The sequence below is a fragment of the Calonectris borealis genome, chromosome 7, assembly GCF_964195595.1.
Source record: "Calonectris borealis chromosome 7, bCalBor7.hap1.2, whole genome shotgun sequence".
Classification (NCBI taxonomy): domain Eukaryota; kingdom Metazoa; phylum Chordata; class Aves; order Procellariiformes; family Procellariidae; genus Calonectris; species Calonectris borealis.
In genome coordinates this window covers 27,267,116-27,408,230 of record NC_134318.1, presented here as the reverse complement: position 1 = coordinate 27,408,230, position 141,115 = coordinate 27,267,116, and the positions used below count along the sequence as shown (strand labels likewise).

Genomic DNA, 141,115 nt, shown 5'->3' with positions numbered 1-141,115 from the left:
AGGCACTGTGACCCTTACAGAACGCGCTCTGGGACTGGCACAGATTTTCATGTTGTGACAGGATTTGGATAATTGTAAATATTGTTATTAGAAAACTCAGGGATTATTTTTACAAGCATGTTTCACATGGCTATATGATGGAAAAAGATTTGGAAAGAGAGTAAGTTGAAAAAAGACAAGTAGGTGTCTTCATGTGCCAAACCTTCATCCTCCTTATAATTGAAGTCTAAGTCTAATGTGTGAGGGTTAAAGAAACTGAGTTCACCCTTCTGCAAAGGCTACGTCAAGGTTCATGCATAATTTAAGTCATACTTACACTCTATTTTAAGGTTTTAGGTGAGACTTAAATGACTTACCAGCCTTAAGCTGAATTTTCCCCTTAGAGAAGCAATCTATACGCAAAGAGTAAATCAGAGACACCTTAATTTCTTCGGTACGCAACTTCAGTAAGAAACAGGGGGGTTTATGACTTGAACCACCTAGAAAGCAATGAGAAAAGCCCAGTGCATTCATTGAGATGCCATCTCTGCTCCTAAGGATGAAGGTAATGCTCTGTGACACTAATGTATCCTTGCGCCATTTGCTTTTTCAGTCAATAACACTCAAAGCTGTTCCTTTCAGAATTCATTCATTTTAAATGTTTAAATTTTCGGTGGGAAGTATATAGATCATATAATTCTTTTTACATGTGTTTTCATATATATTGGATTTATATGTTTTAAAATCAAAGAGGCCAAAACTGTATATTAACAAGAGAGAACTTAGTTGTACAAAGTTCTTAAATAGACTTTTCTTTTTTATAAGCTATTACTGATACAGAGAAATACAAATCCTTTGGGGGGAATTGATATTATTCAGTAAGTTTTTCTGTAACATTTAAAAGAGATCCGAAAGAAGGAAATCAAGTGCTCAATGTTTCTTTTTCAATACATTTCATAATGAAGTAAAAACTCAGGATGGGCTGACAAACATAATCAAGAGTTTCCTGTTTTTTAAGTCCAGGAAGTTGACGTGTAAACTGTAACCTAGCACTGAACAGAGAGCTATTCAAACACACAACTGTGGGTGTCAGCTCAAATCACATCCGAAGTCATCTAGGGAAAGAGGAGGAGCACTAAAGAGTTATTCAAGGAGAGATGTTAACTTCTCAGTTGCAAAACTTGAAAGTCCTCATACTGAATGTTACCTTTGAATTCTCCTTTGAAACTAAAACCTCCACCAAGTCCTTATTTATGTAGTAATATAACCTGTAGTACTAAGGGGCATATGCAGTAATGTTTTCTTTGTCTGTCCCTGCCTGAGGACAGGTACGTTTTTTTCTCACAAATCTGAACATATTTCCTTATCAAAGTCTTTGTCACCATCAGTTTATGTTACTGGAAGTTCCTCCACTTGCCGATATAAACACTGAAACCAGTGAAGTTATGGAAAAATTTGGAAGTCCTCCACAAGGAAAGTTTTAAGCTGGCAGTCTATTAAAACATACTGTGAAAATTAACGCTATTTTGGCCAGGCATTTATTTATTAATCTATATTATTAATGTTAATTATTTATGCATAAAGGTAAGTGTGCCAAAGCAACAGTGAGCCTAAGGAAGTCTTCTGTGCGCAAATTTTAATGTATCACAGGGAATGCATTTGTACGGAAAAAAATTGAAAGAGACACCAGAGGAGCTCCTGTGTAATGTGAACAGACAGAACAAAAGGGCTATATTACAATCCAGGGAGAGAAAGAGAACTGTCAGATAAAATATAAAGGTGGGGCAATCACAGCACTTGGGGCTGTGTTTAACTCCATTGGTGCCAAGCCAGGGTGAATTCCAGGTTTTATTATACAATTTACATTCATCTTCCTGTATGTTCCAAATTGCTACAATCTAGATAATTGTCATTAGAGACAGACCTCCTCACCAGACTTTTCTACCAAGATATGCAATACAGTCATACGCAAGCAAAGGATTAAAGCAGAGGAAGGGCAGGAAAAACTCGAGGATATGTATTTTGCCTTGATATCAGCCAGTTTTTCCGGAAGACAGATTAAGAATTCATTGGAAAGGAATGTTAGAAATTGCACTCTCTTTCTGTACTGGCCAGTACTCACAAGCTATATTCAAAGGTCTTGTTGACATACACCCATGCAGAGAGCACGTTAATAAAAAATATATCCTGTTCTCATGTGTATATATTCTTGTTCTCATGTGTAGCTGATATCCTGGCAGAACTTTCTCAAACTATGATATGAACTGGCAAGTGGGCTGCCAAGAGTCGGATGAAAGAGCACGACAGAGACTCCAGAGTATGGTAATAGTATTCTAATCCCAGCCACGCTTATGCTGTTATTTTATTTATTACTTGTTACGTGGCTGGGGTATGCCTGACACACTGCAAGACAAAAGGAAAAACACTTCTCTGTGCCTTAATGCATTTTGCTGTGAAACGCACATCTGTGCCTTTTGTAAAGCGGGGAGGCCACCTTCCTTATTTCTGTGAGGCATAAACCCTTCAGAAGCAAGAAATAATGTCCAGAATTCTAGTAATTCAAGAAATGCTACCTGTAACTTTTGTGAGTTACTTAAAGAACTGAATAAATTATTTCCATGGGATTGTTTTTCATGGAAAGCTGTTTTTTTAATCTAATTTCTTTTTTTTTTCCCCAAGAAAGACCGCTTTAGATTTTTCACACAAGGACCATTAATGAGTGCTCCTCCCACATCCCCCTCACACCTTTGGAAACTTGTGTCCCATTTCTGGCCTACAGAGAAGTAATTAATGTCTCAGATGCATTGTGTAACTCTCTTCTCTCTGACATGTCCTAACCATAATAGAACCTGTGAAATCCTGATTTTCAGATCTTAGCAAGGCCTTCCTTGAAGGAAATTGGGAGTTCTATCTATTCTTACTAATTAACAAAGGTGGGCCAGGTGGATCAGATTCTAAAATAAGGCCATTTTATGACTCTAATTCTGCTAATGGTACCTAGAAAGGGAACACTTCATGTCTTCAAGGAGCTGTGTGCCTTGAATTACAGCACTTTATAGTCCTCTGCTTTATTGTCCCACTGGAATGAGAAAGATTATGCCTCAAAAGCTGCAAATTTTCCATGTATTTGCTAATAGACCTCTGAACTAACGCAGAAACAGGTCTCTGGTAAATCACACCTTCCCCAAGTCATTAGCTCACTGGAATCGTTCCCAAGGGCTGAAATAGCCACGCATGTGACACACACATTCTCTGTCAGATCAGAAATGGACAAATCAAGTTCAGTCTTTGAATTTTTATGGAATTGAGCTGAGGGAGAGCATGTATAACCTAGTCCATTTAAATCCTTCTGTTACCAATAGAGGTATATATAATTCTGTGTATGTGTATGAATAGACGATTTATATCTTTTTATTATCAGCAATTAAGTAGTCATATAAATACAAATGGACAACAGCTACATGGGTAATATAAACTGGCTGAAGTCAAGGTAAAGGGTGGTAAGGGATATATTCTAATGGAATAATTTTGTTCTTTTCAACCTCCTGGACGTTTTTCTTTTCTTTTTCTTTTTTTTTTTTTTTTTTTTTTTTGCAGCTTTCAGGATGGAAAAGCTCTTCCTTTAGCTTCATCAGATAGACTGGAAAGATTGTCATATTTACTGTGAGTAGTGAAGATTTCTGTAAGGTAGCCTGGATGTTAATGCAATGAAGACAGTTTGCTGCCATGCTGACCAAAGCCTTGGGTAAGTGCTGCCCAACTCAGAACCGTGAGGATTTCATAAGGTCTGTGGTCGAGTTAGTGGCTCTTTATTTCTGCCTAGAGATGGTCACTTAAGTGTGTCACATTTTCCTTTAGAATAGGTGCAGATATATCTGCCTCCCTTACAGAACTTGACCAAAATATTAGACAGACAGACAGACAGAAAGAAATGAAGAGCTAGTCCAGTGGAGGGCCTCCACAATGGCCGGGCAGCTGGAGCACATGTCATATGAGAAGAATTGGGCTTGTTTAAACTGCAGAAGAGAAGGCACAGCAGAATGCTATGCAGCCTTCCAACATCTATGAGGGAGTTACCAAAATGGAGACAGGCTCTTTGCAGTAAGAAAATGTGAGGCAATGGCTATAAATGGAAATGACAGATTCTGAATAGATATTAGGTAAAAATGTTCTTTATGAGGATGATTAATCATTGGCCCAGGGAGGCTGTGGAATCTCCATCCTTGGAGGATTTCAAGACATGATTGGATAAAGCCCTAGAAAACTTGGTCTGAATTCAATGCAGACCCTAATTTGAGCAGGACATTGGACTAGACACGTCCTGAAGTCCCTTCCAATCTGAATTATCCTATCATTCTGTGAGACTATAGACCATTCAGAGACCCCCTTCTTCTCCTTAAAATTTATACCCACAGCACCTGTTTACTATTGCAACAACAGTACAAAAATACCTAGTAACTTTTATTCACAAATCTAATTTCAGTTTAATAAAAAGTGTTAATGACATAGGGAAGTAATTTAATGGTGATGTAATTTGACTGAAATCTATGCAACTAGCCATCACTTTTTTCCTGGTGCGGTTGTACTGTCCTTGCACAACAGAACCTTGATGTGTGCTTGTGGTTTCTACATAAAACAGTACAAGTAAGTAATACCATGGTATTTCATAGCCGGTTTTGCCTGTGAACATGAGGTCTGTCTACTGTTTTGGTTGAGCAGTGACTTTGTGAAAAGACACAGCCAAATATGAAGAGAAGCAGAGAGAAAACACAGAAGAGTCCAAGATAGAGTAGAAAATTCTCATAGAGCATGACTTTAAAGAAAGTTGAGGAGAGAGAGACTTTGGTGTTGCCAGAAAGCATCTCGGAATTGGAAGGGGAGAATCCCAAATTTTGTCTTCTGTCATTTAATTACTACCCTGTTCCAGGAAACGTGACTTTCTGAGTGTTCTTAATAAATAAACACGACAGCACCAAAGGTATAATGTGATTGATGTTTCCTAGTCAAATTTATATGAAGGCTCCATGTAATGACTGACTGGTTCAAAAGTGGGTCATGAGGAAAATTTGTTAAAAAAGATCTTAATTTCTAGTTCTCCAGAACTTTTATGCTGATTATTTTTTGTAAAGACAATTATACATTTATTCCTCAGCTTCCTACTCGGAGGCAGGCAGGTCAATATTACATATTTATATTAAAGCCTCAACTGACAATATAGTTATATTTCCCAGTCCTGTTATAACATGCTAATAGTTGGGATCTTTCAAAGAAAACTTAATTAAATAGTTCCCTAGATGCGCTAAGTTAAGCATTGAAACAACTAGCATGACATAAATCATTTGACAACCTTTATAAATGCATTTTTCCCCTAGATTTTCATGTGTCTGTGTTGTGCTTGTATTCAGAATCATCCGATTAAGTTCCAGGAAATTCAGAGCACAGCCATGCACTCTGGGTTCAGAACGTACAGATGGCTGAACTTAGAGATTTGATGAGCGAGTGGCAGTTTGCTTATTATCCCCAGTTTTGGCTGTGGTGGGGAGGTAAATGCTAGCAGGAAGAACAGGACGGGAGTATCGGGGTGCTCATGCACAATACAACCCAGGTCAAGCAATACACTCGCACACCTTTAACACACAAATTCTATTTGAGCCTCTTGTTATTGCAGTGGTTGATATTACTTAATTACGTCTCAATAATTTTTCATCCTTGGCATGCATGGCACTTCATCCACAACTTAATGCAACCCCTCTTTTATATTTGGAGAACAGACAGGGCTTGATGAAAGTGGGGGCTGTATTACCACACCACATTGGCCAGGGAGGTGATGATGTGTAAAATAGTGTCCTCTACTGCATGAATCGAGACAATGCACTTGCACTAGGTTATCCTCGGAGGAAGGCAGACTGGAGGTGAAAAGCTCCTTCTCTTTGAGTGAGGATATTAAGCTGCAGCTTTTCTGCTCAGGTTTCGGTACTGGATGCTATCCAGGACTTCTACTTCATCAGGATCGAAATGCTAATTTTTTTCCTTTTGGAAGGGATTTATTGTGAAAGGTTTTTCTTGCAAATTCTGTTCTATTGTCCTGCAATTCTTCACTTACGGATTTCTCAATAACAGTGAAACCTGATCTAAAGGTAACATTTCACCTAGTAATGGGAATATGATTTATCTTAAGAAGTAAAAGGTTTGCAAACCTTGTGCCTTGAGGGGCGGCTTGGTCTGTTACAGAAGTCTGTGACAGTTATTGATATCGTGGCTCCATAAAGATGAAGGAGACAGTTAATATGCAGCACACACCGTTCTTTGATGGAAACACTACTGTATTCATTTCAGTCTTTAGAACACCTGAACAGTATCAAGAAGCTCAACTCTGACTTCAAGTAATCGGCTGGGTATCTACCTAAGAAGGTTGGTAGCCCTGATTTTCTGCTGAATAACTCAACTTAGTTTCACTGACTACAGTATGGTTACACAACTCATGACAGCAGAGGATAGGACCAATTGCAATTAATTTAATTAGATGGTGATGAAAACAACATTTCAATACTGTTGGCCACTGGCCATGGTATGGAGAAATGCAATATATAATATAGCACTTTATGACATAACTCAACCAAAGGGCATTTCTCCTGTCCATAATGTTCAGTTTGCTTCCCAGATACACAGGCCTGTGCAGATTAATGGTCACATGATGGTTCAGCGATGCACAATAAAACAAGTTACTTTTCGAACATTATTCAAAATGAAATGTAATATTTATTTGGCTTTTGTACCTCTCAGAGTGCTGTAGGAATGATGAGTAGGCATTCTTATTCCCTTTCCACAAACTGGAACAAAGAGGGATAGTTGTTGGCATAATCATAAGTTAGAAAAGTGTCCTCTCTGTCCAACTGTCCAGTTCACCTAAGTCTATTCCTACTCTGGGTAAATTCATAGCTTTGGGAAGATAGGTTTGAGTCCATGAAATAAATTTTAGAAATTAATCTAACCTTGTTTTTTTAAAAAAAGAATGGTATTGATAGTCCGCTATTAGTACAGACTTCGGTATGAAACAGCTGACAGCCACTCTGAGCTTACACAGTTATAACATGTTATGCCTTCTTGTTGTATCCTTCTAGATTTTCTCCAGTTATGCTGATGTTATGTTAGAGCATTCTTCTGCCGTATTGTTTTTTACTTTCAGGCTTTTAGAGTCTGAATAAGAAAATAATTTGGCTGATATGACAGAATTTCTTTTCTGAGTTTTGTTACTCATGGTCTGGTCCACTTTCCTGAGAATTAAAGAACAGAGTATCCTTCTCTTTAACTTGTCTGCTACTATTTCCCTTACACAAAGCAAATTATAATTAAATTATACTTAGAGCAATGGATTTGTAGGTGGAATTCCCTTGTGCCTAATAGATAACAGAAGCAATATGAGTTCATTGATCTGAGAAAGAATATTCTGGGAAGTATATGTTATGAATGTTTGCAATGCAATATGATGACTCAATGATTTACTGAGGATGGAGACAGATCATGTACCACAAATGCTTGTGATCACAGTCACGTTAGTTAATAGCTTTCACGCTGCTCTTAAAAGACTGAGGCAAAGGGTGAATTTCATCTCCAGTTCTTCACAGAGATTTTGATGCAACAAAATTGAACGGAATGCATTCCCTCTGACACATCATTCCCACACTCAAAAAGTAAACTTATTACTTTGGAAAATAGCTTTTTTAGAACAACATATTTTGAAAAAGAACTGTCCTGGTCAGCTTTTCTGTACAGGCAAGCCCATCTGATGAGAATATTGCCATACAGTAACATTCAGACTTCAACAGGAAGCAATTTCCTTGGCGCAAAAAAAACCTTGAGTGTACGTTTTTATGGCAGGTGATGTTGAAGGGGAACCTTTTCAAAAACAAAATTTTTACCATTCTTATATATAAGAAAATATAATTCTTATAATAATCATAATTCTTATAATAATTATTATTATTATTATCTTATAATTCTAAGAAAATATAATTCTTATATTTTCTGAGCAAAACTGAATGCAGTGGACATAAGATTTGATTGTGACACTTTAAAGAACAAGAGAAAAATACTAGTCTACACATATATTAAGGGTTATGTGACAATTTGTCACTAGATAAATTATAGTTTTGTAAAGAACAAAATACATTTTTCATAACCTGGAAGACACTTGGAGGCTTTTGGAGGAAAATTTATCACCTTATCAAGCAGCAGCCAATACAGAAGAGGACAGCCTATCAAACGAAGCAAGACAGAACTCCATTATGTCAGACATCTAAAATCTCTGCTCTATCTGACGTAGATTTGTCAGATTGGACTCTTCTGATTGATCTTTTTCTCCCTGAAGTTGTAAGACTTTTTTAAGTCAAAGGAATATTTGATGAAATTAATGGAAAACATTCAACCTATTATTAAATATTCCACATGACTGGATAATATTACTGATGGATAATATGCAATTTGTTGGAATATAGCAAGGAAACTCATGCATCTTTTCCCACTTATATATACAATTCACTGAGTAAATTAGTGTTCTTTATTTTTTTTATTCGTTTTCTATTAGATAGAAGAACAAATAGAAATTAAGGGACGTAACATGAGGTATAGTTTTTTTTCTGTAGAGTTATATTTCTGTTTTCTAGATTTTGAAAATTGGTCACTGATGTAATTATGTAAAACTGATACACGAATACGTTGGGAGATGACTGTGAAACAAGAGGGCATACTGTATTCAGAATAGCATCTTCAAAATAGAAATATGATAAATAATTCTAACCTGTCTTTGCCATTTCTACTCTGTACATGTTTCCCTGGATCATAAATTTACAACCTCATTTGTCTATTTGGTTTTCAGGATGTGAAAGCATCTCTAAGCTACTTTTCATGGCACATTTTTCCCTTATTGGCAGTAGCAGTTTTTATGACTATTGTGTCACAAGTGATGCTGCAGTGACACACAGCTTTATAAGGGCATCCCGGCCTTACCAACTTGCAAAGCCTGACGAATATTTTCATACTGACTTGGTAACTGAATTGCCTTGTGAATTGCCTGAGGACACAAAGCAATTCAAAGAAAGAGTCATTTAAAGAACTCATCGTTCCAGACTCCTGTGCTCTGTTCACTATTAACAAGGGTCTTTTTGTAATCACAGTAAAATGCTGATTTCTAAAAGTGGGGAAGGATAATTCTGTACATGCTGTGCTCTTATATTCTTACTTAAGCATATGTTATTGGCCAGTAGCAGAGACAGGAACTAACTGGATCTCTGGTTTGACCCAGTATGTCAATTTTTATATTTAGGCAAGAGAGCTTATATTCCTCCTTGGGTAGTTAGAGGTAAAATATTATTTGATTAATACGCATTCATCGGCTATATGGAGGATCTGCTCTTCACCCCGTTCAGAAGAGGGCTGGCAAGACATTGTTGAGCTGTATGAACAACCACCTTAGACAGCCATAACAAATGTCTTTGTGAAAAGTAGGGTAGGAGAGTAAGGGAGGGTGGGGGACGAGGTCAGTAATACTTTTTGAAACTTCCAAGAGCAAGGTAAGAGAGCGCTCTCAGTTTCAGTCCTGCATCTCTTCTGTCATCTTCTGGAGTTACACAAGTGTAATTTAGATTAGACTGGAAATGTGGAAACAATTCAGCCAGTGATATACAAGGAACAGAAACCAGTTCTCCCCTCTCTGATCTGCTTCTGCCGAGCTAGAAAGAGTAAAGAGCAAATAATTTCTATTTCCATTATTAAAATATGGTTCCTAATATTCAAAGGGAAGTAATCCATGGAATAAGAAGATTCTGTTAAGACATAGGTACTTTGCAGGATGGCACAATGTCTTATGTAAGCCTAATGGAAATGCAACATGACAAAGGTTAAAAACCAGAGAAGTTTTAATGCAGACTTTTTTTCAGCTGTTCTTTTCACACAGTGCCTGTTGCAACTGTGTGCTGCAATAACACAAAATTGCTGTCATTAATAGTATAGACCTATTTTACATGCAGAAGTAGACTCAGCAGTATGGATCATTTTAAATTGTAGAAAACATTAAAATAAACTCTGGGAATTAAGGTGGCTAATCTGGATAAAGACTTTTTAAACCATGAGGCAAGCTTAAAGATAATGTAACATTGGAGAGTAGAGTACCTAGACTAGACTTGGGAGAAGAAAGTGAATTCTGTCCTTTAGTTGATTAAAAAAAAAAAAAAAAAAAAAAACAAAACAGCCAGTAGCTGAGCCTGTTATCAAAATGCTGTCACAACCATTAAAGCTGCTTTCCCCCTTTGTTTCTTCACGCTGTCTGAGGCCCAAACAAGAAACTTGTGATATCCCAGTCCAGGCTCACTTTGGCTTTCCCATTCTTGCAGAAAAGAAAAGTAGGTGAGAGAACATCCCATTTTCATATTATCTGACTGCAAATCTTTAGGATAAGGAGGTATATATTTGCAGTACTGTCAAACTGATAGTACTGTACACATCCCAGTATGTACTTACTGTCAGTGTTGCTGGTGGACCTGGCATCCTGACCTATTGACCATCTGCCCTTACCCTGATGTAATGTAACTCATATGGAAGAGACAAGATGTCTGGGGTTCTTTCGCTGAGCTCTCAACAATATCTATTCCCAGATAGCCAGGATTCACACACAGCTTGACCTCACGCTGAATTTAGGCTGCCTATGGCAACAATAAGATGTTTTGTGCCATGTCATGAGAAGACCCTGGTTGCTCCTTAGCAACTGACCATTCGCATTGAAAGTAGTCATAGCCACTAGTCATGATGGTTTCTTACCAGACTTGGTAAATCCTATGTGTAAGCAAAGAAATTATACCAGTGTCATCACCTGAGTAAACAAATATGGAATTCCACTGAACTGAGAAATAAACTCTGCATTTTTATTGGAATAAAGGACAAGGGATGATCAAAGCAGAGGCATCTAAGAGGCAGATATATGTCAAAGCAGAAGCCTCTAATACAAGAGAATAACACACTATGCTCAAGTTCATGCTAGTTCATTCTTTGTGAAGGACCCACACTATTATTCTCCAGGTTAGAACATGCTTTCCCAACCCAAACTTATAGGGAATTCCTCTCTTTTGATGCCACTGCCCATTTTTATTTTATGATTACAAAAAACATGATTAGGTCCTAGGCAGAAGGAGGGTAGGGAGCAAAGAGAGGGACTGAAGACTGGTCAGATTAGGAAACATATGGAGCAAGTTTGTTGAGTGAACATTTATTTCACATCAGTTTTGCTGATGTTGACCAGGAACAGCAACACAGCCTCTCTCCCAGGGCAGTCGGTACCTGTTCCCCCAGCTGCAGCCAGAGGCTTGACTCCCAAGGAGCTTTGCTAGCAGGATGGCACCAAGGGCAGGTATTACAAATTCTGCCAGGTTACAAATATTGCTTTCTCAGAAAATGAGAAAAAAACTGAGAAGGGATCTTCACAGATATTTCTTACCTATATCCTCCTCTTCTCCCTTCCTTCAACTACAGAAGCAAGGTTCATTTTTCCTTAATGCATTGTATAGTGGGTTTTGAAATCTGCAGGTGGAAGGCACAGTGCTGTTATTGTTACTTACTGTTATAAAAGACAACACAGGGATTGCCATCAGTGAATCTGTCTCTCAGAGTTAGGTTTGAAATTTGCAGTTCTCAGCTATCTGGGTAGGTTTAAGGAATAACTTCTGTTATTTGTAATATATGAAGCAATAAATGACTACTGAGAATGATTAATAGCCAAAGTGAAGCTCAGACATTTCATCGATCTCAGAAACCATTTATTGCAAGTACATGAAAGCAATAGAGATTATTGCTATTATACAACAAACCATAAAATCAGAAAGGAGAAAAATGCATCTTTTTCTTCTTGTGGATGCTGAGAAAGTGTTCTGCACTTTCTCTCTGTGCTGGATTTTCCATCGGAAACACACGCTGGAGGCACAGTGATCCCACAAGTGGGATCAATAACATCACAGACACAGCTTTAAATACTGATTAAATGATCAAGGACAGACACTGTTTGAGGATAAGCTGAAAAATTGTTCACAGAAGCAGCTGGTGCAGAACAGAAGTGACCAGACTGGACAATGAGGGTTTTGTGTGCAGACACGTTTGAATTTTTCTGGCTGAAATTCTGTGCTTGTTATATAACCTCTCTTGATTAATTAAGCCTCAGTGCCAGGTTGTCGGCTGCAGCTGAGGTATGCCTGGCACAGCCGAGGGGAACTGGCACACCACACTGCTGCTAGGCTTTACTTTATTCTGCCCCAAGCCTAGGACAGCTCTGTGCCAGTCTGGTTCCCCAAAATAAGATTACGGACTGATCTGACTATTTCAGTTGCTTCTAAACCCGAGGAGTTTGTTACAGCCAGTGTTAATGGGGCACAGTATTGCCTCTGTCATAGTCTGTGTTTGCCGTAGGAATACTTGGAGGGCTGGATGTTCCTGTGTTGGTTCTGTAGCACCTGAAGGCTCTCCTTCATATCAAAAAAATGTCCAGTAGTTTGGGATCCTTCTGGCTTCACACTGGTCAGAGCAGCCCAAGGGGGTTCTGGCTTCAGGAGGACATTCCTGGAGGCCAAGTCCTCTAGTCATGCCCAGATAGCCTTTTGCACAAGGCACGAATAAAAGCCATTCCACTGGTCCTGTGCCACCCAGACAACACGTACATCTGGGGAACCCAGAAGGGATCAGGTGCATTAGGACAACTAGAGGTTGTTACATTGAATATGTATATGTATTTTTAGGTCCCATGTGGAAGAGGCCTTATGGGGGTATTCAGAGAGAAGTCATGATAGGAAGAGTTTTCCCCTTATTCCATGCAGTAGTAAGAAATGGCCAGGATTAGGAAAGTCTAACTAGGGAAGCTTGCGTGCAGGTGCTTTTTTTTGTTGTTGTTTTAACCATTTTTCCTACAAATAATAGTGTTTTATTTCAAGAAGCTGAATTGAGATAATTTACCTATCCTTGTGAGGCAGATTAAAATTGGGATGTATGGCCTCTGAGATACAAGTAGCTGGCTCTTTCCTGCCTCTTGAAAGGGGTGTTCATGGAGACACCAATGCAGAGACCAAAAGTTTCATGAAATCAGCGGAATCCTACGCAATACAGGATAGAGGCATTGGCACTACCTTGTACTCTTTGCTTCTCCGTGTGTGCTGTAAGAGTTTCTTTATGGGATATTCACATACATAACCGCTTGCTACACACAATCTTTCCCCTTTTTTTTTCTTAATATAAATCAACTGTCTTTACTATTAATGAAAATGTAATAATATGTTATAGATCCAGATGAATCAATAGCTCTAACAGGTTGGAATAGAGTTTTACCCAGTTGATTCATTTGGATTATCAAATTCTGGAGACATATACTGCAGTTCATGGATTTTATGATACCCAAGATGGCTTTGGCTTCATCCAGGAGGTAACTGACAATGCCTAATTAATGACAAATGTTTCAAACACATACTTGCTGTAGCTAATACAGACTTTGAGCTGAACTCAGCAATTTATCTTTCTTCCTGGCTCATTAAACACTATTTTGAGCTCCACTAACATACAGCTAATGATCACGTCTTTAGGAGTCTTTGCAAATCAGCCACCTCTGCCCCTGAATTAATTCTAAAAAAGACAGGGAAGTCTAAAAATCTACAATCCTGTAAACCAGACTGCAGCTCAATTCTTCAGGCCCTGTATCATGTGAAGGCTTGAAGGGCTATTTTCTCCCTTCTGCTGATGAGCTCTCTTGGTAAGAGGAACTCTTTTGGTAAGAATTTCTCTCCTCCTGTTGATCTGCGTGTGCAATGTACAAGATACAGTCTCAACTATGTTTTCTGGTTGTATTTATAAGTTTTATGGCTGGATTTTGGGTATTGACTGCTTCTCCTTAGAGGAGCATTTCCCAGTATAAAGGAGTTATATATTAGATATTACTAATGCATCCATCAGCAAATTATCTAGGCAGCAATTACTACACAATTGAGACTCCGGTAGTGCAAATAATTGATTTTTTCAGTGCAGTAGCTGAATTGAGAAGTTGGAAAAAAGTCTTAATTTAGGGTGACTGGAAATAGAAGTGTTGGGGGTTGTCTCAGAATGCAAAAAGGGCACTCACCTGTGTGTGGCACCAGGGCTCAAACTCAAAGCCTGCCTGTGTAAAGGACTACTTCCATCTGCCAGGAAAGCACTCTACTCACAGCACTTTCATAGCAGAGGTCAACCTTAGCAAGTGCCCTTTTCCTCTGTAGTTGTGAGTACCATGTGAAAAATAAAAATTTCTTGGGAACTATTTTGGAAATTAAATCTGCATTTTTAATAGCTTCAGTATGGCTCCTGCTGTGTTTTTCAACAAGCATTTTCTGATACCCTGTATGAGATTTGCCTCAGTTTGCATGTAAAAAACCTCTGCTCTTCACCTCTTGTGAGGTCAAGTGACTTTACTGGATGATTTGTACCTTTGAAAGTTCTTTCAACTACCTTTGTTACTGATTGAAGGGCTTGGCAGAAAGATCAAGTTCAGCATTGTGATCTGAAATTGGTTGTGATCAGGCTCATTCTAATCAGCTCTGGCACAAAGTCACATAACATAGGGCCCTCTGCAAAGGACAGTCTGATCTCAGCTCCTGAGAGCTTCACAGTGGAGTACAGCAGCCCTTGGGCTTCCATGGAGAGCAGTTGTTTTCCTAGGACAAGAATGGAGAACAGTTGCTGGATTAGCAATGTTTTTATTTTGGAGGGCCTGTAAGGAATATGGAGAACAGCACTTGGTATGCTCCCAGGAAATTTGGGTTGTTTTGTCTTCCACAGGTGGAATTTCTGAATGCCTTTCCAATTCAATGTCAAGAAGAAAGAACTGCAGTGACCCAAGCATGAAACACAGTAGCTAAATCCTCACTGGAGACAAACAGTCACAGTAAATCAAAAAGACGAAACTGTAAATATTGTATATTATCTCTGTTGCTAGTTGATCGTGTCATCTACGTTCTAGTTTGTCTTTATGTTTTATTGAGAAGGATTCCCAGGATAACCATGCTCATGTCTCTGGGGAAAGAAATAGAACAACAAAGACACTCCTGGATTTCATATCAGCTGTTGGGGACACCAGGTGATTGTTTTGGAGATATTAGGTCTTCAGGATGGACTTTTCCTGCTGATTCATTAACTTCAAGAAGGATTTAAACAATGCAGTTTGATTCACTGCCCCATGGATGGGAGAATACTTTGTCTTGCCAGTGTTTTCCACTATAAGCAGGTTATAACGATCTCATAAATCTCTATAGAGGAAAGCTTAAGGAAATAGCCAGGTGCCAGAAATATAAGCAATCCCAGGCTTAGAATTCTGCCTGCACATAGTTAATTTTTATGTTTCTTTAATATGAATTTAAGATTTAGTTAATTATTATGAGGTGTTTCTCTGAAGGATGGCTAGTACTATCCTGCAGCTTATTTTCCAGTGTGAAATTGCCATAGGCATCATATTAAATTTTATTATGCACATTATCTTTTAAAATGATCTTCTGCACAACTTTTTCTAGTGTTTTCAAATGAACACCACTAAAATGAATTAAAAGAGCAAGGGGACCAATAAGTACTATAAAGACAATATTGTGTTATGAAGACAATGTTATAATGTCAAAACTAAAGCAGTTCAGAATCAAGTGGAGAATGCTTTGCAATTATAGCATAAATTTGGCTCTTCAAATTTCCGGTTGATATAAGCCTCCTGAGTAATGTTGGAAGCGATTTATTTTCATGGTGCCTCACTGTACCATGTGAAACAAGCTTGCAACACAAGCCTATTGTGGGAAAACCTGGGACGTACAAAGACACTGAGATAAAGGAAGTCATATAACACTGCAGAGTGATAACAATAGAAAGAATCCCATTATCAATCTCTCTGTATGTATATATATGTGAATACACACACACATATTTCTGGATAGATACTGCCTATGACAAACCTAATAATCTAATTGAATTCATGAGACAATGACTCAGAAATCCCCAAATACCAGAATTAGCATTGGACTGATTTTGGACTCATACCTCCCCTAGACCTAATTTTCAAGTGGTGAAAAGAAAGCCATGTGTTTGCATATTGGATCATTACTAGGTTATTTTCCCATTTGTATACAAATAAAAACAATTCCGGTCTTTGATCTTGCATCTCAATGAGTTCTCGTCAAAGGAAATTATGCCATGACAGTTTTCCTATTGACTTCAATTGGGGCCAAATTATATTTTACTTCTGCTGTCTTTCCCTGCATTTCAGTTGGTACAGGAAGGTAATATCCAAATGCAACACCATAGGAAATTTAAAGAATGATGAAGAAAGTGGAGATGCCTAAATGCAAAGCACATTACCCTAAAGTAGCTTCTGATGGGAACTATCTACGCCTGGAGTGCCACCTAGCAGAGTTCATATAGAAAGAATACAGGAATTGGAGATGTAGCTGCAGTTCAGATGAAAACCTATTAGATGATTGAAAGATGTCCCGAGGAGAACAGTGAAGAATCCTTTGACAGTCTTTCATATGAGGACAAGCGAAACTACTATTCAAAGAAGATGCAATGAAATCAAAGTCTTTAAGGCAGTGGACATGTGAGAAGATTATGAAGATGGAAAAAAGGCACAAGCCTCCATAAAGAAATACATTGAGGGGGTAGATAGAAGAGAACTCTTGAAAAGATCAGGTCTCCTAAGCACCTGAGGAAATTATGAACTTAAGGTTTATCAATATTATAAAGACAACAGAAGTGTAGTGTAGTAGAAAAGCAATCATGACTAGAACACAGGTTTAAGGAAATGCACTGTTTGGAAAAGATGAAAACAAAGTCAAAGGCAACAGAACAGATGTACACATAATATGGTAATCTGTAAAGAAATACGAACTGAGATTAAACGACAAAAGACAATGTTGGGGCAAAAGTGAATGAGTATAAGTAGAGGCTGGAAATCAGAAGATTCCTAACATGTAGGAACAGGTGGAGTTTGATATTTCTATGAAAAGAATGATGTGACAGGTGCCTATAATGACCAAAGACTGTGCTTGATGATTCTAAAGCTTATATTTCTACCATTCAACCCCATGAAAAGGGAATGACTATGTATGGTTTTCCCCACCCAGTAAGCAGTCTATGCATATAATTTTCTGATCCTCTTCAGAAATGCAAAGCTAACGCTTCCCTATTGCCTGTGTAAGATTCTGAAGTACTTGGAATACAAACTAACCTGCCACTTCAGGCAAGCAGATTTATGTTCATATACAATTCGCAGCAGCAATGGGGCTGGTTTAAAAATTGCAGTGTCTTTACCTTTGAATTCTTTCAGGTTTTTCAGTAGCAGCAACACATAATTTGCTTTTTATTACAATGCTTTCTCACTGCTGCCACAAAGGCAGCAGCAGTTGGCAGCTGGCAGAAAGATTTTCTCTGCCTTGAAATATATATAACTGCTAAAGGAAGAACAGTAGTTTCATAGACTGTAAAAGTATTAAAGCCCATGGCATTAAAGTGATCTCTGATTAACAAAAACCAAACAATTGAAAAGGATATAAGTCATACACACACAAAAACCAATTCTTTATACTGCAATGCTTCTGTTCCCCCAGTTTCACCCAAACTAAATTAAAATGAGAACCTTCAGGCAAACTGTCATTAAATGAAAACTCTTAAAAGCAGAATGTACAATCTAATTATAGTGTAACAAATGTGTACCTTTCATCTACAAGGCTGGTACTCCAAAATTTTAATAGTCAATTATGATTATATAATCTATTAAAAAGAATAACCAAAGTGCTATAATGAAAAGGAAAAACCTACAAAAGAACATGAAAGACATCTCCAGTGGCACAAAGTGGCATAACAGTAGTACCCTATACAATTTCCTCCTCCTGTAGCTTGTATTTAGATTATGTTGCAGAGACAGAGGTGCTGACAGTCGCTCCCTGAATTCCCATGAATGTATTCTCTGTGGCTGAATTCTTTTTTGACAATATCCCATGAATCCAGATATCTGGAAATAAAAGGCATGAGGCTTATAACTAAATCAGTAAATCACGATTAAGAGAAGTACTTCCTTTAAGTTTGCAGGTCATTAATATGTTATTTTCAAAAATCTCTTGAGAGTCTACCAGTTCCTTCTTTCTTTCATTCATTCATTCATTCATTCAGGTTCCAACCTTCTCTTTCACAATTTTTAATTACATCATGACACAATTAGAAAAAGTACTGTGAAGTGCTACAGCATGATCGAAGTCATGGAATAATTTCTATTCTGCGAATAAGCGACCAGACCAGGACCTTTCAACCTGAAAAGATAAACTAGGGGAGATATGACAACTCTATAGTATCATAAATGATAGAAAGATCATTTGATAGGGGATCTATCCACCACCTTTTCAAACACAAGAAATTAGGGGTCTCAAATGAAAGAAAGAATTTACTTTTTGCAATGTGCGGGTCAGCTGAGGAGTTTTGCAATAGGACATGGTGGATAGTAAAACTATTCAGACTCAAAAAGTGAATGGACAAATTCATTAAAGAAAAATATTCCAGTGTCTCTTAAACCAATAGACACTACCACTGCCCTAGGGAATATCTGAACTGTGACTCTTTGGAGGCTGTGAGACTGTACTGGAAGAGCATAATATATAACTACTTTGTTCCTATACTCTTCTCTAGACATCTGCTATCGACTGCCATCAGAGGTAGAAATCAAGTCAGCTATTCTGCTGCAAACACTGCTTATGTGAAAATTACAAACTGTCCTAACTCTACTGCATTTACTACAAATTATATACAGCTCAAGGAGAGCATGCTAAAACTGCGAGAAGACTGAAACCAGATGTATTTGATCCAGTCCCTCTGTATTGTCTGTGGTCATGCACCAAGTCTAAGACACAAAACTCTATGTTGATTCAACCTCTTTTTGGCCAAGAGGTTTCTCATGTATAATATCCACACTATACCTGCCGCTTACCTTTGTTATGTAGTTTTCCATCTCTAATCTACAATTAAGAAGCCAAAATATCTAATAACTGTGATTCCTGGTGTTATTGTTACTAAAGAGATCTCAGTTCATATTCAAAATCTGATCACAGGAAATGAAACCTCCCTCTGGTACTTCCATAATGAAACCTGTTTCAACTATCCTTTACCAAAACAATTTTAGTCACAGTATGTTCCTTTAATCTATGCTAACTTTTCTTATTTCTCTTCATGCTATAGAGTATTATTAGTGCAAAATAATGTTTTTATTTCTCACCTTTGAGAACCTGTTTGCTGTTCTTATATTTCTGGTTTTAATATGATATTCATTTGCATGTTCAACCAACCTCAGACTCAGAAGATAATTTCCACACTCAGGTATCCATCAAAATGTTTTTCAAAAAATGCCTACCAACACGCTATAAAGATCTCTTAAGAACTTCAACTTCCTTAAGCAATATTGTAGAAAAGAAATAACAGAAAATATGACTGCGGGGAAACTTCAGCTTCATCTACATGTGGGGTTTTTTCTAATGCTGAACTGTGTAGTGTTGCATGTCCTCCAACAATTCCCACAGGCCATGATTAATTGCAAATGTTGATAAGAACGAATATTCTAGTGTGAGAATTGTTACATGACTGTATCAAACAGTCAATTGCCTTTTCTGACAATTGTCTCAACCGTGAGACCAACGAGAAAAACAAAACAACAGAATTACTGATAAGAGCAGAGGCTTAGTATAGCAATTTTTCTGGAAAGATCTACCAAACCATATCCGTTCTAGTGACTCTTCTGTCCTGCCTATCAAGTCACTTGTGATAAGGCAAAGTCCGCTGCAACTTTTCGTTTACAGAGGAATCCTGTGCTGTTGTATTTTATAACTTGGAGTACAGTCTCTTTTGCTCCCTCTATGTTTATTTCATTTTGTTTTCCACTTTGTACGTATTCCACTTGGTATAAATACTTCTTCAGTAGAGCAAGTAAGTTAACCAGAGCAACCGAGAGAGAGGTCTCAAGCATCTCGAATCACTTGGATACAGTCACTTAGTCACTTACTCTGGCAAAATCTACCCAAGCCTAGATTCAAGGTCCAAATAATGCCAGGTAGGTGTCTGAACCTGAGCCTGCTAACCTTATAGGGAAATGGCCTATCACTCAATTACTAATTGCTTTTAGCAAGTGAATTTCTCTAATTCAACAAAAAATATTGATCCTTTCAAAACTAGCATGTGAATTTCCATGCAGCACCCATAGGTTTGACTTAAACTATCATTTTACAGAAAAGTTTATGAATGCTAAAGTGGTCACTGCAATGGAGTGCTTATCTAAGATGTATTTATGGATGAGTGTAGATCTTAGACCCAGTTTACACACCAGAGAAATTTTTCTCTTTTCTTTTTCTTTACAACGCAGTTATGAGTCCAGCCCACGAGGGTCCAGAATTTAGGATTGTTCTTGGGTAGATCGTGCTGCCTGAGGAAAACATTTTGCCGAACACGCTGATGAAATACATTTTAAGAAATATAAGTAAAATACTGCTGTTATTGGAGTCATGTTGGGGTTTATATTCAGAAGTGCCAGGCACTCACTGTTTCCCATGCTTTAATATTTGTTCACAATTAAATGCCTGAGTTACCAAATTATAAGTACATATAGATTAGGAACTTTTGTAATCATGAAAAACATTTTATTCACATCAATTTAGTTCAAAAATGTTAGTAAGAAGACAGCATATGTATGAAAGATTCCAATCTGCCCGAGTTTGGATTTTTTCTCAGTAGCATGCCATAACTGTGGAATGTATCCAATTAATGTTTAATTGGGAGAAATCTCAAAACTGCTGCAGGATGACTTTTATGGGGCAGTTAATCAAAGTATCTTTGTTTGCTTCACAATGTTTGTTAATGTATATTTTAATAGAGTGTTAATCTTTTCCAAAGAGTACTACATACAAAATAGAATATAAAACTCTTGTTTGATGTACTGTGCACAGATTAATTCATTAACATACTCCATTTTGACACAGAATTATAGGAATACAGGAAAGCAGAATAATGAAAATGGCACTATTATTCTCCAAGTACCTGTAGTTGTGAAATTTAATTACAGGAGAAAACAGTCTATTCTCTCCATCCACCATGCTGGTTACAATGGAGATGTAAGATTTTAATGTGGCTGCAAGCATGCTTAAAGCTAGATCAGGAGACACCTGCGCAGGGGTTTGTGCAGCGCATGCAGTTACCCGCCCGTTACCGAATGCCGATTCCCCTTCCCAGCCGCTACGGCCTGTTTACACAACACAACTTGCAGTTTCCAATGGGGTTTACCTGAAACAAAAACACGTGCCCTCACAGGGGGTAGTTTTGAAGGAATTCTTGATCTTGAACCTTCAATTTCAAAGGAAGTCTTAGGCACCCTAAGCCCTGTGGATAGCAAAAACAGGCTAGGGCTAATGAAAAGAAAGTTGACAGTATCAGATTGGTTTTGTTTGTGCTTGTTACGGTTTGAACCGCACTGGGAGTTACGGCCATGATCATGCAAATACTTGGTCACCTGTCTCATTTTAAACGCTGGAGTTTATCCAGTAAATCCAGTGATCTGGACAGTCGAGGGTTATAAAACGAGGCCGGGGCACACGGGCAGGCAGGGCGGAGGTTTAAGCTGGCCCGAGGTGCCCCTCACAGGAGGAAACCGTTCGCCGGCGGGAGCAGCTCTCCGGCCATACCGCCTGTCAGCACCTCGGGCGCCAGGCAACGCCGCCGCCCCGGCCTCTCGCCCGCCACTGGCTCTCCCTCCCGCCGCCCCCGTTCGCCCGGAGAGCGCAGCCGAGCCGGGGACGGGCCCCGGCACCCGCGGGGCCCCGGCGGCCGCAGCTGGCACTGCGGCGGACGCGCCCCTCAGGGCCCACCGCCCGCCACTGCCTTCTTGCCGGGAGTTCACCGTGAGCGGGGAGGAGGGGGCGCGGGGACACGCCGGGATTCGCGACCGGCCCCCGGTGACTCTCGGGGACGCCCCGGGCCGCGGCGGGGCGTGGGCGAGGCGGGCGGCGGGGGCGGGCGCCGCCGCAGGAGGGCGGGCGCCGCCGCAGTGAGGCCGCGCTGCGCGGGCGAGGCGGCGGCGGGCCGCGTTGCTATGGCAGCATTGCCCCAGCCGAGGGCTTAAGCGGGCGGCGGCGGGCCGGCGGGGGACGCCCCGCGGCCGGGGCCGCCGGGAGGAGAAGGGGTTAAAGCGGGGCGGGCGCGCGGGCCTGGCGCCGTGGGGGTCGCCGCCGGGGGCAGCCCGCAGGCGGGTGTGGGGATGAGTCGCGGCGGGGGCCGAGGGCCGTGCTGCGGGCGCGTAGGGAGGCTGCGGAGGTGAAGCCTCTGCTCCCTCGCCGGGCAGAATGGAGGCTGTTGGCGCCGCCGAGGACGTGTTTTATGAGGAGGAGGAGGTGAACTGCTACGACTTCGAGCCTCTGCCGACGCTGCTGGAGGATGAGGTGAGTGAGGCAGGTGCGGGGACGGAGCCGCCGCTGCCCTTGCGCTCACCTGTGGTGAGGCGGCCTCAGGGGCGGCCCGCGGGCTCCCCCTCCCCGGCGCCTCTTTTTGCCCGCCCTGTGAGGGCATCCCGCTGGCTGCGCCGGGCCCCGGAGACAGCCGGAGCCCGGGGGCTCACCCGCCCCGCCGGGAGCGGCCAGGCCGTGTCGACATAACCGTTCGCTTTCCGTGTGTTCACTGCTTTCTCCTGCCCGGTGATCCCAGCTGCCAAGTTGGGCTTAGTCCATCCCGGTCCACCTTCTCCACACAACAGCAAAGTCATGGCCGTCGAGTGTGGGGTGTCTCGTAACTCCTGTCGTAGCCCTGGGTTAATGCTGCCGTCAGGAAGTACGTGTCCTTGTTGCACCTGATAAAGGGAAATTTCTTACATGGGCAAAAGTGTTTCCAGTAGCCACCAACCAGATTTTTGTACAGCCATTTCTTTCTGCCCTGTGTAAAAAGGCCTTGTCACTGTGAAATAAAAAAAAACACCAAAACAAACTGTTAAATCTGTTTGTTCAGTTGTTATGCCAAATAACCTGTAGCTAAACCCAGTTCTGTCGTCATGTTTGTCTGGATTTGTACTTGGTTTTGCACTTGCTTTTTATTGCTCTTGCTCATCTTTCTTTGTATCTTTCCACGTGAAGTGTGTGCCTTACCCCCTAGTGAATGTTTGGGCAAAATGTTTTAGGTTTTTTTCTTTTTTAAGTAAAAGTTTAGTGAACCATATGTGAACCACTTGTTCCCCAAACCAGATATTGCAAGCTTTCTCATTTGCTATGTCAAGAACCCAACCTGAATCAGGATTTAAAAGTGTCTTTGAAAATGAAAAGTCCCTTCCAGCTTTCACAAGCCATCTAATGGCTCAGCAGTTTGGCTCTTCCTCCCATTATCTGTAGTGTTCAGTGTAGTAGGCCCATGCAAAATATAGAAGGAAGGAGGCAGTGGCCTCCTTTTTACACATTAGCTTAAATATTTAGAGTATTTCTTCAGGATGGGAGAAGGCTGAGGGTCAAGTCTTCTGTGTGAGGAGGACCCAAGCCCATTTTTCTCACCTGCTCAATATATACTTTAATTGTGAATTCCTACCAGTCCTTTCTATTTAGTTATTCCAAGTACATGAATGTTTTTAATATTCTTGTTGAGAGAATGAGCATGACCTATCACCTGGTGATTAGAGAAGTTAATAAAAAAGGGCTGCTTTGAAGAGTACTCAGTGAGCTTATCCGGGCAACCCAGTGTTTTTCTTCAAATGCGATGAATGTAATGAATGGTGTTTGCCACATTTTCCATGATTCTGGAATAGATTGTTTTGAAGTTTGTGTGAATTATCTTGCAAAAAGACTTAGGTGCCAGAAAGCTGTGAATGCTGATGTACCTAACTCTCAGCTGCTTAGTCATTTAGTGGAGCCTGTGCTTCTCATCACTGTACATAGTATAAGGAATGAGGCTAGTGTCTGATATATGTGGTTTACAAAAGTCGATATGGGAAGCAAGAAGCTGCCTGAGCTGAACAGTAGGAATTATTGAGGGTAGGGTGTATTTCAAATGCCTTTCTTTACTAGGACTTTCTTTGTCTCACACTCCATAATATTTAATTTCAAATTTTTTAAGAAGTTGTGTGTGGCAAATTAATTTGTTTTCTCTTCCTGCTCTGCTTAATAACATATGCTACTGAACTGTTTTATACTTTCTGAAGAAAATATAAGGGAAAATTAAGACCTAAAGTGAATAATTGAAGCATGGTTGACTGACCAGTTCACTTTTTGTAGTTATTAAACAGTAATTGCTTTTACAAGTGTCTTTTACTGACAATGAGACAAGGGGGAAAAGGCATCAGCATCTCTGTTATGAAACAGACTTGAGTTTTCCTGTAATTTGAGTGAACCAACTTTCAGTGGTCCAAAGTACTGAAGTCATGGCTCACCAGAAGCTTCAGCTTGCCAGAAACTCCTGTGTTACAGTCTTAAAAGAATGTGGGATTTTTTTCCACAGTGAAAACTTTGTTTCCGTATTGCTTTGGGATGCAAACTAATCAAATGCATGTCTTGGTGTTTTCAGTGTTTCGTTCTCTACAAAGGCCTTGCTTTGCCGCAATAGCAGCTTTCATAACTAAGGTCTAGATAGTGTGGTCATTTGAGAAATACATGGTTTCTGTGAAGTAAATCACGCCCTGGAGCATTGGAAAGAGGAAGGCTTGCTGTATGGTTGTAGTGGTGGTGGTTTGCTTTGTTTTTTCTCTTCATCTATCCATCCATTGCTGATGGAAGCCACTGAACATTCATAGGCCTTTTTTCCTTTTTTTCCTTTTTCCTTTGTCTTTTTTTCTGTATTACCTAACTTTCACTTCCCCTGGAAGGAAAATAAGTTTGTCTGACATAAGATCATCATCATTTTTCGTTTACTCCCCAAATAACTCCAAGACAAAGATGGTTTTGTAGATTTAAACTGTAGATATCACTACTCACAATTAATATCCGCTGTAGAGCTCAACCTCAAAGCTTGGCTCAAAAGAAATTCTATCAAGTCCTGATTGTAACTAGAATTTGATATTGAGGCTATCTTACAGGTTGCAGTTTTTATTTATTTCACATAATCTCTAAATTGAGCCTTTCTTGTCCATATGCACAGATGAAACTCAAAATTTTGCATCTTGATTAGTGAAACATTCTATTGTTGCAGTTTTGGCAAATGCCATCATGTCACCTAGCTGGATGATCCTAGGAGAGTTAAAAATAAAAATAATTACTGGTTCATTGCTTTGGTCATAAAGCTTCCTTTTCTTCCTTTTTCTTTTTACTTTTTCTTTTTTAAACTTGTTTTGGTTGGCCATAGAATAAGCAGTTAGTCTTTCCTTTCCATGCCTATCCTCATCCTACCTATCAGTTTGGTCAGCTTCGAAGCCTAATAGTTTGTGGTCTAGCTCCTTGTCATATGTTTATGTTTTCAGATACGGGAACCTCTGTGCTGCCCTTCAGGCTTGGAAGATGTGCAAAACTTCCTCATCCACCCTCAAAATCTGATGGCAGCATTACGCATATAGCACTGAGCACAGCATAGAAAAAATGAGATCTTTTGTCTCAAGTACCTGGACTGTAAGGGCTTTTGCTGTTCATTATTATGTAGGACTGAACTCAGTGAGACCAGGGTCCATGATTAGTGCTAGAAGGCACTGTAGTAATGCTGCCATTAGTAAATCAATCCATCTCTAGGCTGATGAAAACTAGAATATTAAAAATAGAAGTTAAGTTTCCCAAATAATAGTGAGTGCACTTTATTTCCTACCTGTTTTTTCTCATATTTATTAAGTATTATACTTCAAACCAAAAAGCAAAATAAATTTTTAAACTAAAGGTTGGTCCTTTTTTGAAGGATGTTATGAGTGCAATACTTATTTCTCCAAAAAACATGTTAACAAACTGTTAACTCCTCTGTAAATGGTAATCCAAATATCACTGATGTTCTCCAGTACTGAGGTATGTAAAGAAAGTTATAACTGTATTTTCCAACGGATTAAAAATTCAAACCACTACAATTTTCTGAGCTTTAAGATAGCTCACATTCTGCTTTGCTGACAATGAGATGCTTTCTTTTTTCTATATTCTAAGTAATATGCAGCTACATCTTCAATTCAAGGTGTATTTAATATCATTCAGAAGTATAGTCTTTAGTCTTAATTGCTACATATAAATGAGAAAATATTATGTGTAATTAATAGTGGTATAGCTTTGATGCAAAGTAACTTCTGTAGATACTTCTGTTTTTCTGTTGGCTTATTTTTCCTTACAGATGGAATCGATGTTTTGTTTGTATGTTTTTTTGTCATGCCTTTAAGTTCATGAAAACTTTTTACTTCTGTAGCTATGGGAAATGTATTAGTTTTGTATTCTAAAAAATGTACATAAAAAAGCTAGCTGCTTTGAACAAAGCACTGTTTCTGCACATATTGACCAGGAAAGCCACATTTTTTTGGAACTGGACTCTTTATAGCCTTACTGTGATGATGGGGTCAAAGAAAGTTGACTTATGGTTTAGGACAGTAACTTAGAAACGAAGTCCATAAACTATTTTGATCGCTAAGAGCTCTGGGTGTAATGGGGAGGCCTAGGACAACCAAAGTGTTTGGTTTTAAGTCGAAGTATAAGAACATTTTTCCTATGGCTTGTTTGGCTTTTTAGTGTTTATTAAATGGTGTACACCACTAAACTTCACAACAGCATCATTCTTAAGACAGGCTAATTTAGAGGGTACTTTTTCCCAGATCACAGATGGTAGGGAAAACTGCTGTGAAGAGAATTTTTATGTAGTTTATCCAAAGGCACCAGGGAGAGCCTAGGGGAGACATGGGTTAAACAAAATGTTTTAACTTAGTCTCTCTGCTTTTACCTCCAAATACTCTGTTTCCTTAACTTTGATGCAGTGTTTATGTAACTTACATAGCTCCCATAGTAAGTCTTTTTTTGATGTTAACATACTGTGATACCTTTGTTCAGGTTAACTGTTCTTTTTAAGAAACTCTCTGTGTTAAGAGCGAAGTCATGCATCTGGTGTTTCTTCGGGTGTTAATCGTGTGCTAGAAAGTCTGAGAACTTGCTGGAAACATTACTCGCAGCCAATTGTGTCAAATGTAATCTATGATACACAAAGTAGTGTCATGAAATCCAGGGTAATTTATTAATTCATATCTTGGCAGGAGAATGTGTCCCTTGCTGATATTTTGTCACTGCGGGATAGCTGTCTTACTGAGCAAGATATTTGGGCCATTTGCCTGGAGTGTTGCCATTCTCTGAAGAGCATTGCCCATTCTGCAATCTTCCAGACACTCTGCATCACTCCTGACACTTTGGCTTTTAACACCAATGGCAATGTATGCTTCATGGAACAGCTCAGTGGTAAGTATTTGCGTTTCCAGGCCATTTGGTTTAGAACTATGGAAACTCATAGTGAGAGACTGTAGTAAAGCGTTATATTCTATTCTTACGACTTGTAATTAAAATAAAGAGAAAACAAAAACTTGTTTAGGAAAGGATGAGTATAGGTCCGTATCAAACTACATGCTCAGTTTTGTGGTTGATGAACAAAGGCTTTTATGAGTTTACTTAGAAGATTCTCCTAGTTATTTTAAGATTTATCCAGGGGAATGTAATCCAGGGGAATGTAATTTATCTCCATTTTAAACACTGTAGGTTATGTATTTGTGTAGCTGTGTGCACAAGTCTCCACCTATGTAAAGCACATTCTTGGTCCCTTCCAGTTCTTCTCGTTTCATGGATATGTTCTATTTCTAGAGAAATCTGACATTCAATGTATCTTGATGATTGTGGCCATAGAGAATGGGGCAATTCTAGTGCATATTCACTGTTAGAAAGGAAAGCGCTCTCTCTTGAATAAAGTATTATTATTTTTTTTAAAGTCATGATTTTTAGACTCAGCAAGTGTGGTGACTCACTGAAGTGAGTTTTAATATGCTAAAAAACAGTATGTAGTAGCATGTAAGATCTTCAGGTATCGTAGCAGACGAATGGGGGGATGCTTAACTTAAAAAATTACTTCCGATTTCAGCACAGACAAAAAAGCATGTTATTGTTGCTGCTCCCTTTTCACGTGGCCCATCTCAAGAGTCTTTGTCTTGAACCTGTTAGGGATATTACAAAACAAAACAAAAAAAAAACCCAGCTCTTATTCTGTAGACCTTTTAAAATTATGTCAGCTTGTAACTAGAACAGTTCTAGTCCATATACATACTATTCAGGTTTTTGTTATGTTTTCTTTAAACTAATTTATTTTTAAATCTATGTCAGAATAAGTGTTTATTCTTTTAGTCAAAATCTAAATCACAGTATTTAGAAAAAATGGGGTAAGGTAACTTTGCAGCAAATGAATATTTAGAATTAAAGACAGTATTTCAAATAAGCGTGTAACATCATAAAATGTAATTAATAAGGATGAAAATATATTTTAATAATTGTTGTGGTATTTGTTTTGTGTTTAAATTCCTCAAACATACGTGAGTCAACTTTAGTTCCATGTTAATAGGGTAAAGTGGAATCAATTTCCTTTATTTTAAGGAGCTTGTCATAACTTGAAATTAAAAAAAAGAAAAAAGCTGGCTTTGTATTCGTAAGGGTATATGAAAGACTTGTTGAAAAGAATAAACCTAGTGGATGAAAAATGCCCCTCAACTAAGATCTTTGCTTGCAGCTGGGAAATAAAAAAAAAATCGATCTCTTCTTAAATGTTTTAGTCTAATTGAATAGCTGGCAAACGATTGATCCAGGAATTTGCTGTATTCAAGTGCTTAAAATGTGGGATAACAAATTCCCGTGCAAAGCAAATGCACAAAGATTTTGTTCCCTGAACTCATGTTAATCTCTGAGGAAGAGACTTTCTATTAGTTCTCTCTAAAGAAAGTTGCGTTTTTCCTAGGAATGTGTATATTCTATTTCCCACACACACCCACCACTGTGTCTTTGACTTTTTCTCTTTCCCTTTCCCTCAGATCTTGATTCTATTCGGTTAAAATATAGTTTATTATATACGCACTTGGGGAGGTTGTCCTTTTTGCTTTCCTATAGTTGTTGCCTATGGATTTATTCTTCCAGAAGAAAATTATAACCTCTGGATTTGCTTGCCAGTGAGAGAAAATGAACAGCCTGTCGAATCTGCTTTAGCAGTGAGTTCTGCTTCCTGCAGGTTCTGTGGTGCTAAAGTGACAAATATTCAATAGGATATTCTGCCAAGGGCTCTGATATCTTCTTGCCTCTTCAAATCAGACAAATTTCCATTGTAAACATTATATTAAAAGAATACAGTGAGCTTTACCAGTGATAAAAATTACATGCTTGTACAGCCTTTGAAGTGTTGTATCGAAAGAAAGGGAAAAGGTAGTGCGGAGATGAAAAGAAGAGCAGTAGTCTGGGGGTGGGGGAGAGGGGTGGGGGACAAAACATCTTCTGTCCATTAGTTCCCTTCCCCTTCTGCCCCTCCAAATATCAGGAAAAAATGTGATGTGGGGGGAATGCAGACTTAGTTGTGTACCCCTCTTTTTTTCAGTGGGAAAGTAAAATCGGGAACATCGTAACGAACTGTAAATCAGTGAGTGGCATCTGGATAGTCAGCCATGCCAGGTAGCTGAAATACATGAATACATAAAAAAAGTCTTCTCTAGTCCTCTCTACCACATAACTGAGTTTAGTATCTTCACAATAAAAGAGCTTTGCATTTCACTTCTAAAGGACAGGCACAAAAGTTCTATTAGAGCTAAAGCTAAGTTCAGTATGCTATGCCTGTGAGCATACTTTTTTTTCTCCCTGTTCAGAAGGGAAACTCACAGTCTTCGCTCCTAAATGATCTCGGTCATCCATTGGCTTCACAGAAGGATAGACTAGGTGAATTGAGTATGTACGTGAAGAGTAGGTTTTTAGTTGGGCACTTTTTTTAATCCCGTGGTGTTCTTTACTGGGTTCATATGACATAAATACAGTATGATACTACACGCATGCTTGGATGCAGCAGCAACATCGGTCTCTTAAGATGTTCCTTTCTTCCTTCCACCTCTTCACTCAGAAGTGGCTGCTGCAGTAGCTCAGTTCTTTGCTAAGCAGCACACGGATGGAGAATGTGCTTCCTCGACTCTTTTATCATAATTAAAACAAACTAAGCAGAAAGGTCAAGGTTCTAAGCTGGCCTATAAAGGAAGAGGCAATTCGCTGTTCAGGTTGGTTTTGCTGCTTGAACTCTTATCCCCCAGGTCTGCAGTAGAAAATAGTGAATGGAAATGTCCCATTAATCAAATCAAACCTGCAAGCCACAGCTGAGCCGTACCAGCTTACGTGGTAACTTGCTCCAAACATAAATGTCTGAAGGCAAGAAGTGGTTAGGCATGGTAAATGTTTTTCTTTGGGGTGTTCTGTCTGTTTTGTTTCTTAGTAGGAAAAGTATCTTGCAGAAAGTTTGAAAATAGCATTTTATTTTACTTACAGTACTAGAAACATGGATAACAAGTTCTTTGTACATCAGATATAGGTGAACCAAAATACTGCTATATACATAGTTTCTTTCCTATCAGATATGAGTGTATCATTAAATTTGTGTCATCACATTGGTTTGTTTTTTAAACAAGCAAGACTACTAATTTCTAATCTTTTGCTTTCAAAGATGATCCAGAGGGTGCCTTTGTTCCACCAGAATTTGATATCACCGGTAACACTTTTGAGGCAAGTTTATAAATTTATCTGTAAAATAGAGGGGGGGTTTAATCATTTTAGTACTTCTGGCAGTACCAAATGCTCAGCATTCTCGATGTATAATTTTAACACATTTACAGATTGTGAATAGTGAATTGTGCTGTTTAGGTATGTTTTGTGGAAATAAAAAGTAAACTTAAAATGCTACGTTAATTTTCTGTATAAGCATTTGTTCACTAACTATTAAAATGTGAGAATTTGGCTGAATAATGTGTTGCCCTAAACCACAGCTTGTCTATATTACATTCACTGGTATCCTTTACTGGTTACATTTGCTTGTTTGGGGACTAGCCATGAACTTTTATGACTAAATATAAATTTGTTTGCCATCCTCTTCAATAAAATAATTCATGGAAGGGTAATCAGCAGTTTTATCTTTGATTTAATGAAGAAACAAATGACTATCTGTTGCTTTGCAATGCACAAATGCTCTACATTGTTAAATTAAATTAGATTTAAATTGTTTATACTAATTCATTAGCCTCCCAAGTCAACCATCTCATTGCATGCTGCAGGAGTGCTTGCTTGCTTAATATCTTTTTTTTTTAAATACAGGATTTTTTCTGGCATGTATTCTTAGATAATTCAAGTGCTTTAATTAGCAACATGTTCTATTCAAGGTATAATAAAAATTATTCTGTTTCTTTATAGTTCAATACAAATACCTTTTTGTAGTTATAGCCTTCATAGTCATGTTTATAGTTTTCTATATTTCCTCAGGGAAGGGGAGGGGAAAAGATAAGTGAGCCTTGGAAGTTTGTAGTGCTACAAGTAAGATGAGAATGATAAGGTCAGCAAGGGTAATATTATAGAATATGAAGTAGTACAGTCTTTGAAGGTTAGAGATGCAACATTTCTCCCTGTTGCTATGCTTTGTTAATGTAGTTATATAGGCCAGCAAAGCTCTAATGATTTTGTGCTTGCTTTCTGCCCCCCCCAGGCTGTTTTTTTGGGAGTCTTTGTTTGGGGACAGGGGGCCGATGTGGGTGGGGGTGATTAGGAGGTGACCAGTATTGCATGTAAACTTGGCAACTGTAGTAGTCTTTATATTCAGATGTGGTTGAGGAAAGAAAGTCCCAGTGTCACCCAAAGGTGACTATTTTTTGTTTCTTTCTTTTTGTTGTGCTTCTGAAGCTGGACTTAAGATTTTACATAAATGTTCTCCATCCCTTGCCCCTTAAGGGCAAGACTTGACACAAGCCTCCAAGACTTGACACAGAAACACTGAAAAGGTTTGTGGAATTATTTCCTCCTCTGGCAAACTTGAATTTCGCCCCAACCCTTTCTCCTCCTCTAGGCATTGCTGAACACTTATGCATATAGCAAATAGATACATTGAAGGAGGTTCAAAGACTAAGGGGATGGGACAAGGTGAAATGGGGATTTGGGATGACTGTGGGTATACTAAGTGACCTGAAATTTTAGTTCTGTCTGATATACAAGGCCATTGTATCCCTCTTGGGTAAAGCTCATCTGTGTACAAGTTTATTAATTAACTCTTCTCTTCTGGCAGCATTTACAAGCCTGTTAAGCCCTAGTGAATCCCAATACCAAGCACAGCACAAACAATAATTATACAGTCAGTGAAAGCTATTTGAGTCAGGAGTGGCTCTGAACATTGACCCTTTGACTTTTTTTGCAAAGGCTGATGAAGATACATGAAGTCACACATCTGTGTGGAAGGAAGTCAACATGCTCTGCCTTGCCTATTGTGAACTGGGATAAGGCTGGGGTGCACTGATTTCTGTCCATTGCTCCTATTTCTTTATCTAGCAAGTTGGGGAACCTTGTAAAGCAGGGAGAGCAGTGCTACAACAGTGTCCTATTGCCTCAGCTGTTTCTCATTGACCATCATAGGACAATGCACAAGACTGAAAAGCTAGGGTTTTCCCCTTCGTTGAGGCAGAGGTGTATTGTTTTACTCTGGGATCTGTGTGCATTTTGTCAGACAGCTATGGGATTCTGCGTGTTTGTGGAACTTTCAAAGCTTTACCTCTTACTGCTTGTAGAGTATGGTTGAATTTTAAGTAATTTAGTACCAGATCAAATTCCACCAGGGATTCCACGTTGACCTCTGCTTGCTTTTGCTTTTGCAGTTTCTAAGACCTACAGTGGGTTTTATAATATTGTAATGTTTCCAAGCTAGGTGTTTCCTTCTTGGTGCTAATGCTTCAAGTTCTTCTCTTTTTCAAAGGTATGGATACTTTTGTCTATCCCCTCACCCCTTGCTGCAACCTCCTACTACACAATAGCAGAATAGCACTGGTTTATATACATCTCTCTGAGGAGACCCTGGGCCCTTGTGCTTTCTCAGTGTTACAAGATTCTTTGTACTATACCAATAAGCTGCCGTTTTTACAGGGGCATCAAATCTTTTGTTACTGCTTGCTCTTTCCTTGGTAATAACCTTACTCAGTTGTTCTTTGTTGAAGGAGCGTTTTTGCAGCTGCTTAGTATGCTTTGTTGAGAACAATAGAAAGTAGTGTTTGTATTGAAACTGTCCAATTTCAACATAAAGGAAAAAAATTAGTATTGGAACTAGTAATTATGATCAGGATGATCTTTGATAGCTGTTACTCCAGTGTCAAAGCTCAGCTGATTTAAAATACTAATGTCAGCCAGAAGTTTTGCTTGATTTAAGCGTGACCTATTTTGTGGCTTCTAAAATGGAAGCACACAATGAGGTTTGTATAGCTACTGGATGACTTCTTCCTCTTTAAACTCTTTTTTTTAAAAAATCCCTCAAATAAAGCTACAGTTATTTCAACAAGAGATGTTTTGTTTCCTGCTTGGTGAATTACTGATCCAGACCTCTAATGGAATTGTGACTCCAGTCTAATTAGTTACTAAACTTAGCTGGCACTCACAAGCACACAAGGGTAATAGACACAGGAAACAAACTGAAATGCATTACTGTCTTGGTGTCTGAAACAACACTATTAAAAACTTCAGTTTCTAGTTGGAATTTCAAATAGCAAGAGATCTAAAGCTTTGTCCAAATGACAATGCACAGGACTGAAAAGTAATTGATTTCATGTGGTTTGTTTTAGACTTATGCCTTGTTTCCTGACCTCCTCTTCATTTGTAAAGTGGAAATAATAACACCAACTTCAGTTACTGTTGAGAGTAGAAAGGTAAAAACTAGCCTTTCAGGGAGTTGTCAGCTTCAGTGTCAGGTGTAGAACAGGCTTTTTAGAAAGATGTTAAGAAGGAAGTAGCTGTGAAAGGGGCTTTTGGTGCCAACAGTGAAGTGTGGCTGGGCTGTCCAACTGGTGACTTATTCAGTGCTGCCACAGTTCCAACCTGTGGGGCTGGAGGAAGGATTGCAGTTTCTGAGGGTCTCAAGAGACCTTGAAATGACTGTGTTGCTAAGCGGTTGGAGCAGCATTTAATAGCGTAGTTCTGTTATGTCCTCCTCTTCCTGGTGTAAGCATTGTCACAGTGCAAGGTCAAAAAAGGCAGCCAAGCAGGTACTGTTGGTCTCTAGAACAGCACTGGACTAAGACAGAGAATCTCCTGGGTATCTGTTCATGTTAATTTCTTTCCTCTAACTTTGCTATCTGCTTACAGACTTCTATTACCATTGTGCCCTAGTAACTCCGCTGTTAAGGATTGGTGCTGAGAGGGAAACAGGAGAGAAACTTTAGAATTATGATCCGTACTGTAAATCCAAAGAAAAAGTTAATTTCTATATAGTACACTTCTTATCATTTTCACTTTTATTCTTAATGCATATGCAGGTATGTGATGTGGCTGTGCTCAGTAAAAGCTTTCTGATGACTGAAGCTGTTACTTGCCTGCATTGATGGAAAGATCTCACTTTCTGCTTCTCCTCTAAGCTGGAAAGTGTGTCTGTATTTGCTATAGCAAGTACTGACCACTTTTTTGTTCTCATTGAATCTTGAGCTAGAAGTCAGTTAGAAACGTCTTGAGTGTAAAGACTAACCTCTAATTTTGTAACGTTTTACTAGTGTGCTACTGTAGAGAGCAGTATAGAATGTGAATTTTTCTGTTCTAGAAAAACATTAAGAGACTGAGGTGCAAAAATAGAGATTTGAGGCTTCTTTTAAAATTTGCCTACTTGACTATATACTGGGCTTATCAAACAATCTTCAGTATAAACTAATACTGAGTCCTGATTCCCTCCTCTAAATAGGAAGAGCTTTAACCTTTTCGTAATGAAAATTATTCCATTTCATTTTCTTGCTGTGGGTAGTACAGCGCTAAACTTGTGAAATTTGACCAATGGGAGGCCCAACAGGAATAGTTAAATATTGGTGAGTTCATTAATAGCCTTATTTCTATCACTACAATACAAGTTTGCCTCAGGTTAAAAACATTGGCTGTCTCAAACCAGTTTCAAATAGCTATTTGTCTGCATCACAAAACTGCCATTGAGTCTGACACAGAGGTTCATTGATGTATAACCCCACATTTCTAAGATATGAGCTTTCAGTGAGATGAAGGACTGATGTCTGCCGTATGTGAACTTGCATTTATAATCTTTTAATAATGTCACTATTCAATTTTGCTTGTTCTAGTGAACCTCTGTAACAGAAATCAGTGAATTTTCAGTCTTGTCTGCCTATTTTTTTATATCTAAAGCAGACTGGGTAACACTTCTGTTTAATGACTTCTTCCATTATTTAGAGGTGATAAAATGCAGTAGTTCAGAAACCTCAGTATGCAGCAGGATTAAAACCTTTCAGAAATAAAGGAACTGAAAAAGTGATACAGAGTTGAATACTACCATGAAGAGAAGGAGGAAATATGGGATAGAGAATGGGAAGAAAGTGAAGTTCACACTTCTCTCTGTTTTCTCATCTAGAACTTGTTCTTGCTTTTTGCTATCACGGCAGGAGTCAGGGGTATGCTAATCTCTTACCTGGGAGAGAATTGGAACCAGAAAAGGCTGAACACTGCCTGTCTCTTTGCTAGAATGTGACAGCTGTCAACTTGCAGTTCTCAGTGGGTTATAGTTGATTTATATTATAAAAAAAAAAGTCCAAATGTTTCAAGAACCTTAAAAATAAACAATTCTACACAAAGTGGTATAACTAATAGAAAAGACAAGCTAAAATTTATTACATTTTTTTGGAAAACGCAATAGTTAAGATTCATATGGCTTATTCCTATGAAATGTGACAAGGCGGTTGGATTTATATATACCATATACATACAAATATTTTATATGCATATAAATGCCTGGGTTGAAATGCCAAATGAAACCTACTGTTCTAGGGAACAGATAAAGAAAGGTTCAGGGGATATATATGTTGGTCCTACTGAAGAAAACTGAGCTGACAGTTTGGTGCTGCAGTATTTCTCAATAGCTGATCATTACTGAGCTAGTGCTCAGGTCTCAGCTGTTGGTCCTTCTCTAAATATGAAAGCTTTCATCTTTCTCCCAAATCAAAACAGTGGAAGTATAAAGGAAGTCTTGCCTTTGCCACTTTCCAGGTCTTTTAAAGCAGTAGCTTTTGAATGCTGAGAGACTATCTCTACTGTTCTATTCTTTCTTTAGCTCTAGGTGCAGGAGGAAAAAAGAAACTTTTTACATGTTCTCCTAGAGGGGTTTTTGGTTTTGTTTTTATCTGATGGGGGAAATAAGTCTTTTGAAACACCTAGTGCCTTTTTTCTTGAGTTCTGTTTCCCTTAATTTCATGTAGCCTCCTCTTGAGACTAATTTCAAACAGCAGCAAGGCTTGTCATCAGCAAATGGTAACTTACCTTCTCCTGTAGTCTGAACCGTTCTGTCTTCTGAGTGTTATTTAACGCTGTCTTTTCCTTTAGTGACAAAAATAAATTACTTTTATTTGGTTACCTATGCCTCTACTGTGCTATAGAAGAGGAAATGGAATCCTCCTGCTCTTGCTTTTACATCATCAGCCCAATTGAGGTTCCATTCAGGAACTTAGTACTGAGCAAGTATCACCCTTTAGTTGCTTTACACAAAGAGCTAAATGAAAGAAGAATATGAGGGCAACGGGATTTTTTTTTTACAGCACTCTTTTTTTTCTTTTTTTTAATGTATAGACTATCTTAAAGTTTATAATTTGGTTACCTCAAAAAAAACTACAGCTTGATGCTTAGTTCTGAAATTGGGCTTGCAAAGTTGTCATATTGGTCTTTTCTAGCTGGCTTTTTGAGCATATTGCTGATATTTTTACAGTTTTGCCTCTAAATCTGAAACACAAGTTTTCACAGACTGACTTCTATTTTTATCAGGAATAGTCTGTCTCTTGGGCAGAAAAATGTCCTCAGAAGAGAAATGACTGACTGTACAGGTAACCTGCTCAATGAAAATATGTAGTATTTTAGGTTTCTTCCTTACTCGGCTATTAGGTTCCTATAAGAAGGCATTATTAGAGCTAAGAATCATATTTTCCTTAAGAATGAAGATTATCTTGTGATGTACAAAAGCATTTTTCAAATCAGCTTATTTGAGGATTTTTGGTTTTGTGAGGGAAAGATTGGAAGTGAAAAGAGAACTTGGTGTTCTGTCTTAAAACAGTTGGTTCTTGTGGCAGTTGAAGTTTACTCTTTTAGAATCCTGAGGAACTGTGTTGGATAAATTTGCAGATAGCTCCCATCATGAGCAAAAATCTAGAGAAGATTGTTTTCTCCTGTTATGCTTGTGCAGTGTCATAAAACTCTAGGCTCCTTAATGTTAAAGATGCACAAATGTTTTGGATCACTTATTTGTCTCCAGCCTCTTCCACATAAACTCTTCTGATTAGCACTGATACTACTTCATCTATAGCTGAGAAAGTCTTCCTTAGTCCTAGTAGAATTACCTGTCAGTTTCTCGTGCTACCCAATCAAACTCATTTCCTTGATAGACCCATCATCATACCGGTCTAACTGGCAGAACTTAATTTTCTATTGCACTCTCCACATATTTCCATCATTTACTCTTTAAATGTTTGAAAATGCTTTTGAAATGTAAGCCTGAACTCTTAAAGGCAACATGAAGACCTCTAGCAAAATTATTACTTGTCATTACTTGATATCAAAAGATTTCTCATTCATTAATTTTATGTCTGTTTTAATGGATATTCAGGTCGCTAAAAGATCCATGATCATTGCTAGACTGGATCTGGAAACTTTCTACTCCCTGGAACAATGACAAACAATTCACTTTTACCATTTGCCTGAACTGAAAATAGAGCCATTTCACCAGTGTAGGAGAACGTTCATAAATACCACCACCGTTTTGAAACGTTCAGGAACTGTTTGACTTAGAAGTAGCTAATCTCCAGATAAAATTTTGAGACTAGTCCAGTTTTCACTGTGAATTAGGTGGTTGTAGAGTTATCTTATTAGGTTGCTTGAGATTTAGTCAACAGAGCCTTCAGGATTATGAAAAAATGGTTGTCACTCACACATCATTCTCCTTACTTATTCAGCATTTCAAAAAGCTTCAAAGAACAATTGAGAACATGCTTTTGAAGCTAGGGATCTTGTCTCCTGGGAAATGCATTGCAAGTGACTTAGGCTTTCTTAGATGACCACTGGAGCACATTCTAGAATAGAATAGAATATTTCAGTTGGAACAGTCCTACAATGATCATCTAGTCCAACTGCCTGACCAATTCAGGGCTGACAAAAAGTTAAAGCATGTTGTTAAGGGCATAGTCCAAATGCCTCTTAAACACTGACAGGCTTGGGGCATCGACCACCTCTCTAGGAAGCTTGTTCCAGTGTTTGACCACTCCCTCTGTAAAGAAATGCTTCCTAATGTCCAGTCTAAACCTCCTCTGGTGCAGCTTTGAACCATTCCCACAAGTCCTATCACTGGATACCAGGGAGAAGAGCTCAGCTCTTCCCTCTCCGCTTCCCCTCCTCAGGAAGCTGTAGAGAGCAATGAGGTTGCCCCTCAGCCTCCTTTTCTCCAAACTAGACAAGCCCAGAATCCTTAGCTGCTCCTCATAGGACATTCCTTCCAGCCCTTTCACCAGCTTTGTTGCCCTCCTCTGGATGCGTTCAAGGACCTTCACATCCTTCTTAAATTGTGGGGCCCAGAACTGCACATAGTACTTGAAGTGAGTGCCAATGCTGAATACAGTGGGATAATCACCTCTTGTGACTGGCTGGTTATGCTGTATTTGATGCACCCCAAACAGATATAAACCTGTTAGTATATATGTACTCCAGGATTCTTGGAACTTTTGAGTCTTTTCACCAAGTTTAAAAAAAAAAAAAAAACCAAACAAACAAAAAAAAAACACCACCACCACCACAAAACAACAAACAAAAAAACCAAAACCAATGAAAAAACCAAACCAAAACAAAAAAACCACAACTAGTCCTTTCTCTCAATTGTAATGGCAACAGGTGTTGCCTTTTTACTCAGGGATACTGATCTAATCAGTTTTTGAAGAAGCACGTGAATTAAATACGTATGTTACACTTTCCTTGTAAAAAATCTTTTTGTTTGTTTGTAGGCTATACAGTTCAAGTCCTATCACATTATACATGAGTTCTATGCCTGAATAGAGAAGAATGAGCAAGGTTACTTCTGCAGAAATCATTCCCCTATGAAACAATCAAACAGAAAAAAAAACCCAAACCAAAACCAGCCCTCAACCCTTCCCCCACCTCCCCCCAAAAAACCCAAACCAAAACAACACAATAAAAAACCCAACAAATCCTTCCTGTTTACCCTCCTCTGTTTACATTCCTGATATATACAATGAGAGCTACCTACTCATTTGCTATTTCAGTCACCTACAGCTGTTCTGTGAAAATTGGTGTTTTGAATATGATCTTAACAAGATATTATGTAGTGGGGTAAGTTCAGAAGTGTTTGGCCAGCTTTTCAGATTTGCAGTTCTATATATGTTCCTTGTAGAAAAAATCTACATAGATTATTACTTCAAAGAAGTTATATGGTTACTGTATAGCAACAAATATTTTACATATCAGAGTCCTGATGTCATTGATTCATGGCATGGTAAAGGAACTGGAATGCTATTTGAGTTTATTGGCCCATAGTGTTCTTAACTGGAAGTGTTGCACTTCAGTTCTTTAGCTTCAAAATGTGGAATAAGCATCCCCCAACACAGGATTGTACAAATGCATTACTCAGCTGAAAGAGTGCCAGACTTCACCAGTAGGCACCTTCTCTTAGGTTTAAGATAAAAAGAATATACTTTTTTTTTAAACAAATAACGTCAATAACTAGAAATAACATCACATTTGCCATACAATGAAAAAAATCTTGTATTTATACAGTTGAGAGAAGACAGAGCTAGTCTGCTCACGATGCATGTAACTGTTTCCCAGGTTTCCTTTTTCTATGCCTGCAGGGAATAAATTGTGTTAGTTTAATTAAGTGATAAATGAATTACCTATGGCAGGTAGCTTAAAAATAAGGAGGTTAATGGCTGATAAATCATAAGGAGAGTTGTGACACATGAAACTTGGTTTCAAAGGGAATTTAAAAAAAAATCATAGTGTTCAAGAAGCTTTAGAGATAAACGTGTCTAACTTTTGCTATCTAACCTCTAAGGTCTCCAGCAGTTTTATTGCAGTGTTCTTCCTTACCTGTCATAATTATACTTCTGCAGTCCTGCACGAGAGGAGTCAATTGGTGTGCTATTCATCCGTCTTGGGGTGCTGATCTTTGTGACTAAGGAAGCCTGAAAATGGGATGGAAGTGTAAGAAAGCCATAGCGGAAAAACTGTTTAATTTTTTTAAAGCATTTTCGTCTTGTAGGACCTTCAGGATGTTTTTACATTGCAACTCTTCTTTATGGGGAATCATCAAAAATTTGGCTCAAGTAAGAGTGTCACAATAGAGCAGTGACGAAGTTGACAAAATTAGCAGTAAATAAATTTCCAGGACCAGATGGTGAAACAGCATTCATAAAAGAAGCAATTACTTAGAGTGATATTCTTTAGCCTGGAAGAGAATGCCCTGAGGGAGAAGTTATGCTAGAAATCTGTGAAGTATGCCATGGCAGGAGCCATACAGTGAGTATTTGCCAGCCCTCATAAATGAAGAAGTAGGTGGCAACAATGAGATGAACACAGGTGGACTCAAACAAGAGGAGATACTTCTTTGTTATGCAGTAAGCTGTGAAAATTCTTGCTGCAAAACATAGATGCAAAAAGGTTGCATGTGGATAAAGCTTAGACAAATTTATGGAGATAAAACAGTTGTCCTGAAGTATTACAGACAAGAAGCCCACAACTACAAAACAGTGAGGTTAGAGTGATGTACTAGGTAGAGTTCCTCAATTCAAACTGAATTATATAAATAGAGGTCACAAGAAACCAAAACATAGTAAAATGTGGGGACTAGACAACATTCAGTCATAGTATATGTGATACACGCTCTTTCCAAATGCATTTAGATATTACTTGGTTTGTATCTCCTTATGTTGTTGTAGCATCGCTTTTTAGATGATTGTATCTATGAATCCTTGCTTGTGTTTTGTGATGTAAAACCTGATATTCACCTAAGAACATATTAAAACTTGAAAGCTTTCACTTAATTGTTAGGCAAATTAAAAGCCAATTTGAGAGTTGAAATACCTGCAAACTTCAGCTGTGAGCAGATTATTTGAGAAAATCTGACCTGTAGCTGCATTTTTATGCCCATTTTTTTAGAAGTCTTTTGGGGAAGAATTTTTTCAGACAAAGCTAAGTAGCAACTGTAGTTAGAAGGGACAAACTGCAAATATAGCTTTGATTGAAAATGTTGTTTTTCCAGCATCTGCTACCAATTCAAGCTAAAGTATATGTTTTGTGAATAGTCTACAGTGGTTTAGCACTTTTAGCACATTCTAATTATGCAGACTAATTATCTACACATCCAAAGTGCCAAATGAATAAAGAGCTAATATTTAATACAGCACCTTCCAGTAATTAGTTATGCAGAAAGGTGTTTAGTCCCTTTGTAATGAAGGAAAGTATTAAAAATAATAGGCCTATTTCCCTTTCATTTTGTTGCTGAAGAATATTACTGTTTGACTTTCTTTTGCATAAAAATAGTGCATTTTAGAGTGAGTACATTGAAAAAAGACATAGGTAAATATTAAATATTTTCTCCCAATAGTAATTTTCTCAAGCATTAGCTTGAATTTGTTTATAAAACTTCGAGTTTTATATCAACACTGAAGCTTTCATTTATGGAACCTTTAAATACTTTGAATTGTGAAAGGGTGGAAACATCTATATATGTGCAGCAATCTCAATTAAAAAAAAAGCAAGGTAAAATAAGGGTCATCGATGGTCATCTATGAATGGCAAAACCAAAAATTATTTTACACTATTCCTGCAGCTTATCATTTAGTCAGAAATATTTTACAGGAAGTATTAGTTCTATTATGGTCTGTCTTTTTCAGTTCTGCTGAAGACCTACGTTTCTGAACTCAGTGAAACCTCAATACAAAATGTAAATGGTCATTATTCGTAATTGCAATATGCTAAATGCTTATGCAGTCACTATTCAAAAGCTCTTTTGTCAGCTTTTTTCTGTAGTGTTTGTCTGCAAGTATGAGTTCCTATAGAAGCTTAGTTCTTTAGCCCTGCCAAGCAGTAATACAACAGAGCCTCTGTCACACTCTGTGTGTAGGCTTGGAGCTTTTACTTCCTCTCCTGATCTTTTGATTTGCAGATTTTAAAACTAGAGATCATTACTGTTCTCTGATTTCACTTCCTATAGTGTTAAATGGTCATAAAATGGCATGCAGCAAGCCAAGTAACTTTTGATTGGAACTGACAGAAGCTGTTTTGAATATATTTCACTCATGATATAAAATTTTAACATGATGGCAGAAGCTGTCCTTTCCCTTGGTAAGTGCTTCCAGCACTTAGCCTGAACATATTAAAAATATGTAGTATCTGCACCTTTTGAATTTTTATTTGTTTTTTTTTGTTTGTTTGTTTTTTTTTTACTTTTGAGTCTTGTTATGCCTTTGTGTCTTGGAAGCCACTCTAGTATTAGAAGTTATCTTGATTTGAAGCTACTCGTATGATTATGACCTTCAACTTTTTCTCTGAAATACATGAGCTCCCTTAGCCTGTTGCTGAAAGGAAGATCTTCAGGACCTCAAATCATACTTGTGACTTTTCTCAAACTTCTTTTCTTCGTGTTACCATTTTGATTTTTAAAGGGCAGATTATTTCCATGATGGCCTTCCCAGTGATGCATACAATTATGATTTTACCTACGATTCTTGTTATGTTTGCTAACTTTCGGCTAAGAGTAGATGTACTCTCTCTAAGATGAAATCTGGAGATCCGGTTTCGTAATGTGACTTCCTCCCTTTCCCCCCATCCTTTTTAAACCTGTAGTGCAGTCTAGCCAGCATGGTCTGTGTATTTTTTGTAACAAGTTATGTTTAGTCTTTAACTTAAAAGTCTCTTTAGGAATTGTGAAGAGGTTGTTTTGTTCTGTTTGTTTGTTTGTTTTTCTTTTGGATCTTTCTTGAAATGCATGCTATTTATAGCTATTAATATTATTATCCTGTAATGCAAAAGTTCCTATAATTCAAAAACTGTTCTTAGCTAGATTTAAAACAGGTGGAGTTTTTTTTTCAGAAACCAAGGGAAAAAAACCCTCTTAATTCTTTAAGAAAATTCCTAACTGCCAATACAGTACCAGTTTTTGCTTGTTGTCTTCCAGGAAAAGAATAAAAGCTCTTTGCTTCTCTTTCCTACTTGTTTGTTACTCTCCTTAAAACTTAGCTTAATTGTGAGAATGTTTTCATTGAGAGCCATCCCTTCTAGTGAGCATTAGATATTTTATACTTACAAAATTGCTTTATTTATCGCATTTACCATCTTTTCACTTTCTGGGAAGGAAGAACATTTTTTTCTTGAGCTAAGTAGAAGCAGATTTGACGCATAAACTTGGGGAACGCCCCACCTAGTGGATGATCACAAACTCATTTTCTCATTGCTCCAGTTCAGACAGGAGACTCAAGGTTACGTTGAAATACCTTATATATTAACTATGTTTACTGCTAGCTCAGGAAATTAATTAAATAGCTGGATTTTCTTTCTGGTTTTTCTTGTGGGGGTAGTGATGGAGGTATTTGGGAAGCTGGGAGGGGGGAAAGGTAAAAAGGGGATTTACATTAGAGAAAGTTTCAAGTTGGAAAAGTTGTTGAAGTTCCCAATAAATGTTTTAACATAAGAAATTAATTACAAGCTATAATGATTGAAATGGCCATCTTCAAAACTGGCTTTCCTGGGTATCAGAGGAAAGGAAACATCTCAATGGAACAATTTCCTGTGCAGGGAAAAAAAAAAATCTTTCTTTATTCAATATGAGACTGGCCTTTCCCTTGTACAAGAAAAGATGCAGTGAACTTCTTTAAAACAGGACAGCAAAATGGAGGGAGTGGAAGCCTGTCCGCTTGCATCTCAAAGACTTGTGCTTTTAAAGGCAGACTAGGGGATGTGAGTTATACCCCACAGTGAACAGAAATTATTAAATGGAAAAAGTGGGATGAGGTAATATGTTGCTCTGCCCTTCCTATTCCTGTGTCCTATAATGTCCAAATCCATCCTCATGTGGATGAAGAAAATTTGTCAAAAGGCAAATTTTTTGTTCCCTCAAAGTAAAGTTCCTCGTCTTTCTGTCCTGCTTTTGGAGTTGGTATTTGAATTGTATATCATGAGATTATATTCAAATATGCTTTCTTATTGTTCTGTATTATAAGAAATACTTTATTTCTTATAAATTTCTTACTGAGAGAAGACTAGATAAACTCTTGTTTTTTCTTATGTACTCTGTATTTGGAATAGACACTACATACCGCGAGGGTACTGAGGGAGCTGGTGGAGGAGCTTGCCAAGCCGCTCTCCATCATTTACCAGTAGTCCTGGTTAACTGGGGAGGTCCCGGGTGACTGGAGGCTTGCCAATGTGATGCCCATCTACAAGAAGGACCAGAAGGAGGATCCGGGGAACTACAGGCCAGTCAGCCTGACCTCGGTGCCGGGGAAGATCATGGAGCGGTTCGTTTTGAGGGCGCTCACAAGCCATGTCTGGGACAACCAGGGGATCAGGCCCAGCCAGCACGGGTTCATGGAAGGCAGGTCCTGCTTGACCAACCTGATCTCCTTCTATGACCAGGTGACCCGCCTGGTGGATGAGGGAAAGGCTGTGGATGTGGCCTACCTGGACTTCAGTAAAGCCTTTGACACTGTCTCCCGCAGCATTCTCCTAGAGAAGCTGGCGGCTCACGGCCTAGACAGGTGCACTCTTCGCTGGGTAAAAAACTGGCTGGACGGCCGAGCCCAGAGAGTTGTGGTGAACGGAGTTAAATCCAGTTGGCAGCCGGTCACGAGCGGTGTTCCCCAGGGCTCAGTACTGGGGCCGGTGCTGGTCAATATCTTTATCAATGATCTGGATGAGGGGATCGAGTGCTCCCTCAGTAAGTTTGCAGACGACACCAAGTTGGGCGGGAGTGTTGATCTGCTCGAGGGTAGGAAGGCTCTGCAGAGGAACCTGGACAGGCTGGATCGATGGGCTGATGCCAATTGTATGAGGTTGAACAAGGCCAAGTGCCGGGTCCTGCACTTCGGCCACAACAACCCCAGGCAACGCTACAGGCTTGGGGAAGAGTGGCTGGAAAGCTGCCCAGAGGAAAAGGACCTGGGGGTGCTGGTTGACAGCCGGCTGAACATGAGCCAGCAGTGTGCCCAGGTGGCCAAGAAGGCCAACAGCATCCTGGCCTGTATCAGAAATAGTGTGGCCAGCAGGAGTAGGGAGGTGATCGTGCCCCTGTACTCGGCACTGGTGAGGCCGCACCTCGAATACTGTGTTCAGTTTTGGGCCCCTCACTACAAGGAGGACATTGAGGTGCTGGAGCGTGTCCAGAGAAGGGCAACAAAGCTGGTGAAGGGCCTGGAGCACAAGTCTTATGAGGAGCGGCTGAGGGAACTGGGACTGTTTAGCCTGGAGAAGAGGAGGCTGAGGGAAGACCTCATCGCGCTCTACAACTACCTGAAAGGAGGTTGTAGTGAGGTGGGTGTTGGTCTCTTCTCCCAAGTAACTTGCGATAGGACGAGAGGAAATGGCCTCAAGTTGTGCCAAGGGACGTTTAGACTGGACATTAGGAAAAATTTCTTTACTGAAAGAGTGGTCAGGCCTTGGAACAGGCTGCCCAGGGAAGTGGTTGAGTCACCAACCCTGGAAGTATTTAACAGACGTGTAGATGAGGCGCTTAGGGACATGGTTTAGCGGGCATGGTGGTGTTAGGTTGACGGTTGGACTCGATGATCTTAGAGGTCTTTTCTAACCTTAATGATTCTATGATTCTGTAGATGAAATTAGACGCTGAGGAATCGCGTGCATCTCTTGGGAAAGGCTTAAACATACAGGTAATGTCCAAATGATAAAATAGCCTCGAAAGTGATGCCTGTAGACACATGCAAAGTACCACTTTCGAAAAATGAACAAAAAAAAGAGGAGGCAGGAACAAGAATCTATTCCATCCATATTCTAGTTCACTGAGTTTCCCTCAAGTATTCTGTTTGCTAAATGCCAAACAGGGAAAAAGAAATATGTCAAGTAAGTTGACAATTTGAGGTAAACTGTTTTTAATTCTTACTTCATGGCTACAGCCTGTCTCTTGATGTGAGTTGTTAAGGACATGCCAAGTGTTACAACCTGTTACAGCCTGTTTCTGGAGGCTGAGTCTTAGTTGCTTTTTCTCTCCCCTCCCCCCACCCTCTCCCCACCCCCCGAATGAATAAGTAAATTAATTTTTTTTTGCTGCTGCTGCCTGTGTTAACTTTAGCATTTCTATAAATAGAACACTATACTGAATAAATAGAAGCGCAAGATTTGCTGATAGAGTACAAATGTAATGTATTGCTTACTTTTGCCCCATGATGTAAAAGCACATAAGCAATATATTATCTTTAAAGTACCATCAGTGAAGGTTGGTCTAAAAGCAAATTTTCCTAATAAAGCAATTCTTCTACCCATTCCTGATGTTAGGAGTGGTATAGGGAGGCTGAAATTGGTTATTCTGTTCAGAAGTACCTTCTGAATTCAAAGGTGTCTCCATGCTATATGGTATTATTTCATCTGGTATTCTGACATTGCTTGGTCTGAGTAGTGTACACCCATAACTTGTACATTATGATTTTTTCCTCCAGTTCTTAGACGAGTGATTAATTTCTTTCTTTGTAAAGTCAATTTGTGGAACAGAGGTGATATAACTTGTTGCAGATCATATCAAATACATGGAATAACTTACTAATATCGAGTATATTAAACTACCATGGTACAAGGTTACATTTATACAAAAGGTTCTTTAAATAGAGCTGTATTATATTTTTAAGAGTTTGTCTTTGTTTCCTTGTTCTTTTTTAAATTTATGTTGAGTTTTCTGTTATACTGTCCATTGAGAAAGCAAAATGGCATAGCTCACTGAAACAGAGTATTTAATATGAAAGTAAAGGAATAAGTTCTACACTCTACACTTCCTCTTCACTGTTCAAAAGCCTATGAAACAGTCTGCAGAAAAAAAACTTAAAACCATCTTCATAAATTCTTGTATGTTGAGGAAGGAATTTTGGTTAAATTTCTTCCACAGATTGGAATACACTAAGGTATAAAACTAGATTTTTTTTTTTTCAGGCAGTTATTGGCCTTCAGTCTTGGGCAGGCTTAGAAAGGTGTTAATTTATACCTAGTTAGTTTTATATCAAGTTAACTTGTGCAGACTGTAAGACCATCATCCTGTAAACATTTATTAATAGGATTTGTACTGCCTTTGTGAAATAGCTCTATTAGTCCAGGGTGGAGTTCATTTTCTGCAGCTATGGGTGGAGGTAGTGGTAACTTCAGGAAGTATGAAGAAATAACTGTCTTCCCATCACCTTGTTAGTGGGTTATTTGCTCAGGCTTCATAGTTTCATATCCTTTTACCATTATAGCCTGGTTTATCCTACAAAAAAAAAAAATCGTGCCAGTCTGTGAACAGTGTAGTTCAGCAGGGCTACTGCCACTAAGTGGGTTATAGTAACCTAATGTGGTGAAGGGGCAGGGCGGGGGGGCGGAAGTAACCCTTACTCTTGGGATAGTTGAATGGCATTCATTCTTCTGCTAAATCAAAATAAAAATCATAACAATTCCTGTCTGAGTTCCTCTGAGATTCTCAAAAGAAAAACAAAAGTCTTCAGTTACGTCTTCTGCTTAATGTTGAAGTTGTATAATAGTGTAGAACTTGAGACTGAAATTACTGCTTTGCAAAAAAATTTTTTGATCTTTTCTTTTTGGATCAGATGACATATGGTTTGTTTTTGTGACCTTTGTCCTAATCTTGATGTGTCCCAAGGGTAAATTAAGACTTTAGATTCAGCAGTCAGCACTAGTTTATGCTTGCTTTGTTTGGGGGGGGGGGGGGCCATGGAGGAGAGTGAGGAGAAGCGGAACTGTCCAAGCTACACACTCAAACACACAGAGCTTCCTAATGAGGTAGTGTTGCACTCCCCTTCATGGAGGTGCCCTGCCTCACTAGAAAGTAAGTATATATGCATACCTGCAGAACAAGTCGCCTCCCCTTCATACAATTTAGAGACAATAATACACCTTAATGAGAAAATGGGGGGAGGGGCAGGGGGGCAGGGCAGAGGGAGGAAATTACTTTTGATCTTAGAGTCAGTCTTCTTTCTAGAGTGAAAAATAGTAAAGCATATAGCAAATGCATTAGTACAACGAGATTTAATGTACAAATCTGGTCATTCTTTTATTTATGTATGTATTTGTAAACCTGAGAGGGCAGTGTTCAGTACACTTGAATTCCTGGCTGAACTGCGTCGCCATTGAAATGTTTACACAAACTTGCACTTATAATCTTGGTTACAAATGTTACTGAATTGTGTTCTCTGAATGGAACATAAAAATAAAATACAAACCATCATGGATAAATTACCATTAATACTAAGGTAGATGTGAAAAAGTCTTTTTTTTTTTAAGAAGCACAAAACTTCTAAAATTAAGAGGTAGCTGGGTTGTATGGCAAATCTAATGCATTAGCACTAGGTTTAAGAAAGTTGTTGGCTCACCTCCATTTTTATTGGAGCTCATCACCAGGTTGTGGGCTTTAAGAGAAGCAGAGGTGGCAAACATGGAGTATTTCTTAAAATTCTTTCATAAGTGTCTCCAGAGACAAGTGACATTATGCTGTATTGTTTCGCTTGATTTCTTTATGGTTGATAGCACTTATAAAATACTGCTATATATAAAGTTTTTTGTCAAACTAATTTTTTTTCCCCTGCTAAAAGGAATGCCACTTCAATCTCCCAGCATGCTTCTAACTTAAATATTACTTGCACACACACAGGGGGGCTGAGTTTTATATTTAACCGTAGCCGATGAACAATTGTGATAGTGAGGAAGAAAAAAGATTCTAGCTGGACTCCACGGGGTTATTTCTTTTTGTTTGCAACAAACATATCCTCCAAAGCAGGACTGAAGCCAGGCTTGTTCCTCCTGTTTAAATTAAACCATCTTTCCAGTAAACTGTTACCTTCTAAGTTAAAAATGAAAACAATGTAAGCTGTATCCCTTGTGATCTCAGAGCTTTTTTGGCAGGAGAGAGAGAATTGGTAGCATGTTTAATGCCTTTTTTTTAAACCCCATGCAGGCACACATCTATTCTTTGGGTGCAACGTTGAAAGCAGCAATAGAATATATAGTAGAACCTGAGACAGAATCAGAATTTGGGCAAGATCTGCATACTCTACTGGAACAAATGCAAGAAGAGAATCCTGAAAATAGACCAGATATTGAGGTAAAACAGCCCTACATAATTTTCTGTTTTAAAAAAGTGACAAAAATAATTCTGTATGTGTGCTCATTAATAGAGAGGTGGTCTTTATATGTAATATGCTCAGATTTTGTAAGTAAGCTGAGGTTTTCCCACACTCAGCAGAAATTCTTCGTTCTTCCTGCTCTAATGGAGATACAACCTGAAAAGCAAATGTAAATGTTTTGTGGTGATTCAGTTTTTAAGAAGGTTGGGTGAATACACTTGTGAATCTAAATTTTCTTATTAACTGTTTCTTCTCGTTTAATATTTAGTTTACAGAGAGAGTGTCATTAGAAGTAAGAGCACAGGCATTATGCTGTGAAATTTGTATGATGCCTCAAATGATGTTTGGATTGCATTTAAGAAGGGGATGGAGGGAGCCATGTTCCAGGAAACCTCTGTTCCTTGGCATTCAGAGCATTACCACTAACTAGTTGTTCTGTAAATATATAAAATATAAATGTTTAGTAGTGGTATTTGATTAGATATCTTATTTTTTTTTTGTGTTTTATTCCACTTAGCCTCTTATTTTACCTTTAATTTTTAGAAAGAATTTGAAGATATATAGGATTATTCAAGGTGATGTTTTGAAAGAATTTACATTCTAAATGTTGGTTACCTAATACAGTGTTATTTGACATTGATGTGTGAAAGTTTAGCTTTAATGCGTTGTTTTGGCAGACTTTCAGACTGTAGCCAGAGGATAACAGTTGTCCAAATGTGACTTTTCTGGGATTCAGTTCTACTTCAGAATCTACTTTTCTGTTCTTTTTTTTCTTTTCCCTGAGCTGATAGTGTATCTTCTAAGTGGTATAGCACCTATAATGAATACTTTGCAGAAAGAGTGCTGCAACAGAAGAATGAATAGATTCATTTTTATAAAGCAAAGAATATTGGCTCCCTGGTTGAGCACTGCCCAGGCAGGAGACCATTCCTGACGTAGAACCGACTTGATCAACTCCTGTATTTCTATTCGCTTACTTTCAAGCATAGTCAGGAGATTGTATAGCACTCCCTATCATCTCCAATTGGTATATAGTCCCTGAAAGCTATTGCTGACTACTTACATCAGCCCAAAAATAGAGTGGGTCAAGGCTGGTCTAGGGTAATATATGAAGGTCGCTTTGTGACTATCTGTTCTCTTTTCCGTTCGTTTTCCACTGGGCCCTTTCTTGGGTGGAAAGGAGTGGGGGGAGCTATATGGAGGGAAAACCCATAGACTTTTCTAGGCTTTTCACTAGACTCCAGCACAGCTGGATACCTGTCTCACTTTTTCCTGTCCTTCCTCAGTCTGATATGTGAACCAACAGCCCCATTTTCTTCCTTCCACTCACAACAGTAAAAGAGCAGTTGAGCAGGTTAATGGGGAAGTATGAGCAGCTCCTCAGAGCTGTATGAGGTCTCATCAGTGTTTATCTAGGAACAGTTACTGAGGAAACAGCAGGATGCGTTTGGAGAGGCAGGTCTCTTCTACTTCCTGCCCATGGTGACAGGTTTTTAAATGTGTGAATGTCTGTAGTGAATTGTGTGTGAGACTGGTGCTAATGCCATCAAATGATGCTCAGGCTACAGATTAGAGATGTATAATACTGTTTCTTCTTGTGATCTGATAATGATTGCTTTCTCTAATTGGAATAGTGTTTTCTAGATATTTGTATTTTGCAGTTTTTAAAAGATGCATGATTTACTTTCAGTGTAATTTCAGTAATAAAAACATCATCATCCTGCCTATGTCACTCAATTCAAGGGAATCACTGGCTGTTTAAAAAATGATCCACACTCTAGCTTTTTACGTTTTCAGTATTTCAGTTATTCATAAAGGATAACATTTAAGATTATTAATTTTTATCAGTTGTTCTTAGTGTTCTAACTGTAGGCTAGAACTTGAACTGTATTAAATAATTTCATGATAGCCCAGAGTAAAAATAAGAAATTAATTCATCCACGTAGTAGAAACACACAGTATAATGAACAGTGCAACAAAGACCTCCAATATAGCATCATATAAATTCAGATGTACTGTGTGAGTTAACATTATTCACTTTAGTCAAAATTCATAAATCTATTCATTATTAAATAAGTATTTAACACTAATTTTCTCTAGAGCATTTTGTCATTATGTGAAGAAAAACTGAAGATTGCTTCATCAAGTAATATTTGTCGAAGCCTGTCTGCTGTTGGAAGAAGGGTTCTTTCAATTGAATCATTTGGTGCTTCTCAAGGTAACCTTAAAATGTACTTAATCTAGAATTTTAGGTTGCCTGAAATATCAAATTACTTTTAAAATATTATGTTTGTGTACTTTCCTGTTATAGCTTCCTTTCTAGATATCAAAAAGTCATTATTAAAGATTTGTGGATTGGGGGTGGGGAGTAGGGGGCGTGCAACTCTTAATGAACATAGTTATTATATTTAGTGTCCTTTATGATTAAAAGTGACTTGTCCAGAAATAATTAATTTATGTAACATACTGAAGATGTGTAACAGAGTGGCAGAAAAGCAATATAAAGATTTACTAGAAAAGATTAGAAGGTTTAAATACACATTTAATGTAAGCATCTGTTTTTTGCATCTAGATGTCTGTGATAACATGTGGAAGGGAAGAATATGTCAGAGAAGTTTGGGATCTAAATTATATTCAAATGAGAAAAACAACATAGCAGGTGATTCGTCTGCAGTGGAAGATGTGACAGCTACCTGTCATAAGGACTCTTCTGTAGTTACTATGGTGACTGGCAGAGAAAGTGGTTTAAAGGAAATGCAAATTGATCTGGATAGTGAGAAAACTCAACATTCTCAACTTGGAACTCAAGCTACAAAGAGCAAAGAAGAGGACAAACATGCAGTGTATACTGACAGTTTTGCTAGTGTTGCTTTGGATATAAAATCATGTGTTATTGACCTGGAGAGAGATGGCATTTTTAAGAAAGGTTCTTTGAGAAAAATTAAAACCTTTCCAAAGCTACCACTTGAACCTACAGATACAAATAACTTTTTTACTTCTGTAACCAACATTGGACCACTAGCTAGGAAAAATCACTTGCTAACACAAGAGTCACTACCTCTAGACAATAATAATGAGGTTGCTTTTTCAAAGGGAAATCTTAATTCATTTGCTATTAGTAGTTCACCAAAAATAGAACCAAAGAATCACCAGGTTAATGATCTTCATTTAGAAGCTCCGTGTGTATGCACACAGGTGTCTGGCATGAATCTAGAAGAACATATTTCATTTATTAATGGTAAAAAGATAGGGTTTGCTTCATCTGACCACAAAGAAGACTGTTCTGATGCTACCTCTGAAATGCCAAATACAGCTGGTATGCTAAAAGGCCCAAATCGATCAATTGCTGGAGCAAAAATGCTAGACAATTACATGGCGTTGGAAGACTCTTCTGAAACTTTTCAAGGGTCAAATGAAAATTCTTTACCACATTTCAACAAGATGGCTTCAGTGTTAATGGCAAAACCCAGTGGGAACAGATATGGATCAAACCTAATTAGGTCTCCAGAATTAAGCAACGGTGCAATGAGCGCAAACAATAATGAAGATAATCTTTGTGGAGGCAGAGGGTCAGAAATCAAAAGTAATGAGCAGGTAGTAAAAATAAAGTCTTCATTATATAGTTGCTGTAGTCACTTATGTGGAGATGAAATGACTTAAATACTGTGTGATTGCTTCCCCCCTGGCCCCCTTTAGCATCCTGGAAAATCGAATTTTGCTAGTCTGCACACTTTAAGAGTTAATATTGGAAACATGGTGATCCTTTTTTCCTCTTTAAAAGTAAAGTGCTACAGTGAAATTTTTGCTATTGCAAAATCAACTTTTATTTAATTTTTTTTTTACAAATGGAGTATTCTCGCTAGTGTGTTAGAACAGCATACTTAATAGTTGATTACATTTGTAAGAGAACATTACCAAAGCATATGTAGGTTTTTAACTCTTTACATTGCTGTCAATGCATAAAGTTCACTACCTTGCAGTGGGCCTCCCAGGTGCTTACGAAAATTGCAGAGTTCCTGACTGTAAACCTGACCTCATTGAAATCAATGGCAATATCCATCTGCTCTGGGAGGTGAAAAGACTCCACTTTTTTTTTTTTTAATCTTCATGTGCATTTAAGTCTTTGAAAATTGTACATATGCTGTATCTGTTCTGTGTTCTTAAATTACCGCCTCCATGTTTGTTATGTGTATTTCATGATAGAATTCAAATATGTGCACAATATGATGGATATGTTGTCTCAAGCATTTCATCTTTACAAATAGCCAAATAAGAAGAGGGAGAGCTGATATTGGTCTACTAGAATTTGTTAATAGATAGTGTAGTATGGTCTCTTCTCTGCTCAAATTACATATTTTCAGGGTGGACAAGTTTGGTCTCTGACTAGATGGTTTTCTCTTATGCCACACTCAAAGAGATGTAAACAACCCATGTGATAGGAGAGCTTCTGGCTAAAAATGCAGGATAGCCGATGTTTCTCCAGCCTTGCTGTGACTTGATAAAAATAAGCAGCACAAACTTCACACATTTCATTCCCAGAAATCATGCGTAGGTGAAGATGTTGGTTTTTTTCCTTACTTGTCTACTGACAACTTAGCCTTGTTCTCCTTGCCTAATAGCCAGTCTTCCAGCCATCCCATGCAGTGGCATCTAGGATTATTTTCAGTCTGCATCCATCCCTCTTTTCACCTTGCCCAAACACCTCCACTGGAGTAGTAACCTAGGACTGTCAAGTGTGTAAAGATCCTTTGGTTCATCATAGCTAAAAAAATTAATGCAACATTGAAGATTCTGTTCTAACTGCTTTTTTCCCTTTCCTGTCTCTTCTCCCCTCAGTAACGTGCACTTAGTAAATTCATAGCGCAGGAGGATAGTAAATATGGATGAATACAACATGGCATGGTTTTGCTGTCTGAGGGACTTACTCATTTGTGCATATAGAGTCCTTTATTTAGTTTAGGTTTTAAATTCTGCAGGTTCATTCTTCAGACTCTGGGAGAAGATCCATTTATTGTAGACACATCCTTCCTCCCCGCCCCCTTCCTGCTCTGGACTATGCAACCTTACATATTCAGAAGAGAGTGCAAAGTAACAATCAGATTTATAACCATTCCAGTCTTCTGCTTTTGTTATGTCATTTGTTACTCTGGATTTACATGAACCTGCTTCATTTAGTAGATGTGCTTGTATTTCTAACAAGGATCATAGCAATTTTAGTCACTGACTTCTTGTGAGAAGGCTTGTTAGTATAGAGAAATCTAGATATATCGTAGTATTCAAGCAACAGAAACAACTGTCTTTTATCTTATCTGCAAATGTCTTTTTTCTGAGTGGAGGGTTGTTTTTTTTTTTATGCTAAACTGTATAAACGTAGGAATTAATTTGCATGTTATTTGTCATGGAGAGAATGGCTAAGATAAGGCCATCAGACCACTATAAAACCACTGTAGCCGGTTTGTTGGGTTTTTGTGAGGTTTTTTTGTTTGGTTGGTTTGGGTGTTTTTTCTTTCCAAGAAATGAAGGTACCACACTTAAGTCGCTTGCCTTGAGGTGGAATTGGGCTCACTTAAGCCTCTGTGTTAACTAGAGAAGTGTGGTGAATAAGCTGCCATCACTTAAGAACATAAATTGAGTGTATTGATAGTGGTTCTTCTTTAAGGAGGAAAAAACCTGTTGAAATAAAACCTGTATTCTGTCCTGACTGGATTAGCAGGACAACAGTTTAAGTGTGGGTACATGAAGATACTTTCAAGAAAATAGTCTTCCACAGAATTATAGTTTCCCAAAATTCTTGCACGATTTAAAAGCTGTAACAAAAGTCCTGTTTGCTTTTCCTGCAACAGCACTTGAGATTGGCACACAGAAAAGTAAACCATTCTGCCATTCTTCTGAAATCCTCTTTTTCTTTAAATATTTCATCATCAATTTAAATCAAGTGTTCTTTCAGCCTGGACAGAATTTTGTTCTTCCAAATAGGTAGGCTATTAGTAGAAGTGAGATTATCCTGCTCCCACTGAATTCACAGGACAATCACATTAGAAAAGGTAACTATTATTCCAGTTGCCCTAATAAGCAGTGTCGTAATACATATGAGCTGAAATGAAGACAGCAGGGTGGTGGTTTTCTATGAAACCAGAGTTTTATAGCTGTGTTTTCAGTAGAAGAAAGGTTTGATAGACTCATGCTCTATATTCTTTTTTTAATAATCAATTCCAGCAAATGTTCAGGTTCTGCAACATAAAATATTATGCTCTTTAGAGCTTGTTAAAATCCTAAGTTGGTCTTAAAAAAAAAAGCAAAACCAAAACAAAAAAAAAAAAACAAAAACAACAACAAACAAACAAAACACCACCCAAACAAAACAAAGCAAAAAAAATCAAAAAAACTCAAACCAACCAAAAAACTCTTTGATTATTTAACTGCTGTAGGGAGAAAAAAGCATTTAAATATATCAACATCTGTGAGCAACACCTAGGTTTCTGAAATGGTTGTCTATTTCTTGAAATGCTGAGCTGCTAGCCTAGTAATTTGTTTGTTTTCTGAAGGATGGTCATTAATTTTCAGTAGTCATTGAACTGTGAGGCAGACTCTATTATAAGTTGTCTTAGAGAGGGGTTTGTTGGGGGGTTTTTTAATGTTTTCAGCTTCTTCTTCCTCTTCTGGAAAACAGATTTTATTCCTCAGGCTTCTGAAACAGCAGTTTCTGCTTCTGTCTTACCTCCTGACAATTGCAAAAATAAAGCTCTGCTGTGCTATCCCTACGTAAAAAAGTTACAACTGATGTCTCTGTACACTTTCAAGTTCCCTTGCATTTCTTTGTGCCAGAATTTTATCAAATACCTAGAAATGTTTGATTTTTTTTTTTTTTAAAGAAGCTAAAACTTGAGTCTGAGAGTTTGTTCATTTACTGCAAAGGCACATAAAGTGTGAAGCCCCAACTAATGTGATTTCTATCTTCTGGGCTAAATGGAAAACACCTCAGAAGACTTACAGTGCTGCTCTTTCACTAGTTTTCATAACAGATAAGCATGATTGCAGCAAATAGAGCTTTTAGAATAGTATCTCTAGCATTTCTTTAAATATTTCTTGTCCTGTAGAGAAAGTGCAATAGTAGTCCCATCCGGTTGAAGATCAACCTTGTCTACTCTGGAGAACAGACAGTTTTTCTTACCTGTCAATAATACTTCTCCAGTGGACAATATTTTTCTAATACCCCAACACTGCTTCTTAATGTTGTGTGCTTTACTGCTAGTAAGCATTACTAAAAATACTTGCTTGCTTTTGTCTGGCTACTGCAATGTATCTTGTGAGGGTTTTCCTAGTAATTTTTATAGTTTTGCATGCCATAAATAAATATTTTTCACTTCAAGTTTGAGTGGGGATCTTTTATTTCTCTAACCAATTTCATTCCAATCAGGTGTGTCTCATCTCTAATGCTTTTAAATGTTTCTCTGTGATTGAAATGCTATGGCCTTTACATGGGAAGGGTTAACAGGAACCTGGCATATACACATTTGTTTTCTGTTGGTCATTCATACCCAGTCAAGCATGAGAGAAGTGAATAGCCATGTAGCTAGAGAATGACACTTGAACACTGGGGAAATAACATGTGAAGGAAAGAAAAGTTGTCTATTCCCAAAATAGTACTTATTAAGAAAAGAATAATGAAAATCTTGCTTGCTTTGGCTGTTTAAAATATGCCAGCATTATGTTCATAAAATGTAGTACGTTGGCATAGTCTGAATGCTTTGAAAAGTTTGGTTTTACAATTCTGGTACCAACAATGAAATAAAACATCTGTTAAATAATCTTTGCAGCACTGAAGAAAAAACATCACTTTTTCAACAAGTGAGGTTTAAAATGCAATCTTTTTGGCATAAAACAAAATGTCACCAGTATGTAGCTGTAGGCAATAATCAGTCATGTGGCTTTTTCGTATTTTCTGTCAAAATTTCTGTGCTGTGAAAAACATTTTCTTATTTTAAAAACTGGGTTATATAATTTCTGTTATGAAAAGGTCTGGTTTAGAACATGGAGAAAAAATTTCAGGAAACGGCACTGGATTATAATTTTGTTTGCTCTTTGGTGCAATTTCACGGGTGATAATATATTAATAAATGTTTTATATCAGTGTTGTTAATGCTTTAAATGAAGTGGACTTGAGACCTTATGGATGCTGAACAGTTGTCTTGAGCTTGCTTTGCTAAAATATCTGAATAGATAGTTAAGAAATAACGCATGCTACAGAAGGTTTGACTAAAAATTTTAATCATATGTTTTCCAGCACTTCAGATTTTTTTTTTTTTTTGGTGGTTGAGTGGGGTTTTTTTGAAGATGTAGGAAATAGTAACAGCCATGAATCAGAGACTTACATGTTAAAAAACAAAACAAACCAGATGAGACAGATACCTAAATAAGGGATTTTTACACTTAAATGTTTACCAAAACATAAACAGGTTCAGTGGAAGTCGAATGTGCATTGCATTAAATACCTGCTTTGAGGCTTAAATAAAAAGTGCCTTATAATGTTAGGTTGAGAAGTGTATTGTTTTTCCTTTGGAAACTATTTTAACCAGACTGCATGTGTTTTTCATCACAGATATAAATGTGTGATGAAACTTGCCTTATAATGTACCTTCACTATATCAGATAACTTTTACAAGATGTTAGAAGGACAAGTCCCCAGCAGGTCTGAACCCTCAGTCTTCAGATTAAGTCTTCCAGAATTCTCTTTTTCTGGTATAGGAAGGTCAGCATTTGGAATAATTAGGACACTAGAAGAATGACCTTCTCGGGTATTTTTTTTTTTCAGGAATAAAAATAATCTTTTGATATGGTCAAGATGGGGAGAGACTTGAATTATTGTAAGAGACAATAGCAATGCAGTCAGTATCACAGGAGAACAACTAGCATATGAATACAAGCTAGCAATATTAATATTTGAAGTTTAATCTTTCTTTAGGATGCTTGCCAGAGAGAAACAATGAGGGTATACATTTAAATAAAGTTAACCAATCAGTAACCAGACTGCATCCTTTTTTTTTCCTGACTCAGGTTAATTTGGCTATCCTGTGGATGGCAGTGATTCTCACTTCTGCTAAGATTTGCTTTTCCTACATCCTTTTTTCTTCTGAAACAGAATTTCAGTCTCTGGTGCCTTTTCATCCTCTATTTTGTTTCTATAATTGACACTTTCTCCTTTCTTATAAACTTTTGCTGCTGCTCTTAGGGTTTATTCCTATTTTCCTGCTGTGCTTAAATCTCTTTCTGTCATCTCTTTCTTCCTCTAGAGAGCTTGGATATCCCCGAAGTGATGAGAAATACTTTTCAGCTTTCTGCTGTACAACTAACTTCAGCCTCCAGTTTAGTGAGAGATTCTTCTTCCCCTTGCTAGCCATTCATCACCTTCTCCTGAAGTGAGAGTGATTTGTATATGCGATAGAGGAAGTCCGTCTTTCTCTGCTGCAGCTTTTAGAGCCTCTAGGGACATAAACTTCAAGAGGAGGGATTCTCTTACAGAGAAACATGTGGCAGTGGTGTGTACTTATTACAAAAATATTCCCAAAACCTTCTTAATGTTCCAGTCTGTGGAATTTCTCTTTTGATTTCTCTCCATTCGTGTCAGCTGTGCAGGGTGAATTTGAAGATTTGGCTGCTTCTTTCATTGTAAAGTGCCTGTGAGCAAAAAACATCATGTGAGAACCAGGATGCTATGGAGGGGGGAATGCGGCATTGATCAGGGATAGTAATCAGCCGACAGTATGAAGCTCTATTTTGCATGTTCTCTAGACTAATTCATTCTTTTGACTATCTGACCTCTTCCTTCCTGCTGTGTAACTGAAGTTTTTTTATCAGACAGTTCAAGAGCTTACTTTTCTAGATATAATGAAGGAACACATTGATGTAAGAATTTTGCACTCCAGGATACTAGTGATAGCAAAATTTGAGAATGAAGCTTAACCTTATTACCTGGCTTCAAATCTGTCTATGCTGAAGTTACTAATTTTTGTGATGTGCCACAATGGAGGATAAGAGAATAAAAGCACCAAATTCATTTTTATGTGTGTTGGAGATAGGCAGAATATAAAACATTTTAAGTAAATCAAAAGGTGTGTTTGCTGGCACATTTTGTTAAAAATTTATAGTTTATCTGGTTCACCTTCAAGGAATATTTAAACAGTACGAGCCCAAAGTATTATGTTCCTTGAGAAGGTCTTCTGGTAAAAATTAATTATCAACAAAGTTTCAGCTACAGAAATTAATGTGGTTCTTTTTCTTCTCCCCATAGATCACAGGGAAGCTGTTTCTTTTCGTTGATCTTGATGAAAGTTAACGCAGTAGTCTGTTCATTAAATACTTCATGATAAAATCCAAATAGTGCCTCACTGAAGGGTGTTTCATAGTCAGGATCATGAAAAATTGACTGCAGTAAATGACAGTGCAGAGACTGATTTGCCAAACGTAATGATGTACTACCATTGTGTGTGTGTGAGACCTTTAGTCTATTTCGATTTTACAAACATTGATTGGGATATAAAGGTGTCTGTAAAAAAAAAAAACTGAAGATTTCAGAGGTTTTAATTTTTGTTTGTCTCCTGTGCTCCAGTTTTGTTTTGGGTTTTTTCCAGAGTTAATCCTGAATTGCTTCTGGTAGTTCTTTTCCCAACATAGCCTAAAGTTGACATTTAGAGATACTTTACTATCTTAGGGCTGCATATGCAACAGAAAATGTGCTGTGTTGTTCTTTAAAATAGTTGGATGGGTCTGAGGTTTCTACCTACAATTTTTTACTGTTCCTTTGGTAGATGAATGGAGATCATAAAGTCCAGCTGATGTCAAGAGCCACTGGTAGTGATAAGCTCTTCTATTAGCACAGCTTGATCGGGAAGGTGTCTGTGCAGTACTATCAATGTCAAGTTCTTATATTCACCCAAAAAAAAAAAATCGCAAAACGTAAAACATGGATTCTCTGAAGAACAGTAAGTTTCCATGGAGCAGTATCTTTGTCACATTAAGGTATTATGCCAGGTATCAAAAGCTAAATTGATAGCCAGAAAAACAAATGGTGTTACTACAAATTGAGCAACCAGTAATTAAAAACAGAGCAACGTGCTTGGACTTCAAATAAACCTGTCATTAATTCTGTCAATATTGTTAATGTCTATCACAGAAGAACACGAAATGTTGATGAAATCTTTAAGGTAAGATTTGTAATGCAACTGTCAGGGTAAATCAGGATTTGAATGTGGGATTTTTTTTGTTGGTGGTGATCATTTGGATTTTTATGTTTTAAGTCTAGGTGATGTCCCTATAATTATGTGTCCTCTTTGACATTCTAAAAGTCTTTCCTTAGTATGATAAGAAAGAGCTTCCAAACAGCTCACTTTTTCTGAAACACTTCTATTCTTGCTGAAATCTCACTTGAATTATACTTTTGTTATGCAATTAAGAAACTACTGGTTCCTCTATACAGCTAACTGTGCAATGCTTTTTCAATAAGCAGTATTATTAGTTCATTACTGATAAGTGCAATAAATACCTTTTCTTAATGCTTTTTAGGTGAGTGCGTTGTATATTAGGATCTACTTTTTCATTGCATCAGTAAACATTTTTTGTCATAATTTTTAATAACTTTCTGCGTCCTCACTCTTTTTTTCAGTGGATCTCTCTAAAACTCCTGTTGTCCTGGTATGGTAAACCTTTGAAAGACTATGAACTCTGGGCACTATGTCACGAGTGTTTATGTACTCTACAGACTTGCATAGATTATCCAGGTACAGTGTTAATTATCTTAAAATATTTGCTTAGTTATTTATGTTCACTGTATTAATGTTTTCTTTATTCTGTTGATGCAAAATATCTCGACTTCCATTTTGTGTGAATAGGCAATATTTCTAACTTCACTCTCTTAAATTGTGACTTAGAATTTTTACACAATTTGGAGTTTTCTTCCATATATAGAAGAATGTATTCTTTTCTCTTCCAAGTTTTGATGGCTTTTGCAGGGGAAACAAATCTTTATGACTTCAAACAGTGAAACAAATTTTGCATTTAGACATTTTGGGGACGGTGAAACTTTCTGTGACTTTTAAGAAAAGTCACTTGTATCTTGACTTGTATCTTGAAAGTAGGAGGAAATAAATTTTATACATATGTAAACATAAAATCTCCTCTCTTGCCTGGATTTCTTTATGACAAATGATTCCTGACGTATTTTTGAAAATACAGAGCTTTGTCAGTTTAAAGCGCCCAGGGTCTTGTCATGACATTACTCCCTCCACATTCCCTATGCTTCAGTTTATAGAAGAATTATCAGAAATCAACTTCTGAGAGAGGAATGGGGAACTGTCCTTTGACAGAATTGGAATGTGTTGTATGTAACTTCGGAGAAGACCATCCTAAATTTCCATAGGCATTCTGAATGTTGGTTTAGCTTATACTAATAATAAATCTGTAGCAGTTCTGATAAACAGAGCAGAGGTTACCACCACCACCACCCTGCCTTTCCTTTTTCGTGATTTAAAAAGCCTGCTTTTGAGGGTTTGGACAGGGATGTTTGAAGTCTGTAACTGAATATAAACAATTGGATAGTAAGGTACAGAAAACTTACTGCATCTCTTTGGTTTCAACTTCAGCTATTTTATCTTTTATGATATAAAACTGTTAAAAAGGAAATTGGCCATAAATGGAGTTTCTGAGCACTTTAAGCAATGTTACCCTTAAAACTAAGCGTTTGATATACTTTGCAACAGAAGGATTATTTCAGCCTCATAGCATGTTCCTAATGTTTGTGAAGGTTTCAGATAACTGCACATAATGGCTCAGATTCTAATTTAATATACCTAGCCAGCCTCTGTTACTGTACTTACATGTACCCAGAATGCATAAGTCTTCAAAATACTAAAGACTGAGTTGTGATCTGAACCTTATGTAGCCTGTAAAAGTGAACATAATGATACAAACCACTAAATGGAAGGCACCTTACTTAGAATTCCATATTTGACAAATAATGCTACCTTGAAGTTGAATATTCTTTTCAGATTTAGAATATTTCTGCAAGAGGATTCTCTGCCTGTTCTGGGAGTAATTGTGCATTGTGGAATGACTTACAGTGGTGCAGTGGTACTTCAGTGCCCACACATACACATAAAATTCTCTCAGCATTGTTTTTGAATAATAGTAACTTATGAAAGGTGAGGCTGATATCATATAAAGTGTTTGCTAAAATATCCTTTGTCTTAACACTGGTAGAGTAGGATTGGTAGCTGATGAGTCATAGTTAAATATATGAAATGTGGAACAAGCTGGATTATTAATTACATGCTCACTTAGACAGCCTTTTCCTTCAAATCCTTCCTTGATTACACTTTTTTCATTATCCTAAGCAGGAACTATGTGGGTAAGAAAACAGACCCCAAAGCTAGCCTCTTCATGTATTTTTTAATTCAATCCTGCTACAAAAGTTGTTTGTACCCTCCATTGAAACTTTACTTATTTCTTCTCCTCTTATCAGAGGATGTTGCTTACATGTTGTTCACGGGCACTTTAGAGAACCCAGGTGAGAATTCTCATGTTTTACTGAACTCGTTGAGATCTGGTTTGCGTGAACTGTGCCAATTCAGAGCCACAGGCGTTAACACTTGAAAAGCAAAGATAGTGAGCATGAAGAGTTCTCAGGGGAGCTGCCTCTGCAGAAATAACTAGTAAAGGTTCCTGTTCGGGAAGCCTTTGCTTTTCAAAACACATCATTCAGGTCCAGCTTAAATATTATTGAAAGTAGTAGGCAAGCCTTTATTTACGTTAAGCGTGGTGAACAATTTAATGTCTTTAGATGTGTTTTGTACAGGTAACTACAAAAGCAAAAGGATGATTTCCTTTTTTCTTACTTTATTTTCCTTTCTTAGAACTCTTCAATTTATTATTTAATAATAAATTAATATTTGTTTTACACCTCTTTAACATTTTATTTAATAATTAATACATTTAATGTTTTAACCTCTTATTTAATTTACTGTAAGAATCTATTCTCTTAGTACTCTTTTTATTAAGAAAACAGCCTATTTGATAGTAGTCTACAAAGGCAGGACTACATTGCTAGCCAATTGGCTAGCAATTTGAAACATCTTAAATTGATTAATTGTATTTAATTGTATTGAAACATCTTAAATTACAGTGTGCTTTGAAGATATCAAACAGATAGACACAGTCTTACCACAAGTTTGTCATCATTCAATTTATATAACATGATCTTATGACCTTAATGTTAAGTTCCTGAAGACCTCAGATCATTTAAAATAGTTTTAGAAGTCTGTTATTTCTTTTTAACTATGGAAAATTTCAGGGCCTTGTGAATACCGATCTACGTAACACTTCTTCACTGGGAGAGTGTGTGTGATTATAACTATTTGTGCAAAACTGGACTCCGTATCCTATCCCACTTAGAGGAATTCTGGATCTGGCCACATATGTCTCAGCTCTCTCTACATAATGATGCTGTATTTTGGTGGGGTTGGAGGAGGGAAGAGAGGAAAGATTAAATGCTCAAGATAAGTTTACTATCTTTTATTGGTCTCACAAGAGAAGACTAGAGTACATCTAGCTGTCATATTTCTTTTTTTGTTTTGTTCATTTCTCGGCCTTCCTTTTCAATGCTGGGTTTAAAGAGAATAAACTTCTGGTATTCTAAGCCGTTTTATTTCTTGTGATCCCATTTTGGTTTACTTTCTTGTCTTTGTTCTGCAGGAATTGCTTTGGGTGATTATGCATCTCCTGTCTCTTTATTGGGTCGTCTCTGTTCTAGCTTTAATGTTATTTAAAGCATCATTTATCGTAGGGTAATTGCTGACATTGCAAATTTTTTTATTATTTTTTAATTTATTTTTATTAGTGTCAAATATTCACAAGCACAGATATTTATTATGCCTTGCCCTTTTGTGGCTTGTTTTGCAGTAGTCTTATGTCTGGACTCTGTGCTGATTGATTGCCATGGAAGTATCCTCTTTGCTGCTTCAAAAGCTGAAGGTGAACTAATACATTGCGTGCTCTGCTTTTATTTCTTTTGGAGGGGAGCGGAGAAGAAAGAAAATACCTTACCTTTTGTTTCTGGTTTCTTTTCTCATTTAGAATCTTGCGATATATTTTATTTAGCTCCTGAAATTGAAGAAGAGGATGTGGATACTGAGAAGGTAATGTGGTAGGTTATGTAGGTTGCTATGCATTTTATCAAAGGACAGTTGTATCCCTCTGCTGCTTGAAGAAGAAGGCTAAACTCTTCTAAGATTCTGATAATATTTCTCATTTCTCCCAATATTTCTTGGTTACCTGTGGTTTTTTATATATTGATCTTCCATAAAATTAGTTGCTTCTAAAAAATAATTTTGCCTTCCAAAATTGTTGGAGTAACTGCCAAAAATCTGTTATTCAATAGTTTTCCGTAAGGCTTAATTATTTTCAGTTTGTTAGCAATAAGACAGACTTTGAAGTCAGGTTTTGATGTTCTGGACGTCACACTAAGATCAATATTTTGGATTGTCTAGGCTAAAGCCCAAACATTAATCTCATTTGGAAGATTGGATAAAAAAACACTATCAGAATATTTTTACTATGGGAACACTATGAATTATGTCTTACAATACAGTTTTCCTAGAGCTTTTTGCTATAAGTATAAGCCATAAGGACCTCTCAGACCAAAGATGATAAAAATGTTAATAAATAGCAGGTGAGTATTTGTCTCCACTGCAACTGCATCTGAATTGCAAACTATACCACAGTAATTTTAAGAGTCGGGAAAACAGAATTTGTGGTACCTTTCTATTATGCAACACGAAAAGAGGTTAGCTAATATGTACCTTGTACCACATGAGTTCCTTAAAATTAGGCCTAATAGTCATGAATCAGAAAAAAAAACCTTCATTAAAAATCTATTAAAGACAGAGTTTGACTTTCTGTAAAATTATCTGTAACTAGAAAATGTTTATATATCTTCTTCTTTAAAGTTGCTCTTTCTTCTTAAACTGCTTTGATCCAATGTGCAGGTTTTTCAAAGGCTTCAGAAGCTTAAACTAACCCTGAAATATAATACAGCATTTCCACCATACAGTAGAAATTAATAATCCTAAAGTCTTTATGCTTTATTCTTTTTCTTTAGAAAATCTGAAGTAGTCTTTTCTCCTTGTTTTTCTACATTTATATATAGAATAAGCTGACCTGGATTTTTGACTTTTTCCTGATATTTGTGTAACTTTTTGGTTGTTATGAACATTTAGTTAGAATTACGGTGTGGGAATCAAGACTCTGTAGTGCCAGTCACAATAACTGTTCAACAGTTCAAATGGTTCACAGGTTATTTTCTTTATAGCGAACTTCCTTGTTACGTTGTGTTCATTGCTATTCACTTTGCTCAAAAGAGTGCTAGAAAACATTGTTTTATAGGACCATATTATTTAGTACTGTGTTTAGGTTTCTGTCCCTTGAACCTTTTTAATATTTTTCGGAGGCAATGTGAAGAAGCATGGTGCTTTAACTTTGTCAAAATTGCATTTGTAGTACATGCTAACATATGTAAACTAAGCATTAAGTAGACTAAATCTGGCTCTGTCTGAAAATTATAAATCTTCAAATAAAACAAGAAAGCTTGTGAAGATCAAGTACTTTTCAAGGTCCCTCATGGCAACTTCAATTGGTCTAGCTGCAGGTAGCACAATAATTGCTAAAATAAATATACAGTACCTCGTTCTTCTGATAGGTGTAATCTTCTCTGTAAAATATTACTTGTACTGGCTAGCTTGTAATTACCGTGTGCCATTTACTTCCTGAATTATCATGACCTTCTTTAAGTAAATTGCAGCTGACCAGGTTGTACAGGACTCTAAGGCTTGCAGCAATCTAAGTTTTTACATGAGAAAGGAATTCTTCAAAATGGTTCTAAAACCACTTTTTTCCCAAATAATTTTCCTAGACAAAGTATAAGACAAATTATGTCTGTTGTTCCAACAGTAGAAAATTAGCTACTATTCTTGGCCCTGCATACATAACAGCTGTTTTTTTAAATGGGCTGGGATTTTCATCAGCATCTTCAAAAGCCAAATGTGATCTGTACTTTGGAAGCTCTAGTCATTTTTTTTTTTTGCAGGGAATGAGGGGAATTTTTGGATAATTTGCTGGAATTGGTTTTGAAGTGGAAGCTTGTTTTGGTCTGTTTACATCTTTCCGGTCTCTTACATTATACCAATAGGTGTGCGTTTATGGTGTTGCTGCAGTTCTGTGGATGGCTGCAAAATACAGTGTTCCACCAAGTCACAAACTAGCATTGCCAAGAAAATTAAAAAAACTTCTTCTGGATATGGCAAGAAGAAACCCTGAAGAAAGACCTTCTCTAGCTGATGCAATTAAGGTTACTAGATTTAAGCAATTTTATGTGAAATTCAGTTGTGTCTAAAGTCTCATTTTAGTGATTTGAATATCAAAATATTAATTTATTTTTTGTAATAGCCTGATATCTAATTATATGATAACCAGTCACTTTGGAGTTTGTTTTTAAAGTTACCTCCCTAGGGACAGAGGGGGGTGTGTTTTTAATTTATATTGAAATTGTCAATAAGGTACTCGGAATAGGTTCATAAGACTTCCTAAACTTAGATTACTTCTAACTGACTATCTTGACTTTGTCTTTGTCCAAGGATACCTCATTTGATCGAAAACTTATTTACTGACTGAAAATTATGTGGTGGGTTTTTTTTTTTTCTTTAGACATGCAATCGTTACCTACTTGAACAAGGTATAAACAGCAAAAATATTTTGGCATTGTTGAATAAATCCATCTTTAAGGTAAGAGTGCCACCTTTTTTAATTCTCTACGTTTTTTCAATTAATTCTGTAAATTGTATTCCAGTAGGATTTTTGGCCCCTGCAAGTATAGTTAAATTTGTTCTCTCTTTTTTTTTTTTTTTTTTTTTTTAATTTTCAAGTAGTCTTTAAGTATGGCTTTTTTCTAGTTCTTGCTGTTGGAGTGGTCACTCCCCAGATTTTGGTGCCCTGACTCCACAATCTGCATGGGTGAGAGCTCAGAAATAAGAAGAACCAGTGACTTAATTTCATAATCCTTCTTTCATTTACCACCCCTCTTATCAGAATGGAAGACATTAATATGTAATTGACACAGCGTTCAGTCAATCCATGGAACCGACTTTGTTCAAAACTTTGATTACCTAAAAGTTCTGATTTGAAACAGTTCTACCAGTCCTTAGAGTTTTGTGTCATTTGTTTTAATTCTCCACCTCGGCATGACTAGGTTGCTGCTTTGCAGATTACAGAAATTGAAAATCCTAAAACTGTAGGTTTATATGGGGTTGTTTTTTTTTTAAGTAATGTGCTGAGCAGAATTTAAAAAAAGAAAATGCTAATAAATTCAGTTTTGAGTTTAATTTTTATTGTTAGGCTGTTGAGGAAGAAGTAATCTCTTCTCAAGATCATGTTGCTTTTGAATTTAAAAATGAAAGTCATGAAGTGGACCCTTCAGAGTCAAGGCCAGGTAAGCAGTCTGACTCTTTGACATGTTTACTTTGTTTTAATATTCCCTAGATCAGTTCTCCATGTAAGATTTTTCCAGTCAGGTATACAATTATTTTTTCTATCTAAATTTATTGTTATTTACCTTGCATTTATATTTTACATATCGTTCATCTTTCTGTCATTTTGTTTTTAGGATTTGTGCCTATTACCAGTGAAAGTAAACTTGTAGCAGTTAAAGGACCAGTACCATGCCAGATTTCTCTAAATTGTGAGAAAGCTACATTACCTGTTGCATTCACCTCTCCTGCAACTCACTTTAAGCCTATTATTCTGCAACAAAACGCAAATATAACAAAGTTAGTATATCCTAAACCAGAATAAGTTAAACTTAAGACTTCATTGTTAAATCTACTGGAATTGTCCTCAAAAAAATTCTTTGCTTCTTTTCAGAGAGGTTCACACACCAGTTTCTGAGCAATTCAAGAAAGAAACAAGAAAAGAAAAACACTTTGACCGTAACAGATCAGGATATATAGAAGACTCTAAAAGCTACGGTACTGAGGACACAGATGTTGTTGAAACTGCACCTGAAATACCTGAGTGTGATTTACAAGTTCCAGGTCACTCATCCCAGATATCTTCAGAAGAGCAAAAGTCAGACAATGCATTTACTTCTATAGTTACGTTACCATCACCATCTGATTCCTCACATATTCTACAGGAAAAGAGCATTTTATCTAAAGTTCCTTCAAACTCCTTAGCTTGCCCTACATCTTCTAATTTTCTTCATATAAATAACATCATTCTCAAACAGGACTCAGAGAAAAGAGTTTTGACATTTGTGCCAGTACATTTAGCTGTATCAGAGCAAATACCAAATAAACCTCTTCGTTCAAGAATTGCTTATGATTGCTATCCCAGTTTGCCGGTGCTACTTTCAAGTACTATTGCAAGTTATAAAATGAGCACACAAGCAGAAAATGCCGCCTCCCTTTACAAAGTGCAAAACTGTGAGAATACTAGTACACAGAACAAGTTTGGCAAAAGCAACCCAGTTATTCAAACCAACTGCCAAGAAATTGGGTGTGCTACCAGTGTAGACAATATTTTCACTGAACAAGAACACACACCATGTACCTCAGTGTATCAAGACAATTCTCATCTCTTTGATGTGGAAGTCCTGCCCCAGCAGAACAGCACAAGTGACACTTTACTACAAAAAGTGGTTCATCTTATACAAGATGAGTTTGCATTTGATGGCTATCTAGAGAACGGAGTTGAAGTTTTTGATATGGGTATGTACATTTTCTTCTGTATATTCTTATCATTGATGTGTAAGAATATTGTTAGTAATGTATTTTTTCTCTCTTTTTTTTTTTGTTTCATTTTTCTTTTTTTAAACAAGGTAACTTCATTTTAAACTTAAAGGAGATTAAGTTTGGTATGTTCTCTGATGCAATTTGTGAGAAGTTTTGTGACCTCTACTGGGATGAAAAATTACTGGAGAATCTCTATCAGGTAGTAAATGGAGAAAGACCTGCACATTTACGGTAGGTATTTTGAACATTTTCCTTCTTACAGTTCAATATAATGCTTTCCTCCCTACTTCCTAGAAGCAGGAAAGGATATGCTGCTTCTCTTCAGGTATCTTTACTAGTTTCCTGCCAACTGTTAATTTCCCAGTCTATTAGATACTTCATGGCCTTCCCCATAGCAAAGAGTGCTTAATGGCTTAGCAGAAAATATTTTCTATTAAGCTTCTCTGTAACTCCGTCTTATGATAGCTGAATTATGGAGACCTAATTCTGATCAATACTGTTTTCAACCATTGATGGAGAGCTTCATAGTCTTGTTAGAAAGAGGCTGTTCAATCAGAAGTGAAATATATTGTTCTTACTGTTCAGTTTGTTTATTCTGTTTAAGTTGAGTTTTTTATACATCCTTTTGTTCTATTCACGCCTAAGAACAAGAAAATTAATTTAGCTTTGCTAGAAATGTTTTACTTAACTGATTTAGTTTGACTCAATGTTCTTCCTGGCAATCTTTTGTAAGAGCCTGTTAAGTGAGAAAACACCAGCTTGGTTTCTCATTTTTACTATTTCATCTTCAATGACATATTTACTTGAAAAATAATAAATAGCATTTGTGTTTTATTGCAGCCTCCAAATGCAACATACTTATAAAAATTTCTTACTGAAAGCTATTGTAAACAGTAATCAATTTATATGTGGAAGTTGTGTGTGTTTTCTTTATCTGTCGTGGTCTGGAACTACAAATTGGAAGCTTTGACAAAGAAGCTTGATAGATATGACCTAGAAAAACTCCAGTGTGAAAAGATGTATTATCCCTACAGCAAGTTTCAGAGAGAATAGACTACGACCTCCAGATATCAGACCCTGACATGCTGGCCTATTTCCCATTTGGGTTGGGATTTTTAAGGAGCCATTGAAAACTGGTTGGAGGTTAGGCTTTTAATTCCCCAGAGTTGAATGTTATGGTATGAGAAACTTGAGCTGTTGCAGCTGAATTACTGAGATATATGAAGAGGTCATCCTCTATATGAACTTTTGTTACAAAGCAAAGTTTTTGAAAGCAGGAGTGAAAAGGAAATAATCGTTTATTATCCAGTATAAAAATACAGGTCTAGCTTTTAGATCACTGGCAAGAACTGCCTCAGAATATCTCTGAGACACTGCTTACTTAACATTCTTTAGACAAAGAATATAGCAGGTTTTAATTGTTACCTTCTTTGATTTAAAATTATGATTATTCTTATTAGGGATGACTTAGAGTCAGACTGTTATTCAGAGGTTGAATCCTGAGTGAAAAACCTGTTACAGTAATTTGCAGTCTAAGGTATGCCTGGAGTTATGCCTTCTGTTTGTATGTGTTCTGATACTTTTGATGGAATTTTGCCAAATACTGTAAAGGAAAATCTCTGCCTTTTACTCAGTGTTCTTTAATGTCCATTTGAACATTTTTTTCATGTAAAATAACAACTGAAGCTGAACATGCAAACTTCAGGAGGTAGATAAATGCTATGAAACCCTTCACATACATGGTAGAGTCATTTGTAAGATCTCATTTTACTGATATAAAAGCATATGAAACATTAATTTTTCCTAATCTTCTTGTATTTTCAGCATAACTGAGGCAAATGATTCAAAGTGTGGCATGGTATTCCAAGATCTGAAGAAATCTGATAGCTTGGCAAGCAGTGAGGGTGAGAAGGGACTTCGTGTTTCTAGATCTTTGTGTGTGCTAGGAATCTATCAATGACACAAGTTTTGAGAGATTAGCACTTTGAGTGTGTCTTCAGGAAAACACTCACCTTAGCACTTATGAACATTATCAGTGAATCTGAACATTATCAATGCCTTGGGGACCTGTTGTCTTTTATATGAAGCTTACATATGACGGAATGTCATTGAGGGGGATGCCTGTTTCATTTACTTTTACTTAGTTTTATTTACACAGCTGTGTCTGCTGAAAAACTCCCAAAATCTTAACTGCTACATGTGGTTTTCTTGTGTTCATCTAGTAGATGTTCTGGTGGCATGCTTTAAAGTAGGGAGAGGGAAGGGGGACAGTCATACTGAGTCAGCTCCATGCAACATAGGCAGAGAGGAGAGCTTAGAAAATGCTTATGACTCCTTAGGTGTTACTGAAGAAGTTGAGGATTGATTAAAGGATGACTGTGCAACAGACCTGGTCCTTCTTTGTTCACTTATCAGAATTAAAACAAAATTAGGCATTAAAATAAATAAAATGTATTAAAATAAAAAATAGTATTGTCAATAAAATCATTCACATATTCTGGGGAAGAGAATTGTAGAGAAATCTAGAAACTGAATTGCTTTTGGATTTTGCATTTTTAACTATTCATCAAAAGAGTTTTCACAAACAGGTAAAAAAGAATAGTCTTTACCTCTCTCCTAGGAATTCCTCCACTTCCCTATTCTATCCACTGAAGTGCCTTTTTAAAGATATATAGCAAAATGAACAGTGGGTCAAATGATTTGTTAATCAAGATAGTTTTGCCTTTTGATCACAAACTTGGGTACAGGACACCATTTCAGGGCAGTCATTGAGGTTATATTAGTGGATTGTTTATTTGTACTTCTCCTGTATGCATTTTTCCTGGCATACTTTGTGGTTGAAGGTTTACAAAATATTCCATCTTTCAGTAACTGAACTCAAAACTGAGCTGGGACTGGTAAATCCCATTATTTTAACAAAACAATTACCCTTTCTAGGCTTGGTGTATTCATGGACAGGTTGTATTTGGTTGCTGTTGTATCAATATTTCATTTTTTTTTCAAGATAATTCAGCCAAGTTTCAGCATTTAAACTTTGTTACTTCTCTGTTTTGAGCAAAGTTAAACCATGTGTTCTTTACAGAACAGCTTATACCCCTACATTGTTAACTTTTATGGCAAAACATAAATTTGTAAGTTTGCACTTGACTGCTGTCATTCTATGTTACAATTCTCCTTTTTGGCTCAGAATGATTGCAAATGTAGAGCCAGACTTTCCCATAGGGTGTGTGATTTCTTTGCACCAGTAATTTAGGTCCGTTTGACTCCAAGGTGGCATATCTAAGCCCTGGAGGGCTGCTCAAGTGAAAAGGGAGATTTCTGGCAGGCATAAAAGCTCCTGTCAACATCATACCAACCTTTGACTGTCGCCTCAGTCCCTCAAGGTTGGTAGTAGCCATTACAACTGCAAAGAAGTCCCATCATAGCTCAAGGGAGTGAGTCCTGTAGGAGTAGAAAGTTTAACATCTGGGTCCCCTTTGGGGCCCTCTATGTATGGAGTAAAAGCTTCAAGACTTATGGATGGAAAAAACCTCAAGAGCTAAGCTTTTTACTAATGTGTGCACAGGTCTGACATATTTAACTTTTGTTGTAAAGCTTCTGTACTATGCTTTGTTTAAATGCTTTGTATATGCACAGAACATATTTTGTAATTTTCAGAAATGTATTGACCAAAGCTTTAATAGTTCTGAAATGTCTTTAACCTCTATCATTTTACAATGTGTAGTTGAGAAAACAAAAGCACAGAGCCAAAATAAGCATCTAACACTACTTTTAGAGGGCATAGCTAGTCTCATAGCTGTATTTTGTATGTGTAGTGCTTAAGTTCAACAAAGCATGCATTACAGCACATGACCATTATTTCTTTTCCCCCCATACACCCTTTTTAGGAGAAGGAGAAGCAACCTTTGATGTGAAGGCTGAGCCTATGATAAATACATCATTAGCTGAAATGGATTTTGATGAGTCACCTTCGGATAATTTCAAAAAAGAATTGAGGCTGCAGAATACTATCCCTATAGAAAAAAAGGGGCAATGTTTACAAAGCAACGGCTGTTATATTGGTCCAAGCTTTACAGAAGAAAATATACAGCCAGAGGAAAAGACCATAATAAAGATAGCTGGAAATAGCTACCTTGTGTCTCCCAATCTACCTGACTTTCATAGCTGTAGTCCTGGTTGGAGCAGTGCATTTTATGGAGCTGAATGTTTTGATTCAGAAGTTCATAATTACATGAAAAACCTTGGAAAGCAGAATTCAAGTGAGTCACAAAATATAGATGCTAAAAAAGTGGTGAGTATATTGATTTAAAATCATTAAGATACCTCTTTAATTGCTAGTTAAAAGTATGATATTTATTGTGTTATAGTGAGTTGAAACCCCCTTTCTTCTTTTAAATACTGACTCTTAAGTAAAATCCTCAAAATTTGTGATGTCTTATCAATAAAGCAGGATAAAGGGTAGTATGCCAAAATAAAGAGCACTGACATGAAATTGATAATCACTGACCTACAACCCATCTTCTCTTCCTGAAGTTGATCAGGAAACTACCGTCTGCCATATGCACCAACCCCATGGTGGTAATATTATAGAGAAGAGCTAAGAATGGCTATGGCTGGTGTGTATCACAAGCTCTCAAGAGGTCCTCCTTGTCATGTGCTCTAAGCCCTTTTCCTTGGTCACGGTGAATTCCCTGGCAGCTTCTCACCATTTGCCAGCAGAATGGCAGTTATTTGCTCACGTCTTCTCTTGGAGACGGCTAATCATCATGATGAATGCAGCCTTGTGCCTTTTAAGCAGCTTGGGGGGGCATGGGGGAGCATGGGTAGGGAGGTGGGTTGTTTTAGATTAGCAAGGTCTTCCATTCCCTTAAAGATTATATTGATCACATTTACTTAATTTTTACATTTGCGTATCTATCTATACAAGCTTCAGTTTCTAAATATTTTTGTAGACAATTTCAAGTCCAAAGCCAAAGAGTAAGGATAATACATGAAACTGTAGAAATCTATATAGTTGGATCTGGTTCATGAGAAGGAAAAGGAAAAATTTAAGTAAATGAGTTATTAACACTGGAAGACCTGTTAGTATAGGGACACCTGGAATCTTTTTGTGTCCCTGAGAATGGTTAGTTGTCTCGTCTGTGTATCCTTATTGTTTCTGCCAGATATGTGTTTAATAAAGATGTAGCAGGAGTTGCATTGCTCTTGTGGATTTCCTTACTATGGGCAGTTAGTTGAATTTGTTGCTTTATTTTTTAAGTGAGTTTGACAAAGTAGAACTGAACAGCTGAGAACACGTTCTAGACTTCTTTGTTTCCGGATAGCCAGTTTAAATCCTAATGGATCTATTTACAATCATTTTTTGAAGCACTGTGACCTCACTTCAGTTTCCAGTAAAAAAACATAACTACTTTTCTGTCATTAGGCAAGTTAAAGCCTGAACCACTGAGGATGTTCTACTTTTTTTTTTGCTCCTTAATGTTCAGGTGTAAGTCCATAGGAGAAAATAGCATGAGAAACTTGGCCTAGTATTGGTTTGTGTAAAAATAAATAAAAATATTTAAAAAAAGGTTTTCAGGACTGTCACTCTCAAAAATTTCCATCTACTCAAAAATTCCTATTTCTAACCCTATAGGACTGTTTAATCCTGTGTAAGCATGCCAGCTAGAGAAAAATGGGCTTGCATAATCTCCTTTACTTGAAGGACTAATTCTTGACTGAAGAACAGATTTTCACGAGTAAGGAGTTTTCATAAGCATCTAAATAGATTTTTTTCCTGTTTCAACAGGCAGTCTGTTTTACTTTGAGATTTTACAGACTACTCAGCAATTTAGTTTGATTCAAAAGGATGAATTAACCTCTGAGTTCTTGGCAATTTTTTTCTCTATTTAACAGGCATACAACAAAAATGAAACAAGATTTATGGTGCTTACAGTCTGCTTTGGAATTTGTGTATGAAATTAATGCGTACTATTATACATTGCTCCTATATGCATTAATGCGTAAGAACTTGGTGAACCCTATAATCATACAGGAGTCTGGGGGGAAAATAGTCATGAGGTATCTCTGTAGAAAGTTGTATTGTGTTCGTGCCCAGTACATTCCACTGGAGGAAGACTACTATTGATACAAAGTGCAATTCATTCAGTTTAGCAATTAGTAAACAATTCATTTAGAGAGCAAGAGAACGCACATTCCAATAGCTGAAGAAGATGCATAGTACTCTGAGGATAAGTGAACTAATCTTCCTTATGTTATCTAAAATTAGTGTGAAATCTTAATAGCTGGACAAGAATTAGACTCTAATCTTATTCTGTCTCAGTGATGCAGAAATAATGTATGTGATCTGGACTGCATATGAGGCCAGGTGGACAAACAAGAATAAAATAATTATTTGCAGACAATAGGAGCTTGGTATCTTATATAAATAGTCTTCCTAATTTGTGAGATCCCTTTGTATCCAAGTTACAAGCAATACAATTATAAACTGTCATTTTCAATTATGAAGTCAAATGCAGTTTATATTCCACCATTTTCTTCAGAGAAAAAGGTTAACAGAAGATTAAATACTCTTGTACAGCATAGAAATGTTTGAATGCATTGCAAAAGTTAATTTTCACAAAAAAGCATGTATGTGCAGATATGTATATTCTTTGCTGTACTGTTTATATAAAAAAGTCTTGGCATACTAGAATATTCAGGTATATAATCTTAAAAATATTTTTAATAATATTGTATTAAATGTTCTTTCATATTTTTTTAATTAAAAATGCTATTAAAGAGTCTTGTTAGTACAAATTCAACACCAGCTAGTTTAAAATATCGGTTACTTTTTGGTCGCGTGACTTTTTTTATTTCTTTCACTACCATAGCATCAACAACTTTAATCTTTCTGCTGGCGTTTCTACAACACTGACTTTCTGTGAAACCCAGCTTCTTCCAAATGTGTTTAAAATAAAAACTTACAGAATCATAATGGTTCGACTGCAGCAACCTTGAACATCTAACCTGAGCAAAGAAAACCTTCCTAAAATCCTGCTGTTTTTGCAAACTCCATCAGTCATGACAATTTCTGAAATAAACTATTAGCAATATTGTTGAAACAAGATGAACTGTTACAGGTTTTAACTGGTCAATATATATAAGAAAGACAGGGAAAAAATATGAAACTGAAATTTATTTTTCTGCTATTGCAGCAGTCAGGAGACGATTATTCTTAGTTGTAAGACAATGAGTTATCAACATGTAGGTGATAAGCAGCTCTACCCAACTTCTTTCTGCTGTCTCTCCTGCCTGATTCATCAAACCAAACATTACAAATCAACTGTGAAAATGTATAGCATGATTTTAATCTTCATACCAGCAGCTGACGAAGACCAGTTCATATCTCATTATGAACAATATGGATGTTGCTGGTACCGTCAATAGGGGTAGGATTTAACATTTGTAAGTCCTTGTGTATTGTACTTGGAGGTAGCCAACAGCTGTACTTGTACAGCAAAGTGTTTTCAGCAAGTTTTTTGTGATAATATGAACATTTATACATGTTATACTTGGATTACATTTATTTAGAAAATAAATGTGGTCGTTAATCATTGGCATTTATGAAGTGTTAACACTGTTAGTGTGTAAACAACGAATAAGAGCTGTGCAGATTCCAAGGGAATGATGCACTATCTGAACCAAAAAATACTGAGAAAATAAAATAGACTCAATGTGAAAATGAACATGAGTTTTCTGCCAAAGTAGAAGCTCAAAAAAGTTAATTATTCTAGTTGCCAACTTCTCACTGTAAAATCTAGTGAAGAAATTGCATGTCCCATAACCAGTCCAGGAGGACTACAAAGTCCAAAGGAAGGTTTGTAGGTGGCTATTTCGAGCAGGAAGGTGGTTTGAGTTGCTGGAGGGAAGTTCTGCCTCTCTTGCAAGGTAGAGCTGTTTGTCTCCACCCTATCCTTCCTTGTTTAAATCCATCTGTTAACCAGTTTTATTTCAGAAACCAGTTCCTTGATTAGCTGTAGTCTAGTTTTCATTGTCTGGCAAGGATTTTATCAATGTACTTTTTGCGCCAGGTCTCTGACAGATTTTTAAAAGGTCAGCAATAAAGTTGAGCTGATTCTACAGCTTTGTGGTAAAGTGTGCTAAAGCAGTGTTTAGGAGTTGCTATTTCAAAGAGTGAATGTTTAAAGATAGTTAGACATTTGACCTTGACTACATTTGTCCTGAATTAGTGGCACTACCCTTTCATAGGGATAGGTCTACTTGCTCAATTCAGGTCTAGTCTGCAACTGGAACTGAGTACTGAATAAGAGTCTAATCACACAACAAATTACAGTTTTGGAGACATATACATCTCATTAATACACTTATCTCTCCAATGAAAATATTCATATGATTCAAGTGTTTCTTTATTCACCTTCTAAAGCTAAATGCAATTAAATTTATTTAGTTTTTTTAATTTTGTATACCTGTAAGTAGGTTTGAGAACATGCAGGTTCTGAAAAACTCTGAGTGCCAGAACATATAATTATATTTATGACAGAATTAAATATTCTGCCATAAAAATAAAGAACTTCTCTATTTTTCTGCTGGAACCTGTTGGGTATTGTCTGCACCTTAGGTTGTGATTTAACAAGATGCAAAAAGTAAAACATTTTTATATGATTAACAATATTAACAATAGGATTAATCAAGCTATTATGATTCAAAAAAAATGGTAATATGTACTTTTATGTTTGGAAGGAATATGAAATAGCTAGCATAAAAAAAAATTATGGATCAAGGTGACACTTTCAAATGTCATAAAAATAATTAATGCTTTACTGTGTAAGTGCTTATCGTATAGTTCATTGTGGTTCTTAAGGTTAGCAAAGGTTAATCTACATTTAGAAAAGTTAGTCCTTAGGCAAGCAAGTATATGTCCCCTGCCTTATATCACCTCTAGTCCAGGAGCTGCTGATTTTGTACCCTCATACAGAGCACCTCCAGGCAAACCAAACCAAGTCCTTGCAGCAGAGCAAGAAAGGAAGGGAGCTGCCAGGGCTGCCATTTCTCCGGAGCGATGTCCAAGTCTGCCCTCACAATGAGAAGAGCTTTTTTTCTGTAGTCTGATAAGCTGGCTTCGGTTCTCTTGCAGCCCCAAGCCTTCACCCTCAGCCTTTGCCCTTTTGCTCTTTGCCCGCACTAGGTTTCAGTTATCCCCCAGATCTCATAAGCTACTTCTAAGAGTCTCCACCAAACTTCAGTGTACCCAAGCTGTCACTAGGAGGTTTCTAGCGCAAGCTTTGCATATTCTGACCAAAGTTTTCCCTTTCCCATTCCTTTTCTCTTTTCCTTTCCCTTCTGCCAATATTCGGCATCCTTTGGTGGAGCCACCTTTCAGCATGTAAAAAATTTACACTTCAAGGACAGATTGGAATTTGCAATTTTCCCAAGAAAACAAAGTCACTATATCATTACTTTATTCCCTAGACTAAGGGATGTTCTATAGAAAAGTGTCCTGACAAATTACATGTACTTCAGAGGGAGCAGAACAATTCAACGTATAGCTTCATCAAAAATGTTTATATTCTAGATCTACCTAAAATGGAAGATATTGTGGAATAGACTGGGAATTTGCTACTGACTTCATTGCTACTCACCTGAAGTTATTTAGGGGACAAACCACTTCTGTCTATCAGGTTCCAAATGTCAGAAAATGGCCACTCTTTCCGATTCCCTTTCTGTGTTCATAGTCTCTTAATCAACTTGGTTTCACTTTAATTGATGGGACAAAAGCAAACCTTTAAGTAAAAGCAAGCAGTTTCCAATTCAGAATCTGGATAATAGCTTTTCTGTGCTTTCACTGTTCTCTATGTGGTGTCTGTGTGGTGATAAGTCTTTTAAAAATCCACAGGGCTTTTGTGACTCTTGCTGCTAATGAACTATGTTTTGAGCTTTTCTGAAAAACAGGGACAGGTTTTTCTCAAACTCAAATTAATCTCTAGTAAGTCCATCCCATTAAAGCTAACCTATTTACCAATCTGTTGTTTGATATGTTAGCTCTGAGCTATGTGTTTTCTGATCACTTTGCTTGTGGGAGTTCTGTCTGCTGCATTCAGTGAACTTACTCCATTTAAAATGCTGTTTCATGTAACTGGGTCACTGGTAGTTAGCTTAGGACCCAAGTGCAAAAGCCACCACTTTTTTAAAACACAACATACATCATGTTTATTGTTTCATAGTAAATCAGAAGCTGAACCCAAAGTGGATGGCCCATTTTCATTGGTTGGTAAAATAATGAAACCTTTGATATGCAAACAAATATAAATGTTACATTAAATTTTATATTATTGTGAGAAGCCCGATATACTTTCATTTCTATCCATTGTTATATAATTCTATAGAAATTTAGTTTATTTTTTCAATTATGTAAAATGCATAAGTATAAAATATGTAAGCTGAACTTCAAAATTGATATGTCCTTTATTTATAGAGCAGCCCTCCTGTCTGCCTTCTGACCTGGTTGTATAATTTAATGTAATTATACTTGTTTGGAAACCATTGCTTTCAGTCAAACATTCCGTTCTTGCTGCAAATATAGGTGAGCTGCTTAACAGAGCATTTCTGGGGTCTGCACTGATTTCAGAACCTTTCACTTTTAATTCTGGATGACTTCTGAGTGTAGCTTTTAAAAATGCTCTTGAAAACAACCAGATAAGTACAATTATAACTAAAGGCATATTTATATAAATGGATTCAGACAAACTTCAATGCAGTCTCATTGTACACAAACCAGCCCCAGCTCTTAAGCTGTAGAACTGTGGCGTAACAAATGCTTTTCTGGGGACAGGTGATGCCTGCTGTAACTTGCCTGTAAGCATAGGTGTGAAAGGTAGTTTTTCCTGGTTAATATATTCTTGTATGTTTGGATGTTCCTTTTTTCATACAAAATAATTCTCTTCTAAAACTTCAGTTTCCTACTAGAACCTTGCATTTACCATTCTGATCAGAATCCTTTTTCTGTTTAAATAGGAACTAGAACAATTGCTAATGATGGAGACAAAAAATTACAGAAAGACCATAAAGTTTTACCAGAAACTATTGCAGAAAGAAAGAAGAAGCAAAGGTAAGATTACAGCAACTTGCCAGTAATGAAATGGGGGCATAGTACTTGTAAGGATTTTCTTCTGTAAATCAGAATCACTGATGTTCTTATGCTATGTGTTTTAAATCTAAAGGTCATGAAACTAAATCTATGTTGCCCAAATTAAGAGGACAGCTACAGGAGATGAAATCAAAAGTGCAGTTTCTTGAACTGGTGAAGAAATATGTGCAGGCAAGTCAAACTTTATTTTGCTTGTGTTTCATTTGTCATTTCATTACCGCATCAGTGTAGTTGGCTGCTCAAGTCAGTATATGAAACGTGGAATGTTTTGTGTAAAAGTGCCAAATTAAGTGGGATCTAAAAAAATCATTATAATAAAGGTAATTGCTATTAGTATTGTTTAAAAAGGAAAAAAAACAGTTGTATGAAAAGCGATTTGGCTTTAAGGTGAGTTGACTGCATCTTGTGGATTTTGGATTTCCCTCTTTATTTTCCTACATTTTATTTTTTCATGGCTTTGCATCTTTGAGCAGATCGTGTATGCAGAGCAGTGGGGTGTGGAATCCTGTGTGCTGCCTACAGTCATTCACAACAGGAGAACTGACACCGTGGATGTGGCACCTACAGATGAGTCGTCATTGCTTCTTTACTATAACACAGAGAAACACCAATGTAATAATCAAAATGCAATAAGAGTTCTGCAGGCTGGTACACCACTTGGTTTAATGGCTTATTTATATTCTAGGTATAGTATATTTTGCACATCCTTAACTGGGAGTGGGTTGAGGCATAGTTGTTAATTCAGGAAAAAATAATCTCCATGATAAATCCTAGTTACTCAACATTGCATAAATTCTCCTCTCTTGTATCAAGTTTAATGTTATTTCTATGAACACTTATTTACAGAAATGGGCATGGAAATGGCAAAAGGTAGTCTGATAAGTAATAAGCCAAACTGCTAAGTTTGGATTTGATTAAAACTCAAAGCATTTGATACTGAATCAAAAACTAATAACTTTAAACTTTTTTATCCTTTACTTATTTGAGGTTTTGCTCTGATAGTTGCCATGGAATCAAGGCTTTATGTTACTGCCAGCAGTATAACAATTCTTCAGAACATATAATTTGATAATTCTTATTAGTAGGGTTTGGATGTGAAAATATATAGGTTATGCTTTACATATCATTGCCCCAGTCCCTGCAACTGATCAAGATGCAGGCTTATCTCCAGGCTTAAATGGGGACAAAGATGTCCTTTAACCTTCAACTAGGATGAGGGCAGTGTTGTTTTAAGGTACCTGAGCCATAATAGTATGAAGGATGGAAACTGCCTGAGAGACTCCATCAGACTTGTGCCACTGCAGAAGGAGCAACTTTCTCCCAGCTACTTCATAGAATCATTGATTGGAAAAGACCTCTAAGATCATTGAGTCCAACCATCAACCCAACACTACCATGCCCACTACACCATGTCCCTAAGCACCTCATCTACACGTCTCTTAAATACTTCCAGGGTTGGTGACTCAGCCACTTCCCTGGACAGCCTGTTCCAAGGCCTGACCACTCTTTCAGTAAAGAAATTTTTCCTATTGTCCAGTCTAAACCTCCCTTGGCACAACTTGAGGCCATTTCCTCTCGTCCTATCACCAGTTACTTGGGAGAAGAGACCAACACCCACCTCGCTACAACCTCCTTTCAGGTAGTTGTAGAGCGCGATGAGGTCTCCCCTCAGCCTCCTCTTCTCCAGGCTAAACAACCCCAGTTCCCTCAGCCGTTCCTCATAAGACTTGTGCTCCAGGCCCTTCACCAGCTTCGTTGCCCTTCTCTGGACACGCTCCAGCACCTCCATGTCCTCCTTGTAGTGAGGGGCCCAAAACTGAACACAGTATTCGAGGTGTGGCCTCACCAGTGCCGAGTACAGGGGCACGATCACCTCCTTACTCCTGCTGGCCACACTATTTCTGATACAGGCCAGGATGCTGTTGGCCTTCTTGGCCACCTGGGCACACTGCCGGCTCATGTTCAGCCGGCTGTCAACCAGCACCCCCAGGTCCTTTTCCTCTGGGCAGCTTTCCAGCCACTCTTCCCCAAGCCTGTAGCGTTGCCTGGGGTTGTTGTGGCCGAAGTGCAGGACCCGGCACTTGGCCTTGTTCAACCTCATACAATTGGCATCAGCCCATCAATCCAGCCTGTCCAGGTCCCTCTGCAGAGCCTTCCTGCCCTCCAGCAGATCAACACTCCTGCTCAACTTGGTGTCATCTGGAAACTTACTGAGGGAAACTTATTTTTCCCAGCTCCTCCTGACTCTGAGACCCAGTTACTTATCCTGAGTGCTGCTTTTCCTGGTAGTTAATATTTTGCACAAAGTGAACAAATTGTTTTGAAATTAGAGCTTCCACATTCATCAAACCCAAACTTTCATGATTAGCCGTAAGCCGTCAGGAAGACATGACAATTAACCTGTGTTTAGACCTTGAGAGTGTGTGTGTGTATAGTTAAAAAATTAAAACACACTCATTTTTAATGTGTGTATAGTAAGTATATTCTGTTGTTAAAGCAACTACTGCTCTAGTTAGAGCTACAGGAAATATTTTCTTGCTTAAGTTTCTACTTTTTATGCTGTTATTATAATAAAAATCTTTCAAAACAACATCAAGTGAGATGATAGAAAAAAGAAAATTAAATATGAAAATTAAATATGTTCTTCCATACTATTTAGAATGTAACTTTTGATAATAATAGAAATGTCAAAATGGTTCTTCACAAAATTGCAAGTAGAGAAACTTTTTTTAAAACAAATTATGCTTTCATAGTTGGCAATCACAATATTTGATGTGTAAATATAAAATAAAAAGGAATCAAGGTTTTATGTCAAGCTTGAGAATTTAAAATCCCTACTAATTCTTGTTATTTTGAGGATTTTTTTTTTGCTGTTGCTGTACTCTAATGCGAGAAGAAATTGTGTTCTTGCTTGTCTGAAGTTTTTCTTGTGCTTCACAGAAATGCATTTTTAGAAGGTTATGTACAGCAGTTTCTCTACACGTTTCGCTATTTCTGCACACAAGAAGAATTTTTGCAGTTTCTTCTTGATCGAATCAGCAGCACTTTATCCAGGTACAGTAATTTCTTGTGAAAAATCTTATCAAAGCACAATTGACTTTTTCCCCCAATGGCAAATAGCTGTTTCTGAATACAACTACTAAACTAAATTGAATTTTGATGTTTGTTTTTGTAAGACTCTCTTGATAAGTGAGAGTGAAACTAGAGCAAGTGGTATATTTGACAATGTGCTTGTTTTTTCTTCTGAATCTGAGTCTTACTTTTGCCAGTTGTTCAGTGATGGGTTGTAAGTACAACCACAGCTTTGTTGCCATAGAGCCATGGATTCTAGAGACACGAAACATAAGAATTTAGGATAGTACAGTCAATACCAAATAATACTTGTGGTTTTTTCAACACTTATTTTTAAATTGGAATTGGATATCAATTTTGGTGAAATAAGTGCCTCTTTCTTCTCACCAGTGCAAGCCTGGATCCTTCCACATCGCTTACCAAAATATGTAACCGCAGTTTCTACATCCTGCAGGCTTGGATTGAAGACTGCTACAGTGTAGACTTTGCAACAAATACCGATCTTTTGTGTACCCTAAAAGAATTTATTTCTTCCAAGGTAAGTCATAATTTCAGTAGAAGCTTTAAGAAAAAAAAAAATCAATTTAAGCCAGTTATGGTATATGTAAGATTGTTATTACAAAAAACTGTCCTAATTACAATTAAAATAAAGTAAAAGAAAAATAATGCTATCTTTGACAGCTATGTTCAATATGTCTGGTTTTGGACAGACATGAATCTTACAAATATATTGTGTCTTGCTTATAATTTATGGGAAATTTAGTTCAATATTCTGTTAACCTGTTTTGCATTTACAGGTTGCTCCATTAAATGGCTATGGTGAGCGCTTGTTGTCATTGCTTGAGGATGCTTCTTCCAGGAAAAGTGGCAGTGCTCATCAGTGCTCCAGCACAGACCAATGTGAAGAGGAGGGCGAGGAGGATAGAAAAACATTACATTCTCTATGTAAAAAGCTCTCGGAAGACATTTCCAGAAAGGCACGTGTTTTCTTCAGACTGCAGTATATGGAGCACATTTCATCTATTATTTTCTGACAAAATATAGAGTATCCAGCTTAGCATCTAGACCATGATTTAGTAAAATTTATGTATCTGCATTTTAAATTTTCTTTTGAAAGTATCTAAGGCCTAAACAATTCTATAACTGTGGAAGTCATCTTAAGCCTTGATTGCACCCGTCAGCTGTTTCAGTAATAATAGATCAGATAATCAAAATTTTCAGAAGAGTTGAACTCTTCATCCTTGATACTAGCATGTGACTCATAGTTACTAGGAAACATTTTCCCCCTTGTCAAACATTGCTATTTTTTATTAGGCATATATCTTTGTAAGTCTATAAATATAGGAAAACAGTGGGGTGTGAGGAGTTTCCTGCTAGAATTCAAAGCTTGTAGCAAAAACTTGTCTGAACTTTTGTCTGTATTTCCTGGTTCATATAGTGTGCTAGTGAAAAGTAACCCCAGAAGCTGGAACATACTGTAGGCTTTTCCTGAAAAAAGATCTCTCTACAGAGCAACCAAAATGACATGTGGAAGTCAAATGTATAAGTAATGTGCAAGTTGAATTTAGAATCAGCCTCTTGATAAAGGTGCAGAATTCCATGAGGTGTGCTGGGGATTCAACCAATAAAGGGCAAGCAGAATAGAGAAAACATGGACTTCTTTTATTGTCACTGCATCGTAATGATACTGGAAGGTGGAAGAAGGGAAAGGAATGGAAAAACAAATATTTCTTTGGAAAGGGCTGTTTGATTCTAAGCGAAAAGAGTACAAGAAATAGTAAGAGATAGTAAGAAGTAAAACATAAAATATAAAACTTCAGAATATAAACTATTTTATGGCAGCAAGCTTGAATACAGAGAAGTTTTGATTGTTGATTGAGATCTGGTAACCTCCTGCTCAGACTCATCAACTGTATTATATTAGCTTAAAATAGAAATGTGGAATAAACCAATTAGCATCTGGGCTAACCTTGAAGATTTGCTGAAGAGTTTTGCATCCACAAAGGTGTTTCTCTAACAAAATATTCCAGAAAGTTAAATCAAGGGGAGACATAATGTTCGTTTTAGAGAAGTTGTAGCTTTACATATTTTTTTCCTACAGAACTTTAACTGGAAGCTTACCAAAGGTATGGGACCAATTGCACAATATCAGAGAGAGCGACTATACACTATTTCATCAGTTTTGCCAAAGCCATGCTACAACAGTTTTACAGAAGAATTCCCAGCCTCCTTTGCGAAAGCAGATGAAGTGGGACCATATCTCTTAATAGAATACAGTGCGCAACAGCTTTGTTGTCAGCTGACATTACTGCAACAGGTACAAAGGACTAGGTTTACTTGGAAGTACAAATAATGTCTCTCTTCTTACTTTTATACTCAGCCTCCTTTCTCTACCATTTCCCAACCCTGTTTCAAGCTTATTTCATGCTATTTCATAAGACTTTGAATTAAAATAATCTGGTTTTCTCTTGAAATCTCTATAGTAAAATTTAGAATGGCTAATTCTATTCTTAGGCTGTGATCCCTCTGATAAATTTGCTGAAGGCACCGAGGGGGAACCTCTGTCATTTTTATCCCTGAGTATTTTAGAAGAACTGCTAGATCTAACAACAGCTATATCTTGCTCTTTTTGCTTAGGAAGTATTTCGTAAATGTCATCCAGTACACTTTCTAAATTCAAGAGCACTTGGTGTTAAAGACAAATGTGTTGCTGTCCAAAAGTAAGTTGCTTGTTTTAACTGCCCTTCTATTCTGTTGATGCACAATAACTTACTGTGTTATATCTTTAATACTTCCATGAAGAGAGAAACATTCTAAATAATTAATATCTTTTTGACAGACTGGATAGTCTGTTTACGTAAATTTTTGAATTTCAGGAGATTTTATACATGTGTGTGGTAGAGCACATTTGCAAGGTGATTTCTTTGAAATCTAAAGTGGGTCAGGCCAAAATATTTCTGAAGACTTGTGGTTAGGGGGGGTTGCTTCAGAGGTTTTATTTTTGTTGGAAAAAATTGTAATGGTTTCTGAAACAGGCTACTTGATAATGCCTATGTATATGTATATAAAATCTCAATGACTGTTACAGAATCACAGAATAGATGAGGTTGGAAAAGACCTCTCAAGAATGTGTAGTCCAACCCCCCTGCCTTGAGCAAGGTCAGCTAGAGCAGGCTGCCCAGGGTCATGTGCAGTTGGGTTCTGAATGTGGATGGAGACTCCACAACCTCTCTGTGCAATGTTTATTTTGTACTGTTAGGTAGATGAAGTATCAGTATTCACAGATACGTAAGAGTTTTTGTATAGTTATTAGAGTGGTTACCAACCTATTTAAATTACTTGCTCAATGGTAATTAATGTTTTCATCCAGCCACATGGATCTAATTATATTTTATTGTGGTCTACTTCTTTCATACTCAGTGGATTCAGCTAGTTTCTAATTAGTACTTGTTAATTGCACTACCTGTAGTAGACTTTTCTGTCTAAGGATAGGGAGTGAACACCTGAAGCAGCTCATCCTTTACAGATTGTTAAATGGCAGAGACTAAATCAGCTGGTTTATACTGGTTTGCAGTTCAGGCATGGGAAACAAACTGTGTGGTGCCACTAGGTATCAGGCTCGATTTCTTACATGGCTGCAGTTTTTAATGACTCTGGTTTTCTGGCTGTTATTTTATGTCAGATTGGATGATTTGTTTTATTCAGTAAGAAGTGGTGAAGGTGTCTTTATGTACAGAATGTATACTGCATATGCCTCTCGTGTAATCACATACAATTATCTTGTAATTATAAGGAAGAAAAAGTAGCAATGTACTCACTATGTACTTTGTAAAAGATTTTAAAATCAAGACTGCAAGCACTGCAAAATTATTTTAAATTGTTAGAAGTTGGCATCTTCACAATCAAGATTTTCTTTGAAAATCCAAAGTCAGCATGAATTATTTTTGCCTTTTTTTTCCATTCTCTCCATAGAGCTATTTCTACTGAGGCAGTTTCACTTAAAGTCTGTAATCTCTTTCTGTCAAAGTGCATACAAGACCAGTACCTTCTACAATTATTAAGAAATGCAGACAGTATCAGCACCTGGGTTGCTGCTGAAATTGTAACATGTCACACGTCTAAGGTTCGTTATTGTTTCATTCGTATTATTAATTATGAAATGGTTATTTCTTTGTTATTGTGTATAATTTGCTATGCAGCAAAGCTGCAAGAAATATTCTGAAATACACCTGTGAGTGGGCAGTTAACAATTTGGTTTGTCACCAGGAGGGTCTTGGATGTCTTGGATGTTTTGTAGTAGCAGGTGTCAAAACCTAACAGAATGTAAGAAATGGGTTGCCTGAGGAGAATAGTTGTCAGACTTTAACAAGGACACCTCGGTGACAGAAAAAACTTTGTATTGGAGGAAAATATTACTACAGTCAAGAATTTTGATAACAAATTCAAAAAGAAAATGCGTCTCTTTCTTCCTTTTCATTTAATTTTATTATGTAGATTTACTATATATATTTAGTATATCTTAATTTTTTTTATATATAGTATGTCTTAATTTTTTTTTTCAGCTGCAGGTGAGCTTGTTATCGAAATTTCTTCTTATAGCAAAATGCTGCTATGAGCAAAGAAATTTTGCTACTGCAATGCAAATCCTAGCAGGCTTGGAAAATCTTATTGTACGACAATTACCAGTAAGTTTGGGACTTTGTCCTGTAACTATTTTGCTTAACATAATCTTGTTCCAATATGGACACTAATGTGAAAAACAAAAATATATTTTGTTTTATTGTAAGGCCTGGAAAATTTTACCTGCAAAAGTAGCTGAAATAATGGAGGAACTCAAGGCTGTTGAGGTATAGTATAAAGTCTTTAACATAAAAATACTTCTTTGGGGTTGGATAAGATGCAAGATCTACTTAAATGGCTGCCTCTGCAGGATGAAAGCCATAATTATTACTTTATATTATGAGGGAGATTTTAATTTGATTTAAAACTGTTGACTCTTAATCTGAGAGTTTACATTAACTTTCATCTCAGTATTTCTCAAAAATGTATCCTGTGTGACTAAAAAACAAGAAAGAAATTTCAAAGCAAGTTCGGACATTAGATACACTTTTTCTGATGATTTCTGCAGGAACTTTGTGGCTGTAATCTGTTTTGAAAAATCTTAAATGTTTATTTTATCACAGGCATTCTCTTACTGAGCTATCCAATTTTGAATCATAGACTGAAGTTCTAAAATGTAATTTTGGCTGTGATTTAGAACAATTAAAAATTATGTATGAAGTATCTTTTGATTAAAGTTACTTTCTTTATTTCTGTACTTTAAAATGTTTGCCACCAGATTAATTCATAGCGTTGTCTTCAAATTCAATGCCAAAAGTTAAAATTCATGACAAATAAATACTAGTGCTAAACACATGAAGTGGAGAACTTCTTGTAAAACCTGCCCTGATACTTAACATGGGATTTATCTGTGTGCATTTTTAAACTAGGTGTTTTTAAAAAGTGACAGCTTGTGCTTGATGGAAGGAGAAAGATTCAAAACACTTCCAACAATTCCATCAGCCCATGTTTTGGCTATGCATGTCCAACAACTTGAAACTGGAGGATTCACAATGACAAATGGAGCTCACAAGTGGACTAAACTTAGGTGATTATTTTAATTATGTATGTGTGTCACCTAACTTTTTAAAATAGAATATTGTCTAATGGGGTAGTGAAAGCTAATGCAACATTCCACAGTTAGCAGTTTAAATAGTTTCAGTCATTTTGATATCTAACTAAAGGGACGTATACTATAGAAGAGAATGCTCGATGCCTTCAAATTTCCTTTAAAGTTTGGGGGTTTGGATTTTGGGGTTTTCTACCCGTAGGGGGGTATCAGCAGCAAAACAAACTAATCTTTTTTACCATATTCTCTTTCAAGAAACATTGCAAAAGTTGTGAGCCAAGTTCATGCATTTCAAGAGAATCCTTATACATATACACCAGATTTCAAGCTGCAGTCTTACCTCAGACAAAGAATAACTCATTTTAAAGATGCAGACATTTCTGCCTTGGCAGCTGACAACTGTGCCAACTTCCATCAGATACCAGCAGAAAAACATTCACGAAAAATTCAGGACGCACTGCGCAGAATGAAGGCAACATTTCAGTAATTATTTACATTTCATCTGTTCTATTCCAACTGTAGATTGTAAAACTGGATTAAGTTGACTTCATCTCCTGGACCAATTCCCATGCAAATACTTAATTGAAGTGACTTAAAATACTATCTCAAGTTGAAATGATTATATTTCTTAACATGGAATTATAAAATGCTGACTAATGAGATTTGAATCCCTGGCAACTGGATGACAGATCAAAAGAATAAAAATAAAGATAAAAGTAAAGAGAGAATATAGATGAAAAGGATGATTAATTTTGTCACTGTTCTTTAGCATAAAAAAATAATTAGCCCACAAACGAAAAATACTAAAAAATACTGGGAAAAAAGTTAAAATTACAGCTTCTTTTGCAAAGTTGGCCTGGGAGAGTTCAAAGTGTAGTTCATTAAATGTTGAATATATTTTTCTATAAACAGTACACTTGTATCCTGTCACAGTGTGCATATAATTCAGGGACAAAGATCCTCTGCTATCCTTTGACTGTTGGTGTGTCTTGCTTTTATGTTGTGCATTATGTAAACCATAATTGACTTAAATAATTGGCCATCTTTTTCTTCAAGCATACTAAGGAAGGAGAGGAATGCCATGCTGCAACTCTTTTTGTTTTGGTTTTAATGTCACTGAACTAACCTGTTTCCAAATGAAAGTAAGATTTGAATCTAAATATTATCACTTTGTTGCTCTGCTTCTGCCCTCATGGCCCTGTGAAAACGGTAAATGTGAAATTGCTTTTTTTTTTCCTGTATTTGGCACAGAATCACTTTGCCAATTTGTGTATGTATGTATGAGTGCACATTTGATTACGGCTTTTGCTCCTGAGGTTGCTTTTGTAGATTGCAGTGCTCCAGCAACATTAAATAGAAGATAACTGTGTGAAATTTGGATCTGCAACTTGTAAAACTTTGGTGCTAACCTATTTATAGAGCTTATACCTACAAGACCTTCTAAATGGCAATGAAATGTGATGCTATTGCTAGAAAGTTTGTTGAGCTACCCAGGTTTATGCAAGACCAAAATGTTAAGGCTATAAATTAGTTACAAATACAAGTATTTCTTCCAGAGGGAAAAACGGTAATATTGGAAGAGAAGTGGCGAAGGGCAAGCAACAGCTAAAATGAGCTCTGTCCTGAAAGTGATTTGCTAGAACTGTGTTTAAAAAAAATGAGAAAGAAAATGTTTTGAGAGATGTGAAGAGCAGATGTGAACTAACTGTCTTAGCATGTTTTAGTGATGGAGGAAGATAATGATGTAAGAAATGGGAATGTGCACATCTCTAGTATTTTGCAAATTCTGCTATTGTATTTGACAGAAATGCATGTGCACATGTTAAATTGTAGATTTTTCAATGTTTAAGAGGAAAGCTTCCCCTTTTCTCATGTCGATAACAGCAATATATACATCGCAGGCCACCTGCTTCTCATCTTTCTCAGTCAAACACAAGGTATGTCCATGCTTTCCATTAAATATCTCCATTACTTTTTCATACTAATATATTAATACCAGACTAACTTTTGTGCTCTTATTGGTTTAAAAACTGGAGAACTCAGTCCTCAACAGGATTTTCTTGCATTTGTTCTACTTTTAAGATTTATTTTATTTTTTACCATATGTAGGTTTAGCATGTTATTAATTGTAGTATTCTGACTTACCCCTAAGGAAGTAAAATGTGTGCTATTTCTCTAAAAATTGCCAAATGTGAAAACATTTAATCTTTACCTCTTGTCTTTATATGATATAGTGATTTAAGAATGTTAATGATAACCTTATCTTCATACATTTCACATACTTAATCTATATGCATTTATTTTAAAGAATTGTTTTTATTAGTAGTTATTTGGTTTTTTCTCAATTAAAAATTAACATTCACTTAAAGCCACGCCTTGCCTTTGAAAGACAGTAAAATTTAAAGTAGCATAAGCTTTACTAATGTAAAGAACTCCACGAAACTTGCTAATTACATGATCTTAGTAAATTCATTTTATATAGTTGCCAGTCAGACTGTTGAAATTGCTTTTGTGGATTTACTTATCATTTATATTTTACACTCATGATAATTAGCTCATATGTTTATTACAGTTTTATCAGGATTTAAAGCAACTACTACATCTAGGAAAATGTTATGTTTATTCTATGACAATAACTGGTGCTATACAAGAATTTAAAAATTATCTTATGTCTTCTGTATTATGCTTCAGTGTATCAGACCTTATATTGCTATAAATGCATACTATTGAGTTATGGTACTATTTTGGGGTGTATTCATCAACCAGATATTTAAGATTTTGTATTTAGACACCCCCCACAATAACAACAAAAAATGTAAATAGCTATTGAAAAAAAAATCACTCTTCTACAAGGAAACTGGTTTGCTTTTGTCCATGAACACTGATTTATGCACATCTTATGTGACACAGATTTCAGAATAAAGTTATGTCTAGCATATAATTGTACTGCTTATTTATGACTAACAAGCAGGAAGGGTTGGGCTAAAGTTTTCTTTTTGTGGGGAATGTCCTTTTAAAAGAAAACACAGGACAAAACATGTCAAAGAAGCAAGTTCAGTTTTATCTAGTTGGCAAAAAATTATTGGCATCAGTAAGTGTATTGCATAAATGAGGGACTATGCAGTCTGGCCCCATGTTTCCATTCCAATACCAAATTAGAATGTTTGGAGAAAAATTGAGTTTGTTCTTTAAGCCAGAATTGCCACCAGCTGTCCTAGTTCTTCTTAATTTTTTCCGTGCTTCCCTCATCTTGTTTTTATGTTGTTTGTTTTTCAAACAGTGACCCACGGAGTTTCTGAAATGAAGTCTGCTCCTTGGGAGCCTTTCCAGTTGCTCTGTGCATTGGTGCACTTTCTGTGTCCCTTTGCAGGTGTCTGTCCCCGGGATCCCTGGGGTTTTCAGGCCTCCTGCAGGAGAGCTGGGGACTATGGCCTAGTTACACTAGCGGCATTTGAAAGCAGGTTTCCAGCTCCAACACCTCCAGAAGCCTGCCAGGAAATGGGATGAATTCAGTTGCAACCAATGAACTATTCCATAGAAGCCCAAACCAAGAAGCTGGAAGATATTTCATTAATCAACACTGATTCATGATTCTGACAAATTTCTTTCCTTGGAAACTTTTCAACCACTTCTAAACTTAGCTTTTTTGGTTTCCTACATTCTTCCTTTATGTATGGGATCAGTTTCATAAGCATTGCCAAGACTCATAACTTCTCTGATTACTGTATGTGATTTGCGAAGGATTAGAATTTTAGGAAATCTGTTTCTAAATAACAAATTGATAAACTACACTTTGAAAGGAGGGAAGCTAACAATAATTTTTCCGTGTTAAACATATGGTTGATTGTTTCAATCCTTGATATTATGATGAAGGGAACAGTGCAGGTAAATTATTTGTCTCCTTCATACTTGCTTAAATACAATCCAAAGCATATCCGCATTTAAATTACACAGTGTTCTGTTTAGAGTTTTTCCTTTTCTTCTTTTTCCCCAGAAAGTCTTCTTTCTCAAAGCATTTATAAATAATTATTTTAAAATACATGTTGAGCTTTAGAAAGAAGGAGTCTCAAAGCATTGGAAATGCAGGTTTGAACAGTATTTGAAAACTCAGGCCCCATAAATCAAGCTTAATTGAGTGGTCATCTTTGGGATTTGCCTTACTAACAGGTATTCTTCACCTATAAATACTTTTTGTCTTCATTGATTTATTAAAAATATGAATATTATAAATGTAAGAAATTTTCAGATAGTCTTTTTAACTGCCCCTACTACAATTTGCATTATAAAAGTTTTTTCCCAAGAGAAATTATTTTAATTACCAACAATTATTTTATTATTACCACTAATTATTTTAAGTACCAATAAATGTCTGATTTGTGGTAGAAGATTCCATTGAGTTTTTTATGTGATCTTGTACTCTGATAACTCTCTAAAATACATGTGAGAATGAACAATTCCACCTTTCCAATCTCTATTTAAAAATTCTTGTAGGAAAAAGTTTGAAGGGCCTTTTTATGTGGCTGTTTATAATCTAGGAATGAGTGACAACAACGCCTGTAGACTAGAAACTTTGATTTGCAGAATCTTCTTCCCTCCTTTTGCAGAGAGAAGTTTTTTAGTTTCTTCTGTTGCAATGTTTGAAGAAGGCTTTTAGCTGTTATGTATTAATTTGCATCATTTTGTTTATTCATTTTTGGTCTAATATAAATGGTGCTTTTGTAACTTGCCTAAAAGGCAGGCGTTGAATATCTGTCTTGTAAATCTGTCCTGTGTCTTAGCTGTAGGATTATTTTACTTCTAGAATCCTTCATTCTAATACTAGAGTTGGTCTTGTTGTTCTGATGTTGTCATTATGTAAGTGAAATACATACTGGGTTTAGATACTAAAATAGATACTGTGTTTTAAACTTGTAGAACTCAATTGTTATAATGAAATTAAGAGCTTAGAGTACTAGACAATTTGAGTTGCCATTATCAAAGAAACATAATTTGGAAAGCTTGGCTAGGCATGGGTGAGCCTGAGCATCAGACTCAGAATATCTGCAAATAGATGCTTATTTGTGGTCATATCTCATAAAGCTCATAAACAGTAACAGTAGTAAATTATTCACTTAAGTAACAGATATGCAATAAGTTTTTTTTCAAACAAGATAGGGAAACAGGTCTAGAAAAAACTGCTAAGTGGCAGATCCACCTTTGTTTGGATAACCACAGAGTGGTTGACAGTGGCTTGTTATGAAAATGTAAGGTTGTATCCAGTAAGGCTCTGAAGAGGTCTGCCTACATTTGGTATTATTTCATGCCTCCATTGACATGCTCTGGTTTTTGAAGATGACATAAATCTGTGGGGCTCTGCGGGCATGCTGAAGAAGTTGTTTGAATTTAAAATTATCTTGACAACTTGGAAAAATGACACAGAATAAAATAAGGTATGTTACACAGACAGATATGCGAAGTTCCGGGATAATCAGCTGCACAAACATAGACTAGGATTACTGTTTTTTTGTGGAAAAGGGAGGGTAAAGAATAAAGTCACTTATGGGGGGAAGTGGTGTCTTGATATCCCCTCAAGGTATCTCCTAATTCTCTATTTTTTGATGCAGGGAACTGAAAGGGCAAAAGGCTTGACAATGAAAGGCCAAAGAGGAACAGATGACTCCCAAGACGAGTATATAGATCCACAGATGTTAGCAAAGTAACTTTTCTCTCTGAAGGTAAACTGCAGGACAAAGATGGGGTACATCTGTTAATACAAAATCCCCCAGATTAGTTTATTTAAATAAAAGATAATTGACCAAAAGGCTGAAACGTAGAGAAAGATGTGGGGAACTGCAATAGGTCACCAAACACATAAGGTGAGATAGCTGACAAATTACTGAATATCTTAGGCTACATGTAAATTTGCAAAGACGATGTATTTTGAAATGCCACCAATAGTCTCTCATTTTTTGTTTGTCCAGACCAAGGGACATACTGCAGTACACTGTGCTTAACATCCCTATCCATACCACCTGCTTATCCCTCTGATGACAGCCAGGATGTGTTTTGCTCTGAACCTGGGATGGATACAGTTTGGATGTAGCTTTGGGTGTCTAAGCTAATGCTGGGAGCATAGGGAATAATACTAGACCTGTAGTACAGAAAATGATGTTGCAACGTCTTGGAGGGTACAAGCATCTGCAGGAAGGAAAGACAAGGGGAAAGAATACTAAAATGTATGTCAAAAATGTTCATAGTTGTTTTAGAATCTAAAGACAGGCCCACATAGTTTTTTCTGTGTTTAAATTAAAAGGGCTAGGTGCCATAGTATGGGGTCTGTAACTGATCATCAGCCAGAAAGAGAGTGTGGAGACTTTATTTGTACAAATGGGCTACTATTTAAGATTTTACTGTGATTAGTAGAGAGAAACTAGTTGAAAATCTGAAGGTGGAAAGCAATCAAGATGAAAGTTACCATGAGACAACAGCATTCATGATGCAAAGGAAAGAAAGAGGTGAAAGAAGCAGAATAACAACAGTGGGCTTCAAAAAAGCAAACTTCAATAAACTCAAGGAATTGGTACACGAGGTCCTGGGGAAAGAATTCTAAGGCAAAGAGAAGTTCAGGAGAGCCGAGCGTTTCTAGAAAGAATTTTCTAAAACAGGCCATATTTTAAGTATAACAACAGTCTATCATCAGGCAAAGGAAAGAAAACTGATAGAGCAGTGTGGCTGCATTAGGGGCTCATCAATGATCTGAAAAAAATCAAAAAAAGAATACTGAAAAAAGTAGGAACAAGGCGGCTGCATTGGCAAGAACAAATATAAAAGGACAGCACAGCAGGTTAGGAACAAAACTGGACAGACAAAATGCTATTGCCAGCAAGGGAAAAGTAAAACAATAAAAATGGATTCTTAAATAATTTTCTATTATACAATAAGAGTTCTGTGCTTGCCAGGAGAGTTGAATAAATACCAGATGGTGCAAAAGCCTGCAGTGCTTGCTATTTCACTCCCTACCCTCTGAACAATGCGTATCATGATCAAAGTTAATCAGGAAACAGGAATGCAGGTCAGAATGGGAGACTATCAATCTAATTAGATGTATTAGAACATTAAATTCTGATTAAATCTGTTCTATAATAATAAGGAGCAAAGCTGAAATAATCTTGGAATTATTATATTTTTGATTGAGGAAGAATGAGTGAGTTCCCAGAGAACCAGAAAATAATATCACTTATCAAAAGTGGGTAAGAGCACAGGAATGAGTGGAAAGGCAAGGTAAAGAGAATGACTTGGGGAATCAGCCAGATGATCTTTGATACCAGAAGAGTTACTGAAAAAGCTGTCTAAAAATCTGCAAGCATAGAGACTAATTTAAAAGGCTAACATGCATTTGTCCATAAAGTAATTTTTAAATAATCTAGTGGTCTCCTTTGTCAGGGTAACTGTCCCAATAGATAAAAATAAAACAGTATGTTGTATGTTAAAGTCCATAAACCCCTTGACAACAGATCCACCTGACCTGATATATATTAGGTTGCTAAGATCCAGATGATGGTACTGTAAGGTAGATACGCAACTAGTTAATGCATCATTTCAAAGGGTAATTACCAGCGTTTGGTAAATTGTAAAGATAAATTGAGTGAGATGTAGTAGGGGTAGGACTCCCCGTATGTTACAAGTAAGAAGCAGGTGTGGATCCCCCAGGGATGAGCACAACGCTCAGTAAGTGAAAGTTTTCAGTTTATCAAAAGAGTAGCAGCATTACCACAGTGGGAACCCTGGGGCACCAACGATAATCAAATGAGGACCTGATGCAGTGGAGCCCTGCTCAGGAGTGAAGCTCAAGGGAAAGCACCACAGGGGTGAGTAATAAAACCTGCGCTGATTAGTATACCTTACATAGGCAATGTTGTGTTTTGCTCATTAGCAAAGTGATGTAATGCAGGTGCTGTTGTCCAAATTCTGAGATCCACAGCTGGCCTTCACCTTGGCGCCTCTGCAGATGCAGGGGAGAAGCGAACTATCGTGGCTTACCATAACAACGAGATAAAACGTGCTTGGAACTCTACGTACTCGGATGGGAAGAAGCGAGCTATCACAGGTTACAGTAACAAAAAGATAAGACGTGCTTGGGACTCTGCGTACTCGAATGGGGGAGGCGAACTATCCTAAGTTACCGTAATGAAGTCTTCTCATGCCCTACACCGTATTATTACGGGTGGGGTCTGGATCCAATTGTGTCTGTGATTTTTACTAATGAAATACAGGGTGGGATGGAAAGCACACTTACACAACATACAAGATTAGAACTCACAATGATCATGATGATGGTTTAAATTTAAGCTCTAAGTCTTACCTTTCTGAAGGATAAATATGAAATGAAAAATAACTGCAGAACTTCGGAAAAAATCTCTGGGGACCATAATGAATCGCAAATCGAATATGAATCCATGTGTACAGTTTTCAAAAAGAAAAAAAAAAAAAAAGGGAAGACCTGAGGTGTACTATAGGAGAGCCATATATGACAGAAGGTAATTATTTTGCTCTGTTTGGCACTAGTGAAGTGTCAGCCGGAATACCTTACCATTTAAACACTGCACTTAAGATACATACATGCAAAATGAAAGAGAATAGAGGACAGTAATAAAAATATGTTTAGAAAACATAAACAGAGAAGAGTGAAAGAGTTAGACGTACATAGAAAAGATTAGATTGAGCAGGACTGTGTGTGTGAAATGTTGCTGTAAAAAGTTATCGTAGCTACAGAGTGAGTTTTCTCCGTGCTCTGTGAAGCTTAAGGCAAGCAGTATTAATTTTGAAGCAAGGGTGATTCAGTTTCAGTTTTTACATTGGAGAGCTTTATGTGGAGCGCTGGAATAGGTTACTCACCTGTAACACAAGTGTAGGGTCCCCTTTCCTGTAAATCTGTAAGAACAGATCAAACTGTCTTGAGTGCCCAGGCCCACTTGGTCCTGTCCCTGAGAAGGGAGAGGGACTCAGCAGGGATCTTCAGTCCCTCTGTGTTCTCAGTAAAGTAGATTGGACACAAATTCAAATACTTACCTGCAATCAGGGAATGCTATTACTTTGGTTATTAATTTAATTGTATTCCAGTCACTTTAATTTTCAAGGTTTTATTTACATTTTTCCACTGATACATAGCAAAACAGTAGGTGTTGCCAGGGTGTATATTACTTGAACTTATGTAAAAGATGTTCTAGAGGGATACTGAATTTCCATTATATACATATGCTAATGCAGTGGAAAAGTGACTTCGTTCTAAAAGCAGCAGAGGGGTAAAAGCCCGCCATGCACATCTCTGTGTTGGGGAAGGGTGGAAAGCAAGTCTTGGCAGTCATCTTAGCTGCCAAGAACTGAGTCACCATCCCTGGAGGTATTTAAAAGACCTGTAGATGTGGCACTTAGGGACATGGTTTAGTGGTGGACTTGGCAGTGTTAGGTTTACAGTTGGACTCGATGATCTTCAAGGTCTTTTCCAACCTAAATGATTCCCTCACTCTATGATTCTGTTACTGCCTCAGCTAAACTTCTGCAACTTTTTCCCTTCCTTTGTGTAGCAATTTCCTGGATGTGAAGTCTTAATATAACCAGGAGATGGCGCAAGAGACCCTTGCAGCCTTTTAGATGTACGTGCTGCACTATGAGCAAAGGTATCGTGAAAAACAATCGGCCTTCCAGATGTCTGCCTAAAATCTGCCCATTAGAAAAAGGCAAACATGAAATGGCAGAGATTTTTTGTATCCCATTTTTAAAAGAACATGTGTTTACATTCAACTGCTCCCTTTAATCTTTTAGAGAAACACATATACACACAACTTCATAATTTTAAATCTTAGTTACCTTCTCTCAATGTGTTATGCACTCAGTAAAACCTGTCAAAGGAAGTACGCTGCATTGCTTGGAGGAAACATAGACATTGAATTACGTGTTATAGGGCTAGCGTTAAGCATCTTACCTAACTACTTTCTTGTCCTCACCTGTTATAGCCCAGCTTTTCCCTTATCAGTAAAATGAGAGGGAAGGTCAGGATATGTCTGTGCTCCCTGTTTTGGGGTGCAGTGAAGGTAGATGGACAGTCATTTGTGCTCTGTTGCTACAGTTCTGCATCCTGCCAAATTTATTCTCTTCCTCAGCTAACAGTAACATTTGCAGGGTACTAAATGGAAGTGGCTGGAAAAAAGAAAATAGGAAGAAACAGTGTATAGTGAAGAATACAGAAAAGGGGAAGAAATAACTAGAAACATGAAATGGAGAAGACCCTTGAAGTCAGAAAAAAAAAAAGATTACATTTATTTCCATTTAATTTGAACAGACTGGTTTTGGAGCAGTACAAAGATCTGATTTATATTAGGTGTGAGTTAAGGGAAGGAAGAGTCAGTAAAATATTTTCACTGCTGGGACCAATACATTTCAAAGCAGCATTGTATGGCATAGACCAGGATGGACACAGAGGGTGATAGATGACCCAGGGCTGCCAACTGTGATAGCTCATTCTCCTGCTGACCCATCATGCTCAAATGCTAACTCCAAAATAGAGGTGGGGCGAGGGGGAAGTTTCATTCTTTAATAGCTGAAAGTGAAAAGTTACTTTCAGGAATGATAAACGCTTTAGTCATAGTATAGCTAAATTTGTTTAGAAAGTATTTGTGAGAAACAAAAAGTAAAAATAATGGAACATTTCTGATTTAATGCATTCTTAGTTTGATATGTAATAGGTTGTTAAAGGTAACTTTAGAAGTAACCATCATGAAAAAATTTATCCTTCAGCAAAGACTGACAAAGAAAAAGGCCTTAATCTAAAATGTGAAGTAAGCCTCTCTGTTAGGTTTCGAAAAGATTTCAGGGTGTCTAAGTGTGGCATTTTGTGGTCTTGATCAGATTGTCCAAGGGATCTGAACAATTGCTAAAACCAGTGGGATTTATGTGAATTTGCATATGCACATTATTCTCTGTAGGTGCATCTCATATCCCTAGATAATTCATATTTTTAACACAACCCACATCCTAAAGCATATTTATTTATTAATCCCTATCTACTTTGGAAAATAAAACCATTTCTAAAGTCCTTTTCATGCTGCTTCCTTTCAACTAATAGTTTTAAAAGTCTGACTACCAGTCTAGACAGAATTAAACTAAATACAGACTTTTGAGCAGTTTTGTTTGAGCAGTGTCCATAGCGATCTCTCTCAATGACAGTATGACATCAAAGAGTGCTAAAGAAGGATTTACATGCCTGAAACTTGGCTGGTTTTCCAACTATAATAGTTTGTCTAATAAAAATTTAAAAATAAATTAAAAAAAGAAAGAATCTGCTAGTGAAACTTGCTTCTGTAACAACAGTGGTACATGTCTTAAATGTGGTCCTGATTCATATTGACTTTGACTTCTTTTTTAATAAGCTTAAATTTGGGTAAGGAACTGTTAAAAACATATATAAGTGTTTTCTTTCTTAACATTTACAGCACCTCTCTGCAGAATATGTATCTTTTTAAAACATTTCACCGATTCTGCTTAGCTGCTAGTAACAGCCGTATGGTAAAGAGCCATGGGAGCTCTTGGCATTTTGAGTGCTGTGTTGATTTAGATCAATTCCAAGCATGATGAGACATTTAATTTTCATCTATGCATTGTCACTCTGTTTATTCCAGGCCCTCCTGGTATTTCTGCACATATGGTCTTTTCATTCCTCATGGAAAAGTAGCTCTTATTCTGTCAAAGAGAAAAGATTATAATAATTGATAATGAAGAGATTGGTTAGAGGCCATTTGTAATGCTTTTAAGTCCTAAAGAGTGATTTCTCAGAAATTACAATGGTTGGATAAACATGCCAGGGCAAAGACCATATAAGTTGTGTAGCAGATGCCAGCAGCCCTTGCTTCACTGGGCAGACCTTCATAGGAAATCTGCATGTCCACCCATCCTCCTGTGTGTCCTAAGCTGCCTTTTTCACTCTTTTAATTGCACCACCACCTAGCTACTCCCAAGGACCACAAGTTCACTCTACTCTGGTCTCACAGGACCCTCCACTGTTACGAGAAAGGGTCACCTGCTGTTACGAAAGGACGGTCCCCTCCTTTGGTCTTGTGTGCCTCCACTGCAGTAAGGCCAAGTCACAGCAGTTTTCTCCAGTACCTGTGGGGAACCCAAGGTACTTGGCAGTCCTTAGTTACTCTCTCTTCTGTTCCTTCAAAGCTTCAGTAGGAAGGGGATATCTCAGAGCACAATCCTGCCCCTCTGCAGAGCTCTGAGCTGGCTGAGTAGGGCAGGGGTGGCCTTGGGGTTGGAAGATGTGGAGCAGCAATTAGTTCTCAAAGGCTAAGCTGTTATCCCAAAATACATCTGTTATCAACTGCCTAGCAGGCATCCAAGCAGGACTAGCTAGTTCTGCAGAACCTCCTCAGCCTGAGACCAGTGTTGCGTGTACACATTTCTGCAGAGCTGCTTTGCGTATAAGCACCACTATCTTGATCCCATCCTACCTGTTCCAGTCAGACATCTATAAAGCCACTTCTTGCCCTCTTTGAATGCAGCTGCTGCTTACAAGAAATATAGGGCTCAGTGTCAAGTGACAAATCTCAATTCACTTTAATTCCCCTGGATGCTAAAATGTTCCTTTCTACATCACCTCCCACAGAATGGCCTGGCCTGGGGTGGCATTTGGCATTATGATCCTCGGTCTCCTTTGGTCTTCAGGAAGCTGATGGTCCTTATTTTCATGGAGAAGGTGCTGACTCCCCAAAGAGAGCAACTATATATTGTACAAACATCTGCATAAAGCATTGTCATTATCTTAAGTAAATGGATCTTAAGACTTCTGCTAGTGGCAGTCATATTGGTATGTCTGAGCTTTTTGTCTTAACCTCCTTGTAGCAGCAAAGTGAAGGGTCCTATCTGTTCCTGCTTCACCCTCTGACAAATTCCCACGGACTTTATCATGAGCAGGTTTTCATCCCATTGGCCACATCACTTGATTTTAAACATAGTATTTCTAACTCACAGTTTAGCAGGTGGTTTTCAAACAAACACCTAATGAATAATACATAGAAATGGAAAGAAGGCAGCTTAAGAATTTTAGGTAAAATTAAACTAGCAGCTGTTAAATATTGTAGCAGTCGTTACATCCAAAAGTCATCTGCCATCTATCCAGGATACTTATACCTTTTGTGTATAATGGAAATGAGATTTGGTTTAACCTTGTCACAACGTGATCAATTTGTGTCTCTGAGCGCTCAACATTTAACACCATCTTTTGCCGTGACATTTTTCTCAATAAAATGCAATTAATAAATCAGCAGTGTATAAAGATGTAATTTGCAGCTCAGATGGTGAAAATGTCTTAAAATCTGTAAAGAAACTATGTGACAGATGTATCAGTGGATGCTAAAACCTGAGATTTTCTATTTTTTAGAGCACCATCATATGTCATGTATTCTTTTCATCCTATTCAACAGCTTGCTAAGGGCCTTTATTCGTTGACGTAAAATAAAGCTGGAAAAAATAACATCATACAGATAGACTGTTTTATACTTTTTAAAAAAAATTTGTGTGTATATATACGTATATATGTTATATAAAGTATGTAAGTAGCATATATATTTATATTATATGTATATATAATATTATGTAGGGACTAGGAATGGAAATAATTCTGGGCACAAGGGACATATTTATCTCCCTGCGATGGGACCTTGCCCCATCTGTGATGCAGAATGCTGTTAAAGTAATGAGAGAGATTTAAATTGCGAAGGAAGCTTGCAGGAAAGTTACACTTCCTTTTTCTGATGTTCATGAGAATTCAGTCCTTGAGAAAGGCGTTTTGCCTGACTGCGAAGGAGGCTTGGCAGGATTCTCCAGGCAGGCAATGGCACTAGTATTCCCAGTTCTGACTGGAGAGGCTGCTTCCAGGCCACGTGTTAGACACAACTAACTCAAGGGACTTGTCATTTAGTAACTTGGTTAACAGAGCAGACTCCTGTATGTCTCTTCTTTGTCTCCTGCCTACTTGGTCTGCTCTATGAAAGATGTTGGCACCAGAATTGGCTAGTGCTCAGGAGCTCTGGTATTTTAAAATATTCCCTCAGGTTAGTGGTGGGGGTGGTCTTCACATTTACCTAATGAAAAGAATAGTTAAGAATCTGTTCTTCGAATATTCACGGTGGGGCAGGGAAAGGGGCAGGGGGGTGATTTTGTATATAAAATAGAGGAAATTTAAAACCAATCTTGTACATTTTGGTCAAATAAACTTTCTAAACTTTCCATCGTTAATCAGAAAGTGCTTGAGAAGGATAAGTGGATGAGGTTTTAAGTAATTAGATATCAAACATTTTCATACAGTGAAAAAAACAAATATATATGTACTGCAGGGCTTTGTCCATGCTAGAGATATTTGTAGGCTTCTTTAGGTATGTAACAGATGTAGAGGAGGCATTAATGCTTGAGTGTTTGTTTAGACATTTTTACACCATTTTTACACCATTTTTACATTTTACATTTTCCCTCAGTTTCCTCCAAGAAGCTTTTTTAGTGGGCTCAGGCTGTTGCTGTAGTGCAGGCTGCAGAGTCAATCCCTACCTTCACAGGCCAGCAGCAAAGGGCTCCAGGAGGACTACGGTCATGCCTGGTTGTGGTAGCACCCACAGGTTCTAGGTTGGTTATTAGCCACCTTTAAATAATGGTGACAATAACGTTTGTATTTTTGTTGGTCAGAGACAATTAACTCTTGAACTGTGGCATCACTGGTAGAACAGAGGAGGACTCAGACTACGCCTGAGAATGAACAAGCGAGGAGACACAGCTTAGAAGGGGCTCACAAGTCAAACTTGAACATCATTCAATGAAACAATTTTCTAGTAAGCAGAAAATGGTAGGATTTAGTGATGGATGAATATAGCAACCATACTTTGAATGGACAGGAAGTTGAAATGTTGGGTTTAGGAAAAGATAGATGAAGAGGGTTTGAGTAAAACTTTTTACTGGATTAACATAAAGAAAAAATATATCTTTGTAAGATTAAAATTGAATACATTGAAAGATTTAGACATAAACTAAAGTAGGAGGGGTTCAGTCTTCAAGCCTCTACTTCACTGACAGCCTAGGAAATGGACAGAGGCATGGTTACGTTAACTGTTATCTTAGAGAAAGTGAATGCTAAGAAATCTAGCAGGAATGGCGGAAATAACAGAGCAAGTCACAGGGTAAATGGATAGTAGAGCACTGGGTTTGCATGCAGGTGGTAGAGGATGAGTGTAAAGCAGAAAGCAGGAACAAGGACAAATAAATCAGACATGCAGTCGTGATTTCTGGAGGCAGACTGATACCAAGCAGGGGTATGATAGGAGTTACCCTGTGATAGCAGGGGTGCAGTAGTCCCACTCTACTCTTACACAGGAGGGGAGGATGGAAAGGGGAGGGAATGCATGGTTACCCTGCAGTGAAAAACAGCCTGTAAAGCACCAGGACCCTTTTGTCAATATACAACAGAGGCATTACTGCAGCAGCCAACTGTTCCTGGTGTACACAAAACCCAAAGATTGATGGGAACACTTCTGAAAGACATGCATAAGGTAATAAGAGGAAAGACGGGGGGAGTAAGATAGCAGAGAAACTTGTGTGACCTGCACAGCTGCAAGAGATCTGGGAGGGAAGATATGACATGAATTCTGCAACATCAGCAAAAATCTTAGCAGAATGTTAATTCTAAGGCAACAATTGTCTTCTTCTGATTCTTTAGTCCAGAAAACATACTTTATATAAGCAGCCGGGAGCTGGCCGATTGGTACAACCGAACAGCCTTGACCTTCACCTTTTCTGTTTCACAACCTTCTCCAAACCCCTCACCCTGTGCCTGGTGCTTATAACCTGATGCTGCAGTCCCGGGAGAATGCGATGAGTGAGTTTATCCACTTGCTTGCCTCAGCCCAGAAAGGAGCAGGCTTGGGAAGATCCCTTTGGACAGTGGATCTTCTGCTTGAAAAGGAATGAAAAAGCCAGCTCTAGAGAAAGGGGGATCGGGAGCAGCAGCGTCCCCTCTCCCGCCAGCGTCCGGGGATGCTGGTCCCTGTGCGCTCCCCCGGGGGTGCATTCCCCAGCGCCGTTTGAGGCCGCTCAGCTCTATAAATGCCATTTACATCGGGATAGGATGTAACAAGAGCTGTAAATCACTGACGGCGGAGTGAACTCCTCCAGGGGCAGACACGGCGGAGCCGAGCGTCCGCGAGCTGTGGCAATGTGTGAACGGTATCTTTTGTTGGGGGGAGGACTGATGGCAATTAGATGATACTTATCTGTCCCTTTGATGTGTATTTACACAAACAACGTTTTCCTCTGAGACTTGCGGTATAAAGGAGGAGCTGTGCTCCCCGACGCTCACCTTCCCGTCATCTCCGAAGCAAGGCAGGATGACCAAGGCCCCTTTCTCTGTGGAGTGGCTGTCCCAGAGCAGCCAGGCCCTCAAGAGCCCCAGCGAGGGCTCCCCACACCAAGCATCCTCCGTGGGCCTCCGGCCCGGCTCCGGCTCCGGCTCCAGCCCCGGCTTGAGCGAGCAGAGCAAAGAGCAGTCTGCCGGGGCCGGGAGAGGCGGCAGGAGCAGGGAGCGCTTGGCGGCCCCCCCCGCTGCAGGTAACCGCGGTCTCCGCGGCCGTCGGGGCATTCCGGTGCTTCCCGCTGGGAGAGGGGCACGGGCAGGCCCGGTGCCGCCCCCTGAGGCCAGCTGTCGGTGGCTGCCTGCAGGCGAAGGAGGCGGGCGGGCGCCCCCGCGGTTCCCGGGCCTGGCTGACCCCTCTCTCCCTCTCCCCTGTCCCCAGGAGCAGGCGAGCGGCCGTGGGGCGCAGGGCAGCCCCCGCCGGCGGCGGGTCCCGAGTGCTCCTGCCCCGAGGAGCCGGGCGGCAGGGGCGGGCGGCGGCTGCGCACGGCCTTCAGCGCCGAGCAGCTCAGCACCCTGGAGAGCTCCTTCCAGCGGCAGCGGTACCTGGGGGCCGCCGAGCGCCGCAAGCTGGCCGGCAGGATGCGGCTCTCCGAGGTGCAGGTGAGCGCGGCGGGGCACGACGAGGGGGGCATGGGCAACAGCACGGGCAACGGCTTGGGCGTGGGCCACGGCGTGGGCTGGGCGCCGCTATAATAACCCCATCTCTTCTCCTTCCCTCCTCTCCTTTCCCCCAGATCAAGACCTGGTTTCAGAACCGCCGGATGAAGCTCAAACGGCAGCTGCAGGAGCTGAGGACGGAGCATTTCTGCAGCCCCCCTCTCCCTTACGGACCTCAGAGCGGCATTGTACCCTTGCAGCTCACATACGTGGCCCGGCCACCACCTCTGCCCCGGCAAGGGGCTGCCTCTGGAGGCTTCATCTCGGCACCCACCCCGGACCTCAGCAGCGCCTGCAGAGCACAGCCTGTGGGCTTTTGGGCGGCACCCTGCTTTGTAGGGTACAGGGATCCCAGAGCTTTCTTGCTGGGTGTCTGACCCTCTGATACAGACTGTGACTAAGGAGGACTTGCACTACTGATAGCTATCATCTGCGCTGTCGTTGTCTGTAACTGCCTGGCGAAGTTACGATGCAGCACTGAGCAAAATATTTTACAGAGACATACTGGACAATCTGAACCATGGACTTCAGGCCCCTCCATTTATATGCAACTGTGTAAAATAGAAACACAGTGGGACAAACACTAATATAAATGGAATCTTTTAATAAACCTAAACTTTTTCCAGCTTTCATGTGAATTCCTTCCACAAGGGTTGTAGAGCTATTTATCCTGCCCTAAAAGAGAGCTCCTCTTCATTAAAGGAAGCATAGACTCCTTATTCTCTAGATCTGTTCTGGCCCCCTGCGATTTACTGGGGGTGAATGCAAAAAAAAGTGTGAATTTCCCCCTGTCCTCTAAAGCAGGTATCCAGCCCCTTCAGCTACTTCCTAGATGGCACTTTCTCTGACAGGACTGTGCTTTTAACCAAATATGTGGATACACCTGTCATTAATGCTTAATACTGGGCTTGCTATAGTAGTGGAACAGATGCTTTCTGTTGAAGCCCTTTAAATAACATACAGAATATGATTTTAAGATGTAAAAGTTACTTTTTAAATAAATATGTAAATATATCTTCACGCATTCATGTGCAGCCTCGGTAGATTAGTAAGGGCCTAAACTGATCTTGGAAAAGATCTAGCCTTGAAATTTCTTATCAACAAAATAGTATCTCAGCATCTCACATGCACCTAATGGGGTATGAAGGTGATGATCAAAAGAAATGTAACATTCCAAAGCTGGTTTTCCCTAAGTGGCAGTAAAGTTTGTTACCATGAAAGCACCAAGTTTGTGCTATGCACTTTTAAAATTCGAATAACGCTCTAGAAAACTGAAGATCAAAATGGTCTGATTTCAGGCTAGAGAAAGGGCTCTGAGAAATGATCCTTGACTGATGTAAGTTGCCATAAATCTTTCAAAGTCAATTTGAAACATGAAAAGAGCAATAAAAATTTCCATCACTTTAGAGTTGATCTCGGGGGTTATTAGAAAATTTCCGGCACACTTGTGATCTGGGCTCATATAATGAATGGTCTGAAGGTTCTCTGTTAGTCATCCCTGAACACACTTATTTTCTTTTGTATACAGGGCCCAGCCTGCCACTTGAGTACACTTGCCCGGTAAAAAACAACATTATGTGCTGCTGAAGGCTGTGGCCTTTGATTTTCTGAGTAGCTATCACATTTGGAAGTCCCCTTAATTATTTTGTAATCCATGCCGTATTTTTCTAGCCTTTTGAGATATTAGTATTTGCTTGCAATTGCACAATTAATGTGGCTCTAATGCAAGAGTTTTGGAAAACTAATAAGGGCTCAGGTGCTATCAATCTTGCTGAGATCTCTTCAGGAATATGATGCAGTTTGGGATTAAGGAAATTCGTTGACACGAGATAAAAATTCCCATTGAATGGAGGCTTATTTCTCAAAGTCAGGTATTACTAAACGGCTATATTGATTCGAAGAAAAAAAAAATCTGCAATTCTCTCTGAGTTTTTCAAATGTTATTAGGGAACTGGGATGTTTACAGAAAACTGCAATGGTGAATATTTTCTCTGCTCTAAAGCAGTGACATTTTTAAAATAGGAAACCAGTCAAGGCCAGTAAATAGACAATTTACCTAAAAAAAAAAAGAGTCCTAAGTATGAGACTCGATTTGGCTATCCAGTTTTCAAGGGGATAGTGGTTGAGGGCTTAAATGATCCCTTTATAATCTGCGTGGCCACAGAGGAGAACCCACGTCTCCTCCAAATGCTTTGCTCACCCCGTACAAAAGGAATAGTAATAGCCCTTCGTGCTGTTAGAAGCCAGACCCGGCGGTATCGGGGGCTGGGGGGGCAGCACCCTCCGAGGGGACCGGCCGGGCCCGGGGCTGCCCGCAGCGCTGCGGGAGCGCCTCAGCCCCGGGCCAAATGGGGGGAGAGTGAAAGGGAAGGGGGGACGGGCACCACCGCAGCTGGGCCCGGGGGAAGTGAGACAGAGATGAAAGGGCTCAGGAGGAGAGACGGACAACAAAGTGCTCCCACCCGCGGAGGGGAGCTGCTCCCGTGGGGACAGGGATTGTGCAGGGGCGGAGACCCCCCCTCCCCCCCTCCCGAAGGGAAATAAGGAAGAGGCAGGAGCAGACCTTATCGGGGTTTCCGAATGTCCTGGGTCAGCTCTCTCCTGGGGACAGCTCTGGCTGAGCCCTGCCGGGGTCCTCCCCGGGTCCACCCTCCCGGCCCCGGCGCGGCTGCAGCATCGGTGCTCGGAGTGGGGGGTGTGTGGAGGGGCAGTTTCCCCTCCGTGCAAAGGTTTAGAGCAAGCCAGAGGCAATTGGGGCTGCCGCGACAACATGTAGCGTTGTAATCTTGGCCACGATTCAAGCCCACGGAGGTTGTGAGGACTACGCTGGGACAAGCAGGGCTGCGGGGCCGAGCGGCACCAGCCATAGGGCAATCTCGGAGGGGGAGGCTTTGCTTGCGGAGTGCCTGTATGCGGCTCCCTGTAGCCTTGCTAAGGCAGGCGGGTTTCGTGGGCGCGGGCTGGCGAGCGGGGCTAACGGGGTGTCCTGTCTTTGGGCGGGAGAAGCCGGGCTCTGTTTGAAAAGGTGCTAATGATCACTTAACATAATGACTCCTTGGCCACATGTACACTTGACAAGCACACGAAACGCCTTGCCAGTGTTTTGGCAGCTCTAGCTTGCAAATATTGTCCCGTTTCCCGGCAATTGCTCAAATGAACACGAGAGGTGATGCTCACTTGGCCGAGTCCCTAATGGTAGCATATTCCTCCGAACATCTACATGATAATTCCTCTTCTACCTGCAAAAATCGGCTTTCTCTAGAAGGTAACAACTACATTCCAGTGGTCTAGAAAACTGTGTGTGAAATCATTTCATTTTGCGAAAGCGGTCGAATTCTGTTACTAAAACGTGGTTGCAAGTTTTATCTCTGATCTGGGAGAAATAAACCCAGACAACCCTTTATATTTTATTCCTGCTTGTTTTAATTTCTCACCCACTGTGTTTTACCCCCGGCAGTAATAACGGTGCATTAGTGCCAGGGCAGGACTCCTGCACACTGGTAGTCCCTCGCCGGAGGGCAAAGCGATCCTGCCCTGCCACCGCACCCGCTGCACGGGGCCGGCAGCAGCCCCGTCTTGCTCAGCAGCCCTGCCGATAACCGCCCGGGCTGCTCCGCCAGCGCGGCTGAGAGACCCCTTCGTTTCTAGCACTCCCCTTTGTGTCTTTAATCGCATCACAATAACCATCAGCACCGGACTGCTCTCCGGCAAGACAAAGCCTTGTCTGCAAGTCAGCTACAAATGGAAAAGCTGAGCCGATTAGCTGGGGAGGAGCAGTTTAACGCTGAAACTGTCGGAGCTCCCGGCCTGGCGGCTCTCGAGGAAGAGGCTGTATAACCTGGAAACTGGGCTCCCCGGGGAGGAAAAGGGGTGGGAGGGGAAAATTGCCAGAGCACTAACTTCAAAGCCTTTCTCCCCTGCAGTGCGTGCGGGGAGGGGGAGAAACATGATTGAATTAGCGCAGCGGTAATGGCAGGGAGCCGTCTGCAGCCCGCGCTTGTTAACGCCTGTCCCAATTTGGCGAGAGCAGCCAACAGGGGATTGGGAATAAGGTCGGGGTATTCCCCCCCTACAGCTCCCAGACACGGTGGAGCCACTCCAGGGAACTCTTTACAAACCAGGTGAAGTTATTCGGCGTTGTGTGCTAATCGGGAGAGATCTCGCACTGGCAGGCCATTACATCTAACTGCTGCCCATTATCTCTTTCTTTGATACGCAATTAGATGACAATTAACTTGATAAATCCCACCGAAGCGGGGGCAGGAAGAAAGAGGAGAGGTCTCTTGGTCTCGACTTGTTCCTCGTGCAGACTTTACTACCTTTCCTTTGCAACTGTCTCTTAAACTCCTAGGCCTCGACGTGGTGCTATCTTCTAATGATATTTAGTAGGGAGCTCAATCCCGGCAGCTCTTTGGTATTCAGGTAGGCTAGGTGCTTTAATTCTTGTTTTAGTGCTTCGTAATTCTACCTGGGCAATTCCGAACAACTGTGGAGGTGTCACAAGTCCTCGGGCAACATGGTGATGGTGTGCATGGGAATTCAAGTACTATTTTGTTTCCAGCTAATTTGTACTTAACTTATCTAGGCACTTTGTGCATTAGTTGCGCAAAGAACTGAGTGAGATTTTGCCGATAAATTGTTTCCAATGCAAAGCCCGTGTTTGCTCCCACAGTTGCTTAATAGCAATACCTGGGCTTGCGGCGTGTGAGCCGGGAGGGAAGAGGGTGCAGCACTGCCGGGTGAGTCAGTAGCATTTGTTATTTATGGTGTGTTAGCCCGCATTGTTCCCGTGGGCAAAGGAGCGACTGGGTGATGGCCCTGTTAGTGTTCACGGGTACTTCAAACAGAAAAGCGTCTATTCCGAAACAATCGATCTCGTTGATGTCTAATTGACTATCTAATAGCACCTATCAGGACATCAAAGGAGGCGCTGAATAACCCAGTTAGCATTTCCAAAGGGGAGCAGTGGAGGGTATAAACAGTGATCAATTGTCCTACCGGCCGCGGCAGGGGACGGGGCAGGGAGCCCAGCCCAGGCCCTGCACTAGCTACGGTCCTGGGTTTTTGTGCGGAGCAGGGCAACATATCCTGTCTTGCCTGCGTGCCAGCAATGCTGACCTCGTCCCCTGCAGTAAGCCAGCTTACTTACCTCTGAAGGGCTACCACAGACTCTCTCCTAAAAAAACTGCTGTCTCTTTGTGCAGTGGTTTTTTTTGGGGTTTGGGTGTGTTGGATTCTTTTCCCCCAGAGAGCGGGGTAGGGTGGCATGGCAGTTGTTCTTACTGCATCCTCTATCATCCCCGCTTTTCCAGTTTTGTCAAGACGATGTTGAAATCTCTGTGCGTTTCAGAAAGGTAAATGAGATCTGCCTATGATGGAGCCAGTAACTTCGTGGCCCAGCATGTGCCAAGTCTGGTGACCTAGTACATCAGCTCTTAATCTATGATAAATGCTATGATAGACTGCTGAGTATACCATGTTTTCATGGACTGCTTCTTACAAACATGGAAAGTTTGTAGAAGGAAAGTTTGGAACCTGAAGATTTGCCCAATTATGCTAGAAACTATTTTTCTTGAGAAGAATTATTCTTCTATTTTCCAATTTGTGACCATTTTTTTCTTATGCTGTCACACAAAAACAGGTGGGATGGTATGCTGAAGGACTTGGCATACCAACAGCATTCTTGGGGAGTACAAGTACTTCAACTTCTAGTAAAGAATGAGCTTCTAGTAACTGGTGCAGGAAAAGTTGCAGCCTAGGTAATGGGCTGAACCTTCCCCCCCAACAATACCTTCATGCTTGCAGTCCTGACTGTTCTCAGGGCTTATACTTTGTGTGCGTGCACAAAGCCCCAAAAGAAATATTCCCATTGTGTACCAGTGAGATTAATCTACCATTTGTCCCTAGAAGTCTTGAGTTTGCATGAAAAAGAGCACTTTTTCCTGATGACCTTTGCTGTAATTCTCATATCCTGGCATTAATCACCGCACCTAAATTTCAGGGTATCATAATGAGTTACAAGTGCACATAAGTTATCAGTAAATTTCTTGAAACAAGCATATTTCTTATGGTTGTAAGGCTTACATGCAAATGCAGAACAATAAATATTTTGAAATATGATTTGGAGAAATGGGTCCACTATATTCTTAATATAAATCATGTAAGGAAAAATACATGTATTTTCCAAGATTCTACAGTATTCCCAAGTTCTGGGTATACAGAATTCTACATGAAAAGACATAAATTTCCCTAAACACTCAGATTTATTTTTTATCGTGGTTATATATCAATTGAATGATATAAAAGTTTAAAGTGATACAAAAGAATTGAGTGGAAGTAAATTTGTGTCTCCTTTAAGCACCATATTTCTGCAAGGTGATGGGAGGATTTAACTACAGCTGCAGAGCTTCTAACCATCCAGGGTCATCAAAGTTTTCAAGTTTCTCAAGCTGCCACCTCTTTCTGATGGGAGCTACAACAGCTACATAACACCTCCCACCCCATCTGTTCCAGGGTTTTGTGGTCCACAGATGCAGCTATGTTCGTCCGGGGGGGCGGATCCTAGGGTTGGGTATAAACATCTTATTCAACAGGCAATTCAGATTGGATTTTAACTTAAAAAAAAAAAGGTAGTTTTCTTTGACTTTCAGCAAACAGTGGGATGGGTCAGCTGCTTCCCTGCATACTCAGTCAAATGACAGGGGAAACGGCAGCAGCTACTCAGGGGTACTAACAGTTTCCCTCTATGAGACACATAATATATAAATGCCAATGTGCACGCTGGTCTCTTTGGGCACAGCGCTGAATGGTCATCTCATGCCTGGTTTAATTTTGGTGGTAGGGGTGAAGTGTCCCTCCCTAGATGGCAGTCCCTGGGGTGTCACTGTGTGCCCCGGTCGGGGGGACTGCAGGGCACAGGGGACCCAGGGCTGCCTGGCTTGGCATAGGTTTAATCTGCTGGAGAACTGGTGGGGAGGCCCCCCCTGGGAGGAGCACACTGCTTGCTGGGTGGGTGTGTGCTCAGTTGAGGAGCTCCTGCATCCCAGTGGTTTTCAGGTACCTCCAAAACTTGTTTTTGGCAAGGCAGTCAGGCTCTGCGGATAGTACGCAATGCATTACAAGAAACAGCTTGCTGTGGATGAATTTATACATGGCGGAGCCTGAGTTTCCCTGTTTGGATTTGTCCACACATGGAGTTATTCAGAAATGGGTGTTCTGAAATAAGGTGGAGATAGTGAGTACGGTGGTGCATTTGCTCCAGAAAAAGAGGGACCATACACAGGTGGATAGTTCAGGAATAGTTATTAAATCCAGAAGTTATTAAAATTAATGTGCAGGCACTTAGCTCTTTTGGGGAGCAATGAGTCACCTGTCCCTGTTTGACTGAAACGTGTCTAGGAAATGCTATGGGGTTTAAACGCTCCCCTGTTACGGTGGTTTTGGTTCGGTCAGTGGCACACACAGGTATGTGTTTCTGACCCAGGGAGGGAGTCTGGTCTCCAGCTCAGTGTTCAATTGCTTGGGCTTTTGCGCTGGCTTGTATATATCAGAAAAAATGACAGTCTTGTGCCAGCGGTAATTGAACCTCCATCAGTGGCTGTGCCCAGCACCCCGTGAGGAACAGGCCGATCTCTCTATCAGGGCTGTGCTGAGGCAAATACAGCCTGTCCCATCCCTGCCCTTAGGAGCCTGTGTTGCAAGCAAAGCTCCAGGAGGAATCCAGCTCCTGGGCTCTGTGAGCTTGGTAAGGTGTTTGCATTGCTCTAGTGCCTGGGCTTTACCGCTCCCCTGGGACCAGAGCTGGGATAAGCCGGTGTGGCCCTTGGGGGCGGGAGGGGTCAATAACGCACTGTCCGTTCCGGTGGCCATCGAGTTACGGGAACGCTTGAAACAATGAAAATGGGTAGCACAAGTATGATTTTCTCCCCTGATCTCTCGTTATAAATTGGGGAATTTTGAGGGGAGTTGGTTTGGTTGGGGTGTTTGACTTTTTTTTTTTTTTTTTTTTAGAGAAAGAAAACTCACATCTACTCTTATGTGTGAGAACCGAGATTATTGCTCTGTTCTTAGAAAGAAATAAGCTCCCGCCCCATTAGACCCAGGTTTATGGTGCCCAGTCCTTTCAGTTGTGCATCCTGGTGGGAACCCCAAGGAGTGTAGTGGAAACTGAGGTCCTGGCAATGCATTCACCCAGTTACAGGGATGGCGATCGCTTCCCCTGGTCTTTAGGAAGCACCGAGGGTTAGAGTATGCATTATCCAACTGCCAGTGGGGTCGTGGTCGGTGCGGTCTTTCTCACAAGAATTGGACACAAGAAGAGCCCGGCCACGGGCTGAGCTGCTGGGATGCCCCTTTCCCCAGCCGGCCTTTCCCCAGTCAAGCTTTGCTGGGGGTTGTCTTGGTGTCCTCCCCGCATAACAAGGGCATCCTCCTTCTCTGGAAGCGACGTGTGGATTGGGATAGTTTGAAGTTGATGAGGTGCGAGCTTTGCTGCCCACTTAGTGCTTTGATCGCTAAATTCTGGAAGATCGGTTGCGTTTTCTGGCTAGACAGGCGGCGCCAAGTTCAAGCTGAGGGGGTCCGCGGCCCTGCTAATCCCACAGCCCGGCCGCGGTCCCCGGGGGTGAGGGCTCAGCTCGGGGATAGGGACTTCTTGATAGCGGCCCCCCACGGCTTTTCCCCGGGAGGCCGGTCTCCACAGCTCCCCCGAGGTGAAGTGCCCGACGGCGGGACTGGCAGGCCCTGCCGGCCTTACGTTACCCCTCATCCCTTATTCCTGGTTTTGGGTACCTGCGCAACGCGGGACCCCGCGGCTGAGAACGGAGTGGGTAAAACCGCGCTGTTACCGGCACCATCCGTATCTTTAAACGCCCCTTTGCGGGGCTGGGCCTGCCCGTGCCCTGCCCTCCGGGGGAGAGGGGCAGGTTTGCACTTCAAGGGGGTCTCCCCGGCCCCGCAGACACGCTGGAGCCAGGGGCTGTAGACATTTGCCATACGTGTGAACTTTCCTCCTCGCTGGCAGCTGTTATCTCTGCTCGATTCCCACTTTGATGTGGGTTCACACTTGCAAACGAGCTCGCCCGGGACCGGAGCGCCCATATAAGAGGGGGCCGAGCCCGGCGGTCCCCGAGCCCCTCTACGCCATGAACCAGGCCGAACTCCTTTTGGCAGAGACCAAGCCCCACGGGGTCAGGCCCCACATCTGCTGCGCGCCCCCTCCCCGCGCTCCCACCTCGCTCGGCAGTACCCCCCTCCTGGTCAGAGTCGAGCCCCGACGGGGGGGGCCGCGGCCGAGCCAGCTCTGCGCGGTGGAGCGTGGCCGAGACGGTCCCCGAGAGCCCACCGACCCATACCCGTCGGAGCCAGGTGGGTCAGGAGGGGACAGCGAGGGAGAAGAGGGGAGCCGGCGGGGGGGGACATACACGGGACTTCGACTCCCGTCGGTGCAACGGCTCGGCAGGACGAGCGGAGGGGAGGCACCCCCTTCAGCTGGGGAAGAGACCTCACCGCCTCCCCTTCTCTTCCCCTTTGCAGCCCCCGACGGCGGCTCGCTGAGCGCCGACGAGTCCTCGGGCTACGAGAGCGAGAGCGCGGGCGGGGAGCGCGCCGCGGCAGCGGCGCCGGGCGGGACCCGCGGGCGGCAGCGGCGGGCGCGGACCGCCTTCACCTCGGAGCAGGTCTGCCGGCTGGAGAAGACCTTCCAGCGCCAGAAGTACCTGGGGGCCTCGGAGCGGAGGAAGCTGGCGGCTGCCTTGCAGCTCTCGGAGGTGCAGGTGGGTGCCTGAGGAAGCGGGTTCTTCCCGCCCGCGTCGGGCAGGGGCAGCCAGGCTCGGCGGTCTTGCGTTGGCCTTTCCTGCGCTGAGCAGGCGTAGCGGTCTTCAGCTGGGTTTAGCAGGGGCTGTGGGAAGGGTAGTGGGATCCCTCGGGGATTAACGAGTTAACACTCGGGGAATTTGGGGGCACTTTCTACCGGGGAGATGTCAGGGTTTCTTATTTCTTAATAAGGTAAACTGCTTGTCCTTGATACACAGCGATCTGCATAGATCTTGCAAAGCTTATATACGGTCTTAAAGACTCCAAGTGATTAATCTAAAATCGCTGAACACGGACACTCTTCCCCTCTACATCCCCCAGATCCTCTGCCCTCGGTTAACTAGCGCGACAGCATCAGTCCAACTCTGTCAATTCAAGTGGAGCAAAATGGCAAAGGCAGCTGCGACACAGTTGTTCATAGTTCGCACGTCATTTTTAAGCAAAGTCCCTGACTGACTTGTCTCCTCCACGCCCCACCCCGTTCTTTTTGTTACCCAGATCAAGACCTGGTTTCAGAACCGGAGGATGAAACTGAAGAGGCAGATGCAGGATCACCAGCAGAGCCTCGTGTCCCCTGCTCCACCCTACAGCTACCCCCCGGGGACCCCACCCGCCCTCTTTCACGATGGTCTCCACTACCCCTTTGCTCCACAGCACCAGAGACTCCTGCCTTTTACCCCGCTGCCTGCTGTGCAGCTCAGCTTCTCCTTTCCCAGATACAATGCATCGCAAAGCACCTACCGCTTCATGGCGAACGAGCTGCCGTACTACCACCGACGCTTTCTTCCTCATCCTTCTTTCCATCCGGTTATTCAGAATAAAATGGACAAGCAATGCCACCCTGTATATGCATTATAGGGGGAAAAAAAAAGCGGGCAGGCAAAGGGGAAAAGTGTTGTATGCTGTAATGTATTATTTTGTGCTCAGAATCTCTTGTCTGATTTGGAAGAGTATGTGTTTATTATTTTAAGTTAAATGTGAAAATGAATAATTTTATATTTGTACTAATTGACATTAAAATTTATTAGATGTGATGCCATTCTTAGTAATTTTTTGTTTGATAAGCTATTATTTTTTTAAATATTGGTAGGAAGCTGGAGGGAGAAAAGTGGTGGCAGAAACTTTTTGCCAAATTTCCCATGGTGTAGGGCAAAGTTATTAATTTTAGTCTGAAATCGGCATGTTAAGAAACTGATTTCATTGCACATCCCCAGTTATGTAAAATACATGAATAAAACCGGAACAGTGTTATATGTGCCAACTCTATAAAGGTTGCACTTGTGCAGTGTAAACGACCATGGTCACCTGAACTCCGGTTTTGGGTAATGGGGAAGGGTTTAGATGTTTTAATACATCTTATGTGACTTTCCTACACTCATGCTGAGATACAGTCTGTATGTTGTTGAGCGTGTTTGGGAGCCTGGACCTTAACAGTAGCATTGCACCGTGCTTTTGGCTAAGTGCATCCTCCAGGAGGAAGAATAAACTGTTGGTGAGTTTCTTTTCTTGAATATTAATCAATTTATTGCTTTGCATTTCGAGTCCCATCTTGCACCTGAAAGCATCAGCTATGTTAATCACAAATGTTAATTAAGTCGGTGTGTCTTTAAACAGGTATTAAACAGTTCAAGCCTTCAGTATGGAATTTTAAGGTTTTACAATTACCAAAACAAATACTTCGTAAAAAATTTAAGAGAATAATTGTGTTCAGTTCATAGCCATACCATCTAAATGGGATTTTAATCTGCAATTTGGCCTTTGATTCACCCCTAAATGCCCATGATAATTGCATATTTTGAACTTTTTTTTTTTAGTAAAATGAAACCATTAGAAGAAACATTTAAAGGGAGTAGCTCAAGTTTTTGCTTTAGCAATCCTGAAATTTGTTGATTTTTTTAGTTCTTCCTGGGATCAGTCTTCACTCTCTCCTGAAAAAGTTTGGTGAACACTTCTTATTTCTTGCTCTTTTAGACTTTCATGAAGTGTCTTTAATTCACCTGAAAAGTCTTCTAAATGCATTAGAAACTAAGTTGATTGCTAATTTTTCCCCTTCCACCCTCCAATCTAGTGAGCCATCAGGAGTTTTGATTTAATAGCCTAGGGGCTTCTCACTTGTGAAAGGATGATTTGGAAGGGGAAAAGAGAATTTTTTCCAATTACACTGTTCCAAACCAGATGCAGTCTTAACTCCAAGAGGATCCAGGTCGACATTTTGGAAGCAAACTTGCTGGTCGTTGGGGGAAGCAAGATGTTGAATTATAGGCTGACTATTCCTTAATAGTCATGCTGCATCTTCCCTATATTGTATAGTCTACATTCAAAGTGGCTGAGAAATGCACATATTGCCCCTTCAGCTGCCTAGCTGCATCTCAGAGCAGTGCTGTCCTGGTGTGGCACTGAGAAAGGTGTGTGGTGAGGGAAACTCCTTCGAGTGTCTCCCACCCTCCCCCCAGATAGGAAAGGTAGGGGGGCTTGAGAGCAGGTTCAGAGATAACCTCTCGCCATGGCATGCTCAGGGATTTCCTTTTCACCAGAGGTTATAATCAGATGGGACATGAGACACAGGAGGCAGGAATTTGGATGGAAGTATGTTCCCTCCTGTATCTCAATATCCCTGTTGTCTACCAAAGACTGATTTCAACTTTGCTGTCCTTAGCCCCACACCACAACTGTTAATGGGAGGGGAGAGAGGGGAAGAAGGGAAAGCACAGCACAAGGCTGCTGTAGGCCCTGTTTGTCAGCTGTTTTTTTTCTTATGAGCAATCTACATGGAAGGGAGGGGTATTTTGTTTAGGGGTTTTGTTTTTTTTTTTTTTCCTTGACAATTGCAAAGTAGCCTAACAGTCACCTGGCAAGCAGGTTAGGGTGGTCAAGGGCAGGGAAAGATGTAATCAAACCTGCTGGGGTTGCTTTATGCTGATGCAAGATCTCTTGTTTCTCATTATTCCTTAAAGGTTCAGCTTTGCCATTCTGCATAAAGCTTGCTTTGGGATTTTTAGGAAAGGTCATGAGTGTTCCTGATAGCAAGCCTAACAGAATCCTGCAGTTTAAAATCAGTGAGGCTGCTAAGTTACAGCTGAAACTTTAGAAGTAAAAACTGAAACTTTGTCGTTTTGAGTGTCCCAGGAGACCTGAACTTGTGAACGACTCCAAGGTTTTCATCAACAGATTTAGGTTACAATACGTTTGACATTGGCATCAAAATACACGCTTGCCGCTTTAGTCCTTGATGGAATATCTACATCAACAAACAGGGGAGACCACTTTAGGAATGGTGCAGGATATACAGATAAAAGAGAATATTGGACAATTTGTTCCGTTTTGTTCATAGGGCTGCCACCTTTGGTACCATATTCATTTCAATGCGTTCGCTGTAGTGTACAAATCTTTCCTTAAAAATCCACACTCAAGTAGAAGTTTTTAACAGTTATCTATTACATGATATAATTGCTATGTAAATTGAAGTGTAAAGAGCACTCCCCTTTTTTAGTGGAGATACTCACATGATTATAGGTTGTTTTCTGAAAACAAACCTTTGGATAGAAAAATTTATATAGAAGTTTCAATACAGCATAGTGAAGACTGTAGGAATAAGGGAAATTTCAAGTCCTCCCTTTCCACCCTCAGTATTACTTCTCTAATACAGGCAAATTCTTTTCTCCTTTAACATAATACCCAAAATTTGATTTAAAAAAATAAAATTGAATCATCAATCTATTTAATATAACAAAATAAGTTAAACAATTACTCTTAGAGATATTTGGCAGTTCTTATTTAGATTACAGGTAATCTTTGGCATTTTTAACAGGAAGGAAGATACGGCTGGAACCTCAGTCTTTTATGGTCATCTGTTAGAGTCATTGCTGGAGTTACAGAAGAGTAACAAGATAATCCTGGGCTGGGAGGCAACAGTAAAGCTGGACTTGGCAAAACTGGCTGAAGGGACTGAGCTGGAACAGGAGGTAACAACAAGGCAGGGCTTGGCATAGCTGGGTGAAGGGAAACAGTAGAGGTAGAAGAGACACTAATGTCCATCCCATGAGAATAGCTGGAAGTACCAATATCTGGGTAACAATGATAGGGCAAAAATAAGCCCGAGAAAAGAGCTTCCACCCTGGCATCTTGAGTCTGACGTTTAAACTTCATACGACGATTCTGAAACCAGGTTTTTATCTGAGGATAAGAAAGAAAGTCAAGAACCAATCCACTTGTCCCTTTTCCATATACTAATACGTCCAGAAGTCAGACTTACTATCCGAGTGACAGAATATATTAACAGTTGTAAGATTTAGGGCTAATAAAATTGATCTATATTCAGTGTAGAGTAATTGTCTAGGCATGAGGTGGAATCAAGCTGTGACAGCTCCATGATGCACAGCACGCCAATTACTCAGAGATGAGGTTTGGACCAGGATTGTAATTCAAGTCTGGTGCAGTGGGATTAAAAGGGCTGGGAGGGCTAGTTCCACTCCGAGAGAGTTCCTGCAATACTACCAAGTATATACATAATTTTAAGGAAGAATTAGCCTGAAACTGGAATTTCCAGTGATTGTGCAAGTATTTTTACTACCGGTGAGGTTTCACCGTTTAAGTTTGTATTCACCGTTTTCCATTTCTGTATTCTCTCTGGTTTAACACAAAACTGCGGCGGACGGCAGAGCTGTGCCAGCTGAAGCAGGGATGTAAGCTTGCTGAAGCTTGTTCTCTGCCAGAGGGATGGACCTGACAGGCGGCCTGACCCGCCGCACCTGCAGGAGCTGTCCCCGTCCCCGCGATGACCATGAGGTGCCTACCAACGCCAACACAGGCGGAGAACGCCTCTCCTCCCCCGCAGTCTTCAGGAGGGCTGCGAGGGCCGAAGCCGCGCGGGGCCCGTCTCCTCGCTCGGGCGGAGGGCAGAGGCGGGCCCGGGACGCCCCGGCCGCGCTCACCTGGCTCTGGGAGAGGTTCAGCACGGCGGCCAGGCGCCGCTTCTCGCTGGCGCCGATGTAACGCTGCTCGCGGAAGCTCCGTTCCAGCTCCTGCAGTTGCGCGGCCGAGAACTTGGTGCGGGGCCGCCCGGGCGCGGCAACGCCGCCCGCCTCCGCTTCGCGCCCGGGGCTGCTGCGGTCCGCGGCCTCCCGGTCCCGGAGCGCGGCTGCGGGTACAGGATGGGGGCGTCGGGGTGTGGGGGGGACACCCTTCCCTCCGCGGGCGCCGGGCCGCGCGGGCGGTGACGTAGGCAGCGGCCGCACGTGCGGCTGCTGTCTCCCGACGGTCTCACGTGCGGGGACCGTTAGCCTAACGGCCGCCACCAACGGTCCCGCCGCGCGACTCGCCCGCGAGGAGAGGCGGGACTCACCGAGGTCCGCCGGGCTCTCCCGGCCGCCGGCGTCTCCAGGCGGGGAGCGGGGCCGGCGGGCTGTGGCGATGGGCTGGGCTGCGCCGCGGCTGCTCTGGGCCAGCCACTCCACCGAGAAGGGCCCCTTCTCCATCTCTCCCGACTCTGCCGTTGCTGCCGGCGCTCCCCGCTCACTGAAGCCGCCCTGGCTTTGGGGGCAAACATTTAAAGCGCCTTGCGCGAAGTGGTTTGAAAAGGCCGCAAAGCATCAAATGAGGCGGAGAACAAAGGACCCCATTGAGAGGCGCTTTAATCTTCCCTTTCAGGTGATTGTTACATCCGCCTAATCTCTGAACGCGGTAGTTAGCAGAACTCAAGGCTACCTGACCTGGCGCCAAGTTCAGCTCTGAGTCGTCTCCTGACCACGTAGCTGCTGATAATTGCATCATGGCCTGTGCTTTTTATGCTGCCCAAGCTGGCCTCGGCTCTTGAACCACGCCGTGATTTTCAATCTTTATCTCCTGGTATGAAGGACAAGGATTCAGAAGGGACTGTTAACGAAGGAGGACATAGAGAGGCCTCTTTTATGAGACTTCAACCCACATTTGGAGCCCCTCTTGCCTGTTGGATGCAAGGTTTGGAAGAATCCTGTTGCCTTTCTGCCAGCAAAGGAGTGACTCGAGGTAGGAACAAGTAAGCAGTCCTTGAGCTTGCAAACAGGTAAAGATTATGGAGAAACACTGATACTAGTATCTTCCCAACGTACCTATGAGTAACACGCTGCTCTTTATCAAGTCAGGGTGGGTAGATGTTGTTTGAACTAGGAGTTAGTTGGAAATGCAGGGTTAAATATTTTTCACTGCTGTCCATGAGGCAGAGTGCTGCAGTTAGGACTCTCATCTTCCTCTGAAGTGTGAGGTACAGTTGTTGACTTCAGTTTGTGTAGTATCAGAGATTTAAAGAAGTCTTCAGGGAGTAAAGGTTTGAAACTAGATCACAGTGGTATTCGCATGGCAATTTGTTAGGTCATTTGTAGAAAGTAGGGTGGGAAGTTTTGAATTATCTAGTAAGTAGTAGAATGAGTTAACTCTTATGAATTTATTTAAGAATAAGATTAAGCAATGAGCAGTTATGTTTCAGGATATTGGACAGGATAAGAAACACTGAGAAAATAACTAGTTGGCTTGAATTTATCTGTTCATGTCTTAAAACATCATCCCCTTCCCCTGCACCCCAAGAAGAAATGTGTGCATTTCAAAGTAAACAGTGCTGATGTTCTTATAAAGTAGATCAAAGAAGAGGAGTGTAAAGTCTGTTCAGAGGCAGTCTGTTCAAGGATGATTCAGATAAGGGTGAGAAAAGAACCACTTTTACAGTCTGAAGTGGGCCTGGGATGGCACAGTCCTTATCCTCTGCAAACACAGGCTAACACATTTACAGGTTGTTTCAGTAAACAGTCACTACTGCTTGAGTTTATACAGTCAGAGATAATGAACTAGCTTTCACGCAGAGCTGAACATGTTTGAGACAACATGTTAATTCTTAGACTTCAAAGAACTTAATGTCACCTTTTAGGAACGGTGATGTGTTTGTAGTGAGATGGTAAAAGTCAGATAATGCTACCCTTCTAGCTCTTTTTCCTCTAAGGTTTTCTATATTTTCTCAGGCAGGAATATTATTTTCTCCCATAAAATGTAATGGGATTTACCTCTCTTTTGTTAAGTGTGCCGAAGCATGACATAAGTAAGAAATTTTTAGATGCTGACTTTGAATATTCTTCATAGGTACATCTGCAGTTATAAAATCTTTTGTTCTCCTTGTAATAACGCAAAAAATTCTCTTGAATATCCACCTGGACAGTCTGTTTTTCTTTTTTTATGAGCATGAAACTTCTAGGCCACTACATACGCAGTCAGAAATGACTTTGCGTAGCTGACACTTATGTTTTACCGAAAAGCTTATCTGAATAGACTAACAGGGATGGTAGTTGCATTGTCTTCATGCGCTTCTAATTCCATCCAAGCAATCTACAGCTTTTAAAAACAGTTAAGATGCAAATTAGAGTTACAGGGTTTTTTTTAATGAAAAAAAACACAACCAAAAAAAAGAAACCAAAAACCACAGAGAAATCTGCAGATTCTTTTTTTTCCTGCATTTACCGATGAAATCAATCTTAAAAAACAAAACCAAACCAACCCCCCCAAACAAATAAACAACAACAAAAAAAACCCAAAACAACAACAACAACAAAAAACAGGAAGGAGAGGAGACTGTTGCTAAGTAGCCTGCTTCGATGACAATCAAGTGGTTTAGTCTTGAGCCCTTAGTGTAACGTTATGGAAAAATTACTGGGAAGTAATTCAGTGTTCAGGACGATTTGTCTGAAATGGACCATTATATATATTTTTAGCTAGCTTGGTTCCTACTCCTACAAACCTGCAAATTAGTCCCGGAAAGAATAAAGTTTGCTCTGGAAAAATGATAAAGTCATATACAATTTCTGAAGTGAATCGTTGTAATATATTTAGTGTTACAGGTAACATCTAACCAGAAGGATCAGTAAGACATTATTCCTTTATTATATTATTGTTTCTAGTTGTTAATTATTACTGTGCTTATTTTAATAGATGAACAAATGTTTTGAAACAACAAAAGAATTGCCACTATGATGTCAGTTTTTAAATTTGTATTTTAGTGTTAATGAAACTTGTGCATTTGTTTGTGTGGTGTTTCTTTTTTTTAATCTTCAATCATTGATCATGTTATTATCTGACTAGATTGGAATAACCGACTTTATTGCTTTTAGGAGAAAAGCCTTAATTTCAAAAGACACAGGAAGCTAATATAATATTTTTGTAGTAGAGCAGTCTTTCAGACTCATGCTATGGTTAGGCTGAGGAAGCTTTCTTCCTACTTTTTTCATGGGACTGAATCATCCGAGAAAGTATTTCCACAATTTCTCTTTACATCCTCTGAAGTAGTTTGGCTTTGAAATTGTACTTAGGAGGCTAGGAGTAGGGATTTCCATATTGCCCAGCTCTTTTTGAAAATCAAGTATCTTTTTAAAGGGTGGTGGTGAGGAGTCTCCTTTGCTTTACCTGCTGGTGATAAAAACTTTCACAGGTTTGTGTCAGAATTGCTCTGAGAATTTTTGCTGCTGAGGATGTTTTTGCGTTTAATGCAACCACTTTAAAAACAATGCTAGTAGTTTTAACTTATAATTGTAAACAACACAGTTAGACATACTCTTAAGGACTTTTGCTACTTCTTGGGTAAAATAAAATGTATTGGCAACAACATTTTTGTGTTAATATAACTGTTAGCAGAAAACCATGTGCAGACATAAAATGAAAGTGTCTCTGGTGGCTGCCCATGTTTCAAATACTGGCCCATTTACTGAACAGAAGTAGATGACATAATGACTAAACTTTCCTGTGTTGGCATGTGACTGCACTAGAAAAGATGTATCATATTCCTCTACGTTAGAAACTCAATATGTGTTTTGTTTTGTTTTTTTTTAAGGCTTTTAGTGTCATTTAACATGATTGTTTTCCTGTAAGATCTTTCTGTTATGTTTCCTTCAATTGGTATTTAAACTTTAGTGATTTGTTTTTTGGATTTCTTTTGGGGGGGTCCTAATTAATAACAAACTTTATTTTTGCGAGACCATTCGACTCTGCAATGTTGGAACAAAACTAAACAGGGAGCTCAACAAAACTAGAAAAGGGAGTGTCAGTGGCTATGAAGGTGATAAACAAAGAAAACATACGCTTGAAGTGAATTATATTTTTTTAAATGCTAATGTTCATGCATTGAGTGTTATTATGGTGATTTGCCCAAGATACAGAACATAGCTTGAGGCAAAGCCCCCATTCAGAACACTTTGATGGAGTGATTGTAATGCCATAAGCGAACGTCACATGAGAGCAATTACAATTTAAAGGATAATTGTCGTGTGTTTCTAGTTAGCAATTAACAATCGACAGGTCCTGTGATTAAACATTTATCCCATCTTCCATTGATTATTAGCACTTTCTATGAACACATAGACTACAAAAAACATAATGACCAAAACTTTGAATGTAAATAGTAAACTAAAGAAGTGTAGTGGAAGTGTAACTGACTCACATTTTACTGCTGCGATTTAGTGATAACATTTCTTGACCGAGATCTCAATGGAAATGTTTGGTATCACTTATAGCTGTGTTTTCTTTTCTCTATTTAGGTCTCTTGTTGAAATAACTTCACGGAGTGTCTCATAGTAATTAATATGTTTTTAGTCATTGCATCTGTTGTGAAGATAATTTCCTACAAAGCAACAATCATTCTCGTGGTGTTGGTTTGATTATGGAAAATATTAATGTGTAGAAGCTGTACTAGGATTTGTCAGTATGCTAGCAGTGAAAGTAAGCTATGCAAAACACTGGAGACAGGTTAATTCAATCATTTGAACAAATATTAAGGGCATTCATCAGGTAAAAATGTTATGTACCACATTGATTTCTACCTCGTACAAAGGACACATCTAGCTAAACAAAATGTGTTGAGTAGAACTAACAGCTCTCTGTTGTTGAAGGGAGTTGTTTCACTCCTCCTCCCTCCCTCTTTCTGGGCATGCTTTTTCCCCACATGAGTTTAGGTTGAGACAAGGGATTCCGCAAGTCAAGGTAACCCTCTGATCTATCAGGGAGTCCATTTAGGTTTCTAAGCTAGCAGGAAACAAACAGGAAAAAAAGAAAAGCAAATGGCTTTTTACCAGCTAGGAGAGCTAAACCCACTCACTGAAAAGTTGGATGAGCTCTGTAACTTGCACTGAGGAATGCGTGGAAGGGGAGAGAAAGAAGCAGGATGATTCCTTCTGTAGTGAGTAGTATTGTTGCTTTATATAAATAAATGCCCGTGTCTTTACAGTCAATGGGTATGTCCTCTGCTCCTTGCTCCAGTACTCTATTGAATTGGATGTTGCTTGCTTGCCCTGGTGCAAGGCCTCTTATGATGGTGTTCAATTACGTCACCTAGTGGTCCTTTGCAGTACTCAAAGCAGAATCTGTTAATGAGCTGAAAGCATGCACTTCCATTTGTTAAGTATTATACATCTGTGATTCAGCAATAGCTGAGTAACAGCTTAATTTTAATAGTGCATTGTGCTCCAATAAAGGGGTAGTCTATTATTATTGCTTTCAGGCTCCCTCTGACAGTGGGTAATGCTTTTCTTCCTTAAAGGATATCATATAGAAAAAAATACTTTGAATGCAAAGGATACTTTTTTAGAATTAAAATTCAAATCGTGCTTAATCTTAATTTAACCCCCTTGACACATTATAAGACACACACACACAAAAAACCGAAAAAATACAAGGATATTTGTTTAAGAAAACTTGACCCATCTCACAGAAAATCTGTCCTTGACAGAAGAAATAAGTTGTTTGATATGTCATTAACCTTACTTCATTGCAAGATTTTTTCCTTTCCTTTTCTGCTTTCCCTTCTTCACTTGATCTACAGCATCCCATATCTACAGCTGATAAGGCTTTGATCCTGCAGAATGGAGAAGTCCTATGGGGAGAAAAAAGTAATAATTTATAGGACTGAGAGAATTGAATTCAGACTGCATTGTAATGCATGTTTTATGAAGTAGAATTAGGATTGTATGAGTAATTCCAGTATATTCTAACTTTTCAGCTCCTCATAGATTGTTTAATATTTACAAAGATTTGTTTTTCTTAAAAAAAAAAAAAATCCACAATGTGGATGTGTATCAAAGCTCACTATCAAAAATGGTAAAAGATACATTTTGCTGACAGAAATAAGCATTGTAATCCCAAATTCTGAAGGGGATTGTATTATAGAAACAGATGGCTTGCAGAAACGGAAGAGAACAGAAAAAAACCTAAAGGCCCAAAATTCTTTCCTCCCAGTAATAGCTCTTGTCTTCCCATATGCTTCAAAACCATCCAGTCCTTTCCTTCCTTCATCTCTGCTTTTGTAAACCCAACCTCCTGTGATTTGACATGCCCTATCTACTGTCATTCTCTGCCTACAGCGGCTTCCTTCTTTCCGTGTTTACCGGGAAACTGTCAGCAGGGGGAGCGCCGAGAACGCGGGAGAGCCCGGTTCTGGTTGGGGAGCAATCGTGGGAAAAGCGCTGCCCAGCTCTTTGCAGCCCCGAGCTGAAGCGTGCCACAGCAGAGGGAAAGTTTTTGGAGAATGCTGAATCTCAACAGGTCCTCTCCGGAATCTGTGTGAAATCTGATTGGTTTGACTTGGCTTTTTTTGGGGGGAGTACACCTGTGACTTGTTAAAAGTTGGAACAATTTTCATGAGGAAAAGGACAAATACACGCCTAATAGTGCTATACTGTATGTCTAGTCCAAGTATTGAAAGTTGGAAGAATTAGATCTCATTAATTAAATTGCTGTAGTATTTGTTTGATACAGTAAAAGAAAAAAAAACAGATTAGTCCCAAACTGAGCTATTTTAGGTCAGGTATTGAGTCAGGCTTTTCTTTTTTTCCCCTCCCCTGTGCACACGTGTGGTATGTAAATTATCATTAAAGGGCAGTTCTTCAGTAAAAAACCCCACAAAGTTAACAAAAAAAAAATTTGAAGTTGTTTTTGTGGGTTTTGTATTTTTTTGTTTTGTTTTGTTTTTTTTTAAAAAAACTAAACCCAAGAATTTTCCTCTTTCTGGATGTCTTTGGTAAGAGTTAACTGAGGGTTAGAAAACTAGCCTGAATTGGTGCAAGGTAAGCAGAAGGAGGAGGACGAAGGTCTGAGAGACTGTTCCTTTTCAGTGAGCTGTTTAATCTGCTCAATTCTTCATATAGAACTGCACCTTTCTTGTTCACGTGTAGTAATGAAACTGACCTCTTGGCATCTTCAAAAAACACAAAAAAAAAAAGAAAAAAGTTTTATGTAGATGCTGGAACAAGAATTTGAAGACAGCTTTAGTTTCAGTTAAAAATGAATATAAATGTTCATGGTATAGTATGTTGCTGCTAACTGTGTTGGCTTTTGTAGCAAAATACTGTATTTGGATGTACAGACTATGATTCCTTATTGCTTTCCCACTGTCACTTATGCCAGTGCTGACAGGTAGTGTTATAGATTAATTAAATTTACGCATGTCAATGAGTTTTTGAAAAAGGCGGAGATGAACTTCTAGCTAAGTCTTGGCTTTTTCCTCTAGGCCAAATCTGTCACAGTTATTTGTGTGTTACAGAGAAAATATAAACTCTCTTTCCTCAAACTGCAATTCCAAAGATGTTCCTAAATGTCCTTCCAACTTAAGCAATCTCTTTTTCTCTTCCTTCCTTAAATTGATGCAGATGGTTTTGCAGGTACAAAATGAATCAGATCAGAGAACTAATTCCACTGGGAGGGGGGAAGTGGAATTTTTTGTCTGCTTTCTCCCGCCCCCCGAGGCAGGTTGGTAACCTGATCTAGTTTAAAGCTCAGATACAGTTAGGCAAAAGTAGGAATAGGGAGTCATGGGAACTGCAGGATACTGGTCATGAAATGCACATTGTTACCAAATATGAGGGCACGATTTCTGAAAAAAGACATTGTTCCCTGTGTCTTGTAAGACTATTGCATGCAGTGATAATGAAAAACTTTGCAATGAAGTTAATTTAGTCTGACTTCTGAGAGGACTTTTGTTGGATTGTTTTTTATATATTAAAATGCTTCAGATGTAATTGAAACCCACAATATTTATCAGTATCTCCCAATATGTAAACTAAAGAAGAGATGATTAAGAAAAGAATTATTTCTAAGTGGCAAAATATACTAAAGAGGTGAAGGCTAGCTTTTCTCTACCAGCTCAAAACTTGACAGGATTAGTTGAGAGTTCTAACGCTGTAAGATCCCAGAGACTTGTTTTGAAGTGGTGTTATCAGCACCATTGAATTTCTCTTGCAGCAATTCTTCTTCAGAAAATCTAGTTTCTGCTTCCAGTTGATTTGTCTGAACTATTTGTACTCTTTAGAGAACTGTTCCACAACTGTAAGTGACCTTACCTAATAGCATACAGTGCTGTTGCACTTACCTTTTCAGCTTCTGGTTGAACACTCCTGTTCCTTAACTTTTGCTAGGACTGACACTTTTTGGATTCCTGTAACCCAAAATATTCAGGAATTACCTGAATGATTTTTTTCATGTGTATTTACCAGATGTTCCTACAGATAACATGCTGCATAGAATAACTCTGTAACAGCTGCGATATTATACTTTATTAATATTACAGATTTAGTACTGATGAAATACTCTTCTGTTTGGGAAGTATTTTAAGGCTGTTCTGCATTATGAAATATGGATTTTTTCAATATGAAAAATTATTCTAAGAAGCTTGAAATGAAATTATTACTCTAGGTGGTTCATGATTTAACTTTTATAGTTTTGTGTGCTGTGTGTTTGGTTTCATCACCTTTGTCACATATTTATTGGCCAGTCCAAAATTGGATGGCTTAAGTGTTTTTTATATGTAGAGGTGATAAACAGCGTATATTCTTGTATGTACAGCAGTATGTACTTTCTCTTTTGGCTGTGGAGATCTATGTGGGGAAGTGAATGGACAATGCAGTTAAAACTAGAAGATAATTGTGCATGTCCAATTTTAAATTGTTCCCACTGTAAAGTCATTTGCTTGTACATCTGACTTCAGAATTGACATCTCCAGTATTTTAAATGCACTTGAAGTGAAGTATCATATATAAGTACAAGCTGATACTATCAATTTGTGCATAAATTTTATACCAATTATCTACTTCAAAATCAGTACAACATAGAATCTTGAAACAAATCTTGGTTCAGATGAGATACAATAGCAAAAAATTTCTGAAAGGGAAAATCTGTTTCCATTACCTGTTACAGAACTCAGAGGAGCAATTGTACAGCATGTGGACATGATTACACTCCAGGCATTGTAATGTGAAACGTTGGTGTTTGTTGTAATGCAACCAAAGCTTGTTTTTTAGTAATCTTTTGTTTTTTATAGAATGATAATGTTCTATTCATGTTTCTGCTGATAGAAAGGAAAAGACCCTATCTCTGGGGAGAAAAATTGGTCATGAAATTACATTAAAACCCTAAGCTAGTGAATTTTACTAGATTCCTTCTTGTATTAGAGGTAGATTTGCAATGCTTTAGAACAATAAATAATCAAAAGTCCTTTCCAACTTGGTGCTTCCCTCTTTGTGCAACTGGTGTAGTGTCAGTGTTCACCACTGTCTTGATTCATACCTGACTTAACTTCTATTTTATTTTAGTAATGGACATTTTGTACTTTTTTTCTGCAGATAGAGGTAAGTTCACTCTTTCCCCTCTTCCATGTCCCGTTTTTTCCCATTTCCCAACAGTTATATGACAAATGACAAACAGAATTAACAGTAGGAGTATTTGTGCAAAGGAATTTTGTTAAAGCTTTCACTGCCCATTTAACTCAGGCAGTCATACAAACTGCAATACAGTTGTTGAACAGTAAAATCCTTAATACTGACTTACTTTGTATTGCAATGTTCTTTGCATTTTTCCAGCCCTTCATTTTACTCCACTGAGTATTTACTGTTCAATAATGTGGCATGTACCTCTGTATGTTATTTTCATCATACTGTTTTGTCAGTTCATCTTAACCCCATGTTTTCAGGAGGTGAAAAGGACGTTTATAGCTAGGGTTCTGCCTTTCTATTTAAGCCTTACAGAATGGGATTCTCCTGTCCTTACCTCCTAAGTTTACTTAAAATAATTATTTTTTATGATAATTAGTTTAGATTTTACACTGTGCCACAAAGAAAAAGGGAGAAGGTCTCTCCACCTGCACTTTAACTGTGTCTTTTACTCTCCCTCCAGTCTTGTTCAGGAAGGTGTTTAAGCATACCATTGTGGTTTGTGTTTAAGAGATTAAGCACAAACTGGATAGAGTTGGAAAAGTCTGTAGATAATCTGTGCTTCACTATCCCATTGTTGTCCCACCCCTTCTCCAGATTTGCTAACTCTGCTCCCAATATCTGTCCTGAGTTTTATCATTCGTATGTCCTGTTGTTTCATCACTTTACATATGCTTACAAAGACTGGTGTCTTGGAGTTAATAAAAAAATTGGAGTTTGAGAAAATTTAGAGGTATGTTACGGTTTGTAAAGTTTTGACTTTAGTTAGGAAAGCTGGGATCAGTAATCAGTGGTACTTAAGAAGAGTGAAAATTAGATTCGCTCTCCTCAAAGGATTTTAAAAACATGTTAAAAAAAAAAAAACAAACCATAAAAAAAAAATCAATTAGGTGCTTGTTTAGCAGTTCATATACACACCTTCCCCCGAGTTTTTGTAAATGAGCTGAAATGATTCCACAACATAGTGAGTGAATGTAAACACTGTGTTTCTTGTTTGATTTTAGGTAGCTTATCTGTTTGTTCTAACTTTCTTTTTACAAAAGCCACTAATTTTAAATTAAAACAAAAAAAGATACCAATATTAAAATTTTCTTCTTGTTGACATTCATGTTGTACTCCTTCAGTTCAATATTGCTACTTGCCTTGCTACTACCATGTTTGATATGGTTGATATTCACCCTGATATTTTCATTGATTTCACTCCAAACTCAAACACTTTTTCTTCTCTGTTTGGTAATAGCTGAGATGACATTATTTTTCCTATTAGCTTTTAATTTAAACTGTGTACTCTGTGGTTTTTTTAAAAAAAAAAAAAGAGAAAGAAAAAAGCATCAGTTGTAGTCTTGCTGCATAGGGCTCTGGGAATTGTTATGAGTTACACAAGTTATGTATATAATTATGTATATATGTATATTTGTTATAGTTATGTATAAACAAGAGATGTATTAAAGGCAAAATATAGACTTTTTTGGTACAATTACTTTTTTTAAATTTTATATCAATGTGAAATCTCTGTGGAATTTGAGAAACTATAAATTATATGGGGGTTTGTCTCTTGTTTATTTATATTTTTGTTTGTTTTGTATGCCTTTTTTCCACCCTTATGTGCAGTAATTCTGGAGGTTCCTCTTGATTTTAATGACAGTTATTAGATTTAATATTTTTTAATATTAAAAAAAATCCTTCCATTCTTTCACAAGTGAATTAAGTAATGTATTGTTTATGTACTTCCATCCCCTTTACCACAAGCTTTGATATGAAATCAGTGAATAAAGATACAGTTGTGGATGCAATTTTTTATTTTAATTTAAGGAATTTAATTTAAGGAAAGAAGTGACATGTAAATAGAATAGTCCTCTGACACTATGAGGTTACAGATAAATGCAACAGTAACTTCTAAAATATGTATTTAGGCTTGAAGAGTATAGCGTAACAATAACCACTGGGTAAAATGACTTGTAATGCACCTAGCTTTGCTTTTCTAAGCACATAGCTTTACAAGATTTGTAGAATTTGTGATGCAGGGTAATGCAAACTTTTGATCTGTGACTGAAACATTAGATTTTTATTTGACATGTGGTATGTACAGTTACATTGTTTCATAATAGTAATATTTTTTCCCCAGAATTGATGTGATAGATTGCTATTTAGAGTAAATAAAAGTAATTGGACAGAAACATAAAAAATGTGTTTAATGACTGTTTTTCTACTGACTGAAAAAAAGCCCAGAGAACTTCTACACTTCCACTTCCAAGATACCTGTGGGTAAAAGAAGAAAAAAAAATTAGCATTTTTATTATCTGATTTACTATTAACTGATTCTTACAAGAGAAGAATTTGTGATTCCACATGTGCAGGCATCATATAAAAGGTTCTTAGGATCTTATGGGATCAAGTCCTAAGAATAAATAGTACATTGAAGACAACCCACTTGGGTAACATTTCTATGACTGGGCCTACACACCTAAGTCAGCACTAACTGAATTCAGTGAAGACTGGCTCCCAGCAACTGTGAGATATGTCCAAAGAGTTGCATTTTTGCAGTTTGTGTGACTGCATTCCCATTATTTTCAATTGGAGGTTTACGGGAATAAGGACTATAGAAGTAGCTTCTTAACAATGCATATATTTTAGATGGAACGTTAAACCGAGCAATGTATTAAATACTGTAGTTGGATAAATGCTTAAAATGTTATTGTTGTGATAAATCAGGTTTTTAGGATGAAACCAACATTCAATCATTATATCAGAGTAAAAAACGCCAGTATCTTTTTATTCAGGTTTTGATGGTTAAAAAATTAGAGTTTCATAAATTAACCTTTCGTTTCTTGATACATCTGTTTTCTCTATACATTTCTACGGTTGCCTTGGCAATGCTGTTTTAAATGAATGGTGAAGTACCTCAGTCGCCCCATTTTCCCATGCCCTATGCCTCTTTAGATCCAATTCTCAAAGAAGTATATGCATAGGAAAAAGGAACAACGAGCCAGATCAAGATCAACTCCACTTGTGGCAAGAGTAAACCTGGAATATAAATGTATAGATTAGGAGAATAAAAATAAATTGTATTCTTTACACAGTGCCTTTTCTTTTGAACTATAGGGCTGTTAAAAACTAGTGCAGACTAGAACAGAGATTAAAGTATGAGACAACCAACATTAATGCCTAGGATTCAGCAGAGACTTAACAGTATTTAGTATGTTAAAAATTCATCAGTGCAATCTCATTTTTTGAAATACATAAAAGAAAACCTAGAGTTCTTGGAAAAAATGAAGAGTCATCTCTGTAGAATTGACCTGAAGATGAATTACAAGTCAGTAATAATATCCTGTTTTCAGTATATTGCAATACTGCACAATATTTGAGGCTTTTTTATTTAAGAGCTGCGAAAATACCTATTTGAATTACTGAACAAATGCATGAGAGAGAGGGAGAAAAAAAAAAGGTTTAATTACAAAATACTGTAAAATCATCTCTACAAACAACAGTAAGACTTACCTGGTTAGCTGTCTGATGCTTTAACTGCAATAACTTCGTTTTCATGAGAATTTATGCTTTGCTCAAGACCTTGAAGAAGTATGAACAATACAGTGTAACTGTTTTCATAAGTGATAATCGGTTTGCCCCTTGCCAAGGTCTTTGCTGCACCTGCAGATTGGGCAGACAAAAAGTGCTGCTTTGTAAAACTGCTGAAAACATGGAAAGTATCATTCATGTGTTGGGGGAGGTAGAAATGGGAGTGCAATGGACAGCAGGACTGATAGGAATAATTAAATTGATGGCTTGAAATGTGCGCTAAGAATGAGAACTTATCGTCTGTGTTTTCTTTCACATACGTCAATGGTGTTTGGAAAATGTAAATCTGGGAGAGGACTTCTTGTTCCTGAAGCCTGTGCTGTGTTTTCTGTCTAACCCCCCCTTTCCCTGCACACTTTTTTGAGAATCTCTATCAATGTCCTTCACTGCAAATACGACTTTACTGGGGAGATATCAAGGTCTGTGTACAAGGCTTTCCTCTGCTTATCCAGGCACCAGTGAGGCTCCCTGCCGGATGCCAAGGCTGGGAAACATCTTTCACTGTATTTAATCCTATTTGCTAGCAAATTCTTTAACCATTTGCTTTCAAGTTGCTGTCTTTCTTTTAGGACCTTTATTAGGCTATAACACTTGATCTCCTATGTAAAGATGATCTATTTTATATATTAGAAGTCTGGAGTGATCAGCTAAAACTGTTTGGAATTGGTTCAAATTAATTGAGAGAACTCCAGTGTCACAAGTAGCCGCAATACTAATTGTTACGTGCTGTTGTTTATTTTTAAGTTTGGACACTCCTGAAATTCATTAAGTGTGCTCTTTCAGTGTCAAAAGATTTGTCAAAGTTTCCTTAATTTCCTAATTTTCATTTTGTAACCTCAGGTTCAGTTTGTTCCTTCCTGTCATAACGAACAGTCATTGCATTCTGATTTGTGTATAGTGCCTTGAAATAAAAAGATTTCTGGTTTTAGTTTAGGATGAATATTTCCTTAGATTTTTACAAAAGATACAATTGATTCTTTCAGTTTTTCTTCAGAGACGTTCTGTGCTTCTGGCCTGAAGCCATCCTAGTTGTGTCCTGAAACAAGTATTGTGTATTTTGTGATTTATAGTATGCAATTCTTACTTCAGCTCTGCTGGGCTATTTGCCTTCAATCAGACAGTTATGTCACCTGGAAAGAGAAAACCTATCCTGCACAAAACCAGCAACTGTTCAGAGCAGTGCTGAACAGCTTCTCGTATAACAGACATGCTAGAGGAATTGTCAGTTTTGGTTTTGGTATGTGTTCTTCTGAGAGAGACAGAGAGGGAGGGAGGGTCTTTTTTTCCTAGGGGATTGAATACTAAATTGCTGGATTAGCAGCTGGAACATGGGCACTCTTTATGCTTTTGTCTTAAGCCCTGGATAGACTCTCTAATGCAGGGTGAAAGCATCACCAAATTCAGGAATGTTGTGTTTTGACATTAGATGGTGTGTGAAGTTTTGGTTGAGGGCTATATCCACAGAAGACCTTAATGAAATCGGGAGTGGGGTCTGAGGCTTCCATCTTTATGAATAGGAGTGGCTATTCAAGTAAGTGTTCTCACTGAGAGTAACAAGATTGCTTACTTGTGTGTGAAGGAGTAGTTTCTTGATTTTTGTGGTTTATAATTGGTATTACTGTCATGGTTTAACCCCAGCTGGCAATTAAGCACCACACAGCTGCTCACTCACTCCCCCCAGTGGTTTGCCCTTCTGATTCTCCCTGCCATTGCCATGACAATTACTTATTTGAGGATTGGGAAAATATCTGGTACAGCTGATTTGTAATTTATCAGTCTCTCTTAAGAACACAATCAAAGCTGGTTTTGATTTGGATGGCAGAATTAAACCTTTATTAAATTATGTGTTTTATGCAGAAAAATAAATAGGGCAGGCAACTTTGAAATTTTAGAAAAAAATAATGATATGAACACACTAGTCAATCTTTTGCCTTTGATGTTGAATACAAAGAGGTGATCTGATCCTTTTTAACCTTGAGGCATGATTTCTGAAATGTACTCCATTCAGGCATTCCTTTGAAAACCACGTAAAGTCAGTAGCTAGTGTAAAATAAATAGCCTGAAATTTTCATGCATACAAGGATTGATGTCTCCAATATTTTATGCATTGTATGTGTAATTTGGTATCATAAATGTTTATAATTAACAACCTTTTCCTATAAAAAGATCCATGCAAACTTCACTTCATGCATTTCTGTAGACTTGTGGATCATGGCTGTTAGCTGCTGCTTAAAAAAAAAACAAAAAAGAAAAGAAACAGTCAAATGAATTACGTAGCACTGATGTATCTTAGAGGATATTTATTGTTTCAACCCCCTCTGAGCAGTTAGAATTAGTGAGACTAGAAAACACTACTACCTTGTAATGTATTTTCAAAAGGGCAGATTACAGTGCTTGTGAAGCTCTGGAACACATTTTTCATCATCTTACACCAGAGCTCTCTGTTAGCTGGTGTCTTAAACAGTGTGAAAGGGACTTTTTATTTCGTTTGTGGGCAGTTTTGTGTGTGTGTATGTGTGTTTTTGCAAGGATTTATTTATGGGCCTCAAGAATAGGATAGAATAGACTACTTCAGTTGGAAGAGACCTAAAACAATCATCTAGTCCAACTGCCTGACCAATTCAGGGCTGATCAAGTTAAAGAATGTAACTTGTGGGAGAGAGGTTGAAGTGTATTGGAAAAAGCCTCACTTAAAACATCATTTGGGTGCTTCTCTTAAGAATAAAGGAAGTTCAGGGTGGGGGAGAGGGGTTTTGGTTACAAACTTTTATTGGTTGTTGCTGGATCTACTTCTTTTTAAATCAAAAATTTTACGTTGATTAAGACTGCCTGCAAGGCTATAGAGCTATTTGGCTTTAAGTGGCTACTTATAGCCCCCTAAAAGAAGGAAGTACTATGTTATTATGACCACTCATAGCTTCTAATATGAATATTTGGAGATACAATGCCTTGTTAAAGCTGAAGGCTGGCAAAAGTTTCTATCTGCCACATAAACTCTCAGTGGAACATGCAAGTGAGGGCTGAAGAAAGTGTCTGATGAAAATTTCTTTCATGCTGATTTTTAAGTAAAATGGTAGGATACATGGCACCGAGCAGGCAGAAGACATCTTGCAGAGATTTGCTTTTACACTGAGCAACTAATAGGATAGGAAGAGTTCTATATTCCAGGACAGTGCACTACTAGAACATTTGACTTATGCATTTTATGTATGTGAATTCTGTTCTGTCAATATCCAGCTGCCCTACAAAGCCCAAATATTTGAACCTCAACCAGGAAGGATAAATCAAAGTTTCTTTAAAAACAAAAAAACAAAACAAACAAACAAAAACCCCAAAACAAACAAACAAAAACCCCAAAACAAAACAAAACCAAAACAAATCAACAAAAAAAACCCAAACCCCCCACCAGCCTTTCCCTGCTCCAAGCTCCCACCCCTCCAATCCCACAAAAAAACATCAGCTGTCTATTTATTATTAAGAGATGATTCACTAACTTACTGTCCTCAAAGAGACAGGATCATGATAATGTTAATATTATCTTTTGAATAGTCTAATGCTGTAAATAGCTGCAGAGGTGGAAAAGCAGTGATCCCTTGGTTACTACGTGAACCTTGCTGTTTTTCTTATATTTTGCAATGAACCTGGAGAGCATTACATGTGGGGCAATGGTGATTTTTTCAAATGTTTGGCATTTCAGTGATTTGGTATTCTTATGCAACGCTAAAGATGGGTGATTGTAGGATTGAGAGTACTCTCATTAAAGTCAGTGATCAACCTCCCTTTAGCTTCAGTGTGCGCGTGTTGGCCAAATGTCCAAGCCGATTCCTACACTGACTGAACAACAGCCTAGATAAATCCATTCACTTTTTCCATTCAAACCTCAGTAATTCCATATAGTGTATCTTATGCTATTTTTTAAGTGGCGCTAACAATTCATTTTAATCACTGGAAGTGATATTTTAAAATAATGCTTGGTGTTCTTATGGTTATGGTATATAAAGATATGTATATTTGTCAAGGCTAATGAATCTGAAAAAAGCCATCCCAGTGTTCTTGGTGTTATTAATTTATTGATCATTGCCTTGGGGAAGAGAGAGAGTTTGGCTTTTTTAAACTGATATTTAAAATCTAATGGCCTAAGTAAAGAACGTTCTTAATTGTATGTAGCCACCAATCTTTGAGCGCTCTGTTCGAACAGCCCCTTTCTAATGTTAAAAGCTATTCTAGATTGCTCATCTGAAACAAAGACTTGAAACCTGTCCTTCCATGAATGGTTGTTACAGAGTAGATGCAGCCAGAAGGGAAAGCTAACTGGGCTGTAACACACAGATATGAGAGAAAGCCCTAGACTTTTCTTCCATCAGCCACATGATTTATAATGCTTGAATTGCAGCTTTGAAACAAAATGGGTTGGAATGCAATTCATTGGACCTGTATGGCAGCTTGGAAAAATATGATTAGGGTGGAGGCATAGTTTTTAGAAGTTGAAGATGTAGTAGCAGTTTGAGTAGTTAGCTCAAGATACTATTTACGATCAAACTAAGCCCAAACTTTTAGAATAGTATTTCTCATAAAACTTTGATATGACAGGTCTGGGCCTTTTTAAATGAATTTCTAATACATTTTAAATGTAGAAATGGTATTTGTTAGATCTTCTACCATAGTACCTGAATTAAAACTGGAATGTTCATTCATAATTGCACATTGTATAATGTCCAAAAGGATGAAGATCAGAAATTAAAAACTGGTTTATGTGAGTTACTTTTTATATTCTAAATACGGACTGAAGATAAATGTTAACTGGAATGGGATCTGCCAGCCTACGGTGGTGGCTTTCACAGTTGAACGTACACACACACTCTTACATATGGTTTCTTCTTTCCTTTATCTTAAGTTCCATACTTTTTTTAAAAGTGTATTTTCTTGGACCAGTGGACCTTTTCTGATTGGCAACATGATGATCGTAGGTACAATTTCAGACAGTTGCCATGTAAGGATGTTTAGTGTCCACAATGAATTTGACATTCTTGATGAATGTATGGTCGGTGCATGTATGTTTGTACAGGTATATATGTGTGATTTCAATTGGTTTCTATCTTTAACTATGCTAATCAGCTATGAATGAGTATAATCAAAATGCACATTCTGAAGATAGCTTTAAAAACATTCTGAAGAATTGTTGTTGTTATATTCTAAAAGTGCTTTGGGTTACAGTGGCCTAAGTTGGGATTTTTTTTTAGGACTAATGTATAAGCACTTTATGATTTAGGCATGTGATGACTTATTTTTCTTGCTCTAAGAAATATTATGATTTCTATTTTCACTTTTTTCTGTGAGTGCCTAGGAGAGAAACGTTCCTTCTTAAACATCAGATATAGTTTTAATGTTTCTTAATATGTTGCCCTATGGAAGGTAAAATATCTGACACCAGGTACAGCAACATTATTTAGAAGCGGCTTGTGGCCTTTTTGCCTTCCTCTTTCCTATTGTATAAAACAGGAGCTGCTTTTTTTGCTTTCAAGGCCTTTCATACACAATCAGTACTTGCATCAGTCTCCTTTCATTCACTACTGAGAAGTTGATTTGTGCCTCTGATTAACCAAGAATGACAACCTTCATTGTAACTTTTTCAGACAAGAATCTTTGGCTTTCTACTCTACAACGTGGCTTTACTTATACATCTACAAAGCTTTTTGATTAGCTTTCTAGAAATCTCTTAAAATTCACCTTTTGCCATGGTACCTACAAGAGCTTTCTTGATAGCTATGTTTCTGTGGGGCTGATCATATTTCTCATCATGCTGAGTAATTTGTCAGCACTAATATGTAATGTTAGGCTGCTTTGGAAGTTTCATATAGTGACGTTCTGGCTAGGTTCAGTTTTTTTAATAAATGTAAATTATTTCACTATTCGGTTCCTAAAGTCTTAGATGTTTAGCTAAAAGTAGGACCTGTGCAAGTTCATTTCAGGAAAATACACTGAACGCATAAAAGCAGGTGGTGAGTGATCCTTGCAAAAAAATGTTCATTTGCATAAAATCCATTTTTATAAGCATTATATAAGCAAAAGAGAACGAGTACCCTTGTTTGCAAATGCCAAGTTCTAAATGTGTAACAAGATGCATTATTCTATTATTCTGTTTTTTGAGGGTTTTTTTGTGGTTTTGGGTTTTTTTTTTAATTAAATTGCCTTAAAATGGAGATCTATGAACTGTGCCCAGACAGTTGAAGCATAAATATAAAAAATATGCTATTGACATGAATGGTAATGATCAAAGATGTTGGAAAGAAAGCTTGCATATTTTGTGTCTGAAAGAATGAAGTTGGCAAGCATCTTAACTACTAAAAGAATGCAAGATACAGTAGTTGGCCTTCAAAACTGTTTTTGTGGGCTAAGTAGGGTGAACAATGTTGATTGTATGCAAACTGCAGGAAACAGTTTATGAAACTAAACCGGAATAAACTCATATTCAGAGATCTGATTCAGTGTTCACTGAAGTTAGTGAAAGATTCCCAGTGAAAACACTGGAATTTAGAGGAGCCTCAAAATCTTTGCTATTTTTTTCCATTTTGTCTGAATAATATATGAAGTACCAGTATTTTACAAATCAAAGCTGAAACCCAGCTTAACCATACAGATTCATTAGAAATTCACCACAACGAATAGAATTATTTTGG

At 38.7% G+C, this 141,115-nt stretch overlaps 3 protein-coding genes and 1 long non-coding RNA gene across 4 annotated transcripts; 3 read left to right on the top strand and 1 right to left on the bottom strand.

Annotated features, from left to right (window-relative positions):
* Positions 1–22,243: 22,243 nt before the first annotated feature.
* Positions 22,244–90,051, top strand: KNDC1 (kinase non-catalytic C-lobe domain containing 1). The gene is made up of 30 exons (XM_075154772.1): positions 22,244–22,472; positions 27,203–27,401; positions 30,667–30,725; positions 49,378–49,524; positions 51,647–51,764; positions 52,119–53,140; positions 61,206–61,320; positions 64,496–64,567; positions 64,670–64,731; positions 66,780–66,938; positions 67,295–67,372; positions 67,982–68,075; positions 68,250–68,412; positions 68,507–69,351; positions 69,462–69,606; positions 71,200–71,279; positions 73,263–73,666; positions 80,389–80,482; positions 80,595–80,692; positions 80,995–81,206; positions 83,462–83,575; positions 83,984–84,131; positions 84,391–84,570; positions 85,695–85,910; positions 86,231–86,313; positions 87,566–87,716; positions 88,156–88,278; positions 88,381–88,440; positions 89,083–89,240; positions 89,517–90,051. The coding sequence occupies exons 1-30, from the start codon at positions 22,377–22,379 to the stop codon at positions 89,746–89,748; spliced, it is 5,727 nt and encodes a 1,908-aa protein (XP_075010873.1). The 5' UTR covers positions 22,244–22,376; the 3' UTR covers positions 89,749–90,051.
* A 15,613-nt stretch (positions 90,052–105,664) lies between these two features.
* LOC142084614 (uncharacterized) lies at positions 105,665–106,724 on the top strand. Its single transcript, XM_075155459.1, has 3 exons — positions 105,665–105,884; positions 106,070–106,290; positions 106,425–106,724. The coding sequence occupies exons 1-3, from the start codon at positions 105,665–105,667 to the stop codon at positions 106,722–106,724; spliced, it is 741 nt and encodes a 246-aa protein (XP_075011560.1).
* An 8,766-nt stretch (positions 106,725–115,490) lies between these two features.
* Positions 115,491–117,018, top strand: LOC142084613 (homeobox protein vent1-like). Its single transcript, XM_075155458.1, has 3 exons — positions 115,491–115,713; positions 115,882–116,120; positions 116,659–117,018. Exons 1-3 carry the CDS (start codon positions 115,491–115,493, stop codon positions 117,016–117,018), a joined length of 822 nt encoding a protein of 273 aa, XP_075011559.1.
* Positions 117,019–132,643: 15,625 nt separating this feature from the next.
* On the bottom strand, positions 132,644–133,773 carry LOC142084612 (uncharacterized). The gene is made up of 2 exons (XR_012674400.1): positions 133,681–133,773; positions 132,644–133,121 (listed from the first exon to the last, which is right to left on the bottom strand). It is a non-coding gene; the product is annotated as an uncharacterized LOC142084612 (long non-coding RNA).
* Positions 133,774–141,115: the final 7,342 nt, after the last annotated feature.

Coding starts and splice junctions, on each gene's coding strand:
- KNDC1 (XM_075154772.1), top strand. CDS start 22,377: ATGGAGGCTGTTGGCGCCGCCGAGGACGTGTTTTATGAGGAGGAGGAG. Junction 64,732..66,779: donor AGGATGTGGATACTGAGAAG/GTAATGTGGTAG, acceptor TTATACCAATAG/GTGTGCGTTTATGGTGTTGC. Junction 69,352..69,461: donor AGTTGAAGTTTTTGATATGG/GTATGTACATTT, acceptor TTTTTAAACAAG/GTAACTTCATTTTAAACTTA.
- LOC142084614 (XM_075155459.1), top strand. CDS start 105,665: ATGACCAAGGCCCCTTTCTCTGTGGAGTGGCTGTCCCAGAGCAGCCAG. Junction 105,885..106,069: donor GGCGGCCCCCCCCGCTGCAG/GTAACCGCGGTC, acceptor CCCTGTCCCCAG/GAGCAGGCGAGCGGCCGTGG. Junction 106,291..106,424: donor TGCGGCTCTCCGAGGTGCAG/GTGAGCGCGGCG, acceptor CCTTTCCCCCAG/ATCAAGACCTGGTTTCAGAA.
- LOC142084613 (XM_075155458.1), top strand. CDS start 115,491: ATGAACCAGGCCGAACTCCTTTTGGCAGAGACCAAGCCCCACGGGGTC. Junction 115,714..115,881: donor CCCATACCCGTCGGAGCCAG/GTGGGTCAGGAG, acceptor TCCCCTTTGCAG/CCCCCGACGGCGGCTCGCTG. Junction 116,121..116,658: donor TGCAGCTCTCGGAGGTGCAG/GTGGGTGCCTGA, acceptor TTTGTTACCCAG/ATCAAGACCTGGTTTCAGAA.